At 35.9% G+C, this 141,328-nt stretch overlaps 14 protein-coding genes across 25 annotated transcripts; 6 read left to right on the forward strand and 8 right to left on the reverse strand.

Annotated features, from left to right (window-relative positions):
• Nucleotides 1-2,047: 2,047 nt before the first annotated feature.
• On the forward strand, nucleotides 2,048-2,893 carry LOC104888802 (putative ripening-related protein 1). Its single transcript, XM_010673889.4, has one exon. The coding sequence runs from the start codon at nucleotides 2,152-2,154 to the stop codon at nucleotides 2,692-2,694; it is 543 nt and encodes a 180-aa protein (XP_010672191.1). The 5' UTR covers nucleotides 2,048-2,151; the 3' UTR covers nucleotides 2,695-2,893.
• A 303-nt stretch (nucleotides 2,894-3,196) lies between these two features.
• On the reverse strand, nucleotides 3,197-8,816 carry LOC104888794 (multiple C2 domain and transmembrane region protein 5). The gene is made up of 3 exons (XM_010673877.4): nucleotides 8,124-8,816; nucleotides 6,471-6,524; nucleotides 3,197-6,381 (listed from the first exon to the last, which is right to left on the reverse strand). Exon 3 carries the CDS (start codon nucleotides 6,353-6,355, stop codon nucleotides 3,368-3,370), a length of 2,988 nt encoding a protein of 995 aa, XP_010672179.1. The 5' UTR covers nucleotides 6,356-6,381; nucleotides 6,471-6,524; nucleotides 8,124-8,816; the 3' UTR covers nucleotides 3,197-3,367.
• A 6,785-nt stretch (nucleotides 8,817-15,601) lies between these two features.
• On the forward strand, nucleotides 15,602-17,736 carry LOC104888787 (actin-depolymerizing factor 10). Its single transcript, XM_010673865.4, has 3 exons — nucleotides 15,602-15,758; nucleotides 16,462-16,727; nucleotides 17,408-17,736. Exons 1-3 carry the CDS (start codon nucleotides 15,756-15,758, stop codon nucleotides 17,556-17,558), a joined length of 420 nt encoding a protein of 139 aa, XP_010672167.1. The 5' UTR covers nucleotides 15,602-15,755; the 3' UTR covers nucleotides 17,559-17,736.
• Nucleotides 17,737-18,006: 270 nt separating this feature from the next.
• On the reverse strand, nucleotides 18,007-23,539 carry LOC104888778 (uncharacterized). The gene is made up of 6 exons (XM_010673853.4): nucleotides 23,207-23,539; nucleotides 20,556-21,154; nucleotides 20,097-20,280; nucleotides 19,918-19,982; nucleotides 19,281-19,491; nucleotides 18,007-18,673 (listed from the first exon to the last, which is right to left on the reverse strand). The coding sequence occupies exons 1-6, from the start codon at nucleotides 23,393-23,395 to the stop codon at nucleotides 18,320-18,322; spliced, it is 1,602 nt and encodes a 533-aa protein (XP_010672155.2). The 5' UTR covers nucleotides 23,396-23,539; the 3' UTR covers nucleotides 18,007-18,319.
• A 751-nt stretch (nucleotides 23,540-24,290) lies between these two features.
• LOC104888770 (uncharacterized) lies at nucleotides 24,291-35,157 on the reverse strand. Its single transcript, XM_010673841.4, has 6 exons — nucleotides 34,913-35,157; nucleotides 27,561-28,135; nucleotides 26,887-27,070; nucleotides 26,659-26,723; nucleotides 25,961-26,171; nucleotides 24,291-24,982 (listed from the first exon to the last, which is right to left on the reverse strand). The coding sequence occupies exons 1-6, from the start codon at nucleotides 35,081-35,083 to the stop codon at nucleotides 24,641-24,643; spliced, it is 1,548 nt and encodes a 515-aa protein (XP_010672143.2). The 5' UTR covers nucleotides 35,084-35,157; the 3' UTR covers nucleotides 24,291-24,640.
• Nucleotides 35,158-44,034: 8,877 nt separating this feature from the next.
• On the reverse strand, nucleotides 44,035-57,800 carry LOC104888756 (uncharacterized). 2 transcript variants are annotated; one of them, XM_010673819.4, is made up of 10 exons: nucleotides 57,409-57,800; nucleotides 56,103-56,731; nucleotides 54,438-54,621; nucleotides 54,103-54,167; nucleotides 53,095-53,305; nucleotides 47,782-48,335; nucleotides 46,754-46,937; nucleotides 46,594-46,658; nucleotides 45,085-45,301; nucleotides 44,035-44,834 (listed from the first exon to the last, which is right to left on the reverse strand). In XM_010673819.4, the coding sequence occupies exons 1-10, from the start codon at nucleotides 57,523-57,525 to the stop codon at nucleotides 44,478-44,480; spliced, it is 2,583 nt and encodes an 860-aa protein (XP_010672121.2). In that variant the 5' UTR covers nucleotides 57,526-57,800; the 3' UTR covers nucleotides 44,035-44,477. The 2 variants fall into 2 exon arrangements, with proteins under 2 accessions (XP_010672121.2, XP_010672127.2); XM_010673825.4 differs by lacking the exon at nucleotides 44,035-44,834 and having other exon boundaries at nucleotides 45,136-45,301; nucleotides 46,578-46,658; nucleotides 57,409-57,796.
• Nucleotides 57,801-64,564: 6,764 nt separating this feature from the next.
• On the reverse strand, nucleotides 64,565-68,208 carry LOC104888729 (uncharacterized). Of its 3 annotated transcripts, none has more exons than XM_010673771.4 (7): nucleotides 68,068-68,208; nucleotides 67,731-67,977; nucleotides 66,651-67,243; nucleotides 66,214-66,406; nucleotides 65,536-65,600; nucleotides 65,242-65,452; nucleotides 64,565-65,166 (listed from the first exon to the last, which is right to left on the reverse strand). In XM_010673771.4, the coding sequence occupies exons 2-7, from the start codon at nucleotides 67,938-67,940 to the stop codon at nucleotides 64,786-64,788; spliced, it is 1,653 nt and encodes a 550-aa protein (XP_010672073.2). In that variant the 5' UTR covers nucleotides 67,941-67,977; nucleotides 68,068-68,208; the 3' UTR covers nucleotides 64,565-64,785. The 3 variants fall into 3 exon arrangements, with proteins under 3 accessions (XP_010672073.2, XP_048495056.1, XP_010672083.2); XM_048639099.2 differs by having other exon boundaries at nucleotides 67,731-67,981; XM_010673781.4 differs by lacking the exon at nucleotides 67,731-67,977 and having other exon boundaries at nucleotides 68,068-68,193.
• On the reverse strand, nucleotides 68,076-74,365 carry LOC125491524 (tRNA-specific adenosine deaminase TAD1). Of its 2 annotated transcripts, none has more exons than XM_048639103.2 (11): nucleotides 74,131-74,365; nucleotides 73,925-74,045; nucleotides 72,931-73,094; nucleotides 72,684-72,815; nucleotides 72,263-72,376; nucleotides 72,007-72,176; nucleotides 71,849-71,925; nucleotides 71,649-71,768; nucleotides 71,266-71,353; nucleotides 70,272-70,386; nucleotides 68,076-68,217 (listed from the first exon to the last, which is right to left on the reverse strand). In XM_048639103.2, the coding sequence occupies exons 1-10, from the start codon at nucleotides 74,288-74,290 to the stop codon at nucleotides 70,276-70,278; spliced, it is 1,257 nt and encodes a 418-aa protein (XP_048495060.1). In that variant the 5' UTR covers nucleotides 74,291-74,365; the 3' UTR covers nucleotides 68,076-68,217; nucleotides 70,272-70,275. The 2 variants fall into 2 exon arrangements, with proteins under 2 accessions (XP_048495060.1, XP_048495063.1); XM_048639106.2 differs by having other exon boundaries at nucleotides 73,925-74,059; nucleotides 74,131-74,267.
• A 19,702-nt stretch (nucleotides 74,366-94,067) lies between these two features.
• Nucleotides 94,068-96,565, reverse strand: LOC130590295 (uncharacterized). Its single transcript, XM_057392370.1, has 4 exons — nucleotides 96,039-96,565; nucleotides 95,580-95,706; nucleotides 95,082-95,510; nucleotides 94,068-95,000 (listed from the first exon to the last, which is right to left on the reverse strand). Exons 1-4 carry the CDS (start codon nucleotides 96,563-96,565, stop codon nucleotides 94,068-94,070), a joined length of 2,016 nt encoding a protein of 671 aa, XP_057248353.1.
• A 5,965-nt stretch (nucleotides 96,566-102,530) lies between these two features.
• On the forward strand, nucleotides 102,531-116,942 carry LOC104888712 (hypothetical protein). Of its 3 annotated transcripts, none has more exons than XM_010673753.4 (15): nucleotides 102,531-102,659; nucleotides 102,780-102,915; nucleotides 104,824-105,381; nucleotides 105,764-106,948; nucleotides 107,035-107,362; nucleotides 107,756-108,020; nucleotides 108,119-108,335; nucleotides 108,445-108,797; nucleotides 109,172-109,690; nucleotides 109,936-111,130; nucleotides 111,228-111,581; nucleotides 111,740-111,977; nucleotides 112,963-115,490; nucleotides 115,714-115,868; nucleotides 116,370-116,942. In XM_010673753.4, the coding sequence occupies exons 2-15, from the start codon at nucleotides 102,793-102,795 to the stop codon at nucleotides 116,707-116,709; spliced, it is 8,358 nt and encodes a 2,785-aa protein (XP_010672055.2). In that variant the 5' UTR covers nucleotides 102,531-102,659; nucleotides 102,780-102,792; the 3' UTR covers nucleotides 116,710-116,942. The 3 variants fall into 3 exon arrangements, with proteins under 3 accessions (XP_010672055.2, XP_048495052.1, XP_019103923.2); XM_048639095.2 differs by adding an exon at nucleotides 103,692-103,773 and having other exon boundaries at nucleotides 102,608-102,915; XM_019248378.3 differs by having other exon boundaries at nucleotides 102,608-102,915.
• Nucleotides 116,943-120,102: 3,160 nt separating this feature from the next.
• On the forward strand, nucleotides 120,103-123,299 carry LOC104888699 (uncharacterized). 2 transcript variants are annotated; one of them, XM_048639063.1, is made up of 3 exons: nucleotides 120,103-120,330; nucleotides 121,331-121,431; nucleotides 122,011-123,299. In XM_048639063.1, exon 3 carries the CDS (start codon nucleotides 122,053-122,055, stop codon nucleotides 123,100-123,102), a length of 1,050 nt encoding a protein of 349 aa, XP_048495020.1. In that variant the 5' UTR covers nucleotides 120,103-120,330; nucleotides 121,331-121,431; nucleotides 122,011-122,052; the 3' UTR covers nucleotides 123,103-123,299. The 2 variants fall into 2 exon arrangements, with proteins under 2 accessions (XP_048495020.1, XP_010672036.2); XM_010673734.4 differs by lacking the exon at nucleotides 121,331-121,431 and having other exon boundaries at nucleotides 120,105-120,330.
• Nucleotides 123,300-123,453: 154 nt separating this feature from the next.
• Nucleotides 123,454-128,941, forward strand: LOC104888692 (hypothetical protein). 4 transcript variants are annotated; one of them, XM_048639087.2, is made up of 2 exons: nucleotides 123,454-125,193; nucleotides 128,924-128,941. In XM_048639087.2, exon 1 carries the CDS (start codon nucleotides 124,077-124,079, stop codon nucleotides 125,094-125,096), a length of 1,020 nt encoding a protein of 339 aa, XP_048495044.1. In that variant the 5' UTR covers nucleotides 123,454-124,076; the 3' UTR covers nucleotides 125,097-125,193; nucleotides 128,924-128,941. The 4 variants fall into 4 exon arrangements, with proteins under 4 accessions (XP_048495044.1, XP_048495037.1, XP_048495029.1 ...); XM_048639080.2 differs by lacking the exon at nucleotides 128,924-128,941 and adding an exon at nucleotides 126,154-127,642; XM_048639072.2 differs by lacking the exon at nucleotides 128,924-128,941 and adding an exon at nucleotides 126,224-127,642.
• Nucleotides 128,942-130,683: 1,742 nt separating this feature from the next.
• LOC104888676 (hypothetical protein) lies at nucleotides 130,684-134,566 on the forward strand. Of its 2 annotated transcripts, XM_010673710.4 has the most exons (5): nucleotides 130,742-131,183; nucleotides 132,351-132,398; nucleotides 132,821-132,908; nucleotides 133,898-133,979; nucleotides 134,126-134,566. In XM_010673710.4, exons 1-5 carry the CDS (start codon nucleotides 131,030-131,032, stop codon nucleotides 134,324-134,326), a joined length of 573 nt encoding a protein of 190 aa, XP_010672012.1. In that variant the 5' UTR covers nucleotides 130,742-131,029; the 3' UTR covers nucleotides 134,327-134,566. The 2 variants fall into 2 exon arrangements, with proteins under 2 accessions (XP_048495011.1, XP_010672012.1); XM_048639054.2 differs by lacking the exon at nucleotides 132,351-132,398 and having other exon boundaries at nucleotides 130,684-131,183.
• A 174-nt stretch (nucleotides 134,567-134,740) lies between these two features.
• LOC104888669 (transcription factor MYB17) lies at nucleotides 134,741-139,138 on the reverse strand. The gene is made up of 3 exons (XM_010673699.3): nucleotides 138,324-139,138; nucleotides 135,920-136,049; nucleotides 134,741-135,694 (listed from the first exon to the last, which is right to left on the reverse strand). Exons 1-3 carry the CDS (start codon nucleotides 138,454-138,456, stop codon nucleotides 135,046-135,048), a joined length of 912 nt encoding a protein of 303 aa, XP_010672001.1. The 5' UTR covers nucleotides 138,457-139,138; the 3' UTR covers nucleotides 134,741-135,045.
• Between the last annotated feature and the right edge of the window lie 2,190 nt (nucleotides 139,139-141,328).

Here is a 141,328-nt window from a genome sequence, read left to right on the forward strand (position 1 = left end):
TTAATCAAGACTAATGTTGGATCTATATTATGCTTCATGTTATAAAATGTTTAAGGTTATGATTTTATGTTGCCTTGTATTTTCCTTATGGAAAGTACGGCGGTAACGCACCGACTATCTAGGTTCCGCTGCTAATAATCGATTAATTAACCCTCACCTACCCCCCACCCCTTACCCCTACCTACCCCCCTCCTCATACCCCTACCTACCCCCCACCCTATACCCCTACCTACCCCCTCCCTACCCTTACCTACCCCCACCTACCCCTTCTTACCCCCCTCCTCATACCCCTACCTACCCCCACCCCATATCCTACGGCCCGGTTCGTTGTCCGCTACGTGGGCTGCGGGACTATTACGGTCAAGAAATTTTATTTTCGGCCACCAACCCCTACCTACCCTTTTTCTCATACCCCCACTAGGAATGACAGTGGGGCGGGTTAAGTAGGAGACCTGCCCATCCTCGCCAAATTGGGGCGGAGATGGGTCTAGGTTTGGGTAGGGATGGGGATGAGATTTTAATGCGGGTGCGGTTGTGGGGGTACCATCCTCCGCACCCGCCCTGCCCAATTGTCATCCCTAACCCCCCCCCCCTACCCCCATCGACCCCCCTTCTCATACCCCCACCTACCCCCTACCCCTACCTAATCGGGGAATTTTTATTCAGGTTGGATTACATTCGGGTACTGGTTATATTGCGTCCATGAGATTTCGGGTCATATCGGATCAGGTTTTTCAATCTCGCAAATAAATAAAACACATATAAAACTAATGAGTGGAAATTAAATAATTAATGGACAGTGACTAAATTATATATAATATCACAATGTAAAAATTATCGTCGCACGTATCGCGTACTTAGAAAGCTAGTATGAACTTATTCAATTGATGATGTTTATATTATTAGAGTTATTTGATCTTATCTGAACTTAACTTATCTTATATTATCTTATTTGAACTTTTTTTTTTTGAAATAAGTTACACATACGTTAAACAGAACAAAGCCTAAAATCATTGCATAATACGCCTTTCGTCTCTAATTATAAGGCATTTTAGCTTAAAAAAAATTATTTAATAATAACATATTCTACAATTTCAAGGTAATATTACATGTCATTTTGTACTATCAAAGTAAAATTATAGGTTTATTTGTATTATTGATATAATATTTAATGTAATTCTTTTGACTACTTCAAATATAACGAATGTTAAATAAATGATTAATAAGTGTAGGAGTGGTTTACATATCTTATATTTAATGGAAACATGATATTATTAGTAAAAATATTTGATTTAGCTAATACTCCCTCTGTTTTTTTTATCATTCTCACTTTCTTTATGCACATCTTCCAATGTACTTCTTTGAACTTAAATATCTTTCATTATATATTAGTAAAAATTATAACAATTGAATATTAATAATGTATTAATTGAGACGAATCAAACAAGACCCCACATGACTATACTTTTTCTTATAGATTGAAAACAATTGAGAAGATTCTCTCTAAGTATGAATAGCGCCAAGATTCTAAGTGAGAAAGATAAAAAAAAACAGAGGGAGTATTGGTGAAAGTAAATAGACCATAAATAGTAAAAAATCAAATTGTTGCAAGTTAAAAAAAAAGTACTTTACTAACTTAGGGTATGTTCTCCCTAGCTTATTTTTTGTTCAGTTCAATTCAGTTCGGTTACAATCAGTTCAGTTCAGCTTCAATTATCATTTTTATTAATTATAATTTTATTTATTTCAGATCAGTTCAATTCAGTTGCAAACTTACAATCACTTCAGTTTAGTTATTTTACATTACTTCTACATGGACCATGGTCCACTATATAACTTTTTTATAGAAAATCTTCGTCCACCAACTGCACATTTTCATCCATACACTGATCATTGATCAATGGTCAAACTTCATCTAAACGACCCTACGTCATCGTAGAAAATCATGGCTCATGTTGAATAATATTATCACCAGCCCTCCAGATTTGACTAACATTTAGCAATAATAGTAAGAAGATAAACACAAAGATAGATTACGCTATTATAATTTACACAATACCAAAAAAAAACCTCACCTCTTTTGGTAAAGTATAAATATACTCGTTATATCAAACCATCATAAACACACAGATTCAGTAATCCCATCAGAAAATGACTACAATGTTAGATAATTTTAGCATATGGTTTTCATGTGTTGTGTTAGTCATTATATATAGTGTACAAGTTGAAGGCCAAAACTGCAGAACAACAGGGTACTTCAGGGCTACAAGCCCACCACCAGGGCAATGCACTTCAAACTGTTGTGTCCAAAACACTGTTTATTTCACCTTCCAGTGTTCTCCTTCAGTAACTTCCCAAACTCAAGGAGTCCTCACCCTTAGGAGCTTCCAAAATAGCCAGTCGAAGTGCGACACCGCCTTTCAGTCTGACAACTCGCTGGTGGTTGCGCTCTCGACTGGTTGGTACAATGGTGGGACTCGTTGTAGGAAGGCGATTACGATAAGTGGCAATGGTAGGAGTGTGAAGGCTAAGGTGGTTGATGAGTGTGATTCTACAAAAGGGTGTGATGCAGGGGAAGGATATCACCCTCCTTGTGGGTATAACATAGTTGCTGCATCTCAGGCTGTTTGGAAGGCCTTGGAAGTCCCACAAAATCAGTGGGGTCAACTTAATATTACATGGGCTGATGCTTAAGATTGGTGTCATTGATTAGTTCTATCAGATAGTCTTTGACATATATATATGTATTGATCAAAATTCTGAGTTATAAACTTATAATAGCAGTAGTATGCTGTTGTAATATACATTTTCTGTTTCAAATAATTGCAACACTTAAAATAAATGTGTAAAAACAGTTATGGATACAGGATTTTGCTGGATTTGTTCTTTTGCATATACTCAATTACTCATTATATCAACTTCTATTGACGTAATTTCTACTAATGCACATATAAAGAAATATTATTGGCAAATATGTGCATTGGAAACCGTGAAAAAAAAAAGCGAGTGTTTGGCAAAAACAAAGGTCATTGTTATGTAAAAAACAACATTATCATCTACTAAGGCCAAAATATTTTTGGGAATAGGGTTAAGTTCCTCTTTTTTTGCTAGTGTGTTTCTTACTCGCCAAAAGAAAAAATCTCTGCATTTTGTTCATTTTCTGACAAATTAAAATTGACAGGAATAAAGCACAATATAATTTACAAATATAGATGTATGTTACTTCAGACTTTGGGGTGCAAATAGCTTACATTACTCAAAATTTCACAAGGACATTGGCAATAAATAAGCAACAAAAAAAGATGGACTCATCTCAACAAATAAAACAGATAACTATTCACTTGAGAAGAGTCCTAAAGAAAACTATTTACAACAAGTAATCTGTCTTTGCAGGCAATCTCCTAAAGAAATTCATAGGTGTAGCAGGATACTTACTACGAAACTTAGGATGCCTCATTACAGAAAATCCGCCAACAAGAGCCATAACTTGGAAAGGAGTAGCATACAGAATAACTGCAGCCACAAGACATATTGTCAGAAATATAGCCGAAGCTCGTGGGTCCCGCCAACTCAGCAGCGCTTGAGCCCTCTCCCCCTGCGCAGCTACATCCCCAAGTACTGATTGTACTTTGGCGCCGATGGTCCTGAGTCGATCATACCTTCTTCTTACCACTTCTGAACCTCTTGTTGTAGGAAAGGTGTCGAATTCTTCATCAAGTTCATCTGGGATTGTGGTATCAGCATAGGAGATCCTAGTGTCCATGTGAGGTGGGTTTTTAGGCCTATACCGATAATTCCACAATCCGATCAAAAACATGTACAGAAACACGGTAGGAAGGATGAGCTCGGGGAAACACACCAGCATTACATAGAGTAAGTGAACGAGAACAGTTGTAACTGGGTTTTTCCAAGCACAAACATCTGTAAACCATTTTCCAACAGCAATCAACCCTTGAATAAGAGCAATAATTCGATAGAAATTAGCCTTGCTTCTTCTCATGCTCCAAAAATGTGCATCCACATCACACATGAAATCGACTACTTCCTTCTCCAAAGGTGGTTCAGCTCTACTGAGCCTTGAAGCTAGAACATTGATAGCATGAAGCCTCAGAGTGTTAGTCTGCATCAAAGACAATGGTCTAGAGTAATGCATCTTAGGAAGAAGTGGTTTTGTGTATAAAAGCATCATGTTCGTCATGTTTGTACAAGTGAATCGAATAGCCAGATGTAACTCTCCCATCTTCTTGACACCAGAAGGCTGGAGGACGAGTAAGGGGTATGAGTGAGTATAAACACGCCCTGCTTCAAGTGTGGAAATTCGAACTCTTATCTTACCAATCTTAGTATCTTTTTTACCAACAAGATGACCATTATCAAAAACACCAATTGTAAGAACCGTTGCAGGATCATATACCTCCCATGTGTATTGTTCGTTATATTTGGGGCTAAGACTATCGATAATTGTTCTTGTACGAACCCATTTCTGACAATACTTAGCCACACAAAAGGTATCCGCAGTTCCCCTACTTTCTCGTGTTTTCGTTGGAAGGAGTCCTTCAGCATTGAGAATTCCAAGTTCAAGAACACCAATGGGAGATTTCCACAGTTGCTTCATACTTGGTCGTAGATCACTACTATAGTAAGTAGATTCATTAAGGACATGATAACCGCCATCAAGGCTTATACGAGCATGCAACTTACTAGAAAACTTGACTTTCTTCTCGGGCTCTTCAATATCAGAGGAGCTCGGTTTCTGAATGTTGATCCATTGGCTGGGGAAATTCTTGTCATCATAACGCTTACGAATAGCACCTAAAGGGATAATGACCTTGCCAACTGTGTCCTCTTTGTTGGGACCTAACCGGTCCTCAATAGTGAGGATCAAGTGCTCATCAAAAGGCTCAGCAGCAACAAACATCAAGTCTTCATTCCAAAATGGGTTACCCATCCTAGTTTGAACAGGCTTTGTCCTCTGCACTTGGACTCCAAGTTGTGCCTTGACATAACAATCAGGAAACCGACCCTTATCTGAGGTAATCAAGTCTTGAGCCTCAATTATGTTAACTCGGAGGTACCATAACCTTGGCGAATGGTAGACTTTTGAACGCATATGAGTAGAAGCTGAAGCTGATATATCAGGGGGGGTAATTGCATCAGAATGCCAAGCATCAGTAAATGCCTCGTCAGCTTGAGTACCATACCAAACAGCAAGCATTAGTTCCCCATTTGATATCTTCTCGCCTTTCTTATCTTCAAGACGATACCATTGTGGGGCCAACGGACTATCAGGTGGGACCCTTGTAGGAATCTCATGAAGATCAAACCTAATTATCCCAACAAAATCATCCTTCACCAAATCCTTATCTTTCACCTGAACTTCAAGCACAGATGACTGAACACGGTCCCTAGAGAAGGCAAACACCTCATTCCATTCAGGATCTTTCTTTTTCTCAAAATACTTTGTAACCCCTTTGTAATTTCCAACTTTAACCTCTACATACGGATCAAGGCTTCCTGTAACATCCATGTTGGGAAGCTCACGAGCTTTCACCACACGAACAAAAAGGAATAACATCTGTTCAACAAGGTCATACGTGCTAACAGGTTTGTTAGAACGTATAACTCGGCCTCCAACAACTCTTCCTCCACCAAGCATAGGGCTTGTTTCTCTAAGCTTGTAATCAAACGCCTGTCCTAACATACCTGGATTCATTTGCATGGATTTCGAAGGAGGTGCTTCAGATTTAGCAGCTGATGATGTCATTGATGACACTTGAGGCTGAGGGTTCGGGTTGCTATCCTGCTTAGGAAGGTGCAAGAAGGTATGCCTTGAATTTGACTTTCTTTCCCTAGAAGATTGTCTCTGACTCTCAAAACCATCAGCTACTTGTTGGGAATCAGGAAAGGGTGAATTTGATTCCATCATTGCAGGTTGGGGCATGGACAGTCTAACAGATGGATTATCCGTGATGAAGACTTTTAAGCCGAGTTCTCCTTTGACACGAGAGAACATATGGCGTTTCTCCAAGGGAAAGTAATATTCAGAAGCATCCGAGTAAGGAACGAATGATGATCCGTTAATGCATACTTTACCAAGGAAGGATTTAGACTGGGTCATTGAATTGTAGCTATAGACATAAGCTTCCAGAATAAGATTTGAAAGATTGTTTGGATCAGTTATATTGAAGTAAAATGTTTCATTCCAAACAGGGCTCAAGTCTCTTTCTTTGGTGCTAGTACGAAACCTCTGATCATCAAACTTGAGCTCGACATAGATACTTGATGAGTCTTCGGCATCTTTTGCTGCAAGATCATGTGCTCCTGTAACTTCTACCCCCAACTTAAAGTTGTTCATCTCGTAAGACCAAGATCGACCTTCTCCTGAAATGAGAAGATAGACCATATGTTTAAGAAGATGATTTAAAATGATGCAAGATAACCATACATATACATGAAAGTAGATATCATACCAGAAAAGATTAATACAGGATCCTTTCCTCAGATTCAATCAGTAATTCTGCTGCCTGCATTTACATTAAAGATTTCAAAAAGTGTTAGTCCATAACCCAACAATGGATAAAACTAAAATGAGATACTGATGATATTTAATCAAAAAAAAGGTTAGCATGAAAAGAATTGTTTGGGTGTTATAATGTAGATAATACACTAGGAAAAGCTCCAATATTCCATAGTATAGTTGCAAATTGTTGTTTCTTTCAAACTCGTAACAAAAGAAGTACAATTAATATTCAAGATAGAGTTATAACTTATAAGGTTGCATATAATTTTGCACTTATATGAATCATACAACAGCTATACTTCTACCCCATCAACTCAAATGCCGTCTTCTTAATCCGTATTGCATAAGAAGTTAGAGAAAAATTATAGGGAGGAAAGTGTGAATTTCTTCTTTTAGAACGAAAAATGTCTTCCATTCTCGGAAAACTATTTTCCACCATAAACAAACTAAGAAAAATCCGAAAACCACATAAATAAGAAAACATTTTCCGCCCAACCAAATACTCCGATTTCAAGCACTTGCCTAGTTACAAGACAACAAAAATGATACTACTACAAAAACACCATTGAACTACTAAATTGTAAGGTAATCGATGATCAACATGTAAAATATTCTTGTACAACTTACCTAACCAACTTTAAAGCATAGACAATTAGCCCACAATAGGCATTTCAACTTCAATAACAATATTAAGTGAAGTAACACAAACATATCTATTTTTTTTTTTTTTTTTTATTAGGAAATTAAGTCAGCCCAAGGGCTAACCCCTACCAAGGCTACTAGCCTTGTAGGAACTACCAGCACATTGGCTGGTAAAGCATGCAAAGCATGCTAAGGAAATACCCCAACATAATGCTGGGAGTAAGGATCGAACCCCTGACCTCAAGGATCAGAGGGGAGTGCTCTACCACATGAGCTAACTCCTCATCCTAACATATCTATGAAACACGAAAAAGGTTGTTTTCCTGTTTACAAAATGTATCCTAAAAGTTTGTACAAACTTTTAGTAAAAAGTATAAACAAGTCAACTCAAAATAATCCTATCCCAAACAATTATCTCAATTTCAAATTACTATTTACTACTACAAAATCAAACATAGAAACATCTTAAAAGTTCAGACCTAAAGAAAAAAAAAAAACAGATTCAGAATCAAAACAAGCACATAAATCATGGAAAACACAATAAATTAGAAGCTTACTGAAATTAAACTTACTCTTATGATCAACCCAACAAACAGAGAAAAAAGTTCAAAAAGTTGGAAACTTTTGGAATAATTTTCCAAGGATAACTAAATTTAGGATAACTAATTTAACAAATTTGAGAATCAGAATTTCTGGGCATATTCTAAAAGTGCAAAAAGATTCATATTCAACCCAACAAAACAAAAAAGAAGCAAAAATTAACCTCAAAACAAAATAAGAAAGAAGTTACTCTGTTTTTTTTTTTTCAAACAAAAAAAAAAGAGTGTTATATACCCAAAATCAAATCATGCAAAATCCATAAACATAAAAATCTATCACATCACCATAAATATTCAAACTTTTATATAATACAAATGAAGTATAAAATTAATGAAAGGAATAAAAAATGGTTTATATTTACCTGTATATGAAACTCTAATGGAAGTTGTAATTCATAAACTTCCTGAATTCTTAAATAAATTAAAATAAAATAAAATTGAAAGTTTGAATGAGTAATATGAGAAGAAGAATAGTTATAGAAGCAATTCACGTAATTTCGAGGAGAGAGAATGAGAAATGTGTGTATGTGTGTGTGTTTAAGAGTCGTCGAAGACTTGTATGAAAATGGTATATTGTCTGTATCTGTAGAAAGACAGAAAAAAGGAAGGAAGGAAGAAAGGATGAGTTATGATTTTTTTTTTGCTTCATGTAATTTAATTTATTTAGTCGTTAGAAACGTTACTCTTTGTTACTGAAAAAGGGATTTTTTTTTTTTTTTGAATTTTCATATTTATTATCTCTTTTAAGGAAAAATAATGTGTCAGAAAAATTAATAAGTTTTGTACTTTTGGGATGAAATTTGTTTTTGTATTTAATAACTTTGTTTTCGATAAGGTCTTGTTATTTTGGACTGAATTGAACTAAAGTGAAATTGTGAGAGGAAAAAAATTGAGCTGAATTGATATGAGCTAAAAAGTTTTTTGAATTGATATAGTTTATAGAGTAACTTTTGAATATGGAATGCGTTGAGTTTCTTTTATTCTTTTATAAATTCAACAAACTCGTTTTACCATGCAAATACGGATTGTTTGATATACTTTTTTTTTTGTCAACTAATGTTCAGCAGCTAAAATCTAACCGCCACCAGTGTTACACTAAGAACTACTTTTATTATTAGATATGACCTAAAATAATGTTTAAATTTTCTCTTTTTTTTCTTATAAGTAAAGTGTAAATAAATGATTTTTTGTATTATTTAAATGTAATGTCACTGTATTGTTATAAGAAGAATAGTTATACCCCTTCCTTATTGTTTTTTGTTTTCAGTTTTTTTGAATACTAAAAACTGAAAACTGAAAACCAGAAAAAGTGATTTTCACTTTTCAGTTGTCAGTTTTCAAAATCATCATGTTCCTAATAAATTTGATTCATTTTTTTTCATTATAAAACATATATTATATGACTTTGAAAATCAAAAAACCCAAAAACAGAAAACCACAGTAATATCGAACGGGCCCTTACTTAGTACAAGTAATTGGGAAAGAAAAATCATAAAAATGTTAAGAAGTTAAGTTTATTAAAATTTTGAAACCATCTTTAATTAGAGGCCTTATTTAAGAATTAGGGGTATCAATGATACGAAACGAACTCGAGTTTCAGCTAGCTCGACTCGTCAGCATTCCGAGTCGAGTTTTGACCGAACTTTGGCAGAGTCGAGCTTTGACGAGTTTTAACCAAACTTTGATCGAGTAAATTTCGAGTAGCTTGCAAGTGTCTCATGTTAAAAGCAACCCTAAGGTAGAAAAATGTTGAATTTAGGTATTTTGCTATTGATAATTGGGTATTCGAGCTTTTCACGAGTTTTCATGTCGAGTATCAAATTGCTCAACTTGGCTCATTAACATCTCGAGGCGAGCTCGAGTTTAATTCGAGCTCATTCGAGTCGAAATTGACCGAGCTTTGACTTAGTTGATCTCGAGTAGCTCTTGAATTGTTTTGTCTCATTTGCATCCTTACTAAGAATCACAACAAATAATAATAGTTCATATTCACCTTTCCCACATAATAATCTTAATCAACTATCAACCAACACCCATTTTCTTAAATAGGTTATCTTTAACAACCTTTCCTCCTCCTGTCCTACATCCATTTTAAATAGGGGAGAGGTGGTTAATTAAAATTCATAGAAGATTTACCTATTCATATTTTTCTTTTAAATGTTAAAATTATCTCTTAAAAAAGCTTTTTGATGCAAATTTCTTTAAATAGTAGAAGTACTAATGTAATACTAGTCGTATATGCACGTGATGCGTGTAACAACCTTATGTAGTTATATGTACGAATGGACATTTTTTTTATTATAAAATTATTGAGATTCTTTTTTATATGTTATTTTTGAATTGCAGGTGACTGATTTTTAACTATTCAATATCGTCGCTGAAAATTTTGGTCGATGATTTAATAATTCCTTATCAGCAACTTTAGTATAGTTTTTTAACAATCGTAAACGAAATAATATATTGTTAGGATATATCACTAAATTTTTTTTATTGAAGATTTTATATTAATTTCATGAATTGATCGTGTCGGTCTATTTTGTCAAGTTATTAATGTTGATTGCATATCCCATTTTTGACTTAGGCCCAATTCTTTTGTATTTATTTTTAGTTTAGTGCAGTTCAGTAGTTTCCTCTCACAGTTTCCATTAAGTTCAGCTCATTTAGTTCAGCCCAGTTCAGTCCAAAAGAACATGACCTTATTCCATATGACAAGTTGCATTGATTCTCATTTTTTAATTTTTTATAAAAAAGAAAACGTTGCTTTAAATTATCAGAGGATATTCTAGTCCTTTCAAACGAGGACGTCATACATCTTTCCTTGACTTATATAATAGATTCAAATGACATGAAAAACAATTTTAATTTTAGGTCATAGAACTATAATAAGTCCCAATGAAAAAAAAATCTCACTGATCTAATAGTTAATCATGATGATATATGAATATAACGCCCTCATTTTGATTGTTGAGTGTTGAATTGCACAAAACTAGCTAATTAAGCAACTTCATGTATTTAGAACATGAAATATGTGCTCAATCACCAATTCACCATAAAGCTAGTAATAATAATATAGTAAGGTGATGCTATGCACGTAAATTCATTATTGATAAAAAGAAGTTGGATGACTAATTATTCTTATATTATAATATATCTGACTATGTCGTTATCGTCACCCATCCATGATTTTTTTTTTCTAATTTCTAATTAAGGTTTATATTAATTATAAATATTTGTGGCTCAAGTAAACGTCTGACTTGTGTATTACGATGGAAAAATCATGCTCTTGCACCATGTCATCATGTAGGGCCTGTGAAAATAACCAAAATTCATTAACAAAACAATTGATCCACCTAAATCAAATATTTTATTTGATTATGATATTATTATCATATTTGACCATTGTTTTTAGGACTGCTTAACCACTTAATTTGGTTAACACCTTATCATCATTGTATGATTTTCAATATTAATTGATTAATTAAAGAAGAGTGTGAAAAAGACCGACAAACGTTGGAGAGATTGTTATCTTCATGAACAAGATTAAATAGGATTAAATTAGTCTTTCTATTGTGAGATTAATTCATTGAGATCGATTTACTCTACTCCCTCCGTTTCAAAATATAAAGCACGCATGATATTCGAAATCGAACTTTAACGTTAATTACTCTCAATTTACGTGGACAAAAATTTAAAAAATTAATGTTATTATAGTATTTTTCAGTACGAATTCAATGTTCAAAGTAAATTTTCGTCAATCGTAAATGTTTTATATTTTAAAACGGATAGTACTATTTAAGAGATTGTGAACTCGACTTTTGGGATAAGTTTTGTTTCTTTCATGTGTAACTACTATGATTAAATTTAGAAGATACTAAGTATATTTCGGTAAGTCATATACATATCATATAGTATTATAGTGTGTTGTCAAATTGTCAATAGATCATTAGACTTAGACAATGAAGGTGTTAGAACTTGTTATGATATTAATTAGGAGTATGATATTATGTGATAAGAAGCTATGACAAGTATCACCTTAATTTATGGTGAAAGTGTTACACCAAATCATGAATATCACTACTTATTTTGTAAAAATAACTTTAATGACATGACATAAATAACAAAATGGTATGGGGTTCACGTTATTATTTGTATAGTCCGTATCATTTTTGTGGGAGTTTAATAGTTTATCTCATTATACATGTGTCACAGTAAGTTATGGTGTAGCATGTTACACCTAGGAAGCCAAGACGCACTATTAAATATGTTGATACCGTTCTTTTTTCAAGTAAATATAAAAAATTGTTTAAAAACGAAGAAAGTAGATACTATTTATCTTTATTTTTTTTGAAATTTCAGTTACCTTTTCCGATTTGAGCTAATTTTTGGGTTAAAATTTGCCAAAAATCTACATAGAATTACATTTTTTTTTGCAACAAATACATTTTATTCACATAGGAAATGAAACTCTAGGAAGTAGGAACTTGCTAGTTGATTTACTCAGATTCATTAATTATATGGGCATATCACTTTCTTCAAAGATATTTTAGCTCTTGATGATTTGAACAGCCAATTATCATACAGTTTCCACCTACTTTGTTTTTCATTAGAGGGACGCTGCATGCATATTCAGGCATTCAGCACTTCAGCTACTCCTCAGCAGTCAGCATACAGCAGTTTCAGTTTCCACTTGCCAATTTCTCATAATTCAATCTCTATATCAAAGTTTTAAGTGTTTCAATGTCAATGAGTCAAGAAATTACCCATTTCATTTTCCTGTCCAAAAACTATGCTGGATACTTATATTATGAGGAAGTATTTCTCATATCTGGTAAGGGACAACTTGACTCATATTATGGCCTTTTTGTAATTTCATTAGCAACTTGATACAATGTAACATTTATTCGATATGATTTGATGCAGTCAGGATATGATATAATAGCTAACTAATATGATAAGATAGTGTTAAGATATGATATACTAGTCATCTAATACATCAACTAGATTTTAAGTAACAATCTCCAAATAAAAATATATTAAAAATATATTGATTTTTTTTAATTTATAATTTTTTAATACTATTTTTTGTCACAAAAATTACTTTAATACCATAGTATTGGACCATACTGGGTATGGAAATATATTGCTCCTTATATTATGTACTTTCTCAGCTCCTTAATGTTTGTTTGATTAGTTTTTTTCATAACTTGTCCTTTTCACTTTTTCCAAATATGGAATAAAGTATATTGGAAGGACCTTATTGAACCCTCTTTAACAGAAAATGGGAATAACTTTATGCGGCGTAGGGAGTATAAATTAAACATTGTGACATCTTTGCTATAAAATTAGATTAATTTTATTACACATATTATAATTTTTTATGCACACTTGGGTGTATTTATTATGAGTGTGGTATATCAAATTAAAGACTCTCATTGCTCATTTAGAATCTCCAAATGTAGAAATTTTATATAATAGTGTTGTGACTCTAAATCAATGTTATTTTGATGATGATAAACACTTTATACTATAACATGTACTGTATGTATGTAATTGTAATCTAAGAAAGCTAGCAAGATTGGATGTTCAAGAAAGATCAAGCTAAGAACTTGAAGATATGGAAGCTTAGGTCTAGTTATATTCTCAGTCATGTTTATGCAATGTAATTAACGTATTGGAACTTTGTGCTAAATTAGAAATATGAAATTAGGATGGTTAACTATTTTCTTAGTGTTAAGAAAATAGGAAATTATATTAATTTCATGTGTCTATATTAAAAGAATATAAAAGAGGAGTTTTTAATTTCAAAAATTAGTTTTGAAAGGAAAATATTTTTGTAAATATTTTCGGATAAAAAGTTTTATAAAAAAACTGATTTTAAAGAAATCGTTTCCTTAAAAGATTTTTAAAAAAGAATGTTTGTAAAAAAGAAAAACTGATTCTTAAAGAAGACGAGTTTGACAAAGAATTTTGGATAAAAATTGATTTAAAATCTGATTGATAGTTGGCATAGATATGGAGAAAAAAAATCGGTTTTTATAAAAGGTAAAATTTGATTTTGGAAAGGAAAAAATTATATCCCTTAATTTTAGGAATAAAAATTATTCCAAAAAATAATCATATCTTGGAGAATAATTATTATTCAGTTGACAAATTATATAATAGATAGAAATCAGAAGAACATCTAATGATCTAACGTTTTCGGATTTGGTTTTTGATCAATTTTAAGAGTTGAAAACGGATCCCCATAGCATAATGTATAGCACAGAGTTCCAATGAGTTAATAATTCTATATAACGATTGTAATGTTCCTCGATTTGCTTATCAAAGAAGCACACTTGTGAGTACTTAATCTTTCTGTAATATTCATCTTTATAGAGCGTAACAACACTTAGGGTTAAGTGTTGGGGAGCACTACTATAGTTAGTAGTGGCGGGGGAATCATATTGTATCAAGAGTTTGGTATTCAAAGATTCGGATAATTAAAGTGTAGGTAGTGTGGACGTAGATCTCAGATGTGAGATTGAACCACGTTAAATTCTTGTGTCTTGTTATTTGGTTTCATTTCGTCTGAGCAAAAATATTAAAAGCGAGTTTACGAATGAATCACAGTGTAAGGCACTGTATCATATGAGTGTTTTTGCGAAAATCGATTAGATTTTGACACTCAATTCAACCATCCTTTTCTTGAGTGTCACCTTGTACTCCAACAAATAGGAAGAGCTCCATATGAGCAAAAAATGGTATTAGGTGTACCCAGAGGTGGACATGAGCCGAGCTAGCACGCGGACTGGCCCGACATGAGCACGCTCAAGGCCCAACCTGTTGTCTGCCATATGGGCCGTGGGCCTACCATGGTCAAGAAATTTTATTTCCGACCTGTCCCAGCACGAGTCCGTCTATATGGCCCGTGGGCTGGCCCACGAGCCGAATGCCCCTTTTCTTTGTTTTTTAGTCTAAAATTGCCAAAAAAAAACTAAAAAACAACGTACACCACGATTCAGGTTCACGGGGAGGCAAGAGCCCGACCCGCAGGCCCGTGGACAAAATCTAAAAATTTCAGGCTCGACACGGTCCGCCGATGCCCAAAGTCTACGGACCAAGCTCATAAACAGACTCAACCCGACCTATGCCCAAATCTAGGAGTACCATATATATTATATAAGCAAATATCGTGAAAGCAAAAAACCCCTAAAACTATTGATATCTCGTTATGCCCGGTACACCAAAATGTACAATGAATGAATATCCTCTCATATAATTATACTAGTCTTATACGCACGATATGCGTACAAAATCGTTATCAAAACTAAATTAATTGCGAAGATTTATTAAAAAACATTTACAAAATTTTCCTAAAGATTATAAATTAATTCTCCTATATTTACCTTTCCCCCTTAATTGTGGATTTTATTGGTGGTTATATTTTTTAGATTACTTGGTAGTTTTTGGAGTTCTTTTTTTTTTTTTGTTATTTGTTGTATTGAGGAGTTAATTTATTGAAGGTAAATTAGGAATTTTAATATTTTGGTGTCCTACCCCTCTTCACATATAGAATAGAGATAAATAACAAGCAAAGGTCATCAAAGAAAAGAAGATCCCTAAAATTATCGATACCTCCTTTAAGGTAGACGGCCAAATCATTTAGAAAATATGCAAGTAGAAGGAATTATTAGGAAGGAAAAAATGGGTGTGTTATTTCCATCAAATAAAAGAACAACGTGGGAAGCATAATCCTAATACTGCATTCCCATTCCTTGAGAGTTAAAACATAGAATAATAATGAAGAACAAAATAAATTATTCCATCACCCTTTATTTATATAATCAATTTTCCACTCCCTTAAAATTCTCTCTTCCTCCTTTTCCTTCTAAATTTTGTATTTCCTGGGAAATATTCATCAAATTTTCATTTCATTGTTTCTAATAATTCTCTCATCATATCACTTTATCTATCTTTGCATTCAATCGTGCCCTTTGCTTACATAGGTTTTCAACATGGTAATGCTCTGATCTTCAATAACCTTGCTATTGTTTTTTTCTCTTAATTAAATTTTGTATACTTTTAACTTGTTGTTTGATAAAATTGAATATATTTCTCCATATATATGCTACATCACCTGTAACCTTATTATATACTACGTGTAACCTCTATTACAAAGATGTTTCTGATCTCACTTTCTACGAAGGGATTGTGAAAAAAAAAACCTAGAAATAAGTACGTATATGATATTACATTTCATTTTGTAATCCACCAAAACTATTTGCTAATAAGTTTGATCTCATGGGGCTTATAATAAGGTTGTAATAATGTAAATTGTAGGGGATACACTATGCATTTACATACCCGTCTTATCAGCCGGGGTGGAGGTATGTTGGGCCTAGTGGGGCCAGTTGACCCCAAAAATTTGGATTTTTTTCCTTATACAATTTGAGATTTTTGTAAATATTATGATTAATTTAATTGTTTGAACCATGTAAAAGGTAGTAATTTTATTTTGAGCCCACTTAATACATATTTTGAATCCGGCACTGCACTTATCAAAGTAACTAGTTTGCCTAATTATCTTTATTACCAATATTAATTACACTAACATAATTACAAGTACATGTTTAAAGTTAGTTGACTTTAGTAGTTAAAAATGCAATGTGATCTTAATCATGCTATATGAATGATAATTAATTTGAATTGGCATATAATTAGGCAAACGCAGCGTCAGGAATGGCAGTAAATGATGAATGCAAATTGAAGTTTATGGAGTTGAAAGCCAAAAGAAATCATCGGTTCATAGTGTTTAAGATAGAGGAGAAGCAGCAACAAGTGATGGTAGAGAAGATTGGAAATCCAGACGAAACTTATGAAGATTTCGCCAATGCTTTGCCTGCTAATGAATGTCGTTATGCTGTTTATGATTATGATTTTACTACCAAAGACAATTGTCAAAAGAGCAAGATCTTCTTCTTTGCATGGTAAATCTATACATATATATAGTATATAATATACCACGTCCGTTTGACACAATGCACTTCACTTTAACTGTCATTTATAATTTATACTTCAGATAAAACATAATCACGTGAGATTTTATTACGTCGTCTTAACATATCGTTTTCAAAATATATACGTTTTATAATTACTTATTCATAATGGTCAAAATATTGTATTGACAAGTGTGAAAGTCAAACTGTGTAGATTAAAAAGAAACAGAAATATTATTAGTATATGTTTTTCATTCACATTATTTCCTTTGTTATATTCAAACCTTTGTTTTTATACATATATATAATGGTCATTATGTACTTCATCCATTTCTTTTTACTTGCAACGGTTTGACTTTTACACTATTCACCAACTCTACTTAATTTATGTTTGGTGATTTATAGTTAAGGAAAAACATATTCATGTAGGATTTTGTTAGATTCGTCTGAATGTATATTTTCCGAATATATACTTTTTATAATTTTTATTTATCGGTAATTAAACTTATTGATGGTTGAAATTATGCATTGACAAGTGTGAAAGTCAAACTGTTGCAAGTAAAAAGAAACCGAAGAAGTATTAATTAACTAACTAAATATTTCTTCAATTTATAACTATTATACTTAGTTATTATGATTGATGAATTGCATGGGGTTGATGGATTATGTAGGTCACCAGACGCATCAAGAGTGAGAAGTAAGATGTTGTATGCAAGCTCAAAGGACAGATTCAAGAGAGAGTTGGATGGCATTCAAGTTGAGTTACAAGCTACAGATCCCAGTGAAATGAGTTTTGACATTGTTAAAGGCAGAGTTTATTAATTGGGAGGAAAATTGATGGTCACTGAAATTATTTCAATTTTTTTATTTTTTCAAAGAAAAATTCCATTTTTTTTTTTATTAGTGTAGTGATTGTTGAGAAATGCTTTTGGGAAATTATATGTGTGTCTTGTTTAGAGGATTTCTGACAAATTTGACAATTATTGTGTTTGTTAATTTGTATTAAAGCACTAAATTTGTTTCATTATTTGTACTAATAAGATTTTAATCATGTAGAACAATTTATTGTTAGATGCCTCTCTTGTTGAGTACTTGGAAAACTTATGATAAATTTATCCGAATCGTATGTCAGTTAGGTTGACTCATAATTTGTTTATGGCGAAAAGCCGAAAAGGTAAGATATATCATTAAAAATAAGTCAAACGACATCTACAATCCCATAACAAAGAAGACATCATATCTAAAGCAACAACGATTTAACTATGACCAATTTGTTGCTCATATTAAGATGGCTATTAGTTTTGATCAATTTGTTGCTATCAGTTAGTACTATGATACACAAAAATTAGCCCATATATCTGAATCATCTATTAATCTACAATGCTGTCATCAGCTTAATCTCTATTCCCACATCAAAATTGGGTCTATCGTTTAGTAAACTACCTGATATCCAACTACAATAGTTCAAACTCGAGTCGAGTTGAGTCGAACTGAGCCGAGCCGAGCCTCAATTAATAGGAAAATTATCTTTCTACCACTGTTTCTTTGTACCCGATATATCTGAATAAATTGGAAGAACTTCCTTACCAATTGAACCAAGTGTCAGGTGGTTCCCACTTCTTAACTTGTTCCTTGATCTTGGCATTTTGATCACGAATTGATTGAAGTGTTAGTGGATCATATGGTGGAGGAAGTTGACATGGGCCTTTTTCAGAAGGCCCATTTACCATGGTTTCAATCTTATATGTCGCCTCCAAGCCCATTGGGCTGCATGCAAATCTGTCTGAGCATAATTCAACTGCTCCTTCAGGTACCGTGGGCCTATACTTAAATAGCTTTGCATATTCATATAACACATGAAACATGTAATCATATACATGTTCCATCTTTATTTGCTCAAATATGAAATTGCTCCCTTCTTTTCCAATTTTTTGGGCCTGTTTTTATATTCATTAAATTAAATCAGGGTTATATATTAATGAAAGATAGATATTATTGAATTTGAAAAAGATTAAGACTATGTTTGTTTTGGAGAAAAGTGTTTCCGAGAAAAACAATTTTATCTTCTGTTGTTTGGTTAGATAAGGGATTTAAAAAGGAATCCTGAAATCGAAAAGAGATTTACATTACTTTGTAAACATTTTCGTCCAAAATTTAGAGAATGTTGGATTCCTCCAGTCTCGCATTCTCAACATTTTCTCCTTCTTAGCATATTAAATTTTCAGTCAAACAAAACAAAGGAAAACTATTATTCATTTGAAAATGTTTTCCATCCAACTAAAGGAATCATGAAATCGAAAAGAGATTTACATTACTTTGTAAACATTTTCGTCCAAAATTTAGAGAATGTTGGATTCCTCCAGTCTCGCATTCTCAACATTTTCTCCTTCTTAGCATATTAAATTTTCAGTCAAACAAAACAAAGGAAAACTATTATTCATTTGAAAATGTTTTCCATCCAACTAAACGAATACCAAGTCTAAGCTTTCAAAACCATATAAGTGATAGACCAATTATTATGAGGAAACATATATAGTCACTTACCTTGTTAATGTGGTTGTTACCCCAATCAACAGCATATTTGATAGACTTGCATAGGTGTTTTGTGTCAACGGGCCAATAATGTTTCATAGGAATCAAGCTTCTTGTAAAGAAATCATAATACTTCGGGTTTATAAGAAGGGACATGGAATCACAAGCTAGAATGTATTTCTCACTAACAGACCATGCATTTCCCTCCATATAAATCTTGTACCTAATGCAGTGTAATCAACACCAAAAGTTAACAAATTAATTAGCACCATTATGCTTAATACTACATCACAGAACAATTATTCTTGTATAGACCCGTCCACGTAGATATTTGTTTTAACCCGGACTGACTTTTAGATAAGTGTTACGTTTTGTTGTTATCGTTAGTGTATTTAGCGGTTTTGCAAAGTGGTCCCTTAAACTCATAAAAGGGTAATTTGTTTCTAAAACTTATGTAAATATAAAAAAATGTCACTTGTAAGCATAAAAATTAATATGGTGAATTAGACATTATTAATATGCAATAAGTTTATTGTGGACCAGGTTTATACGACGCGAATCTATACAATAATACTAACACAGTAACATATACTTCATGCAGAAGGGAGCAAGAAAAAGGAGAAAGAGGTTGAATTTTTTTAAAAAACACCTGTGAACACACTGCTTCAACAAATCTGAGTCCCTGAATCCTTCTCTTGATTCCTTGATCCAATCCTGATAATAGTTGTATTATTTATTACTAGCATCTTGAGGTAGTGAATGGGCCAGGTAGACAAGTATGAGGCCCACCTACGAAGGCCCAACCCAATTAAAGAAATATGAATTTACCTGGTCAATAATTTGTGCATTCCATTTATTTATAGAATTGCATTTCCCAAGCTTAGGTCTTGGACCATTGCGCAAATTCCCTTTCCAAAATGCATAAGGCTCCCTTGATGTCCAATTCTTCAATGCATTACCTTCTTTTAAATCCTTCTCCAAGGGCACCCATGGCTTTACATTCACTTCTGGCCTAAAAGAAATGATAATAAATAACGAGTAATGATATACGTGTCATGTACATAATAAGCTACACGAAAACAAGTTAGCTAGAGTCTCGGAGATAAAAACTTGTTCAAAATAAGAAAAACCTCATGTTTTGGCTATTTCTAAGTTTCAAAAGCATGGAAATGGTTGGAGTTTTAAAAACAAAAATATTCCTCGAAAAAAACCTCATCTATCCAGTCATTTCCGTGCTTCATAGATATCAACTATATAAGACGATAAAAGTGATGAAGTGATAATTACCAGCCCCAAAATGACCAATCAGGGAAGACAATATCGAAAGTCGAGTCACCCCCACAGTAATGAAACTGTGGGGGAGGCTGAAGATGAGCAAAGAAAGTCCTCCATCCACTATACTGATTCTTGTTAATGGATGGTTTATCATGACATTGAAACATTAAATCAAGGTCAGGTAATCTTCCAGGGTACAACTTTAAGAGCTGCAATATACCCCAAAATGTAAAGTCATCTCTTGTTTGATAAGCCTTTGAATATTGCTTAACATATGCTGTTCCATTCACAATAATCAACCTAAAATGTGCACCTTCTTTCAAACTCTCCACCATTTCTCTTGTAATTCCTTGCTTCTTCCATGTCTTTAAGTCCTCATGAATCCATCTGAAGTACTCAGGACATGTTTGATTTGATGTGAAATTGTTGCGATCGAATGCATAATTAGGAGGGTAATTTGCAGGACATGTTATTGTCATGTTGCTTGAAGTGCAGTTGAGGAGATACTCATCTCTTTTTGGGTAGTCATGGTTGTTGCTGTTCTTGGAGAATACTCCTATTATTGAGTTGTTCAATGACACTGAGTTGCTTGAAGTTGATTGAGGAAAGTACTTCATAAGAAAAAAGATAAAATTAAGCCTTAGTACTCTTATTTGATTAGTATAGTATAGGTGACAAGTATGTAAAAGAGTTAGTCATAATGATATACTTCCTCCATTTTTTTTTTACTAACACTTTCCTAAAAGATAAATAATTAATTACTTGCAACACTTTCTACTTTTGCTTTTCCTTTCTCTCTATCTCTCTCCAATTACATATCGCCTTTTTCTTTTCCTCTCTACCTCTCATACCCAAAAATTACATTGGAGTTGATGAAAAAAAAGTATTGCTGAGTAAAAAAAAAAGAAAATACAAAAGTTACATGTCAATGTATGTAAAAAGTTTTACATTAATGCATAATTGCATATCCTGTTTTTTATTACCCATCTTCCAAAGAAACCTCTATATTATTCATTGCCACTATAATGTATAGAAAGCAACATAAATCACTGAGGTAGAATGAGTTTTATTCAATTTATTTTTGTTCATATGAACTGAACTCAACAAACTTGAATTTATCTGAACTTATTAGTCCTTATTTAATCTTATTTAAATTTATTAGAATTTATTTTGAGAGTATTAGAAGTTGAACTAAACTTATAAAAACATATTAGACGATCTTATTTTGGGATAGTGTCAGACCCTTACTGAAGCTTAAACTGAAATTATCCGAACTTATTAGACCTTGAGGGTGTTTGGCAATTAGAATTTTGGAGCAAAAATAGAGTTTTTGACCACTTTTAGAATTTTGACTAGTCAAACTCTAAAAGGGGTTTTTGTTAAAAGACAGTTTTGGAATAAACACTCTCAAAATGAAAAATCTCCTAACACGAGCTTTTTCTTTAGAGGATTAGGTAAAAGAATGTTCAATGACTTTTTTGCCTCTAATAATAATATTACACACATAATGTATTAAAATTTTATTTCAAACAAACAAATGGCAATAAACTTTTAATAATCAGTTAATTATTAGCAAACACGTTTATAAAAAAAAAGTTGTCAAGTCAGCATTCAAATCTGCTAAAAAAAAGTTAAAAACTCTAACAAAAAGATCTAAACTCTAACAACTAAATTCTATTTACCAAATCGGACTGTTATCTGAACTTATTTTTTCGAATAAGAACCGATAATAAAGTGAACAAAACGTTACAATAGTAAAAAGAATTCAATCCTAAATTTAGATATTGGGGTTCCTCTACTATGTACTAACTACTAAGGGTCTGTTCTCCCCATCTTAATTTCAGTTCAGTTTATTTCAATTCAGTTCGATTCAGTTCGGTCCAGTTCAGTTCAGCTCAGTTCAGCTCTGGACAATACTTCTCCTTTCACATTTCACTATTCATTTCAATTCAGCTCAATTCAATTCAATTCAATTCAACTGTTTTATACCAAAGACAACATATCCTAATTAACTAAACCAAATTAAGCTCTCTCTTATCTACAAGGAGATTTTGAGCTTCTAATAAGATATTCTAGTTTGAACAAACCAATTGCAAATTTGCAATCATATATTGTATTAAATCTATTTATTGGACCAACAAAAAGCTGCTATTTTAATTTTATAATCAAATAATAGCATCACGTCACGTGGCCAACGACTCTCAAAATTTTCACCAATCAAGAACATCAAAGATCCCAACACTGTTGTTCGATCTTCATACCCTGAAAATCCTCAACGCCGTACTTCTTTTTTTTCCTTCATAATTCTATTTTTGGAAAGGGTAAAATTCTTTTAGTAAATAACAAAGTAAACTCATGTAGTCATTTTTCTAGATTTTAGCATTACATAAAAGTAACTTCAATCTAACCCTTTTCTTGTTATTTACATTCAATTATTGATACACAAATCAATCTACTTTATAAATATCCACTAAAAAAGAGCTTTAATTTGAACTTTCAATTATATTTAAATTCAGATATTTAAACTTAGGTTGATTTTCTTTCAATTAAATAGAACAAATCTACACATTTAACAAGAAATTCTACCCAGAAAAAAGGATTATGATTTATGAACAGATAAAATATGGAAAAAAAATTATAGAAGAAAGATAGAAATGACTTACAATATAATGAGACCATTGAGTAAAAAGGAGAGTACATAGGAAGCAGGAAATAAGCAAGAAAGAAGTTGTTGTTGCAGAAAACCAATTTGATCTTGTTGATGAAGATAGCCAGTTGAAGGAATCCCAGAATTTACTCATCATATAATTTGAAGTAGATGTAGTAGTAGGAGAAGAGCTAGATTGTTTCATCTCTCTCTCCTTTGATTTCAAGCAACTTGTAGTAATTACTTTTAAAACTAGTGAGAAATTTTATAATTATACAAGTATACTAATCCACTTGTTGTATTATAAGATTGTAGGTAGGGTCCAACTTTCTTTAGAGTAAAACAAGAAGTTAAAGATTTTAGTTTTGGTACTTTTTGGAGAGGTCCTAAGGTATGGGGAGGATATTGATTGTGTTTAATTTTATTTTTTTTTGAAATAGGTAAAATGAATTGTATTATCGGATCGGAATTTCGTTCAGGTTGACCTGATCCGATTAGTAGATTAGACACTTTGAGAATAAGGGGAAGGGTAAGGAAGTCTCTATCCTCAAGTTTCCGTATTGGAAATTGAACCGGAAAAATTGACAATAAATGTTTGAACTTTGGGCGATAATTTTTAAAAGGTTTGAATTATTGATGAATCTGTGTAAGTCCCAACTTTAGGAGGTCTTAACTTTTAGCGGGCCTCGGTGACTTAAAACTGACGATTTTTTTTAAATTCTCACCTAGTTCCTACTTCCCTCCCTCAATTAACCCTTCTGGTGTGACCCAAGTTTTACAAGTTATGACCTATTAAGTCAGTTTCAAGTCACTAAGACCCGCTAAAAGTTAATACCCCTAAAATTGGGACCTACACAGGTTAATCAATAGTTTAGAACTTTTAAAAATTATCACTCAAAGTTGAGACCTCTATCGTCAATTTTTCCAATTGAACCCCTAACATTCTTGTTTGTAGACACAATTCCAACCAATAGGCCAAACTTAGTTTGGTTCTTGATTGGTTTAATTATATCCCCCAACTATGCCCTACTAAACGGCTTCCGTGATGTGGGATTGTGATGGTATAGATTATTAGACGTTGATAAGTGAATGTCGAGTAGTTTAGTTGGTAAAATTATAATAAGTGGTATTCATAATCTAGAATTTGAATATGCACATAATAGTTTTTGGCGTAAGATGATTACATTAAAGAACAAAAATAACAGGAGGAGTTCTTTTCCTCTAGTAAATTACAATTTAACCTAGCAATTATCAATAAAAGGATATCCAACTTTTTTACTAAATTCTTTCCTAATCGATGTTACTACTTCAAGTATCATTTGAAAAGAGAGAAACTTTGACTATAAGATTTAATCGACATATAAGCAACAAGATCTACTCTCGTGGAATCTTGTAAAATTCGGCTCCACCAATCTACAATACCATCCTCAACAATCAAAATTCTTCTTCCTCACTTACTCCCTTTTTCCCATTTCTCAACTTGTTTCTTGATCTTGGCATTTTGATGACGAAGAGATTCAAGTGTGCGTGAATCATAAGGCGGGGGTAGTTTACATGGGCCTCGTTCTGAAGGCCCATGAACCATAGTCTCCTTCTTATACGTGGTCTCCAAGCCCGGTGGGCTGCAGGCAAATTTCTCTGAACAAAGCTCAACTGCTCCTTCAGGCACGGTGGGCCTATAATTTAGTAGTTTTGCATATTCATATAACACATGAAACATGTAATCATACACATATTCCATCTTTATCTGCTCGAATATGAACTTACTCCCTTCTTTTCCAATCTTTTGTGCCTGTGTAAAATTTTTAAATTATAGGTCAAAAAGACAAACAATTTTATTAGTTTATACTTCCTCCGTTTCTAAATAAGTGCAACATTTCTTGTTTTCACGTTTGCCAATGTATTATTTTAATCATTAATATCTTCAATTATCAATAAGTAAAAATTATAAAAAGTTGATATTAAAAAAATTCACATTCAGACGAATCTAACAAGATCCCACATGACTATGTTTTTCCTAAAATGTAAATCACCAAAGCTAATTAAAGTTTAAACTGTGAATAGTAAACACTATGCAAATGTTGCACTTATTTAGAAACGGAGGAAGTATTTCTTAATTTATACTCCATATCAATGATAATTGTTAGAAAAATGTAACATCATTTTTATTTCATAATTTAAGGATAAATGTTAAACTAATAGAGTTTGTATTGTAAGAGATCGCCTACTTTTAAATTAAAATTAGGTAATGGTAAGTCTAGTATTAAAAAAAATTTAGTCTAATAATTACTAGGTTAATTTCTTTCTATGACTAATTTAATTCATTTAGTGACTAGGTCTACTTTTATATTAAAATTAGACCGTCTTTTTTAATAATTTTTGAAATTAATATAGTTTTCCCTCCATTTTAAATTGACCTATTTAAATTATTAGTTCTAAAATTAACTAAGAGGTCGTTTGATTCAAGATATGGAGTAGAAAGGGAATGAAAACAAATAGAGAAGGGGAATGATAAAAAATAATTGCTATCTTTATTGAGTGTTTGGTTCAAGTCAAAGAATGGAAATAAATTTTAACTATTGCCAGCAAGTAATGGATTTTGTTACTTGAAGAGGAGAGAAAGATAACAAATTGGGAGAATCAATTACCATCAAATAATATTAACGAATTATAAGGAGTTGAATCTAACTAAAAGAAAGGGAATCGGTCATTGATTTATTTTTTTCGAGCAAATGACTCGAAATTTGATAAAGAAAACATTGTCACTTACTTTGTCCGTGTTGTGGTTGCCCCAATCAACAGCAAATTTGATGGATTTGCATAGGTTTTGGGGGTTTATAGGCCAATAATGCTTCATAGGAACTAAGCTTCTTGTAAAGAATTCATAGTAAATAGGGTTTATTAAAAGGGTCATGGAATCACAAGCTAGAATGTATTTCTCACTCACTGACCATGCATTTCCTTCCATATAAATCTTGTATCTGCATGCAACATTCATATATAAAAAATTAAATATCTCATTAAAAATAAAATAAAAATGAAAAAAAATCATCCAAATTAAATTCAAATCAATGGTCTGATTGAATTCAGAATATGACTTAAATACACTATTTGGAATACACCAGAATTTGGATTTGGATTTGGAGTTGACACAAAACCCATGATGATTTAAAAGCTCAAAAAAAATGAATTCCAAAATCCAAAAAAGCTTGTCATATTCATCCTTGCTTTTTTATTAGGAGAGATGGGACCCGATGATCGATATTACAGGGCACATTAGCTCCAAGACTGTGTACAAAGCTTAATAGTTCAGAAGACAACAAGCCGAAAGGCTCACTGTCACTATAAGAGAGAGATTCCCCAATTTATTGTTGTCGTTGGGATCATGATTCAGACCCAGTGCAAAGTCCTAGAATTGTAGGGGAAGGGGGGGCAACAATTAATATTAAATTGCTTCTAAAGACCTACCTATGAACACATTGCTTTGACAAATCAGAATTCCTAAACCCCTCTGCTACTTCCTTGTTCCAATCCTGGCAAAGTGCATTGCTTTAATTAGCAATATATAGCAAATTAATATACTTCATAATTACTATTTAGAATATAATCTCTAAACAATCTTTATACATATATGTAAACAGCAAATATACAACTAACTAAACTGCTAAGCAATGCATTGAAGCTAAGATAATTTACCTGGTTAACAATTTGAGCATTCCAATCATTTACAGAATTGCATTTTTCAAGCTTTAATCTTGCACCAGTATGCAAGTTCCCTTTCCAAAAAGCATATGGCTTTCTAGAAGTCCAGTTTTTCATGGCGTTACCATCTTTAAAGTCCTTCTTCAATGGCACCCATGGCTTTATATTAATTTCCGGCCTGAAATTTTATTCTAGAATCATATTAGCATATCACATATATACATGAATACTACTGATTAAAGAAAGCAGTTATGATACATGAACGTTGCATAGGATGTGACAATAACCATCGTACTAGCTGATAATCTATCATGTGTGATAGAGTATAAATCTATTCCTGGGACCTCAACCATCAGCTTAAGCTTATGGTTGATAGAGTATAAATCTATTCTTGGGGACTTAACCATCAACTTAAGCTGATGGTTAAGGCCACATGAATAGATTTATACTCTATCAATGTGCATGACAAAATCCATAGTTAAATGAATAACTGGTTCTCTACTGAACATAGAATTAAAAAAAAAAAAATGTTCGGCAGAGAACAGTTCTCCAAATAACCTTACTTGTCATGACAATGTAGTACGTACGACTTTTTCGTCCCATGCAACGTTTATTAGCATGCATCTTCCAAAAGTGAGATAATTTAAAGTAATTAATGAAATAATTACCAGCCCCAAAATGACCAATCAGGGAAAACAATATCAAAAGTGGAATCATCCCCACAATAGTGAAATTGTGGAGGTGCAAAAGCAGCCTTCTTTCCTTTATAATTAGCTTTCTTAATAGAAGCTTGATCATGGCATTGAAACACAAAATCAAGGTCAGGTAATTTCCCAGGGTATAACTTGAGAAGTTGCAAAATTCCCCATAATGTATACACATCCCTTGTTTGAAAAGCCTTTGAATATTGCTTAACATAGGCTGTTCCATTAACAATAACCAATCTAAAATGAGCCACATCTTTTAAACTCTCCACCATTTCTCTTGTGATTCCTTTCTTCTTCCATGTCTTTAAGTCTTCATGTATCCAACGAAAGTACTCAGGGCACGTTTCGTTCGACGACGACGACGACGACGTGAATGTGAGATTGGATTTAGGAGGAAAATAGTTTGCAGGACATGTAAGTGTCATGTTGCTTGAAGTACAGTTGAGGAGATACTCGTCTCTTTTTGGGTAGTCATGGTTGTTGTTCTTGTAGAACATTGAGAAGTTGAATCTGCTACTGCTTGTTACTAAACTTGTCTGAGGAAAATACACCAATAAATTCTATAGTTTAGTGCATGTTTATTTTTAACACATAGAAGTATGATTCGACATATGTGATGATCAAATTAAGAGAGTGTTCTAAGTATTAATTTTGGAAGTTATACACCCCTCATCATTCACACCAAAAAAGATAGAGGGAAATATAGGAATCTATACAAATTAATTGCATAGTAGGGGTTTTATCTCAAGAACTCAAGTACATATACTAAAGTTTTAACCATTAGGCTAAGTTGTGTTTAGTGTTATTATCCATAAGCGGCTAAGACCTTGTGCAGGGCAAGCAACTGCACAGGGCCCCCAAAATATAAGGGGTCCAGTTCTATTAGTTGTCATTTTAAAGGGGAAAAAAACCTAACTCTAATTACAAACTATTCATTTTCAAATTTAAAGAGTGTAATGTTCGATGCAAATTTTAAAATTTTTTTGTTAGTAGTTTCTTCTCCTCCTATTCTCCAAAAAAGACCATTAATGACCCTCCCATCTCTTCCTATTCACCAAAAAAATGTAATTTTTATAATTTAATTTAGCACAGGGCCCCTAATTTTATGAGACGGCCCTGTTATTATCATAAAGTATTATATTAATAAATGAAATTTTTTCTTACCCGGCGTATAGCCCGAGCCTAATAACTAGTTAGGAAAGTACAAAACGTTAACCTAATTTTTAAAAATACGACAAATAGATAGAATTATGACATGCACATTCTACATTTCTTTGGACCCTTGGAGTTTATAATGGCTATATTTGGCAATGCTATGTCAAAATAAACTCAAATTGATAAGTTTAACTGATAAAATAAACTGAAATTAATAAGGTAGCTGATTAACTTAAATGTTTGGCAAAATTAGTTGCTTAAGTTGATAAATTATTTTGGCAAAATTAGTTGTTATCAAAATTTAAAAAAGACATTCAAAAAATTTTAGTCACCTGATTTTAAAAAGGTAAATATTTTAACTTATTATTTAAGTAATTTAACCACCTGAAATCTTATTTTAAGTACTCCCCAAAATCCAAACACTACTAATCATTTTAGCACTTAAAATATGTTAGAACATTATCATTTAAAGTAACTAAAATAGTTCTCCAACCAAAGCCAATGTCTTAACTATTAAGGTTTTGAAGGTACTTCTATAAACTAGTACTGTAAATTACTCAAATATCCTATAATTAAACCCATGCAACAAAGGAGGATATTAAAGCAACAACCACGAGTATATCTCTGATTCTGATATAGTCCATATATGGAGTATTAATTAATCTAGATATTTTTAACCAATATATTTTACACAAATTATTATCATAAGCCGTCTACGAATTCAAGATTGAATTTTTCTAACAAGCTCATTACATTTCACTGTAACCCAACACTATTCTTGTCATTCCTTCTCTTCTCCTTTCTTTATTTCTTGATTATCGAACTACAACAGATAATTTCAAAAAAATAACTTCGTAATTTTACGAACGGAATAAACTAGTCGCTTAATGGATTAAAGAATGTCATTACTGAATAGATTAAACTGGCCACAAAATAGATTAACCTGATCCCTAAATAGATTAAACTAGTCACTATATTTAAAAAGGTGGCATGTTCTCCTCTTAATATTTGGCTTAAACCATGCCTAATTTTATGTTAAAATTAAACGGTCTCTTATAAGACCAACGATATATTTTATAGTTATATTTTTTTTAAAGATAAGAAAAAAGAAAGGTTAAGCGACCCTCCACACGAAGGGAGCTCCCACCATATCAGTTACAAGATGATTGTACTTCGTGTGCTCTTTTATAGTTATATGATCCTATCCACATATAACGAACTCACAAGTCACGACGATAGCATAAGCTAAATGACCCTATTGGGTGACGTTACCATCAGCTTAGCATGCATTATAAGCGCAACTTTGACTATTTTAGTGATCTAATGTGGCCTATGCACTAAGGCTCCGTTTGGTAGGGCGTAAAATATTTTCAGTGTAAAATGGTTTTCATGGAAAACAATTTACAATGGAAGACACAATTCCAAAATTAGTTTTCCATTGTTTGGTTCGATGTAAAAAAAATGATGAAATGAAGGGAAAATGAAAGGGAAAGTAAGGAGGTAGTGAGAGGAGTGTACAAGAGAGAGAAGGAAAATAGTTTGCCCTTCATTTTGAAAGGAAAATGGTTTTCCATCCTTGGGAGAGTAATTTTACCCCAAGGGAAAATTGTTTTACACTCTTTTGCCAACCAAACAATGTAAAACTGAAAATAGAGGAAAACAGTTTTCCGGGAAAACGTTTTACGCCCTACCAAACGGAGCCTAAATGCGTATGAAAGGTTAGTAAAAACAAGGAAAGATCAACAATATAGACTCCTTTAAGAATATTATTCTCTCAAGATAATTTAGTTATCTTTTAAATTTTTCCTTATATAATGCAAAAGTAGGTTTTAATTCCCAAAACATGCCCCAAAAAAAAAAAATTCCCTGCATACCGTCCACGTAGGACAACACGCGAGAATTTTTTTTTTTTCAACTTAAGCAAAACCGCTACTTGAAGTAGCGGTTAACAAAAAAAAAAAAAAAATTTGTGTGTGTGTGTGTGTTGTGTAAACCGCTTCTTCGAGTAGCGGTTCATTACTCAAGTAGCAGAGTTTGATTTGTGCTTGCAATATTTTGCCCAAGTAAACCGCTACTCAGAGTAGCGGTTTATGTGGGCAAAAAAAAAAAAAAATCAGTTTCTCGCGTGTCGTCCTACGTAGACCGTACGCAGGGAATTTTTTTTTTTTGGACATATTTTGGGAATTAAAACCCACTTTTGCATTATTCAAGGAAAAAATTCTTATCTTTTCCTCACACCCTTAATTAGACAAAATATTACTTCCTCTGTTTCATAATAAGTGAAACATAGGGTTGAACACAAGATTTAATAAACATCACTTTCAAAAGCCAAAAAGTCATAAAATACCCTTTTCATTATCAAAAAAAAGGAGAGAGAAAAACAAACCACACAAGTTTGTGATGGGTATTCTTGTCATTTTATAACTTTCTTTTTTCCATTTAAGGTATGTTTCACTTATTTTGAAACGTTCTAAAATAGTAAGTGTTTCACTTATTATGGAACGGAGGAAGTATATTTTATTGGGTGAGTAATACTTAATAGAAGAATATCATTACTCTAAGACCCTCACTCGGAGATTGATTGAGTGATCCTAAGGATTGTCAACCCTCTTATTATTGAATTTTTATTGGTTAGAAATACATTATAACATTATTTTTATATTAATTTCCCCTCATTTATTACATGCATATTAATATTATATTCTAATGTGTCTAAAAGGGTTGACAATCCTAAGGTTACTCAAACATTTTCTTCCTTACCCATTTGTTTTCTCATCTCTCCGGTCAATACCTGACCGACCACATCTTGAATTCAACAACTCTCTCTTGTTACGAACACCCACCCTATCCACCACTTTCATCCAATAAATTTTTGCACGATGGATCAATTAGTTATTCCATATTGAAGAAATAATAAGAGAATTAAATTGGTCGATTACTCTACTTATAACCAATTGATTTAATGATAAAACTCTATCAACTTGTATGTGGTCAACTCTCCTCCGAGTCTCCGACATGTAGTTGATCACTAATATTTTAGTTTATATATGATTAATATTAATGTAATAAGCATAAAAATGTTATAGGCCCTGTTTGGAAAAAGAGGTTTGGAGAAAAATTAGAGGTTCAAGGTTATATTAGAGGATTTGACTAGTCAATAATCCTCTAATTTGAGTGTTTAGTAAGAGAAGTTTTGAAACAGCTTTTTGGAAACAAAAAGCTCTTTTGAACAAGTTGGGGGATGAGCTTTTTGATATTAAAGGTTTGAGAATGAAAGAAAAAATTACTTTTAAGTCCTAAATTTCTCTAAAATTACTACCCTTACGTAGGTATTCCTAAACCTAACATATTAAGCCAATGCCCTTATTGGTTATTTTCCAAAAATTAATTAAAAATCAGCTATCAGCTATCTACCAACAAACATATTTATACAAATAGCTAATATAATCAAATAGTAAAATCAGCTAATACAATCAGCTAACAGATACCCGCTAATTGCCAAACATGGCCATATTCCATATGAAAGTCGTCTCCTCTCTCCAACGCGTACATATCAGCTAATCCATCATAAAGTGTTAATACATAAAACTATCCAACATGAGGGAGAGATGGTAGCTCAGTAAAGTACCACCATGGCATTGTCTAGGGTTTGAATCATCATCCCAACAATATGTTGGACATTTAATTCTGGACTGTTTAGCTTTGTACCCAGCCTTTGAGATGATGTGCTCTACATGCAGGGCCGGCTATTAGGCTGTGCAAACAGCCCAATAGCACAGGGCCCCCAATATCTTATGGCCCCAAATCTGGAAGATAAAGAATATAATACATTTATGGCGCATAATAAATCAACTAATACAGGTTGGCAGAGTGGTCTTTGGTTTTATTACTCAAATAATGGAGTCTTGAGCGCGCAGGTTCGACTCATGTCTCCAACATTTCTTACTTATTTCCTTTACTCTTTTTTTTTAATTCTTTTTGGAATATTATTGGAATCTGAGCATGAGTTCCACTCATCTTCTCAACATTTCTTACTTCTCCACTTTTTTCTTTACTTTTTTTTTCAATTCTTTAACAGGTTCATATACTTCATCAAATTATCACATAAATCTTTTTTTCTTTTTACTTCCTCCGTTCCGAATTAAATACAACAATTCCACTTTTCTCTATTCAGTTTGACTAAGATTTGTAAGGTAGAAAAATATTAATGTTATCTTTGTAATTAAGTAGAACATTATTAATAACTTGGTTCTATATTGAGTTGTTATATACGATTTTAAATGAGTTTGAGATTTTGATTTTTCAATTTGCAAGAACATAAATATATAATTGTAATATTATAAAAGTTTTTCATCATATAAGTTGCAAAAAAATTATACTAAGGGCCTAATCCTAAGATTTGAACAGGGCCTTCAAAATGTTTAAGACGGCACTGCCTACATGCTAGTAGCCTAACAGGGATTGATCTTCTGACCAATTATCTTTCCTAATAAAAAAATAAAATAAAACTATCCAACATGACCAAAATTGCTAATTACAACAACCAAAGGTTCTCCTTACGTCAGTAAAACATGGACCAACTGAAGTTTGATATCCTAACACCACTAAATTCATACCCTTTCTTTATTCACTTTCATATTCTTCTTCTTGACTCCTACATATGACATATCCTTAGCAACGTCCCGGCTAAAACATTAAACATGGACCACCAGTCCACAACGACTATTTTGTTTCTAAATTTCTAATTGGTTATTGGGTGCTCTAGAAAAAGTTAATGTAAATGTATCTCCAATTTACACGTTTTGTTACGACTACTTTTCCTTAATACCAAACCAATTGAAGTTGAACAAACCGAGACCAGAGCAACAAAGAGTAATTAAAAACCATTAACCATGAATTACAACTAATGTTACTAGTTTTTGAACCCATATAATACATGGGCTAAAACTAATTATAAACTTGCTATTATATTCTAAACCTAAAATAAATTAATACAATGAAAAAGTACAACTTTAGTTGTACACTAAAACAACAAGCTAAGTTTCCTAATTTCTACCCATGTTGAACTCTTTTTAATTATTAGCTGATAAAAAAAATCATAAAAATTTATTTGTTATAATATGTTTTAGAGATATTAAAGAATTAGTCGATTATATTTTATATATACTTTCAAATAAACTTTATACGGATTTTGTTCTAAAGTAAATTTTAAACTGTTTCAAGTGGTATCAGAACAATTACAATCAACGAACAAATTAGCAACCAATTATAAGGAGACTCGTATTTTTCACTTCCCGAGGCTTTGGCCCAAAAAACGACCACTTTTTGGCCAAAGTCCTACTCCGCCTGACCAATGATCACCTCTCACCGATAGCTACCATTAAACTATAAAAATAAAAGGGGAGGACACCTGAATTGTACTATTGTTACCATAGCCCATAGGATTAACCTACGTAGTCCGTAGTATTTTTCCCTCGATATAAAAAGAAAGCTAGTTATTAGGCCTGTGCTATGTCCCCGATAAAAAAAAATTCATTTATTAATATAATACTTTATGATAATAACACTAGATATAACTTAACCTAGTGGTTAAGACTTTAGTATATGTACTTGAGGTCTCGGGATCAATCCTTGTTCTACGCAATTTCTAAAAAAATTCATTGACATGAATGCCTTTTTATATATCTGTATAGATCCTCCTTTTGTCATAGTCATTAGTATAACATACCTTTGATAAACAGTAAGAAAAAATAAAACTTGTAATACTATAGTATCAAATAAGGAATCAGGGATATGAATTTTCTTAAAAGAATAATCGTGATCAAGAAATACAAGTACTTAATGAAACTTATAAATTTATTAGAGATATTAGAAATTAGATATATTGAGATATAAGAGAATATTATTATGATATTATGAGAACAAAATTACATGTCATATTATTGTGATACTAGGAATTTAGTATGAGGAGATAGAATTAATGATTGAAAATTTAAGACTCACCATGCACTCAAAATCAGTATTAATCATCATGGTTAAATATTTCAATCATATAACTAAAATCATCAAAATTAAATTCAAACACCCCAAAAAAATTAACAATAATAAAACAGAGGAAAAACAGAGAAAAGGGAAAAAAGAGAGAGGAATTAACTTACAATATCAGACCATCGAGTCAAAAGAAGCATATATATGAAAATAAAGAAGAGAAGCAAATAAGCTGAAAATCTATATAATTTTGATGATGAAATTACGGAATTGAGATAATCCCATAATTTTTTCTCATCATTTGAAGTGTTTTTTGGAGGAGAAGAAACAGAGTCTTCCATTTTTTTTTCTATCTGTTTTTCAGTATGTATAATTTGAGCAGCTAGTAAAAAATAAATTAGGCACTCTATAATCATAGACTTATATATGCAACTTATATCTGATGTGATATGGTCAATTTAATGAGCACATAAATATGGCTTATATAATTGGTTTTGTCAAAGAAAAAATAATAGCGAGTTGAATAGTCTTTGGAGTGAAAGAAGTAGAAAAAATAATAGCGAGTTGAATAATCATAGACTTATATATGCAACTTATTTTGTAGAAAGAGGTTTTATATAATACTACCTCCGTTTCTTTTTAATTGTTACACTTACACTTTTCACGCATGCTGATGTACTACTTTGAGCCTTTATATCTCTAATTTTGTATTTGTAAAAAAATATAAAAACTACATATTAATAAATACATACTAATACGAATCTAACAAGATCCCACATGACTATGTTTTTATTCACGTATAAATCACAAACGAAGGTCAAAGTGCAATTTGTGAATAGTGTAAAATGTCAAAGTGTAACAATTAAAAAGAAACGGAGGTAGTATGGCACATAAGTCGTCCTAATGTATGGGGATCCTGTTTGATTTTTTTTGAAAAGCGATTAATCACAGTGATGTAGATGAAATCGGTTATAAGTTTCGAGTACTTTTCTCACAAGACTCTACTAACTAAGTGCAGTGATCAAATCATGTTTAATTATAATAATTCAAGCTCTAACGTTGAGTTTTGACATGATTTGAGGAAACTTCGAGTTTTTCTTATGTCATGTTTCTCTTTTGTTAGTTTTTAATATTTTTGTTGTCTTGATTCTTGAAGTTTAGCAACGAGGGAGAATTTTATTTAGTTTAGGGTCTAGATCTGAATTTTCAGCTTTCAACTCTCCATGACCAAAAAAAGTGTAGTAAGCTACTTCAAAAGTGATTGGGTGTTGAATAATTGAGTTAAAAAATACATGGCGTTTAATGTTAATGATACTTATTTTATAATGAAATCAAGAATAATGATTAATGTTAACCTTTCAAAATACCCATTTTTACATTGTTGTTTGATAGTCTTCCACGAGGAAGTCTAACAATCTGATGTAAATTTGATGTAGAACTGAGTTAATTCAACCGACTGTAGGCGAAATTCTATTACATTAAACTGGATCTAGGGTCCAAAGCCCACTGACAAACAAAGAAACCAACTATTACACCCATTGTGAAGGGAGCGACTACAAAAGCCACAAAGAGGTAGTAAAGCCATCACTTAGATGAGACTTATTGAAAGCAGCGAAAAAGCAAAAAAAAAAAAGTAAGAAAATAGATTATAAGCTGCAAAAAGAAGAAAAAGAAGGGCTTATCATGAACGAAAACATTAATAGCAGCTAGAGGTGATCATGGGCCGGGTCGGGACGTGGCAAAAAAATTTACCCATTGGCCGGGTCGGGCTGGGCCGAGCCTAAATTCGGGCCAATTTTTTGTGCCCAAAGCCCGCTATTTCAGGCCTAAATTAGCGGGTTTTGCGGGCCAAAACGGGTCGGGCTAAAAAAATAGACTAAAAAGTCGTTTTTGACTAGCCCATAGCCCACCCAAAGTCAAAAAAATCCGGGTCGAGCTGGGCCGACCGCGGGTCGAAAAAATTTGCCCAAACCCCGGCCCAAAAACGGGTCGGATCGGGCCGAGCCAAAATGATCACTTCTAATAGCAGCCCCTTTAGAGGGTTTTCAGTGAAAAGTAGAGATATAAAGGAGAGGAGGGGATATCAAATAGGTTTTTTTTTTGCTATATGTTAGTGTAGTAGAATAAGTATTATGTTCCGTCAAAAAAAGAATAAGTATTATGTTAGTTACATGTTCTAATAAGATTTTTTTTTTTAAAACAAATATGTTTCTTTTCCACAAAATTTTATTACATTTATAGTGGTGATAGATAGTAATATCTATACAAATATATTAAAAGGCGTGTGAAAGCAAGAAACTGTGTCACGTGGCGTTCTCCCTAGCAAGTTTTAGTTCCACGTAATCGATGTACAATAAAAAAAATTAGAAATTGCATAATATAGGGTTTGATCCTGAGATCTCAAGTACATATACTAAAGTCTTGACCACTAGACTAAGTTGTATTTAGTGTTATTATCATCAAGTATTATATTAATAAATGAAAATTTTCTTACCCGAGGCATAGCCCGGACCTAATAACTAGTAAAATTATGAAAAAAGGGTATTTGTAAATGGATAAACAATTGCGTTTACTTTGACATGTGACTTCTTTCACAAATTAGCTATAAATCCATTACTATTACTATTATTAATATTAATTACCTCCCATCAAAGAGGCCATCAGATTATTTAGTGACTAATGAGAAAGATGGGGATCTTCTTTCATGTTTAAATTATATTATAGTAGTATTACTTTAATCGAGGCCACTTATATGATGGTATATACTTCCTCCGTTTTTTTACTTGTATTATTTGTGTTTGCACAAGGATAAGGAGAGAAGAAAGATATAGAGAGATCAAAAAAAAAAACTCATGTTAGGAGAGATATAGAGAAAATATATTGTCAATAATAAAAACGAGGTAAGTGAAAGGAAATTGCTAAGAAGTGGAAAATGATTCAATTAAAAAAAAAATACATGAGGAAGTAAATTTATTCTTGAGTTGTTCTTAGCTAGCCGTGTATTGAGTCCTAATCCTATATCGCTCATTTTTGTTGTTTGTCAATGGACTACTTTTTTTTTTCTAATATTGGTGTTTTAAAAGTGATTTCAATTTACAACTTTTTTTTTATAATCTTGTAATTGGGCCTAGCAACCGAAAAAAGAGATGGTAAACTTAAATATTTTTTTTTGGTAATGATTCTTGTGATTAAACATGGTAAACTTTTTATAGATCGAATAAGAATCATTCATTATATTCATCCATTATAGCCCATGGTAATTTGGAATTTCATGGGAAATATAGATAACGGTCGGAAAAAACTTTATCTACTCACTAGGTCAACAACCCACTACTAATAGAAATAAATAAATAGTGAGATCCAACTCATCAGTTTTAATAGTTTTTTAATGCTCTATTTCTAATGGATTAACTATCCACTGGATAGATATAGCATTGCCGATATCGTTCATGATTCCAGTTAGTTTCTTACTATTGGATAATATTATATGTAAAGGGATAATATTATATCGTAAAGGGTAGAATGGTACTTTACTAGTCATAGGTCTGTAATATCAACACTATATATATTGAATGCCAGGTTAACCTACATAAGGTTAACACACAATTATTCCCACACTTGTACATGGTATCAAGAGCGTAGGTTTTTCTCAATTAAAAAAAAAAAAAAAACTTTGCAGTTTTTGGTTTTCACGCTACACGACAAACACAAACCCAAAAGCAAAGCACGTTTTTTTTTTCTTCTCAACCACCGATGACTGAGCCTGCTTCCGCCGCGCCGGTCATGTTGCTTCTTCCTTGCCGCGTCGATTTCCGGCGTCGCCTCGCCTTCGCCGGCCCGCAGCAACGTCGCCGCACCCTTTTCCGGTGCCGCCTTCCCGCAGCCCTGGTCTGCTGCTGTACAGCCCGAACTGTACGCTTGGTCTTATTTCTCCCAGCCCCTTTACGCCGGCACGTCGCCTTCCTCCGGGTCGCGTGCCACCCCCCGATTTCCGCCGGGTTTTGCGACCTCTTTTCCGGCAACCTCAATTACCGGCCCCCACCCAGCCGTGTCTTCAAATATGATGCCTCCCACTCCTATTTGGTCAACTTCTATCCCCTCAACGCCTCCTGTCGGCTCATCTTATCAGGCCTCCCCTTTCAGTCTTCCGACTTTATCGGCCCCTAACTAGACGAATCTGGTAACCATTACTCTCTCATCCCCTGAAGATTATTTGTTATGGAAAACCCAAATTACTTGTTTTTACTTTCCCATAATCTGCTTGGTATGGTTGATGGTTCTGCTATAATTCCCCCTGCAACTATTATAGATGAACATTGTGTTTCGATTCCTAATAGTTCCTTCTATGAATATTTGCGTTTGGATCAGCAAATAAAATCCTGGATTTTTGCCACATTGTCTAGGGATGTTTTTGTGGATGTACATGATTTATCTACTTCGGTAGAAATTTGGACACGTTTACAGACTAGATTTATGCATGCTAGTATGGCTAGGTCTATGGAATTAAAGGGCTGTTTAACTCGTATTAAAAAGACTGCTTCCCAGACAATGGATGGGTATTTACGGGAAATTAAGGTGATAGCTGATTCCCTTGCTGCTATTCAGTGTCCTGTTTCGAACCAGGACTTAGTTCAGTATACCCTGTTTGGTCTGGATTGTGATTCTGATTATGCGCACATAGTTACCACTCTGCTGCATTATCCATTCCCCATTAGTTTTGATGATTTACGGCCTAAGTTGCTTCTTCATGAGCAACGTTTATTACACTCTAAGGATGCATCTAATCCATCATCCCATCATGCCTTACTTGCCGTCAAATCTACTGGTACTGTGTTCATTTCCTCCCAGAATAATTCTGGAGGGAGAAATCGGGGAAGGAATAACAGAAACAGAGGTGGTAATAATACTCGTGGGGGCAACAATGCTCGGGGTAATAATGGTGGGAATGGAGGAAACAATAATAATCGTGGCTCTGGAGGCAACAACAACAATGGTAATCGGGGACGATCAAATGGTATAAGTAAATTTTCTAACTTGTCATCCTATAGTATGCCTTGCCTAGATTATATTACTAATAATTTGTCGTCTGCAGGGAGTTATTCATCAAATAGTAACAATGTTACCTCTACTCCTACTTCTGATACATGTGGTTTGTGTTGGTTTCCAGGTCACCAAGCTGCTTATGTCCCCAGCATTTCAATTCCAGCTTTGTTCCCTCCTCATCTGAAAGTGTCACTCAAGCCTTAGCTGCACTGTCTGTTGGTGGTGAAGCTAATGACTCAATCTGGTACCCGGATTCGGGAGCTGATTCAATGACTCCTCAGGATGGTACGTTCTCTATAAAACTCCTTATACTGGGTCTAGTTCTGTTGTAGTTGGTAATGGTACCTTACTCCCAATTAAAAGTACTGAAATTTAACTTTAAAAACTGCAAGTCGTCCCCTCCGTTTATCATCAGACTGTCATGTCCCTAATTTAAAACATTTATTATCAGTTAACAAGTTGTGTCATGAAAATGATTGTGTTGTGAGTTTCGATAAAAATTCTGTTTATGTTAAGGACCAGATAACGGGGGAAGTTCTGCTTCAGGGAACCAGTAAACAAGGTGTCTACCCTCTTCAGCCCACATTGTCCCTCCTGAGCCTTCAGTTCCTGCTTTCCTAGCCATTAAGGAGTCGGGTGACGTGTGGCATGCTCGCCTGGGTCATACATCTTCTAGCATTATAGGAATTTATGTTCAATAAATATATCACATGTACCTCTAAGTTTCATGATGATTGTGTAGGATGTAAGCTAGGAAAAATACATCGTTTACCTTTTGATTTCAGTTGAACATATTTCTAATATCCATTATATAAAATTCATAGTGATCTTTGGCAATCTCCTGTTTTCAAATCAATTATTTCGATATTATGTTGTGTTTGTTGATGATTTTTCGCGCTATTCCTGGATTTATCCTTTACGTCGAAAATCGGAAGCTTATTCTAAATTCCTTATGTTTCAAAAGATGGTTGAAAATCTTTTTAATTGCAAAATTAAAATATTTCAAAGTGATGGAGGAAGGGAATTTGAAATTCTCCTCTTCTTCAACATTTTTCTGACAATGGTATTATTTTTCAAAAACCTTGTCCCCATACTCCAGCTCAAAACGGTGTTGCAGAACGCAAACATCGTCATATCATTGAAATGGCTCGTACTATGATTATTCATTCTGACTTTCCTGCGGAATTTTGGGTTGATGCATCATATACTGCCACTTACACTATCAATCGATTACCCAGCTCGGTTTTAGGGGGTGTTTCTCCTTTTGAAAAATTATTTCATCGTCCTCCTTCCTATCAATTTTTGAAAACATTTGGATGTGAATGCTTTCCTTGTTTCTGGACTTAAAAATCACAAACTGCAACCTAAATCTAAAACTTGTGTTTTTATTGGATATGCATTGGAATATAAAGGGTATCGATGTTTTGATCCTACTACCAAGAAGGTCTACACTAGTCGTCATGTTCTTTTTCATGAACATAAATTTCCATATCGTACTTTGGTTGGTCCTCAGTCTCATGAGCCTTACACCTCACCCTTGCTTCTGTCTGTTGACTGGCCCCTCACCAATGTGGCCCGTGAGCATCCCTCGGTTGCCGTGTCTCGACCTATAGTCGTCCCCCAACTCGTGGTCCCTGCTGCCTCGTCGACTCCTGAGTCCCATCCGTCCTCTCTCTCGCGTGTCGAGGCCCCAGCCTCACCCTCTTCGGCTCTTCCCCAGCGTCTGCCCGTGTCGAGGCCACAACAGCTTCTGTCCCGACCTCGCCTGCTGGGCGCCCAGCAAGCGCTTGGTCCAGCGCTGATCTGCCACCCGTGTCCCCCGGGTCGTCACCCTCCTCGCCTACTCTGTCTCCCACACCCTCCTGGCCTAGTCCGTCTCCCGTTGTTGCCAATAACCATCCCATGGTTACTCGTCTTAAAGTTGGAGTGTCTAAACCACGTGTCTTAATGAACTTAAACACTGAAATTGTTGCGTCTGAACCTACTAATTTCAAACAAGCTTCTAAAGATTCACGTTGGCGTCAAGCTATGTTAGATGAATATAATGCTTTGATTAAAAATGACACATGGGAGTTGGTACCTCGCAACTATGATAAGAATCTACTTGGTTGTAAGTGGGTTTACAAGATTAAATATCATTCTGACGGTTCTGTGGAGCGGTTCAAAGCCAGACTTGTTGTTTTTGGCAATCACCAGCAGGCAGGTATTGATTACTTTGAAACCTTTAGTCCTGTTGTTAAACCTACTACTGTTCGCTTGGTTCTTACTATTGTTGTTTCTCTTAAAATGGTCTATTCGTCAGTTAGATGTCAAAAATGCGTTTCTTCATGGTTTTCTTAATGAAGAGGTTTATATGCGTCAACCTCCGGGTTTTATTCATCCATCTAAACCTACTCATATTTGTCATCTCCGTAAGTCCATTTATGGTTTGAAACAGGCTCCTAGAGCTTGGTTCTCCAGGTTTAGCAACTTTCTTTTATCTATTGGTTTCAAGTGCAGCAGTTGTGACACTTCTATGTTTACTCTGAAATATAGTGGTCATCTCATTATTCTTCTCTTATATGTTGATGACATTGTCCTTACTGGTAGTAGTCCTCCTCTTGTTGCCAAATTCATTTCTGTTCTTTCTTCTCAGTTTGCTATGAAGGATTTAGGGGATCTTCATTATTTCTTAGGTGTGCAGGTTGTGCGTACTCCCTCTGGTTTATTTTTGTCTTAACATAAGTATGTCTCTGATTTACTACGTAAATTCCATCTTCATACTGTTAAACCAGTTACAACTCCTGTTGTCTCTAGAGTAACATTGTCTCTGCTTGATGGAGAACTTCTTGCTGATCCCACAGATTATCGTAGTATGGTTGGTGCATTGCAATACTTAACTATGACTCGTCCTGATATTGCTTATGCTGTTAATATGGTGTCTCAGTTTATGCATGCTCCTCGTACTACTCACCTTCATGTTGTGAAAAGAATTTTCAGATATCTGCAGGGCACTTTGGATTATGGATTATATTTATATAGCAGCAGTTCTCCTACTGTGGTTATTGCCTATTACGCTGCAGATTGGGCAGGATGTCCTGACACACGGTGTTCTACTACTGGCTATGCTGTTTTTCTTGGGAAGAATTTAATTTCCTGGCGTTCTAAAAAGCAACCTACTGTCTCCAAATCCTCCACTGAAGCTGAATACAGGGCAGTTGCCTACACAGCTGCAGAAACTATTTGGCTCAAGCAACTTCTTGCTGACATTGGCCATTTTCTCCGTCGTCCTCTGATTGTCTATTGCAACAATGTCTCTGCTACTTATCTCACTGCTAATCCAATTTATCATGATCGTAGCAAACATATTGATGTTGACTATCACTTTGTTCGAGAAATGGTTGCCAAGGGAGGTCTTATTGTTCGACATGTTCCTACTCAGTCTCAAGTTGCCGACATTTTTACTAAAGGCCTATCTACTGACTTATTTACTAAACATCGTACCAATCTATCCGTTGTTTCACCCGTAAAGATTGAGGGGGTGTATTGGATAATATTATATGTAAAGGGATAATATTATATCGTAAAGGGTAGAATGGTACTTTATTAGTCATAGGTCTGTAATATCAACACTATATATATTGAATGCCAGATTAACCTACAGAAGGTTAACACGCAATTATTCCCACACTTGTACACTTACATCGCAATAAGTTCTAGAGCCTAGTGGTACCTAATTCATCAAAAGTTAATCAATTTTATACGTCAGAGGGGAGATCATCATAACACATTTTTCTACGAAATATACCTCTTTCTTGCTTGCGAGCCTTGCCAAAGCATTAGATGGTTTGTTGCTTCGCTTCCTTCATATGCACGAGCTTACTTTTGGTAACTGCCCTAGGAATTCCTCCATCAGACTGCAATAATTGTTACATGTGACTTGATCATCTCCTTTATTTTCTATTTATGACATCAATTACATGTTAACATATATCCCCTAGCTGTGATGTTCTTTCTCTAATATGCCAAATATGAAAGCTCATCCAATAATCAGCCTGGTCGAGTCAAGGCCTGTTTAGTTGTTTTTTGTTTGATTTTCTTTGTTTCTTTTAACATCGGTTGCTTTATTTAGGATAAAATGTCGTTGGAAGTCTCATAATAGACGAGTTGGTTATTTTCATTTGAAAAGGTTAAGAAATGATATAATTCATTAATTTCAAGATTGATTGAGGTATGATTGGCGAGATATTACTAATTAGCACGTCTCATTGATTGGTTGCTTCCCTAGCAAAAATGATATATAAACAATATAGTACATTATACAAATGTGTATCAAAGTTAGAACACATTAATTATTTCGAGTCTTTAATTTCCTGACAGCTAACTGTACAAAAAAAAAAGTCGTAACAAAGCCAAAGGGCTATAGAATTTTTCATTTTCTATTTTCCTAGATGATTCTTTTTCCCATTTGAGAGAAAATTAGGCCCTCTATACTTTACATTTCTAATGTAACCGTTGTTTGTTGCCTCAATTTCTTTATTTCTAGTGCAAAATTGGAGCCTGGAGGTGTCTTTTGAGTTAGCAAATCCTTCTAAATCTCAACATTTATCCTCATTTTGCACCACCACGTACAAGTACACAACCATCATGGCATCACCTCCTTCTCCACGTCCATTTTCTTGGTTCTTTCTTCTTTCAATTTCTATCCTAACTTCACAAATCTCCACTAGCACTTCCCTTCGCCGCCCACACGTCGACGCGCCGTCTTATACTATCTTGTTTATCAAGGAAAGCCTTGATGACTTGAGGTTCTTGAGGAGGTTGTAGGATACATGGATTTTTCTTAGAAGGTCCCTTAACCATACTGTCTAGTCTAAATTGCCTTTGTAGTCCTTCTTCAAAACAAGCCATTTTTTCTGAGCATGTTTCATTGGCTCCTGGAGGAATAGTTGGTTTGTATCTTAAGAGTTTTGCGTACTCGTTTAGCAAATGAAACATGTAGTCGTACACATTATCCATCATCAACTGTTCTTGGACGAATTTGCTACCCGCTTTTCCTATCTTTTGTGCCTGTGATTCACATAAACATATATAGAATAAATTGTAATACACATTCGTCACTGATAGATCTACCTTTTAGTTTTTCGCATCAAGACTAAGAACTTAAATTATCGTTGAGTTAGTCTTGCCTGGTCCACACTAATAATATTAGTGCGAATCAAAAACCATCGACGTGATATAGTGATCCTTTTTTAATAAAGTCGGCCTACTAATAGTAATCACTAGCATTAAGATTTTATAAAAATATCTTAACTTTTACCTTTTCTCTATGCTTGTTACCCCAGTTAACAGCAAACTTGATGGACTTGCACAAGTTCTCAGGATCAGGATTAATAGGCCAGTAATGCTTCATGGGCATCAAGCTTCTTGTAAAGAACTCGTACCACTTAGGTGTTACAAGTAAGGCCACTGAATTACATGCTAGGATATATTTTTCACTCACTGACCATGCTATTCCTTCTATATAGATCTTGTACCTTTTTCATACAAAAATAAAAAGATAGAAATCACCAAAATCAATATCTTCATATTATGAACAAGGAGTAATCATTAATTATAATTTTAAGGTTATCTTATAGTACTTCCTTTATATTCTTTAAGTGCAATACTTTGACTTTTACATCATTCCATACCTTAATAAACTTTAAAGGTGATCATGGGTCGAGCCGGCCCGGCTTTGGCCAAAAAAAGTGGCCGATTTTGGGCCAAAGTCTTGGGCTGAAATTTTCGTGCCAAAACCTGCTAATTTGGGCCGGCCATTTGGGCTTTTTAGGATATTTTCTGGCCGTACCAAAAAATAAGCCTATTTTTTATATTTAAGTCGTCTGTGACCTTTTTTTTTGCCCAAAAAACGGGTCAGGCCTGATAACAAGCCGAAAAATCGTTCCCAAAACCCACTTGTTTTTGGGTTGGGTCGGGTCGGTCACAGGGGTCGGCCCCATGATGATCACCTCTTGACCATATTCTTATTCTAACATATAAAACAAAAATCTATACTAATATATTAAAAGCGTGCGTAAACGAGGAACGGTGCCACGTGGCGCTCTCCCTATGGAGTTTTAGTTCATGTATTTTATGTACAATAAAAAAATTAGATATTACATAGTATAGGTTTTGATCTCATGACCTCAAGTTCATGTACTAAAGTTTTAACCACTAGACCAAGTTTTATTTGGTGTTATCATATCAAAGTACAATATTAATAAATGAAAATTTTTCTTACCCGGGGCAAAGCCCGGGCCTAATAACTAGTGATTATATTAAATGTTGTTGGATTTGATTTTTTTCAATGAATAATTTCATATCAACTTTTATACTTTTTACAAATAATAATTACATGTGTTAATGGTCAAAGTTTTGCATTAACAATAGTTAATTTCTAATTGTTGTACTTATTTAGAAACAGAGGAAGTATAGAACAACGCATTACGTGTTCAAGATGTTATCACTACAAGAAATAGTATATATTATAGATACTTACTCTATTTTTTTATTGCACCATTTCAATTTTTCAAGTTTGTCGAGATGTTTCTTTAAACGTGTCAATATCTCTAATTGCATACTATAACTATAAGTAAAAATTACAAAATTTGATATTTGAAATCCTTAATAATTTGAGACGAATCTTACGAGACTTCACTTGACTATGTTTTGTTTATATAATGATGCAAGATATCTTAACCAAGTTGGTTGATAAATAGTGCCAAATACGAAATGGTACAATTAGAAGAAAAAAAATGAGGAAGTATATACCAATATATACACCAACCTATGAACACATTGATCAGCTAAATTTGATGATTTGAAGCCAAGTTTAGTTTCCTGCTCCCAGTCCTGCAAGAATCATAAAGTCCAAATGACCATATATATCAACTTATAATAAATTATCAATTATGATAATTAATCTTAGGATTAATGTTAATTACTACCTGAGTAGCAATCTGAGCTTTCCATTGATCAGTGGAATTGCATTGAAGAAGCTTGACTCTGTCACCCATAATAGTATTCCCTTTCCAGAAGGCAAAGGGTAACCTATCCATCCAAGAAACTCTATTGTTTCCTCCTGCTAAATCCTTCTTCAATCCTTCCCACCCTTTTATATTGATCTCTGGCCTATAACAACACATAAATAAATCGATATAGGCACTATTCATTTTACCTTAACGCCAGTTTGGTTAATGGTCATAAATGATGATAATGGTTATGTAAATTTGTAAAGAAATTCTAATATCAATATCTATGGTAATGAAATTTCATCACAAAATATATTAATGAAATTTTAGGAAGAAAGTGGATATTTGGGGATGAATAACAATGACATGAGATTTTTTTTACAAATTTCTACAACAACGCATTAACATTACCACAATTTACGACCACTAACCAAACGATCTTTTTCTACGAATCAAAGCTGATTTTTACATATTCCTTATGCTTTTTATCTTTTGTTGTTTACTAATTTTGCTAACTGACTTTTACTCATTGAAACCAATATTTGAGGATTAAAACAGATTTTTGTTGATTTTTACTACTACAAAATACTAATTTATTCAAATATTTTTCTTTTACAACCTTGTTCACTTCAACTATAAAAGATAATTTTAAACAGTTACATATAAGGGTCTGTTCTCCCCAACTTATTTTCAGTTCAGCTCTGGACAATACTTTTACTCTCACATATCACTATTCTTTTCAGTTCTCAATTCAATTCACTTCGGTTCAGTTGTTTTACGCCGAAGAGAACATGCCTTAAGTCCTAATCAGCAAAAGTCAATCCTTATTAGCAAAAAAACATTTTGAATATGTAAAAGTGAGATATATGTAGCCAATAAAAAGTAAAAACAGTGTCAAGCAGTAAAATAAGAACTTAACGACAATTAAGTTGAAGAGAACAGAGCCTAATGATATCGAAAATATGCATATAAGTGAATAGCAAAAGGAAATGAAAGTAAATTACCATCCCCAGAAAGACCAATCAGGAAATGCAATATCAAGAGTTTGATCATCTCCACAATAATGAAAGAAAGGAGGAGCATCACTTGCATTAGTGTAATTACTCTTATGAATGATAGGAACATCTCCTGCTCCAAACATAATATCAAAATCTGGTAGTTTCCCTGGATAAAGTCTTAAGAGTTGCAATATTCCCCATATAGTAAAAATATCTCTTGTTTGATAAGAATCTCTATATTTTTCCCAGTATACTTTACCATCAACAACAACTAGTCTAAAAAATGCAACTTCTTTAGCAGCTTCAACCATTTCTTTAGTAATGCCTGATGATCTCCAAGGTTGTAGGTCTTCATGGATCCATTTCAAGTAGTCGGGGCACGTACGGGTTGTCGGGTCAATTGGGTTAAATGTGGTTGGATAGTTTGAAGGACATGTTTGGATGGTACTATCATTTGTCCCAGTAATGCATTGTAGGGGAAATACTGTTTGTTTGATGATTTCTTTTGAGGCACTTGAAGGGAGTGTTTTTCTCATTAATCTTGTTGCTGCAAGGGATGGCTGTGTAACATCAAATTAAAAATTAGTCTCGTAAAAGACCGCCTACTTTTAAATTAAAACTAGTTATTAGGCCCGGGCTATGCCCCGGGTAAGAAAATTTTCATTTATTAATATTGTATTTTGATATGATAGCACTAAATACAACTTGGTCTAGTGGTTAAAACTTAAGTACATGAACTTGAGGTCACGGGATCAAAACCTATACTATGCAATTTCTAATTTTTTTTATTATACATGGATTTCATGAACTAAAACTCCCTAGGGAAAGCGCCACGTGGCACCATTCCTGGTTTACGCACGTCTTTTAATATATTAGTATAGATTAGGCAATGCCAAAGATTAGTTACATTCTGAGTATCATAATTAGGAATCTTTAGTTGGTTAATTAAATTGCCAAGGATTAGTTACATTCTAAGTATTAGTTTATCCGTATTCATTTGTGGATGTCTCTTATTAGTTTATCCCTTTTTTTTTCGCAGAGTTTTAGAAGAAATAATGCTGTGGGTTATAGAAAGAAAGAAAATCTATTATTTTATATTAAAGTTAAATATATGTGTGATGCAAAATTAGTAGTCCCATTCCAAAAATAGAAACAAAAGAAAGGGGTAAACTAATAACGGACATCCAAAAAGGAATACGGATAAACTAATAGAAACCGGAGGGAGTAAGTAGTAGTCTTTACTCTTTAGTTGGTTAATTAGTGCATGATATGAATCATGATTAAAGGTCATCAATTGCATAATTTTCTATAATTAAAGATTAATACTTGTAACTGTAATCATTGTACTTGTATCCATGACAGTTGACTATAGCTACTTTTCGATTAATTAGAGAGGAGGAAAATATATTTGTTGGTTCAATAGATATTAATTGAAACTTAGGCTATGTTCAGTTCAACTTATTTTTGCTTATTTCAGATCTAATCAGATCAGATCAGATCAGAAAAAATAAGTTCAGATCAGTTCAGATCATGCTTATATTTAAAAATCATTATATCTTTCATTACATATTAGTAAAAATTATAATAATTGAATATTAATAAAGTACTCATTCACACGAATCAAACAAGACCCCACATAACTATATTTTTTCTTATATATTGAGAAAAATCTAAAAGATAAGATCTTGTAATCAGATCAGTTCAGATCAGATCAGAAAAAATAAGTTCAGATCAGATCAGATAAGTTCAGATCAGAAAATTTCAGGTGAACTAAACATAGCCTTAGAGATTGTAACCCTTGTGGCTAACTCATATTCTCCATTCTTTGTTATACATATTAGTTCAATTTTGTTTCATTCTCATGGGTATTGGTGAGATTTTAATATTAATATGCAACTTTTTTTTAATCAAAGCAACTCATTACGTTGATTTTTTTGTTCGATATACAGTTACAGATTAATTAAAATTTAAAATCACAATCACTCACTAACTTTTTTAATTTGTTAAACGAGCCCAACTTCAGATCTTCAACTTTTTATAGTAGTGAATTTATATATACCTGTATTCATCTAATTATTAATGTTTCGCGTTTTAAGTAGTATAATCAGTACTATATATAACTTGTAATAAAATAACAAGTTTTGAAATTAACGCACGCATGACGTGTACATAAGACTGGTTATTCTGAAGGTGAAGAAAATTCTTGGGGACATACCCCTGCGATTACAGCATGAATGTTGCTAGTAACTATGCGGCCATGCGGGTGGCGGTCACCTACTGGTTTGGCCGAAACTTTCTCCTTTCGTGTCAAACATACTAAATCATACTATGCCGAGAATCAAGATGCCATCATGCAAGTACGAAGGCAGGTCTGACACAGATGATCATATTGTTGCTTACGAGGGACATATATATATATATATATATCCCTATACTCAAACGAACGTCCACTCTAGTTTTGGCAGACTTGCTTGAAGAACGTCACTTGTTTCACTACCGATGCGAACAACTTGGCCTAGATGTTTCCTTAAGACTTGGAAACGACATTTTGAATTCCTTGTTACTCGCGAAATTAATTCTAAAGATACATTTGGCTTTCGTACAGCATATGTCACTGTAGCCTATAGGACCAATGTAATGCATTATCTGTTGGAAAACCTCGTGTTAGAGCTCTAGCCATTTTCCAAGACATCAATTTCAAATTATAAACATAGATATCATGTCTAACAATGCTTACAAACTTGCAGTCCTTGTTCTTATTATCACATCCAAATCCTTCATTACTATTTTCTTCAACATTGTGATCAAGTGTTGAAACATACATAGAAAGTCTTCCTAATCCGAATTCTAGTGGTAGAGAAGAAGCCTATATTGCAATCCATCGCAATAGTCATGTATATACTCTATCACAGGCTACCCACCCTCCACCATACCCCGAATCTCAATTCTCACCCTAGGAGGTAGCTTGAGGGATGATAAGGGAACTCCGGACTTGGATGGTTGGGTTTTGCAAGCCAACCTTTCCAAATCCCCTCTTATGGCGGAACTTATGAATATTCGTGAGGCAATGCATTACCATGGTGCTCGCAAAAATAAATTTTGCAAGCGAACCTCTCGAATTGTAATAACTTTAATTGCATAACTATTTAGTTGTTTTCCTATGTTCACCCAAAAATAAGATCCGGTGATACTCTTAACTCGATCTAATATGCATATAAACATAATTTAATATTAATAAAAATGATTGATAGTTTCTTTCAAAAACCATAGAAGATTTTTTATTTGTATTCTTTGAAGATTGAAAAAATTTATATATGGGATGAAACAAGACTACAAGAGGTACTTACAACATTCATGTACCGAGTGCCAAGAAAAGCACAAATGAGGAGAATGGCGTAAAACAGGACAATAGTTGAAGACCTTCGCCTGAAAGTCCATGTTATGGCTTCCACCAATTGAGAATTCATATGAAGTTGAATACATTGAGCATATTATTATTGAAGAAGTATAGGGTTTGAAAAGGAGAGAAAAAGGAAAGAAAAAACTTACAATCTTGTTTGGAAAAAATAAACAAAGTAGAAAAGAAGCGCAATTTTCTCAAGCAAATGAGAAATGTATCACATATTTTATAGCCTCACATTTTGACTTGTGTTACTACTTTTAGAAAAACATATTCTTTCATTTTTCTATTTAGGCAAAACTTATAATCTTTTCATATATTGCATTTTATTTTTGTGTAACTTATCAGATGTAACTTAACGTGTGCTGTGTGGTTTATCAATTTTGTAAAACACAATTTTTTTTTACGGGTAAAACACGATAGCTATGATGATTATTACAACGACGATTGCACAATAGAATGAATTAATCACAGGGGGAAAAAAAGTGACATTTTGAAACAAATAGAAAAAAAAAAGAGTAATTACTTTCATTACAACCAAACGCATTAATATGAATTATTTTCGTACAAATTTTATTTGCAACAAAATAATATCCTCAAAAAAGATGCCTATATACAATTGATGTCTCTTTTCAGCATCAATATAGGGAGGCAAAATATAATGGTGTATCAATGAGCAAGAGTATCTAATGCTAAATTCTATACACAAATTATGGGCTATTTTGACATGTCCTGTTACAAATTCATATGACAAAATGCATATAATAAAGTATTAATGCTTCCTCTTTCAATGATTATAATAATTATTATAATTAAAAAAATGAATTTCATCGAGTACTAACAGATTTTATGCTGCGCTCGGGAAGGATGAATTGCTCCCGAAAAGGAATCTATTGATTCTCTCCAAATTGGTTGGACTGTAAGTGCGATGATTTACTTCACGGGCGAGGTCTCTAGTTCAAGTCCAGGATTAAGTATAGTATTGATCAGCCTATTCTTGCCAACCCCTCTATGTCCATTAAAATCTCTTGTTTAGTACTAAGAAATGTTTGAAGACGATGAGGATTATAAGCAGGAGGTATTTTGCAAGGGCTTGTTTGGGAAGGAGCTTTTACTAGGGAATTAATTTTCCACTGCTTTTCTTTCCCAAGAGCCTTGCAAGCCATTGTTTCTGAACACACTTCTACAGCTCCTGGAGGTACATTTGGCTTGTAATTTAGGAGTTTTCCATATTCATTTAACAAATGGAACATGTAATCATATACATTCTTCATTTTTAGCTCCTCCATTATGAATTTGTTGCCACTCTTTGCAATCTCTTGAGCCTGTATGATAGTTCAAATAGAAAAAATATTATAGTTGCACTTTCGTTTCTTTAATATGGTTACTCGGTACTTTTGTGGTCGAAGTTTGAAAACTAATTAATTGATAGAGTATTAAACTATTCCTGTGACTCCAACCATTAGCTGAAGCTTTTGGTTGAGTTAGTCCTTTGGCATAGTATCGGAGCCAGCGTGACATAAAGGTCACGGATTCAAATCTCATCCACCCTAGGGAGACTTGTGTTGAATCCACACTTCAAGTCCAATGGGCTCTCGCGTGAGGGAGCGTGATAGAGTATTAAACTATTCCTGGAACTCCCATCATTAGCTTAAGTATCCAGTGTCGTGTCGGACACAACACGACACCCCGTTTTTGACGTAAATGAAAGTGTCGGAGTAACACTGATATCTACAACAAAATAAAAGATGCTATGGTACTAAATAATCTTGTAGATGGTATTTGTTGGTTTAATTTCTTTTCTACTCCGAAAAGTGAAAGCAATAAAAACTGTATAATGTTGCCTAAGTGAATTGAAACCACATGAATTAAAGGTAACTATGCTGTTGAAAAATTGACAGAAGATAAAAGAGGTGTACCTTGTTTGGGTTTTTATTACCCCATTTAACTGCAAATTTGATGGATTCACATAGTTTTGAGGGATTAATAGGCCAGTAATGTGTCAAAGGCAGTAAACCCCTGGTGAAAAATTCATAGTATCGCGGTTGTACTAGCAGTAACATTGAATCACAAGCTTGGATGTATTTCTCACTTGTTGACCATGCTTTTCCTTCCATATATATCTTGTACCTTCATCATTAATTAGTATATTCAATTAATTAGAGCAACAAAAGATATTAAGATAACTCGAGCTCTGATACCATGTTAATTTTTAGATTATATGAAATAGGTTTGGGTAAAACAATAAGGAGGAGGAGAGTTTAGCCGACTTACAAGCCCAATGAGATTTCCTTTTAAAATCAATGGCTGATAGGAGGAGTAACTCCCAATCTTATGAAGTGGTTTAGTCTCTCCTCTTTCTCTAATATGGGACACTCACATGTGGTGATCAATGGGATTCAACAAATTGTGAGGACACATTCATAGTGATACGTACACGATCATTAACGAAAGATTTTTTCAGTATCGATTTCCTAATTTACCTCGCCTAATAAGTGAGCTGGTTAAGCTTGAAGAAGTTTACTGAAGGGGTCGTGTTTCTCAGTTGGGGTCGTGTTTCTCAGTTCTATGCCTAGTCATAAGCATTGCATTACTATTTACTACAATGTGTTATGACTTATCGTATTCTCAAATTCTCTTCTTTGATTAGATTACGTCACCTAATTCAGCAAAGCTCAACCTCTTTGTATTTACCCCCTAAGCACAATTGATTAAAGAGCATAGTCTTTTACATATTACTGCGTATATAAGAATATTTACCTAGTATGTTCTGTATTAACTTAAGAAAAAACAAATAGCAACGTTTTGAGACAGTCTTACAATAACTCATTTATATGAATCCGAGGTGGATTTATAATCTTTGATGTTTTATAAGAAGTTGCTGTAAATCCCTCTAATCAAAAACTGATGAAGAAATTGAAACTTACCTGTAGTTACATTGATCTGCTATATTCGACTCTCGAAAACCATGTTTAACTTCAAGTGCCCAATGCTAAACAAACCCAAAAACAAAATTAATCAGATCCAATAATAGCTTTCAGCTATGTTGTTCAGACACGGATTGAGTGTCTACTCGGACGGGTGTCCAAGTGTCCGACTCAGTTAATTTGTAGAAAAAAAGACAAGTTTTTAGTTTAAAATAAAGTATACGAGTGAAGTGTCGTGTCGGACATGACACAACACGACACCCGATTATTGAGGTAAATGGAGGTGTCTGGAGTAACATTTCAGTATTGAAAAAAGATAATGTATTCATGTTTACCTGTTCATAGATCTCAGTATTCCATTTTCTACTTGAATTGCATTTATTAAGGTATATTCTGTTGCCTGTTTGTAGATTTCCTTTCCAATAAGCATTAGGCAGTCTGTCTACCCATTTCACATTTTCATTGCCTTTCTTTATTTCTTCCAATTGGAGCTCCCATGGCTTTATATTTACCTCATGCCTACATTCCCACAAGAGCTAAGTTAATACTTCAATTTCTAAGATACTTCTCTAAATTAAGATGAAGGGTCATCTTTCAAAGTAAGCTTCATTGGATTCGAACCCGGACTATACGCAAAAAAGCCGAAAAAAAATCAAGTGTTCTAACTTCTCCTATTAACACCCATTATATTAAGCATGAAAAAACAGATCTTATGGGAAAATTATAACTTGAGAAGAATGGTACCTATAAACTATAAGTGGTAGTAGATTGGACCAATCAACACAACTACAAGTAAGGATGCAAATGGATCATCCATCATCCGCTTAATCCGGTTTTATTAGCGGGTGAAAACCCGAAATAAATGGATGAGAAGCAGGTGGCGGGTGAAGCGGGTGATTTTTTTCATCTGTCACTAACCCATCACCCGCTTAACACCCACCCCTCATCCATATTATCAATTACACATACTTTTTAAATTTTTTAGTTGAAAATTTTAATGAATATGTAAATGGCAAAAAAAATTTGTAAAAATTGTTATATATCTCCTCATCCGTTAACCACCGATTAACCACCCGTTCACCCGGTGGATGACGGATGGATAGATGGATGCAGGTGATGGATGGATGCGGGTGGAGTGGATGAATGCGGGTGAAGCTCCACCTTCCCCGAACTTGATCCATTTCCATCCCTAACTACAAGTAAAAATCTACATTGGACCACATAAACCAAAAGAATACAAATGGACCCTGTCCCAACTCCCAACCACAAAGAAACATGAAGAAACGAAACTTCTCTTAAAGACGACGCCTAAGTACCTAACTAGTGTGTCATTTTCTTGTGCCTATTTTACTCCTCAAATTCCAAAACTTACCAATCAAAACATATTACTTACTCTACTAATCTAATTCGTCAAGCCTTTTCTTAGAAAATAGATACGATATTTTAAATCTGCAATCATATTTAGGCCTTGTTTGGTTGTATATAGGAAGTCATACTTTTTAGGAAGTTATTTTTTCCATGTATTTGAAATTCCTAGGAAGTGTAAAATTGTGTTTGGTTGATAATGGGAAGTAGAACTTCCTCTGGGAAGCTCTACTTACCTAGGGGACCTAGGTAAGTAACTTCCTCCATTTTGGAGGAAGTAGAACTTCCTAGGAAGTGCAAATTTCCATGATTTTACCAACCAAACAACTTCATATACTTCTACTTCCTAAGAATTTGCACTTCCCATGATTTGTTTTGTCAACCAAACAAGGCCTTAGTCTAGAATCTAAACCATTTTCTTATATGACTCCGTAAAAACACACAAAAGAAAACAGTTTTAATCAGAAATTGTTTGATTGACTTGTGATAAAGTAAAGGAGGTTATGAACATAATATTCTAATGTGACAAAGATCAATAACAATATAAGGATGATTAGCACTTTCTTTATGAACATAAATTAATCAAAAGTAACAAATCAACAAGTAATTAATTAAAGATGAAAGAGAATCATTACCAACCCCAAAATGACCAATCTGGAAAAGGAATATCCAAATGCTCATCATCTCCACAATAATGAAACATAGGAATAGGATTAGGATTAACAGCAGCTTCATAATCATTCTTCTTAATCACTGGTTTATCATCACAATTAAACATCAAATCCATATCTGGTAACTTTCCTGGATACAATCTCAGAAGTTGCAAAAAACCCCATATTGTAGTAACATCTCTTGTTTGGTATGCTCTTTTATATTTTTCAACATAAATTCTTCCATCCAAAATTAGTAGCCTGAAATGTGCTGTACTTTTCCCTGCTTCTACCATTTCTTTTGTTATCCCTTTTGTGTTCCAAGGCTTTAAATCTTCATGGATCCATCTGAAGTAATCCGGACACGATTCGAGTGTCGAATTGACCTCTTGCTCATCATCATCATCATCATCCATTGTGGTTGGATAATTGTTTGTTGGGCATGTTTGGTTTGTGTTAGTTAGGGGGCAAATGAGGGGGAATTCTGTTGTTTTTGATAAATGGGTGGACTTTTTTTTGGTGATTTTTAGTGGGAGTTTTGTTGTATGTAAGATATTGGTATCACTTTTGCTTAAATTTGCAGATTTCCTGGATGATGGGATTGCAAGTTTAGGCTGAAAATTTAAGGAATGAACAAACAAAGAACAATGAATTCAAATCAGGATTTTGTTTATTGAATTATGTACTGTAATTCTGGAAATTTTCTATTGTAAATCAAGCATATATATTATTAACAACTAGAGGCTAGAGCTATGAATCTCTGAGACACAATAACATGAGTAAAACCCACCTAAAAACAAATGTGAAGTCAACGAGAGAAACTAGAACACACGAACATGAATTCAACCCGAACCTAACCCAGTTTAGTCAAATTGTCATATTATGCAATAATCCTACATTTTACATAGTCTTTGTAATGTTTTGTGAACTCCAAAACAACATGAGATTCAACACGAGCACGACTTTTTGAGCTTCTGATAGGATTTGGTGCATAAAAATTACTAATGTTCAAACTCAAAAACTTCAAAAAGACCATCTAGTAATTAGACACTCTAGTAACTAGACAAGATCTTGGTGTAGAGGAGATGTGTTATCACGGGGATGCTTTGTCTAGGTGGGAGCATGATGATAATGCTCGGGATTGCATCTAGATAGGAGCATGAGCGTAAATTTAAATAATGGACCCCTCTAAATCTCCATCAAATTAAACCATATAGTAAAACTAGATAAAAACATATATAGAAAGCTTAGACTTAGAACAATATAAAGATTTGATAGAAGAAGAACTTACAACATTATGATGAAAACGTTGAACTAGAATGAAGCAGACAAAGAAAAGAAGGATGTAAAAGTAGAAAAGAAATCTCTTTTTAGTCATAGTAACACATCCCATCTTCTCCAACACCATTTGTTGCTTTAATGGTGGATTTTGAGCTAACTTCTTCTTCTTCTGAGCTTAAAAACTTGCATATAATATAAGATCTTATTTGTTATTTCTTCATATAATTTGTCAAAAACTGAGCACCCCAAGAATAAAATTTTGGAGGAAATTTGAAGGATTTTTTTATTTCTCAAACCAACTACCCAGACAAAATGAAATTATTTACATCTGTTTTTTCTTGAATAATTGAAATATATAGTACTAGTACAGTAAAAAGAGATTTTTTTTTTAGATGGTGAATTATTAATTATTATTGGCATGTGTGTTTGATTATCTTCTCAAGCTAAAGTTGACTTGCATGCTTTTTGTTCTTTTTTGCTTTTTTTTTTTGTGGGGGAGTGGAGAGTGAGTGAGATAACATGACTGGCCCATTTTCATTTTTGATAATTATACACGACTGGCCCATTATGATTAAGCTAGGATATTTGAGACTCGAGAAACTACGTTATACTATTCATATATATACGGCTCTAGTGGTGTCAAAACAGGTTCTGGGTATACCCACGGTGAACCAGGTCATACCCGGACAGGTCAGGATTCTGATTGTCAGTGCCCCGGGTCATGACTGGTCAGGTTTTGTTCAACTGGGTCGAACACATTTGAATCATTGGATTCCCGGGTGTCGGACAGGTTTGAACGTTCTATTTACAAGTCGATCCATTCCCGGGTATAATCGCCCTTTGACATTTTTTTAGCCGGGTTTGTGAAGGTCGTATTTAGGTTCCATGTACGGTTTAGTTAAGTGAAATGTACTCGGGTTGAATTAGTAATGACCTTAGTTCGATCCTTGTGAAACATCGGGTCCATTCGCTATTGAACGCCCATTCAACTTTGGGTAAATCCTGGTCGGGTCATCTTGATTTTGTTATGTATTTTATAAACGAATCATATTAATAAAAGTATTAAGATCGATATATATGTGTGTGTGTGTGTGTGTGTGCGTGTGCGCGATAAATATAAGGATGACAACGAAAAATCAATAAAAACACTATATTGATTACCGTGATGTTTAATATATTCTTTTAGTCAACCCTTATTTCGAAAACTGCGTAAAACCACTCTAATGAGTAAAGGAGTAGAACGAATCTTCATATGTTTTAATATTATATATTATAACCAGCGACAATAATAACGAGTAGACGATCAATTCCAAACTTTATATAAATGATTTATTATTGTAAGCATTATGATTGATATATAAGTTTGTAAATAGCTATGATGGTAATAAGAATAATAATACTAATAAACACAAAGCACAATGATAATAGTAAAAATACAAATAATAACAGTAATAGTAACAAGGCTAAAAATAGCAATAGTAATACAAATAAGAATAGGAATACTAATAATAACAATATAAATACTAATATCTTGAATCATTTTAATATAAGATTGATATCAAAATAATTGTAGAACCAATCTAATACTCTATTGATTATAGATTAGTATAACGACTCTTAATATGTTATAATAATGCTATAACAAATGACAATCATACATTCATATGTTTACAACGACGGTTCATATGAGGCCTAGGTGATTATAACGAGGGTTCATATGTTGCACAATAATAATGATAATGAATTATACCCCCAAATCATTATCCCTTACGTATGCGTGCGATATATATATGGATGATAACGAAAAAACTAATAAAAACACTATATTGTTTACCATGATGTTTAGTGTATTCTCATAGTGAACTCGTATTTGGACTAATCAATTGAGTAAAACCACTCTAATGAGTAAAGGAGTAGAACGACTCTTCATATATATATATAACCAATGACAATAATAACGAGTAGATGATCAATTCCAAGCTTCATATAACAACAACAATAATAATTAATATAAACTTAATAGATTAAAGTATAATATCTTTATCTATCTCATTGATTATATCTTGATATATATGTAAAACCCAACAAATAAGATATCATTTCATCCCAACCGTCGATTAAAACAAACCTATGGCTTAAACCTCATAGATACAATCACGCATCAATATATATATTGTTATAATATAGTTCACGTAAATGACTATAATTAAAACTTCAATTGAGTACGTAATAGTTGTATATAAGTAATATTTCAATAAATTTAGTTTTGTAACAATGACCACAAGCAACATATATAACTAGTATAACTATTTACGGATTCTTAACAATAACAATATAAATACTAATAGTAATATAGTAGCAACAATGTTAAGAATAGCAATAGCAATAACAAACATAACACGGTATATATGCTTTATGTTGTGACTATATATGATAAAGTATAAACAAATAATTTTATCAATGTGTTTAATCATTTTAGTATAATTTTGGTATTAAAATCATTATAAAACCCGTCTAATACTCTATTGATTATAAATTAGTATAACGACTCTTGATATGTTTACTATAACAAATGACAATACTAATTAAATTTAGAAAACTAATTTCTTAAAAATCAATAATACTAATTAAATTTTGAAAGTTTCTAATTTCTATTAATTTATAATACTACTAATTTCTAAAGTTAGTAAACTAATAATATTAGAACTAGAAATTAGAATACTCAAATCATAATAATATCAAAATACAATACTAGTTTATTAGTAGTTTAGGCTATTAAAATTTTTTTGAGGGAAAAACCATTGATTTTATAAAGATGAAAATCCAACCATTGATTAAGTTAGCAATCCATGTGATTGACCACTCTCAATTCTCATTGGTCATAATATAAAGTCAAAGATTATGAATTAAGACCATTGATTTGAAAAGATCAAAATCCAACCATTGAACTACATCCCTTTCTAACCCTAAACCCTCTCCCTTCCCTCCTATCATCATTCCTCAGTAATAGCCTCCCTCACTCTCACTTCTCCCTCTCTGAGATTTCCTTCCTCAGCCTGACTCGTACTCCTCCCTCCCTCTCATGGTAGATCTCCTTCAACTTTCTCTCTCACGCACCTCTCTTCGCTACCGACGTTCAAGCTTCGCGGTCGTTCAAGCACACAACGTCTCTTCTTCTCTCTTTCACGCGAACGTTCAAGCTTATCGTTCGTTTGTTCGATATCAATGGCTTCAGATTTAGTTTCCAGATCTCGCCGGTCGGTCTTCATTCTCTCATCATCTCGCCGGTCTGATAAAACTAGAGTATAGAATTGCTTTAAGATCTTCACTTAGAGAAGATTTCACTGAAGGTGTCCGTGCTGTCTTGGTTGACAAGGATCAGGAGGACGTGAAAATGGAATGTGGTAGGAGGACGAATCGACGGAAGGAATCGGAAACGAAGAGTTGATTTCAGAGGAAGGAGATGTGGAGTTGATGAGAGAGAGAATGTCGAAAGATTTTTAGCGTTTATTTTTAATTTAGTTTATTTAAATTTTGAATTATTCAGCGTTTAATTTTAATTTTAATAAACTCTAACTAAATTTTGTCTATTTTTTTTTTTGAGGGGAAATTTTGTCTATTTTTAATTTAGTTTGTTCATCGTTGTAAATCATTTCTTAATTTAGCTTGTTTATATATTATTTTTTAGATTTTTAATTGTCGAAATCTTCAACAAGGCTGAATGTTGTTTTAGATTTTTGATTTAGCTTGTCAATAACATTATTTTCGCAATTCGTTTATTAATTTAGCTTATTTAAATATTAGTTTTTAGATTTTTAATTCGTATAATATTATTTTTTGCGCTGAATAATTTAGAATTTTGTAATTCATTTTTCTTGTTTTTATTAATTTATTTTTTCGTTTACTGTCTTTTTCTTCTTGTTTTTGTTAATTTATTTGTTTATTTACTATCTTTTTCTTATTTTTGTATTCTTATTAATTTAACTGTATTATGATATTGCATGTAGAATCTCTTGCTTTTTCAGAAATGATAAAGATTGTTGGTGGTGTTTGTTAATTGAACAAGATTTGCATAAAACCAGTAGTTAACAAGTACTTGATTAAGCGATTTAAAATCGCTGGTTTGGGATCTAGAAATAGTTTTGTAAGTTGATGTTATCTTAGGTTTAATAAGTTTAATAAAAAAATCAAAGTAAAAATAATTGACTTGTGAATTCAAGTACAATTTGATGTAGATAACAATAAATTAATTTGGTTACTAAACAACTTTGGTTAGTCAAGTTCAATTTTTGATTAAAATTTGTCAAGTTTCAACTCAATTTTTGTTCAATTTAATTTTAGTAAAAATAATTTACATGTTGACGTTGTGACTTTAATAATATACATCAATAGATGTAAAATTAAAACAAGAGAATAATGTACACAAATAATTCAAAAATAAATGAAATAAAAATATAACAAATACATGATATTGAAAGTGTAACCCTCAAATAGTCAAATTAAATGTAATTTAATTTTTAATTTTTTATTTAATTAATTATTAAATGTAAGCAATTTTATAAATTAACATATTTAAATTATTTTGTAGATATATAAAAAAAATTGAATTTTAATAATATCTTGTTGATTGCGGTCGGGTTCGGGTTTGAGAGCAGGTCTGTCTGAACAGGTCAGGATATAATCTTGCCGGGTGCCGGTCAGGTCTGGGTAATCCCAGGTCAGGTTTCGGTCAGGTCTAAGGACTGACCCTCACAGGTCGAACCAGGTTCAAGTCAGGTCAGAATCAGGTTGACCCAGCGGTCAGATCTGATTCTGACACCACATTATACGCCAGATACTTCCCCGTTTTATAATAAGTGAAACATAGAGATTGGGAACAAGATTTAATAAACATCACTTTTAAAAGCGATGAGAGAGAAAACCAAGGATGTCTTGGCCTAGTAGTTAAGATTGAGGTGCTATGTACAATAGGTCACAGGTTCGAATCCCCCTCCCCTTCTTTGTACTTTGTACCGCCTAGGTATGTTTCACTCATTTTGAAACGTTCTAAAATAATAAGTGTTTCACTTATTATGAAACGGAGAAAGTATATGATTATATCTATTTAGAAATCTCCTCGTGCGAAAGATCTCCTAACCTTATTAAAAAATAAGTACTCCCTCCGTCCCATAATAAAGTGCTTGCATTCCTCTTTGGGTGTCCCAAAATGTTGTGCCTATATCTTTTTTATCAATTTTTTTGGATTAAATTATCCTTCATTTCTACATAAAATTTTCCAAAATACCCCTACTTTCTTTTAAAATATGTGCCCCTATTTATTGTTTTACACCATTCCAAGGTATATTTATTGCTCTTTCATTCTATTTTAAAGGAAAAAGAAGAAAAAAACTAGTTCCAAGACAAAAATAACCAATAAACATTTACTTAAATATATATTTTTGGGAAATTTTAAAACTCTTTTCATTTTCCTTAATACTTGTAAAAAATAAGAAGTGATCACTATATTATAGCACGGAGGGAATATTAAGCTATAATATACTAGTATAATGTGTTGGGTCCATTATTAAGATTCCAAAGAGGATTTTTTTACTGAGTATCGGGTTCTTATCTCTGACAACGTAGATGATGCACATAATTAAGTGAATATTTATGTTGGATAGTTTATTTTGGTGTAGCTCTAGAATAGTGGTTGAAATTAGTCTAACTCTGTCATGAACTTTAAAGGATTTGGATGCCTAATTTTGTTCGGCATAAAAATTTGAGAAAATAATTGTTTATGAAAATTTATAAATGAATAGTTTAACATCACTTTGGCTAAATTTGGGTTTTTCAAGGTACGCCTATATATTTTTTTATCCATATGAGCCACGAAGGTAGTACAAAGTTTAAAGAAGAGGAGGGGGGGATTCGAACCTGTGACCAACAACACCTCAATATTAACCACCTCAATATTAACCATTAAACCAAGACATCCTTAATTACAAAGTACGCCTATATTGATAAGTCTAGTGTCCCATTATAGACCCTAGGGTGGAGCCTCTAACACTCCTTTCGATATCCAGATGGTGTATAGTAGTATCAGAGAGAAAGAGAATACAGCAATGTAAAGCTTAGCTTTTCATGTTATGATCTACTCCCTATTGTCTTTATTAATTTACCCGTACTTTAAAACTTATTTTTCAGCATAAAATTATGTTTTATTTTCTGCGAAATTTGTTTTATTTTTGATAACAAATGTTCTATTTTAAAAATGTTCGTTTACAGCTTATTTGTCAGCAAAAAATATGTTTTATTTTACGTGAAAATATGTTCTACGTTTGATGAACAAATGTTCTAATTAATTAATAACTTTTCTTTAATATTAACACAATTATTCGAATAGAATATTCTAATATTATAAAGAGAGATACAATATATACAATATCGATTTTGACATTCAAGTAGACAAAGTGAAATACTGAAATACATAAGAAAAGATTTGCGTTGGATTGGCACTATACCTTTATTGAAACAGAATATTTGCTTATTGAAAATAAAACATCTATTTGTTTGCTAAAAAATATGTTTAAAATGAACATTTGTTGAAATAGAACATTTGCTCATTGAAAATAGAGCAACTTTTACGAAAAATAGAACATATCTTTTCGCTAAAAATATGCTTAAAACGAACATTTATTAAAATAGAACATTTACTCGTCGAAAATAGAACAAAATTTACTAGGTGCAGCATGTACACCGCGCACATGGGAGCACAATATCAACTAAATCACTTCATTGTTTCTCACTTAATAAAAGTTTTCCATTTGCAATAAGTCTTATATTACCAAATAAGCAGTAAGGGCTTGTTCTCCCGGACTTATTTTCAGTTCAACTCAATTCAGTTCAGTTCAGCTCAGTTCAATTCAATTCAGTTCAGGACAATACCTTTACTCTCACATATAACTATTCATTTCAGTTCAATTCAGTTCAGTTCAATTCAATTCAGTTCAGCTGTTTTACGCCGAAGAGGACAGACCCTAAGAATGGTTTATCTTGTTGATCAATCACTAACCACATCTAATTTCGACACCGAACAGTTGAACACCAACCTTTTCGTGTCAGTGTCACATCTAACTATCTAAGCATCACATCTTCATTAACATATTGAGTTTGTTGGAGGAGAGGAATCAGACCAACTGCACAAATCACACTTGTTTTGATAGTAACATTCTCGTTTTCAGAAGAAACAAAATACAAATGGCTTCTATCATCAAGTTTAGCACCTACTCCTAGTTTCATAAGAAACATAAAAGTCCAATAAAACATCAGGAATTCATGACACATTAATCAAGAAAAAATCAGCTCAATGAAGCATCATGAATTTATGACACAATACAATATACAAGAGCTAATACAATCCAGCCTTACTCTTATTAGGTTCCAACTTTCCCCAATATTCATTCTCCCACATCTCCACTTGCCTAGTCAAATTAGCTTTTTTCTCCACAAAAGTTCCAAGACTTGAGGGATCATAAGGAGGGGGCAAAGTACAAGGAACTCCATTACTAGGAGATTTTTCCAAGGACTCCTCCATAAATTTCCTCCAACTACCTTCAGTTTCACACGCCATTGCTTCGGCACATAGCTCAACTGCATTGGGAGGAATCGCGGGTTTAAACCGTAATAGTTTTGAATACTCGGTTAACAGATGTAACATGTAATCATACACATATTCCATCTTCATCTCTTCGTGAATGTACCTAGTTGCAGCCTGCCCTATCTCCTGTGCCTGCTTAATCATAGATTTTGAGTTAAATGATAACTAATTCGGGTTTAATTTACTAGACTTTAACATTAAATTTACCTTATCAGTGTGATTATTGCCCCATTCCACAGCGAACTTAATAGATTTGCATTTGTCATTGTCTCTGATGGGCCAGTAATGCACCAAAGGTAACATCCCTCTATTGAAAAAATCATAGTACTTGGGCTTCACTACCAATGTCATAGAGTCACATCCTAGAATATATTTCTCACTCACAGACCAAGCCCATCCTTCAATGTAGACTTTGTACCTTTATAATGTTAAGCAAATATTAGTATGAGATTCTAGCTTATTTTAGAAGTAAAAAAGAACTACTAATTTATAAAATATTACCTATGTGTGCACTGATCCTTCAGGTTGGATTCTTTATACCCTACTTTAGCTTGTTTGTCCCAGTTCTGCAGCAATATGTAAATGCTGAGAATTCAACTCAAAAAAAAATTCCTTAAGATGAAGGGAGAGTAAGTAGGGGAAATCTCAAGGGTGAACTAGTGAATCACTAACTACTCCAAGCACCTTACCCTCAACTGTGTTATCTTAAAGCTAATACATTACACTACATAGAATAATCTCCTTCTTTGTATTTACTTTATAGTTTTACACAATAATAATTGCTAAAATAAATTGTTTTAAAATTTTGCTAAAACTTGTAGAGCTGAGATTATTAGGCGGCTCATATTATACTATGCCAAGAAATGCAAAATGGGTTGATTGGTAATTTTCTAGATATAGAATCCAGCATCTAATATTCAATCAAGTAAAAATTATAAAAAATAATTTGACATTTTGAACATATACAATAAAATTAACCCCGTAAAAATTAAATAATGACATCATTCTAGTGATTAAATATGATCAAAGTTAGTATATAGATAGTTCAAAAAGTCAAAATGATCCATCTATTAAAAAACGGATGAAGTATTAGTCAAGGCCATAAACGACGTGATCATTGCACAGCAGGACTTGAGCTTTCCCAAAAGATACAAATTTTCAGGTTAGAAGGAAGCAGACCTGGGTATAAATGCGAACGTTCCAGTCAGTAGTGTCAGTAGCATTACACTTGACAAAGTTCGCCCTCCAAGGTGAAACGTGAGGGTTGCCTCTCCAATAAGCATAAGGCACCTTGTCCTTCCATTTTACCATTTTGCTGCCTTCTTGTATGTCCCTGGATGCGTTTCTCCACGGTTTTATGTTGCACTCCGGCCTACGATCAAATACATATATAATTATACATAAATTCGTATATTTTCTAGATTTTTTTTTATTACTATTTGTAAAGATCCGTGTTATGGTGTTATCTAGTCCTAGGAACTAGCAAGATATGTCAATTTATTAACCTTCATTTTAGAGTGGCTTTTCAAATGTCAAAAAATGAATATAATAGATGTCAGCTAATATACTATGAGGAAATTGAGTAAAAAGGATAATAAAAGAGAAGCTTAACATACCAACCCCAAAAGGACCAATCAGGGAAAACAATGTCCAAACCCCATGGATCAGAGCAATACTTAAACAAGGGTGGTGGGCCAGAATTGGGTCTCCTAAATTTCTTTGCTGGAACCATAGGCCTATCATCACAATCAAACATTAGCTCCAAATCAGGCAATCTCCCAGGGTACCACCTTAGTAACTGTAGGAACCCCCACAAAGTGAACTCATCTCTTGTTTGAAGTGACTCCCTGAACTTCTCTACATACATCCTCCCATCTAGGATCACCAGCCTAAAGTGGGCCGTCTTTTGAGCCGCATCCACCATTTTCCGTGTGACACCTGTTCCCTTCCACGGTCGTAGATCTTCGTGGATCCAACGGAAGTAATCCGGGCATGTTGACGAATGGCTAGGATTCATAGAGCTATAGTTGGTAGGATAGTTGTGAGGGCATGTTTGGGTTGTACTCTTGGAGGTGCATTGTAGTGGATATTCTTGTGGTTTTGGCTTTGATGTTAATGTTGAGATTGATATTAGCTGTGGCGGTGGCGGCGGTGGTAAAGGTTTAGAAGTTGTTGAATATTGTGATATTTGTAATGGAGATTTCGCTGGCTAAAATGAGAGAAATGAAGTAAAATAACTTAATTAGCAGCAAGTTTAAGAATAACCAGTGGCATTTATAATATAAAATACTCATGATATAGCTTGACAAATAAATCAAAAATATACTCATGAAGTCCAAAGTATAAGCATAACATGCACATTCGTACATGCAAGAAATCTATATCTTTTAATAGGTAGAAAAAAATTAGTATAGGAAAAGCTACTACAACAACAAAAATAAAGAGCAGAAGGTTGAGTTGATGAAAATTCAAATAAAAAAAAAAAAAAAGGTCAAAGTTATCAAGCTGTTTTTCTCTTTTTTTGAAGGTGAGAACACCATCACACCAAGCTATCTAGTATAACATGTACATTTTTAAGAAAGAAAAGCTAACATACATACAAGAAAGTTTTGTCCAATATTAACAATAGCAACAAAACATCAAATAATTTGTGTTTCAAGCAAAGAAACCAAATCAAAGTCATAAATGTGACTTACAGAAGTGCTCCAACCAACAAAAAGTTCGTAGCAAAAGAAGAAGATGAAGAACAGGAAGAAAGAGAGCAAAAAATTGCTAGCTAAAGACCCTCCTTTCTTCGATTCCCGACATTGCCGCCCTGCAGCTAAAAGCTTCTTGGTTGTATGATCACTTCCATACCCCAAAAAAATCCAACCAAAGAACTTAAAATTCTTGATGGTATTGGTCATGGTCTATAATGGCTCTGACTGAAGGTGTATAATAAACCTAACTGCACGAATAATAATAACAATTAGGAAGTAAACTATGGTATTATGAACATTGATTTATAATTGAAAAGGTGGGGCCTCAATTCACCTTCTTCTTGTATGTTGGCAGACGTATTGCATGTGCCAGTGAACTTTTTTTGTTTAAATGACGTTGAATTTTACTTTGGGTCACAACATTTAACACTTTTGTTAAAAGAAGGTCCTTGCATTTTCTTGAATCTGCTTCACGTTTTCCATTCTGAAGTAAAATAGGAATAAAAGGTTATACAATCTGAACTGATAATATTCTATAACAGTTAATTTTATACTATTCTTGTAATACAACTGTAAAAAGCTAAAAGATGTTTCATATCCCTCTAAACAAACACGGGACTAACTCTTTTTGAGACCACAAATCCGTATTAAGATCCTTTCCATTTCTTTGCATCCATTTCTTATCCTATGTTGATGACATAAACTAGCAAAAAGTAATCTTCTAAACGAAACCCTTATTTGCCCTCTTCATACATTCTCAACCATTGATCTAGGAAATATACCATCCATGGGGAGGATCCAACTCCACAAATTTGTGTCCCTCTAGCAAAATAACTCGTAAAGGATGCACATAAATCTCAAAGATATACACCAATAGTTGATAGAGTATGAAAACAATCTTGATATTATTCCATATATAGGATATTATATTTTGTATATACTATCTTGTACTTCCTCTTTTTCTTTTTACTTGCGACAGTTTGACTTTCACGTTTGTCAATGCATAATTTTAACCATCAATGAGTTTAATTACCAATAAATAAAAATAATAAAAAGTATATATTTGGAAAATATACATTCACACGAATCTAACAAGATCCCACATGAATATGTTTTTCCTTAACTATAAATCACCAAACATAAACGAAGTAGAGTTGGGGAATAGTGTAAAAGTCAAATCGTTGCAAGTAAAAAGAAACGGAGGAAGTATGTTGTATCTCACAGATGTTACTCGGTATCTTGTTTATTTATGTTTTCTTAATCTCAAAGACATACACCAATAGTTGATAGAATATGGAAACAATCTTGATATTATTCTATATATAGGATATTATACTCTGTAACTACTATCTTGTATCTCGTAGATATTACTCGGTATCTTGTTTATTTATGTTTCTTATTAGAATGTAACTCCCTTGTATTTAAAATATTAAAAAAAGTGGATGACATGGGTGGACAAAAAAAAGGAGAAAGTAGATGGGAAATGTTACCGAGAATAGAATAAGCCGTGCATAAATTAAAAAGATACAGACCAAAAAGGAAAAAAAAAAAAAGAAACAGAGGGAGTATCCCGTAGATATTACTCGGCATCTTGTTTATTTATGTTTTTTATTAGAATGTAACTCCCTTGTATTTATTCATCAGTAATGGGATGATATTGACATTGTGAATAGAACATTCCTTTAATAATAACTTTCACAAGTGAAAACCTCAATCACCAGTAAAGATAGTAGTGCCCAAGTTGTCTCCACAGATAACAGGTGTACAAGGAGGTGACAAACCAAGCTCTTTGAGATACAGCGTCAATCATACCCAACGATTAAAAGTAAAACTAGGTGCACACTCTTCACTTTGAAAAAAATAAGATTCAAGGCTCATCATATTTAATCGAGTTTGATCAGGTGAAATAAAGTCTAATAAATTTTAGCTCCGGTGAAGAGAATGCATCGTACAACATCTCATGAAGGATAGGGTCTTGTCCAAGCCTTTCAAAAAGAAGGCAAAAAGTTACTATAATAGGTGAAGTCATGTAGATAGCTCCAGTCAATTAGTAAGACAGAATGTCAATTCTAACATCTGGTGGCTAGCTCATGAGCTCCGAGTACACCACATTATCGTCATCAGGAAGTTTATGGGAAGTCTTCTCTCAAGAATGTACCCTACTTGAATCTTTAACATCTTTAGATCCTCGATTTAATCACACAAATCTTCTTGGATCCATTTTCAATTTAACTAGAGTTTATCTTATACATCCCATGTATATACGATTTTCCCTCAATTCTTTTGCTGCACTCGACGGGCAGATTGCGAAAAACATATAAGCTTTCAAGTGAAGCTCAACAGAAAACATGTGTCATACCCTGACTAATGTACATTTTTCCACAAAAAACATTGGATATACACCAAAATGAAAAAACACCCATTCAACCGGTTCAATTAACAATTAGCAATTAGCACTTCATCATGATGATTATTATGTTTTCCTTTTGTTCCCCATCAAACTTTTCAATCAAGCTAATCAGGTAGAGAGTCAATTACCTTGCTACTGGCTGATCAAAAACATATCAGAATCAACAGGTTTCATGAGCCAATTGCAAAAACATGGGCTTCCCTTCAAGATCTTAGACATTTGATAGTACTCTTGAGCATTTTCCTGCAAAAGGTATTATACAACACAATCAGAAGCATCAAGCATTGTGGTAAAAAGAAGAGATTGATAAGAGTAAAATTTAAGAAAGTATCAGCTCTTATTCTTCAATAAATTGCAACAAATGAACATGATTTCATCCCCAAAAATTATCGGCCAGTCTATAGCCTTTGCCCCTCATCACTTCAATTTTATGGCTAGTGAGTAGAGGCTGACTAGAAATAGTGGTTCTATTATACTTGTTTTTCTCTTTTACCACCAAAAGTACTCTTATTCCACCAAAAGGTACTCTTTTTTTCACCTTTTCCCATTATTTTACATTGAATGAATCAAAAAGTACCCTTTAAAGAGCTTGAAAGTGACATTGCCTAAATTCTTGTGTAATACATAATGTAGCAATTAAAAAAACGAAGGGAGTATCTCACTTCTGACATGAATTCAAGTAAACAACATCAAGCCCTCGTATTATTTGAAGTTCAATATTAAAGGTTGGATCATGTCTAGTTATGTCTGAGTGGTGGCCGAGGTGGACTTCTAAAGGAACGCCATAAGCAACTGCTTCACAATAGCAGGTAGAGGGTTGGCGTAAGAAAAGAAAAGAATTTAACTTCTAAACTGGGTGCAAGGCTGCAAACTCAAAGGTTATAGCATTAACACGACAAAAAGACAGTAATATTATCCAATGTTGCTTATTTCCGTATGCAGATATTACAAAGACTGAAAGAAGTACCAACACATGTATGACCCACAGACCACACACATGTAGCAAAATCGCGCAAGACCAAGTGCACAAAAGGATAACTTCAGCTACATTATGAAACGGGCATAGCAATTAAGATGCTCACTTTAATAAAAGGATCAAGGCAAATAAGGTATACACATTACCTTAAGTTCTCTATAAGAAATCCCATTGTCTTTCCATTCAGCCAACTTATTGTGTCTTGAGGACAAAAAACACTCCAACAGCCTCTTCCTGCAATATGCATAGTAACTTTAACAAAACATGCTAAAGCGAGAGACATAGCCAACAACTACATAGACATGCATAAAGTTATCAAAACTACACCACAACCCAGTCTAGCCAAGTCTAAGCCTCTTAAGACTTAACAGGGTCCATCTCTCCAGATACAAGTAAGCACACCCTAATAATTTGTAGCATACAGTATATTTTATCCGAAATTCAGTAAGGGGGAAAATAATTTCAAAAAAATGAAATCATTCGTCTTAAGCAATATATCGAGATGAACAAAATCACATATGTATATTACTTGCACAAGGATGACTGTGTGGACGGAAATAATGCTCCTTTTGAAGACGTTCCTTGTTTCCTTCCAGTCGTCCCGAGGATGACCTCATGCAATTCATGCTTATTCCAGCATATAGAGTACCTGAATACCAGTGCAATTTGAACTTTGCAACTCAAAGCCACACAATCACCTCTGAGATGAACTGCCAAACAAAGACTCACCCGCATGTTAATGTAGTCTGAGCAGAACCATTATGCTGAAATTCCTTTGGTGGGACAGGAGCTTCGAAAAATAAAGGCTGTCAAATCAAGAGGTCGCTTATATTAAGAGACTAAGAGTCAAGTGCTTACAGCATTAACATATGACAAAAGAGGCATACCTCATTCACCAAAAAAGGACCAACTGACGTATTCGACAATGGTAGTAGCCTATCGTACAAAGCCCTCCTCAAGTTATCCTTCAAGGAGAGATTTTGAGAGATATTGCATGATTGCCCAATGGTGATTGAAGAGATGTAAACAGGTTCGAGCAGGTAAGAAAGCAGAGCACCTAATAACCAAGTATAGAGTAAAGACCCCATGAAGTCATAATCAATGGAAACCTCCACTAAGTCATTGACTTTAATACAAACTGACCTTGAATTCCAACAACGTTCCAGCGTGCTATTTTGTCTGAACAGCTAACAGAAGAAGTAGTCGCACCACGGCCAGGTTTCCTTTGGACTAAGCCAGTTACTATTAGGCAGTCACCTGCAAATAGTGTCACCAAGTACAATTTCAGACTTAGAGACGATAGTTACATATTGGAGATTCAGAAACGAGGGTTATGTGTTACATATTTTTTAACACAACCCGTCAAATATTAATCTACATTTTTTTTCTTTTGCTCAAACATAATTGATTGATTTAATGTGTAACCAAGAGCAAAATAAGCTTAATGGCCTTGATCTGCTTACTGTCAGCTGCAGACAAAATGCATCGAGTAATATGTATCAAATTATAATGCAGCCAAGTAAAATTACTGCAGAGGTAAAAAAGAAAAAAGAATACATTCAACCATTGCTCTTCATTGAAGCCTCAGAAGATGTTTGTCCAGCAGGCTGAAATGCATCTGTTGATGATGCTACGACCTCCTCTCCAAAGGGAACATTTCTTAAGGATTGTGGCAAACTAAGTGAAGCATCCCCACCTATAAGGAAAAAAATAAATAAGCCCCCAAGTAACAGTAAGGACTGTCAAAAGACTATTTTTGACACACCAGTATACTACAAGTGATGAAAGAAATAAGGTATACTTATACTTACATGGCAACTGCGAAATATACATATGTAAACGCCAACCCTCCTTAATTCTGTACCGTACTTCACCAGACCCATTAGTCTCCAAATAAATAGGTAACTTTGTGGCATTGACACCTTCATCCTTCTCAAATAAATTGCAATAAGAATGAATCTGTGAATAGAAGAATCTGGCATCATCCAAAAATAAATCAATCTTATAGCGGCCTCCATACGGTAATTGAAGGAGCATAAAAAGTTAAAAACAGATACCAGGCAAACAGGATTAGATGCCCGTGGGCCGTGATAACAATAATAAAAGTATTATTATTCAGGCGCATAGACCACGCAAAATCGCAGATTCAAAGTCTAACGCATCAACATTGAGCAATGCCTTACCTTAAGAGGTTCCTAGTACGTACTTGCCCCTATGATAACAAAGAGGACATTTTCAAGTAACCTTGACTTGGAAAGCAACATTTTGATCACAGCTACATGTCTAGCAGCAACATAGACCAAGTTCATACAAATACTATGTTAAACTAATATCCCATCATCTCCTATTTTCCTACGACGGCCCTGTTGTGTCAAACTTACTTTCAGTCCTTATAAGAAAAAATAAGTTCAGATAAGTTCATAAGATACAAGTCTTTGGATAAGAATGTAAAAAATCTACAATGCACTAGAACTCCCTTGTTGACGATCCTGTCCTCCGACAGCATCTAGGGTTCCTCGAACAATGTGATATCTCACACAGGGTAAATCAAGGTCTAATAAGGAGTAATAAGTTAAAATAAAGTTTGACACACTCACAAGAACACCTTGATTCGGAATATCGAACCGCCTAACCAGCCAAAATTACCAATTGTATAAGTACTACATTATCCAATCTCGCTTAACGATTGCTAATTTACCATTACACATTTCATCAAACATAATACATCAATCAACATCATTACACCAGCACAAAAAAAATTAAACAAAAGATCTTAAAAATCAAAAAAAGAACAAGTTAAATTACCTTAACAAAGCTCGTCGAGCAATAATTTCAGCATGAGAATCATTGACAACATCACCATATAAACTCCGATTCGATCTAGGTAAACATTTAGTACCCGTTCCCAAAGAAACGACCTCTAAATCTGCAAACATAATACTAAACTATTTATCAAAGTTGCGAATTGCAGAAAACATGGAAGTTTTTCATGAAATTAAAGCAGAAGATACCTTGAGAAGGAGATGATAGAAGAAAAGCAGCTAAAACGGAAACTTCGCGGCCTTGAGGTTTTCCCTTTTTAGGAAGAGAATTGAAGATAGCGAAAACCTTGTCTGAAATTGTGTCACCCCATGTCTTTCCTTCTCCATCTAACATCAAATTTTCCCCCATAGTCGACTACAATTCTAAGCTTCTGCAACTGTTTCTGTTAAGGCTTTCCAATTTTCCATTTTATGTTATTTTATGGGGTTTTTTTTTTTGGGAAAATTTGATTTAATTAGTTCAAACATGGTCATTCACATCAAAGGTGATCATTTTGGCCCGGCCTGTTTTTGGGCCGGGTTTTGGGCAAAATTTTTCGACTCGCGAGACGGACCTGGTCCGTCCATATTTTTTTTTTGCTTTGGGCGGGTTTTGGGCAAGTCAAATACGACTTTTTAGTCTATTTTTTGGCCCGGCCCATTTTGGCCCGCAAAAGTCTGCTAATTAGGCCCGAAATAGCGGGCTTTAGGTACAAAAATTCGACCCGATTTGAGGCCCGGCCTGGCCCGACCAATGGGCAAAAAATTTTTCCCGCGGCCCGACCCATGACCACCTCTAATTCACATAAACAGTAGTCTCAATTATTGTTAGAGCTTTCCTCCCAATTTAAGATGATCCTAGATTGATTCTCATATCTGTTCTTGTGGCTCATTTGCACCAAAAAGAATTATTTTGTATCAACTTTAACTTCCTTTTATCCGCACGTGATGGTCCGATTGGATCGGTGACTTGATAAACCGGTTAAAAAAAACAATTTACCCTTATTTTCCTTTTTTTACTTTTCCTTTCACCTGTTTTTTCTACCTCCTCTTTCAGTCTTTCTCTCCCTCCTCATTCCTCCCCTTCCCCTGCCACGGGAGAGGGATAGTTGGCGCAGGGGAGTGGTTTCGGGGATCGAGACAGTGGTGGATGGGGAGGGGAAAGGGTTAGGGGAAGGGTTGGATCGCATGGGAAAGAAGGAAATGGTTACTAAATGCAACCTCACTTTACTAACGCAGCCCAGTAATATACCAAAAATGCTTGTTATAACTCCATTCACCATCTACCTATTTCTGCCTACTTTCTCCCTCTACGATTTCTCTGGCTTTTTTCTAGGGTGTACCAATTTAATTTCTAAGAATTCCTCCATTTTCGAGTGATTTCTCCATAACAACACAACAAATTATGTGATTTCTCTTCCTCCTTTATCCATTTTCGTGGTTTCAAAACAACAAACAGCAAATTGCGAGTTACAATTCGGAAGAAAACTGCGAAAATTATTGAAGGTTCAAATTTACTATCTCGTGCAATCTGCACGAAACATAATCGACTGTTATAAGGGCCTGTTCTCCCTAGCTTATTTTCAGTTCAATTTAATTCAGTTCAGTTAAGTTCAGCTATAGACAATACTTTTACTCTCACGTATCACTATTCATTTCAGTTCAATTCAGTTCAGTTCAATTCAATTCAGTTCAGTTCCGTCGTTTTGCCGAAGAGAACATGTCCTAACTTTTTTTTTACAAGTTTATTAACCTGTTGGGACTACTATTATAAAATATCCTTCAAAGTTGGGAGTGGACAATAAAACATCACAGTTAGAACTGTTTTTGTCATGCTGACGATAATTCAGACTGATTAAATTAATTTTTCTTTTTTGTTTAGAAAGATCATTGTCGCGAATTGAAGACCAACCCTTGCTATAGGTTTATCAAAAGATAACACCTCTCCCTCTATGGGTTTTTTCTTATGTTGTAACCTATAAGATGTTTTATGTATTTTAAACTCGTTTTTAAAGCTAACAAATTTATACAAAATTTATGGTAAGATGAGGGCGACTTGTTATTTTAAAGAGAGGATTATGATACTGATGTGAATCCCTTCAATAAATAACTTTTGTTGTTAAAATTTGTCTTATTTGAACTTATTTAATAATAAAATTTTCGTTGTTAGAGATCATGGCGTGTATCTCTAGTGTACGTCTTTTTCCTTCAAGATAAATGGGGTGATTGCAGGTGATTTACATCCATCGAGGGGTCTTAGGCAAGGGGATCCTATCTCCCCTTACCTTTTTTTGCTTAGTGCTGATGCTTTTTTCTACTCTGTTAACGAAAGCAGCTCAGGACAAATTGATTCATGGGGTTACAATTTGTAGGGGTGCGCCTATTGTTTCTCATTTATTCTTCGCAGATGATAGCATTTACGTTATTATTTCACAATAAATTTTGAGGGATAGTATTTACGTTGGGATAATATTTATCTCTATTACATAAGGGAAGGGGGGAGCAACGGTGTCCTCTTTTGAACTGACTATTTTGCCCCCTCCCCCTTCCCTTTCTAAATTACAAAAAGAATCTCAATACCAAAATGGGGGTCAAACAAAGCCACCGTAAATTAATTTCAACAATCACTCAGAAATCACTTATATGAGGAAACTTTACAAATCACTCATAAAATTGATAAAATCACGTTGTAAAAATCACGCAAATCACTCAAATGATCAGGATACTTTACAAAAACTAAAAATTAACTTATAAACTAAAACTAATATACTATGACGTCAATACATACAAAAACATTCACAAAATTCACTTACAAATCATTGTTCTCAATAACCATTCACAGTTACATACTCACAAAAATTACCTACAAATACAAATCTGAGAAAAAGATAAGATTTTGATTGTTATATCACACAATCGTCCATCGGCGATTTGCGAACTTTCAAACATGTACATAATTCTTTTAATCTTCAAAGTTATTTCACATTAGTCGACTGTTATGTAGTTGAAAATATGGTGATAATAGAAATTAGTTGAAAAGGGTTTTATATAGTTAGACTTAAATTTGATTCATTTTCATATGAAATTTGAAAACAAGATGTGTATGAAATTTGATTGATTTACGACACTGATGAAAAAATTACAAATTTAGTACTTTTTTTAAAATTCCAATATAAATTTTTGCCCAAAACTTTTGCAAAATATCCATGTTCAGAAATAAATTTTGAAAAACAAAACAATATCAAACCTTTTTGCGAACAACTTTTGCAAAAATCCATTTTCAGAAAAAAAAAATTACATACATCAATTTGCAAAATCAGATTGTGTATGAAAAATTTAAAATATCATTTCATCTATAATTGAAACTCAAATTGTTAAAATCTAGAAAAGGAGAAAAATAAAAAATGACCATTATTTTATGCGAAATCAGATTGTGTATGAAAAACTTTAAATTTCATTTCAAATATAATTGAAACTCAAAGTGTTAAAATTTAGAAAAGGAGAAAAATTAAAATGACCATTTCATGCAAAATCAGATTGTGTATGGAAAATTTTAAATTTATTTTCAAATATAATTGAAACTCAAAGTGTGAACATTTAAAATGATGAAATTTTTTAAATATCAATTTGTGAAATCGAAATTTAGAAGTTAGACAAGGAAAAAAAACTGAAATTGTCTTATACTTTTCGGTTACAATTTTGAAATCATACATAAATTACTGAAATCCATATCAAAAATTATTATAAATTACAAAAATGAATAAAACCAAAAAAAGAATATGACGATATTTAGTAAAGAACATCATACTGATTATAAAAGAACATGCGCATATAAAACTTGAGAAACAAAAAACTATTCAAAATCACAAAAATGAATAACAACATAAAAAGAACATGAAAGAATCTTATTCACAAAATGGAGGTGAACTTAAATACTAACTTGATTGCATTTTCAGTTTGTTTACTACTTAGTATTAGGCCTAAAATTATCATCGCACGCATCGCGTGCACAAAAGACTAGTGTTATTAAGTTAGAGAGTATAATCTAATAAGTTCAAATAAGGCATATCATGAGCTAATAAGTTCAATTAAGTTAAGATATTTAGATTGACAAATACAAGTTGAAAAGTATTATATTATTGTGGTTCAAAATTGGAGAGACAATCTTGAGTTTCACGATAATCAATTGAACTAGAAACGAAGACTACAACGAAATATCAAGCTAAGGAGCCTTCATATCATTTCTTAACATCTTAGTTTATCAAACAATAAGACTCATAAGACTCATGGACGAAAATTGTAACACCATACTTTAAATAGTGGTGCTTCTGTATACTTATTAGTTAATCGTATTAAAAATATTAGTTAATCGTTCACATATGGTATTTAATTTATTTAGCGGTTATTCAATTTATTCAATTGTTACTGCATTTTATGACATCGTTCAATCTCTACAACTATAAGTTAGCGTCCATGTTATATTATAAACAATCATTATTAAAAATCAGCGCATAATTGAAATATGCCTAGTTGAACATAAAGCTGTAAACTTGTCCTTACCCAATAACAATCAGGCAAAAAAATTTGGAGTAATTATTCAAAATTCTTTTTCAGCAACAACATTATTATTAATATAAAGGAGTATAAAACCTAATGTTGACAATGGGTCTGGTTGACTTGCGTACTTAAAAGGGTCATCGACCTAGGTTGAGTTCTGGTTGACTTGCCTACTTAAAAGAGTTGAGATTATCGACCCAACCCATGTTTTAATTAAATTGTTTGGTGTTATCAACCCAACTCAACCTGATTATAAATATCTCGATTTGAAATCGACCCACTGATCCACTCAATAACAATTTTCAATTTCCATTCACAACTATTTGATTAATAATTACTTATGTACTTCACATTTTAATTAAGAACTTCGAAGTACAAAGAGTATACATAACAAGAACACAAATCCAAATACAATACAACCCTTTTTATCATTCATTTAACTTGAAAAAATGGTTTTTGGATTGAAAAATAAACGGGTCAATGGATCAATTTAACCCATATCGAGAACATATAAGTAAACAAGTTATATGACTTGAATATAATCTAGGTTGAAAAATTACAGCTTAAGTCCACTGTTTATGCCGATTTTGTACCAAGTACTAAAAAGGTTTAGGTGCCAACAACAAAATCATCATATTGATAACAAACGACATGAAAAATAAAACGAATTGCGTAAAGAGTAAAATAATGAAAGAAGCAAGAAATTGTTGACGCGGAAAACCCAAAAGGGAAAAACCGCGGGTGATGCTCTTGATCACCAATCCACTAATATGACGCTTGAAGTAAATGTTACAATAGTAGCTGATTACAATGATGGAACTCAGAGTATTTAGAGAGAAGAATAACAGGTAGGTGTTCTTTAGAGAGAGACGATGAGAGTGATAATAAAGAACATAAGTCAGAACTAGGTTACAAATTATGCATATATACTACTAAGAAAATATCTCCCAGCTGCTTTAGAGTTGTTCCACAATTTGGGGGTTCCGTCAACACAATCCCGCATATATCTCAACCGCCCAAAATGACGCCAAGTAACGTCGCTTGACTTAGTCTCCCCATTTCCTTCGCCAAACTGCAACATTAATTAGAAATTCGAAATGCTTAGGGAAGCCCGCCTATTCCAGAAAATCGAGGGCCCAACAATTGCCCCTGATTGACGCGTGTCCGAAACTCAGTTGTAAGAAAACCGTCAATCATCACGTTGGGAAAAACCGCCCACTTTCTCCACTTCCACACACTTCCCTATTTAAGAGAGTCCCATCATCCACTTTGTCCTTTCACATCCCCCTTTTTCCACCAACCCACTTCTCTCTCTTCATTAAACTTGTTTTCTCTTCAAACGGCTACTTCCTCAGGTGATTTCTTCAACTCTTGAAGACCCAAGAACCAGGTAACTCCTTCTTCCTAAATTCCTCCGAATTTTGTTTCTTTAAATGGCCCCCAAAGAAAATCTTCCCAAGATTAGAAAATCAAAAAGAACTTCAAAAATGGCAGAAAGCTCAGACGAAGTAGTTATTTTAGAAACTGGGGTAATTGGGGAAAGAGTATCGCCAGCGAATTCACTGAAGATGAGGTAATTTCTTTAATAGAAAAATGTATAGTGCCCGAAAAATGTATGACAAGGATTCCCGATGAAGAACAGCGACCCGACGACTGCCCCAGTGGGTGGGTAGTTTTGTATGAATACCCCTTCAAGATTGGGTACTCCCTCCCCTTTAACTCTCTCATGACTCAACTCTTAACTATCATGCAAGTCAGTCCAGGCCAAATCATGCCACTTGTTTGGCGTGTAGTTCATGTAATTGACAAATTGGCCCAAGACTCGAATGTGGACTTCACCCTAGAAGACCTTCTATACATGTATGACATTAAAAGAGTAGAGGTGTCTAGGTATACTTTTTTCTTAAAACCAGGAAAACCATCTTTTGGGACGCCGGAAGATCTGATCCCTGAGGGCGAGAGTAACGCCGACGTCATGGCGACGGCGGATTCAGGCGTCAATGCTGAAACTGACGGCGCCGCTTGATTCTCACTAGTTCCTGCAAGGTGCTGTGTCACCGATAATTGTTAATTAACTTTTGCAGTAGTTGGTTCAAGGTGATATGTCACCGAAACTTTATATTTTGTGATGTTTCTTTTGCTACACTTTAGTAATTTTGCTTTTGTGTGTTTTCGAAACGATGTTATGTTGTGTTCAAGAATTGTGTTAATGTTACGTCGTGGTGTGTTTGTTTGCAATGAATGTCGTCTTTGTTTAATTCATGAACACAAGTATACATGTATGTATGTATGTACAACGTTGTAAGGTACCTTGGTAGTGTGAACCACGTGATGTTTTGGTTGCAATGAAGGGATAATCACCACTTCCAACCAAACACACTGGCTTTACAGATGTCATGGATGTAAATGTCGTAGAAATCGGACGGGGGAGAACGTCTATCTGACCATGTGGGGATTGCCCCTGTCCGTTCGTAATCGTAACTGTAAGACGTTAGACCCCGACGACGTCGATGTCTGATGTCATACTCTTTACTTGTGCAATGAATGAGCCTGTAATACTGCCAACATACCTCACATGCAAATGTTAGCCAAGAAAATGATACAAGACATACTAGAAACTGAATGAAACAATGTCATGACATGTTAAATGTAACATTACCTACTTTAATTATCTAGTACGTGTCGACACTATCAGTTAAAAATGGTAGCGCTTAAGGTGAACGGCGTTCCAACTTCTTGGTATGAGTTTGCCATCCTTGCGCAGAGACGATAGGCGCCGTTGCCTACTACTTTCTGGATCTTGTATGGGCCTTCCCATGCAGGTGCTAACTTTCCTGCATTGATTCCTTGTATTTTGAAAGACTTCCCTCAAGACCCAATCTCCGACGTTGAATGTTTTAGCCTTGACATTTTTATTAAAGCTTCTAGCCACTATCTGTTGTTGTGACGCCATTCGAACAAGGGCCGCTTCCCTCAATTCTTCACTTGTCACGATGTCATGACTTAACTCTTCATCGTTCCTGTCTGGCGTCAGTAATCCATAACGTGATGTCGGGATACGTACCTCAGGGGGAAGGACAGCTTCACACCCATAGAACTAGGGAAAAAGGGGTCTGCCCCGTCGCCGTCCTGGGGGTGGTTCTGTTCGCCCACAGAATTGACGGAAGTTCCTCTGCCCACTTACCTTTGGCTGCTTTGAGACGCCTCTTGACGACTTTAAGGACTGACTTGTTGCTAGACTCAGCTTGACCATTGGTCTGAGGATACCTAGGCGTCGCGGTGCTAAGTTGTATGTTCCACTTAGCCAAGAAATTCCTTGTGGGCGTGCTTATGAATTGAGAACCGTTGTCACAGATGATTTCGGAAGGAACGCCGAACCTGCATATGATGTTACGCCATATAAAAGTAATAACCTCTTTTCGCGTACCTGGGTAAGGAGATCAGCTTCGATCCATTTGGAAAAGTAATCCGTCAGAGCTAACATGAACACCTTTTGCCCCGGTGCTTGAGGGAGTTTTCCGACGATGTCCATTCCCCATCTCATGAAGGGCCAAGGGGTGATAGTAGGGTGTAGCCGTTCGCAGGTTTGTGTGAGAGCATGTCGCTGCGGGGCGTCGCACTTCTTAGCGTACTCGACAGCGTCTGCGCAACGTCGGCCAATAATATCCCATGCGTAGGTCCTGTTTGACAGGCTGCGTCCCCCGAATGATTGCCGCAACATCCGTCGTGCATCTCTTGTAACACTTGCCGGCATTCGTCGCCGTCGAGACATCTTAGGTATGGTCCTGCAATGGACTTCCGAAAAAGTATACCGTCAAGTAAAACATACATAGAAGCCCTGAATCGTACCTTTCTGGCTTGTAGCTTGTCTTCGGGGAGAGTGCCATCCTTAAGATATTGGATAAGCGGGGTCTGCCAGCTTGTTGACGCAGTAGCAGTATTACTGACGTCAATGTCGTTAACGTCCGTCTCGACGTCGTTGGCTTTATCGGTTGTGGTTGCTTTATGGACCGCTGGTGCCGACAGGTGTACTATAGGTATGCTTTTGAACCCTGACTTTCTCATGGCTGACCCAATGTTTGCCAATGCATCTGCTTGTGTGTTTTGGTCCCTGGGAATCTGAAAGATGTCAAATTTGTCAAACAATTTTACCTTTGCTGGACGGCGTCCAAGTATGCCGTCATTTTGGAATCTTTGGCGGCAAATTCCCCTTTTATTTGGCTGACGATGAGCAATGAATCACTATATGCTTCAACTCGGTAGCTTTTAATCTTTAGCCAGTGTTAATCCTGCTAACAATGCCTCGTACTCTGCCTCGTTGTTGGTAGCCTTGAAGTCGCAACTGACAGCTCGGGCTATGATGTCCCCTTGTGGCGACTTTAGCAATACGCCTAAACCGGCGCCTCGAAAGTTGGAAGATCCATCTACATGCAAGATCCATTTACTGTTAGTCGTATTAACCTCAAGCATACTTACCTCTGTTTGGGCTATTGCTTCTAGTGTAGGGCTAAAGTCGCCACAAAATCCGCTAATGCTTGCGACTTTATTGCTGTCCGAGGTTGATAAGTGATGTCGTAGCTGCTCAGCGTTATTGCCCACTTGCTCATTCTGCCCGTTAGTTCTGGTGTCTTAGAATGACTTGACGGGATAGTTAGTTTTGACATAGATAGAATGTGCTTCAAAATAATGTTTTAATTTTTTAGACGCCGTTACGATTGCCAAGACAAGTTTTTCAAGAGAAGAATACCTGTTTCGGCGTCGACCAAGGACTTACTTACATAGTACACTGGCAATTGCCCGTCTTGCCCTTCTCTGGCTAGGACAGCACTTACCGATGATTCGCTGACGGCGACATACAGCTGTAATGGCTCGTCGGCGACTGGCTTCGACAGCAATGGTGGCGTCATGAGGTATTGCTTGAGGTCTTGGAGGGCCTGCTCGTGTTCTGGCGTCCAATTAAATCCTTTGTTTTTCTTTAGGACTCGTAGAACAGTCGACATTTGTCGGAGGACTTAGAGATGAAACGATTCAACGCAGCGACGCGTCCTGTTAATTCTGCACTTCTTTACGTTCGCGGCGATTGAATGTTGAGGATAGCCTTGATTTGATCTGGGCTAGCCTCTATGCCTCGTTTCGTGACATGTACCCTAAAAATTTACCTGCGACACTCCAAAAGAACACTTGTGGGTTAAGTTTCATGCCATACCTTCGAATGACGTCGAATGATTGTTGTAATGTGACACATGGGTTGGGAATTTTTAGATTTGACCAACATGTCATCTATGTACACCTCCATGGTGTCCCCTAGCTGGTCTTTGAACATGGCGTTGACCAGCCGTTGGTAGGTTGCGCCAGCATTCTTCAGCCCGAATGGCATGACCTTGTAGCAATAGATGCCGCGATCGGTGAGAATGACGTCTTTCTTGATCTTCAGGATGCATGAGTATTTGATTGTACCCTGAGAAGGCGTCCATGAATGACAGCAACTCATGTCCGGCTGTGGCGTCTACCAGAGCGTCAATGTGTGGCAGGGGAACAGTCTTTGGGACATGCCTTGTTGAGGTCAGTGAAGTCTATGCAGACCCTCCACTTCCCGTTTTTCTTTCCTACAACAACGACGTTAGCTAACCAATCAGGATATTTTACTTCCCTTACCTTACCGGTGTCAATCAGCTTTTGTACTTCGTCGTTGATAATTTGTTTCGTTCTGGGGCGAACTTGCGTCTTTTCTGTTTGATCGGTTTGTGGTTTGGATCAACGTTGAGCTTATGTGTGATCACGTCGGGATCTATCCCTGTAACGTCCTCATGGGACCATGCAAAACAGTCAGCGTTAGCTTTTAGAAAATCGATTACCTGTTGACGGACGTCGGGAGATAAGGCGGCCCCTATTTTAGACCGTTTGATCCGGCCTGTTGGGGTCCAAGATGACCTCATCTACTTGCTGCTCGTCGAAGTCTTGTTCCCCCAACGTCCCTATCTGTAATTGCTATGCTTCTGATTTTCTCGGCTTCAAGGACGTCTTGTAGCATTCCTTCGCGATCCGTCTGTCCCCTTTGATTTCCTGCACTCCCCACTTGGTAGGGAACTTCAAGATTGATGAAACGACGAGGGGACAGCCTTCATGCTATGGATCCATGGCCTGCCTAAAATCACATTGTAAGAAGAAGGGCAGTCAATGACATAAAATTTAGTTGGCATGTTAACTCCCTTGGCGAAGGTGGGCAGGGTCACTTCTCCCATGGTGTGCTTGGATTCTCCGCTGAATCCGACAAGGACGGTAGATTTGCGGATAACGTCACGTTCATCGATCCCCATGTCCTCTAAAGCGCCTCTCATCAGGATGTTTGCTGAACTGCCAGTCCACTAACACACGTTTTAGCAAGCAATTACTGACAGTTAGAGATATTACCAGGCCGTCATGGTGTATGTCCCTGTCGTCACCGAGATCGGCGTCATCGAAGGTGATTGGCATGGCTTCCAGCTCGATGTCACGAGGGTGACGAAGTTCTTTAGGGACGGCGTCTTGATTCAGACCGTCTCGTGCATGCCGCTTAGCTGCAGAATATGTTAGTCCACAGATATCTGAACCACCACTAATGACATTGATTACCTTGACGTGCGGTGGGGACGACGGCGGTTGACGTCGGTCGTCATCTTTCGACACCGTCTGCTTACCTTTCTCCGTCAGCAAGTCTTTTAGGTATCCTTGCTTCAGCAGGTGGGATACTTCTCGCCTTAGAGCGACGCATCTCGTCAGTGTGATGCCCATGGTCTCCATGGAATTCGCACCATTTGGATTTGTCGCGATGAGCCGTCGACTTTCATTCCTGAAAGGCCATTTAAAGCAGAACCTAAAGAATGTAAAGTATTGATAATACCTCCCATAGTGACGTTGAAACCATATTCGCTTAGCTTGGGGGGAAGACCGGGATCATTCTTCCAATCATTGACTGGCCCATCATGACGGACGCTATGGACCTGCTGCGGGCGCTCATAAGGCTTTTGACGCCAAGAGGCTTGCTTGTTGGACGTTGCCTTCCGGCTGTCGGCATGGGCATAAGCCTTTCTGGACTGCATGTCTTCTTCCAGCCTGATCTGGGCCAATGCTTTGGCTTGAGCATCCTCGAACGTCGGACATGGATATTTGGTCAGCTCCTTGTAGAGGTCTGATTCCTCATCCAGACCACGTCTGAACGCCTCGATGGCCGTCCTAGCATCGCAATTCGGGATGGACACTTTTTCCCTGTTAAACCTGTTCACAAATTCTTTAAGAGACTCTCAGATTTTTGCACAATCCTATGTAAGTCGCTAGCTTGTTTTTCCATTTTGCGACTACTAGCAAATTGCATATTAAAAGCATTAACCAATTGAGCAAAAGAAGAGATGGTCCCGTTATTAAGATTAATGAACCACTGCAAGCTGGCCCAGTCAGCGTAGAGCCAAATCCCTTGCACATGCATGCTTCCCGCATATTCTTCGGGATTGAGATGGTAATCATTCTTTGCTTGTACTGAGCGACATGGTCGTTGGGATCTGTGGTGCCGTCGTACAGTTTCATGGACGGGACGGAGAACCTCTTGGGCACCTCGATCAATGCTATGGGATCTGCAAAAGGAGAATCAGCATAACTGTTAGGAGTAGCTTTTTCCATAGGCCTGGGGACACCAGGGATACGGGCGATCATGTCTTCTAATTGCTGGAGACGCTGCTGGATAGGATCATCAAGACGGCCTTGGGCGAATTCTTTAAGGGTCAGCACCGTCATTCCCGCCGTCATCGGCGTCTTCCTTTTCTGAATCATCAGCATCTCCGAGATCAGCACGATTTCCTGGGGTCTCGAACCCTTCGCCGTCCAGATTTTGCATCCTGGAGACGCCACGGACATTGCGAGGCTTGGGCCCCTTGGACGTCTTCTTGGCGGATTTCAAGCTCTGGATCTCCATGCATACGGACGTAGCTTTCCTTTAACGTCGCCATCTCCGCTTTGACGCGATTGAGTTCGTCAATGACTTCCTGGGTGGTAACCCATTGTCCTGCCATAGCAAATACGAAAAGATGGAAGAGTATGGAAAATAAAACAAAAAGATGCGATTGTCGAAAAATGTATGAAGATCTTGCTGTGGCCCCACGGTGGGCGCCAAATTATTTATGCCGATTTTGTACCAAGTACTAAAAAGGTTTAGGTGCCAACAACAAAATCATCATATTGATAACAAACGACATGAAAAATAAAACGAATTGCGTAAAGAGTAAAATAATGAAAGAAGCAAGAAATTGTTGACGCGGAAAACCCAAAAGGGAAAAACCGCGGGTGATGCTCTTGATCACCAATCCACTAATATGACGCTTGAAGTAAATGTTACAATAGTAGCTGATTACAATGATGGAACTCAGAGTATTTAGAGAGAAGAATAACAGGTAGGTTTCTTTAGAGAGAGACGATGAGAGTGATAAATAAAGAACATAAGTCAGAACTAGGTTACAAATTATGCATATATACTACTAAGAAAATATCTCCCAGCTGCTTTAGAGTTGTTCCACAATTTGGGGGTTCCGTCAACACAATCCCGCATATATCTCAACCGCCCAAAATGACGCCAAGTAACGTCGCTTGACTTAGTCTCCCCATTTCCTTCGCCAAACTGCAACATTAATTAGAAATTCGAAATGCTTAGGGAAGCCCGCCTATTCCAGAAAATCGAGGGCCCAACATCCACCCATTTTATTAAATAAATTGAGTTGGATAGACCCATTTAATCAAAAAGGTTGTTGAAAATTTGAACCCAACGAACTCGTTATTATAGGGTTAGGTTCAAGTTAAGTTGATAGGTTGGTGAATGGTGAGTTGGGTCAATTTTTACCCGCTCTAATTATGAAATGCTTATTTCTTGTTGACTTATGCCTAATTGAACCATTTTCTCACACATGAACCCCAAAAGAAATATTTGGATGAAAATAAAATTTTATGGTAGCTGTAATGAAAAGTTTAGATGTCACTTGGATATTGCTAATTACCCAAACGATTATAGATAATTGAGAAATAAGATCATTCCAATCTCTTTCTAACTTTCTCTCTTTAAAAAATTACATCCCACAATTTTTTCCCACTTTCTTCTTAACAATGAACCAAAAAAATAATCATCTCCACTACTTTTGTTTACCCAATTACTTTTTACCTTACCCAACTATTTTCTCCCTCTCATTACCCCACATGCCCACAACTATTATACAATATTTTCATTATTTACTTTTTAAAAAAATATGAAATATTCATTACTAACTGATAAAAAAATAAATTAAATAAATACGTAATTAGCGTTTCAACATTAACTAAATTAAAAGCACAAAAATATTGTTTACTTTGTTAGATTGTAAAAGTTGAAGATATTTCATGGATTACAAAATAAGCAAAATTATAGAAAATTAGTAAATAACTAAAAGAAAAATTGTCCAAAATATTACAAAATGAGTCTCTATTTGTAGATCTTGGAACAATAAAGCCATTGGTAATTTTTTTTTGGCTTTGTATTTTTTAAGACATTGCATTGTTAATATTTGTAATTGTAAATATTACAAATTGAGTCTCTCTCCTGTCCAAATTTGACAATTTTTTTGTTTTAGTTATTTACTAATTTTCTTTAATTTTGCTTATTATATACTCCATGAAATATATTCCACTTTTACACTCTAACAAAGTAAATAATATTTTTGTGCATTTAATTTAGTTAATGTTAATAACGCTAATTTCGTATTTTTTTTTTATCAGTTAGTAAATAATATTTCATATTATTAAAAAAAGTAAATAACAAAAATATTGTATAATGGTAGTGGGGGTGATAAGAAAGAAAAAATAGTTAGGTAGGATAAAAAAGGGTATTTGGGTAGGCAAAAGTAGTGGGGATGATCTTATTTTTGGTTCATTATTATTAAGAAGAAAGTGGAAAAAGATTATGGGATGTAATTTTCAAAGAGAGGAAGTTAGAAAGAGAGTGGAATTATAGTATTTGTCAATCATCAATAATGGTGCTCTTAAAACTTCCATAGTATCTATACAAATATATTAAAAGGCGTGCTTGACAATGTATACGCCACATGATACCTCTGTTACCCTCATTAGAATTATTTGATAATGTCAATTAACAAAAGTAAAATTAACTTGTAACAAGAATTGAACCTGTTTGGGCTTATTTCCTGGGTTAGGCCTACCAGGGATAATTAAGCCCACTAAGGCCTTAAACCTCCAGAGGGCCCCACCTGTGATAATGCCTCCCAGCTGTCAATGCCCTCCAGCTGGCCTACAGTTGGGATATCCCCAGCACTATAAATACTCAACCCCTCATTAATGAGAAGGTATTGAATTCTTACCTAACAAACCAGAGCATTTCTCTCTAGACTTTATCTCTCTAAGCTTGATTACTGACTTGAGCGTCGGAGAGGCGATCCCGGAACAACCCCCGGGGCAGTCTAACCATTACTTTTGCAGGATTCCGGCGTACGGACTTTGGACTCAAGACATTCGAATCTGACCCGGTATTCCCTAAGCAAAGGAATCAGAACCCTTAATTTCGAGATAGAAACAGTTTGGCGCCGTCTGTGGGGACAGTACAAAAAATTACTTCGCCACCACTCACTCAGATTTACTCACTCAGCTACTCAGCTCAGAACGCCAATTGACAATGGCCCCAACAAAGAACACTCGCGCTAAGCAAGCCTCTGACCAGATTGGTCGGCCAGAAAGAGGCCACTCCCCCGCGCACAATAGGGATCCCCCGAACCCTCGACCGGAGCGAGGTCACTCGCCTGCACATAACCGAGAGGCCGAGCGGACCCCCTCACCGGCTCGAGGTCACCTACCGTCCAAACCTGGACCCTCGGTCGGTTCCCAGCATATTCACATGTGGAGCCTCAGCCGCTTTTGCGTCTGACCTGGCCCTTATCACGGCTCAGCTCCAGGAACCTTCCAAAAGGGTATGATGGACATGATGGCCATGCTCCAGCAGAGGCAGCCGCAACAAGTCGTCCCGCTCAATCAGCATGAGCCCAGGGAGCGCACGGTCGTCCGCTCCAGAGGGACAACTCTCGTTCTAATCGAGATCCGCAGCCTAGCCGGCCACGGTCCGATGCGAGAGACCCGAGCCACGGGAAAGAGAAAAGTCAGCCGACAGGGGTCGGCCCGTCAGCATGCAGAACCCATATATCTAAATCCCCAAGGGGGGTGCGGGTCGGAAACCCCAAGATGCCCGAGAATTCCTTAACAACAAGAAGCGCCTCAGCCAAGGCTATGACGCTCGGGAGTTCCTCAGGAAGAAAGCAAATGACCGAGAGGGCCAAGGGGACTCGGCTCATTCTCAGCCTCCTAGGCTAACTGGAGGAGGGCTCAAGTTCCTGATCCCCTTCAGCAAGAAATCCTAGGGACCCAACCCCCAGGGAAAATCAAAACCCCCCTGATCGAGCCATTTGCGGGCCTAACCGACCCAGATGATCATATGGCTAGTTACAAGGCTCAAATGAGCGTGCAGACAAGTTGCGAGGCCACTTGGTGTCCGCTTCTTCCCTCACCCTCAAGGGTTGGCTCTCAATTGGTTCCAAGAATACCGCGGGGGTCATCACTGACTTCGCCATACTGGAACACCTCTTCATCCATCAGTTCGTAGCTGGAAAGAGGCAAAGAAAAACCAGCCTTCACTCATGGGGGTGAAGCAAGACAAGAATGAATCCTTGTCGGACTACATAAAGAGGTTCAAGAGGAATCTCTCAAAATAACCGACCTACAGGACGCTGTAGCCTTCGCTGCCCTCATGTCCGGCTCCAACCGGGTCGGCTCAGATGGTCATTGGCCGAGAATGAAGTAAAACTTACTCGGAAGCCATGGCTCGGGCCCAAAGATTCATCCAGCAACGGAATCTGCCGTATTCTCGGAGAGGTGGCAAGAAGAGAAAAGATGAAGGGGTCACTGGGTCAGCCTAAACATCAAAGAACAGGGGGCCGAGGGATGCCTCACCGATAATGGCAACGACCCCCGATTCAATAAAAACCGGAAGGAAATCTACTTTGACATCCGGAACAAAAATTGGCCCCAGGCCAACGCCCATCCGGACATCTCTCTCGGAGGGATAAAAGTTTATGGTGTGACTACCACAAAGAATGTGGACACACCACCAACGACTGTCGGGAGCTCAAGAAATCCTTGAACGGTTTGGCCGACCAGGGCAAACTCAACCACTACCTAAACGCTCGAGCGAGAGAAAAGGGAAGCAAAAGGTGGGTCAGTCGAACAGGGGGACACGGAAGGATTCATTGGTGTCATCGCTGGGGATTCGCGTCGGGAGGCCTAACCGGCCGAGCGCGCAAGGCTCACCTCCAGAACCTTAAACATCAGGTACTTGATGTCCAGCTCCCCGAGCAGTGGCCCCGTCATGACTTCGGGGAACCCAGTCGGACGTTGCACGTTCCGCACGACGACCCCCTGTCATCGAGCTCAAGGTAGCAATACAAAGGTGAAGAGGGTATTGGTGGATAGTGGGTCATCCGCTGATATAATCACCTTGACTGCCTCAAAAAGTTGAAGTACACCAAAGGGATGTTACCCCCATGGCTCAGCCGCTCATAGGCTTCGGGGGCAACTCTGTCCACCCGGTCGGATCAATAAAATTACCCACTCGGATGGGTGAAAAGGGTAAGGGGAGAAGCCTACCGATCGACTTCTTGGTGGTAGACATCCCTTTGCCTTACAACATAATAATGGGGAGGCCCATGCTAAACAAAGCCAAGGCCGCCATCTCCACCTACCAGCTCCTCTTGCAGTTTGAGACTGATGACGGGAAGGTAGGAAAAATTCAAGGCGACCAACAGGCCGCAAGAGAGTGCTATGTGAATAGCCTCAAAAATAACGACGTCCAAAAGGACTCGGACAACGACGTCCAAAAGGACTCGAAAAAAAGAAAATACGAAGGGGGTCAGCCCTCAACCAGCCTCGGGGTGTACATAACTGAAAACCCCAAGCAATACGAGCGTCCTCAGCCAGCCGAGGATGACGAAGAAGTCGCGATCGGCCAGGACCCTGTCGGACTGTCAGGGTAGGCAAGGCCATGGACCCCAAACAAGGCAAGATATCACCAAGTGCTCACGGAGTACCAAGATGTCTTTGCCTATGAGGCCACAGAAATGCCGGGGCTCGACCCGAAAATCATGTGTCATGAGCTTAACATAAAGAGGGGTTCAGACCAATCAAGCAAAAGCTCAGCAACCAAGGTCCCGAAAGAAATGCCGCGGCAGCAGCAGAGGTCAAGAAGCTGCTCGAAGCGGGCTTCATAGAAGAATGTCAATACTCGGAGTGGCTGGCCAACGTGGTCTTGGTCAAAAAGCCGAGTGGGGCATGGCGAATGTGTGTCGACTTCACCGACTTAAACAAAGCCTGCCCAAAAGACAATCACCCTCTGCCAAAGATCGATAGGCTGGTCGATTCAACGGCAGGGCACGCCCTTCTCAGCTTCATGGATGCAAATGCCGGCTATCATCAAATTCCCATGGCCGAGAAGGATAGGGTTCATACAGCATTATCACTCCTCAGGGTGTCTACTGCTACAAAATGATGCCTTCGGCCTCAAAAATGCCGGGGCGACATATCAGCGAACCGTCAACAAAATCTTCAGCGACCAATTGGGTCGGAACATTGAGGTATACGTTGACGATATGATAGTCAAAAGCAAGGCCCAGTCGGATCACCCTGCAGATCTGAAAGAAACGCTGAGCACCCTAAGGAAATACCGAATGATACTCAACCCTAAAAATGTGTCTTCGGGGTTAAAGGGGGAAAGTGCCTCGGATTTCTAGTAGATGAGAGAGGTATAGAGGCCAACCCGGACAAAATCAAAGCGGTCTTAGAAATGAAATCGCCTCGGAATGTTCGGGAAGTACAGCGCCTAACCGGCTGCTTAGCGGCACTCGGTCGGTTCCTCTCCCGGTCGGCCGATAAAGCTTGTGTTCTTCAAGGCCCTGAAGCGAAAAGAGTTCGCATGGGATGACGAAGCCGAGCAAGCCTTCGCTGACCTCAAGAATCACTTGGCATCTTTGCCCAAACTGATCTCCCCCTTGCCGGGGGAACCCCTGTTTATCTACTTGGCTGTCTCGGACTACGCTCTTAGCGCCGTCCTAATAGCCGAGCGAGAAGGAAAGCAACCCTGTTTACTTCATCAGCCACGCCTATAGGGGGCCGAGGCGAAGTAGCGAGTACGATGTATACGATTTGAGAAATGGTCTTTGCCTTGGTGATGGCGAGCCGGAAGCTCAAGCCCTATTTCAAGCACACCCATCAAAGTCCTAACCGGACAACCGCTCCGGAAGCTTATTGAGAATAGAAATCACTCGAGTCGGATGAGGATTGGGCAGACCAGTTAGCAGATTTTGGGCTCGAGTTCGAGCCCCGAAGAGCCATCAAGGCCCAAGCACTCGCTGACTTCATCACTGAATGCGCAACTCGACCCCGGTCGGTTCGCAAGAGGAGTGGGAGTTGCTTGTTGATGGATCATCCACAAAGAGTGGTTGTGGAGCCGGGTGGTCATCAAACCCCGGTCGGAGAAAAAATTATATGCTGTTAAGTTCGAATTTCTCGGATCTAACAATGAAGCCGAGTATGAGGCCTCATCCTCGGAATACAGCTATGCATCCTAGCTGGGCAACTCAATCATAGCCAAGTCCGACTCACAACTCATAGTGGGTCAGATTTCCGGAGACTATGAGGCCAAGGAGGACAACATGAGGATGTACTTGGCCAAAGCCCGAGCTGTCATTGCAAGGTTGTCCGGATTCCGGATTACCCACATTCCTCGCTCGGAAAATCAGCAAGCTGATGCACTGGCTCGGATGGCTAGTTCTGCTGAAGGGTCGGCCCCCAGAACCATAACTTGGGAAGTATTGAAGGAGCCTAGCATAAATGCCAAAGAGCAGCTCGTACTCAATCGATCCTCAAACTGGATGGGTGAAATTGTGGAATACTTGCGAGACGGGACCTTACCCAGTGATCCTAAAGAAGCCGACCGAATTAAGCATAAGTCAGGTTGGTTCCTTTGGCATGAAAGGCAGCTCTATAAAAAGTCCTTCACTCATCCCCTCCTCAAATGTATAACTCCCGAGGAAGGAAATTATGTCCTCCGGGAAATACACCAAGGAGCTTTAACAGGCGAGTAAAGCCTCGGCCAATCGGTCTGGGTGACTGGGTCGTTCGAAAGGTCGAAGCCACCGGACTTTCCCATCTCAAGGGAAAGTTGGGGGCAAATTGGGACGGCCCTTACAAGGTTACAGAGGTCATCAAGCCAGGGACATTCCGACTCGAATCTCCCGAAGGGGTCCCCCTGGTTCGACCTTGGAACTTAGACAATCTCAAAAGATTCTATGTTTAAATTCTTTTTTTTTCGTTACTTGCACTAGGGGCATGTTGTAAGGCCAGCACTACCTGGTCGGTTTAGCGAGCAAATCCAATTGTAACTCGGACTTAACCAGTCCATGTACTAAGTCGGGTTTCTCCCCAGAATAAAAAGACTTAGCCAGTCTCATTATTTTGATCAAAAAGGCAAGCAAGACTTAACCAGTTTATTGTCTATTAAATGTTGTAATATTGCAAGTAACGAAAAAGTGCGACACAAGGCAAGTTGCAAAATAATAGTTGTATTCCAATTGATGAAAAGTTGCAAAATACAACCAAGAGTTTACAAAAAATACAGGGTCGAAAGCGATGCAAAAACTAAAGCAAAAAGCCAACATGGCAAAAACATAGAAAAAACCGTAAGGCAGCTGGGGAGTGCGGTCGGCAGCAGGATCAGCAGCAGGGTCCTCAGCATCAGGTTGCTCGGCAGCATTCCCTGGAGGCGGCTCGATGCTAGCAGCGCCTTCGTCATCATCATCCTCGTCCTCGTCATCCGAGCTCATTTCCTCGGCCATTTTTGCCTTGATGACGGCTGCTTCAGCATCGACTATCTCCTGGTAGCGCGACCAGACAGAATTCCAGTCGGCTTCTGGACAAGAGTCGGCCAGGGCCTCCCGGAGCTTGCCAAGGGCCTCATCCTCGCCCATCTTGTGGGAAGACTGGCCAACCTCGGCGCAAAATTCAGTACAATCATCCGAAGCCTGCCAGGCCATGAACCACTCCTCCTGGGAGCGGGCAACGGCCGCATGAGCCTCTTTCAGTTGGGCCTCGGCTGTTGAGAGTTTGAACTTGACCCTCTCCAAGTCGCCCTCGACCTTTGCCAGATTGGTCTCGGCCGTAGCCTTGGCCGACTCGGCATTCTCCTTAGCCAAGGAGAGGTTGGCCCTCTCCACTTTCCACTCCTCCTGCTCCTTCTGCCAGGCCTCCTCGCCCTTCCGGATCTTATCCTCCACCTCTTCCTTGCGCAGCTCGGCCAGTCTTTTGTCCTCTCTGGCTTGGTACAGCTCGTCAAAGTGTGACCGAGCCGCGTCCTTCAGCTCCTGGACTTCTTGGACCAAAGCGAGCCGGTCCTCGGCCACTTTAGTCATCCGGATAGAGAACTGCCAAAGCAAAGCTAGTTGAGAAGAGGAAGTTGAGAAATAAAAGCAAAATGAAATGCGAAATAAACGAAGTTCACTTACGTCCATCCAAGAGCGGAAGAGCTCGCTCGACTCATTCCTCCCGTTGACCTCATTAATATGGTCTCGGTCGGTCTGAGTGCATAGGATCTCCAGTGCGTCGGAGATCCTCTTCTTCTTGTCCGTTTTGGACATTTGGGTGAAGGGGACGGGCGCCTCGGACAAAGAGCGCTCGGCCAAAGAAGGGTTGGAGGTCCCCTGAGCATGTCCCGGACTTCTGACAGGTTCAAAGTCCGAGGGATGAACCGAAATATGGGTGTCCCCCCCTCCAGAGTCGGGTCGGGGACTGTTCACCTCCACCGAAGGCTCCTTCCGAGCCTTTTTTGCTGAGGCCTCCTTCTCAGCTCGAGCCTTGGCCAGGGCCTTTTCTGTCAGCTCGACTCTCTCCTCGGCCCTCTCCTTGCGCTTCCTCGGTTTGGGGTTGGAGGGATCCTGTAAAAGCCAAGGAGTTAGCAAGATATGCGAATGAATTTAAACCGGTCGGATGGAAAAATTGTTTACCTTCGGCTTGGAAGGCTTGTTGATCTTATTGCCTTCATCTCGGCCCTGATCCGAGCGGCCTTGAGAGCAGCGGAAGTCAGTCGCTCGGCCATTCTTGGTCTTTCCTTCAAAAAGGACAAAGAAGCTTCTGCAAAAGGAAAAGCACAGTTAGCAAAAAAAACAAGTAAAGCACAAACAAGTCAACCGGACCCCCTCTTGCCGAATTACCCTTGGGAAGGCCGGACTCAGGCCGAACGCGGCGAGGAAGTGCTCATTCTTGAATAGCTTACAGCTCGGGAGCCAATTCCCCGCTACAAAAACCTCACCGCGTCCACTATCTTTGCCTCTAATTGCATGTAGATGGCGGCCACTGCTTCTCTTCCGATAGCTCGGGTACTTTAAAGTTGAGGCAGTGGTTGGGGTCGGCAGATGGAGGTACATGGGATGCCCCATTCTCCCCCATAGTAAACAAAGGCAAACCTCGACGAAACACCTTTTGCGAGTGGGTAGGTCGAGGACGGTTCGGTAGCCTCGCCGAGCCTGGAAGCACCACCAACCAGGTCCATGATCCCCGGCGGGCATCTCGAACAGCTTGTAAATGGTGCGCATAGGGTGAGGGTCGGTTTAACACGGATGATATCGCATATCACCTGAACCGCCAATATGCCGCCCCAAGAGTTGGGAGACAGCTGACCCAAGCACAAGTTATAAGCATTCAATATGTCCTTCTCAAACTGGGTCAGCGGAAACCTCAAGCCCATCTCCATGGCTTTGTAGTAGAAGGCAGTGCACCCCGGGGGCGGGCTCAGAATGGTGTGGCTGGCATCGGGTCGGACCAACAAATAGGGGTCCTTTATTTGGAACTTTGCTGCTTGGCCTCGGGCATCCTCCAGTAAGGCCTTTATTAGAGAAGGAAGAGGAAATTTTGCTCCCGGACCGCCTTTGGGGTCGATCTCAGGGTACGCGAGCCGACCGGATGTAGAAGCTTCGCCTTCTTCTCCCGGCATAGCTATCCAAACTACACCATCAGACACATATTTGTCTAAGTAACTCCTCGAAGAAGGATAGGCCAGGGACACCTCCCAGGGTAGGGGATGGTACCCTCGGCCTCCTCCTCCTCGGCTTGCGAAGGAGTACTCGGGAGGGAAAGCGCCTCAGGCACAGCCGAGGGATCCGGGCAACTTATTAAAGTTGACACCAATACCATTCCCATACCTCTCACCTCCTCGGCTAAATTATAAGGAGGTGAGGGAGGGGGTGTCACTGACTCGGACGAGCTCTCCATTATTTATCAACAGAAGGGGGTCGGCCGATTTTATTAAAAGAAAGAGAAGAAAAACTTAGTGAAAAAGCAAAACAAGTGCGTACCTGGTCGGACGAAGAAGATGGAACCCGGACTTAGAGAGAGAAGGAGCTCTAAACTTAGAGAGAGAAAGAGCAGAAATCTCAGATTTAGAGAGAGAGAATTGTAAAAGTGACAAAATCTCTCCCCTCTCTCCCTACTTATAGGCAAAGTCCTCGGTCTTCGTGTCCCGCGTCGCTTCTTGGACCGGGCCCTGTGTTTCCGCCACCTTAATGGGCCTCCCAAATGCCCAAAACTGTTCAAAAGGCACAGCTCCCAGGAATATCAATCGTCACAAAGGTCATAAATGACCAGAAGTTGAATCGCCACCATGTTTTCAAGCACCCTAATAATCCACCGTTGCCACGTGGCGTTTGGGTTTTCAAGAAGCTATTAAGTTCACCAGCTCAAGATTGCTAGTTCATCAGCTCAAGGTTACCAGCTCGGTCACCTCAGCCAGTGGTCCAAAACCTCAGGCACCGGCTCGGACAAGCATGGGACTCATTGGCCCCTCATCCTAGCCGCGTCCAACCAGCTCGGCCCTAGGAGGCACTCCTCCTTGGTTGAGTAAGTCTCCTAAGTCCCAGATAGACTTAGCGAGAGCAGGCACCGGCTCGGACAAGCATGGGGTGTAACACCCCGATAATTCTCTCTTTCTAGAAAATACCTTTATAACAAATCTAGAGAATTACCCAGGCATTATCTCCCGTGTGATAACGTTTCGGCTTACTCAGAATGTTGCAGCGGAAAACTTATTAAAACAAAAATCAACTTTATTAAACTTATAAAACCAAATGACAATGTCAAACTTAACACACCAACTAAATAAACCTCAAACTTAAAATGTAGATGTTCCTACGAAAACAACTTAAACTATACTAAGTATAAGCCTCTCCATTCCAGGTTCCCAATGTGATGCACCTGCAAACCTGTAATGTCAATGCTTTATTGACTCTGCTCCCCCGAAGGATCACCACAGGATCAATAGGCAAAGCCATGATCACAAACACAGACAAGCACGTAATCAGCCAAAGCTAGAGTACTACATATCAGACACAAATAATCCTAAGCATGATACTACAAACATAACTCGTAGGAATAAATAATAACATAAGTAAATAATACTCTACAGACAACTTTTACTGAACTACACTTGACCCAACTTTTATTACTTTAATGGAATAGTTATTGGACGAGTTGACCAAACCAAAAATAGGAAATACGGTCATGACTCCGTAAACCAGAATGACCTACGATATCGAGGAACCTTTGAACTAAAGAGGAATGGTGATCAATCCAACCCTCGAAGATACATATCACGGCGGACTATGTACCCCAACCCTTAGTGTCCAACTCTAGACGTGCACCAGTCTAAAGTCTATAACTTATTCTCGTTTCACTTTACGTTAAATATAATTATTACTTGTGTTGACACCACAACAACCAAATAACACATAATTCAATAATCACATAATCATAACAACATTCTTTTTATCTTGTGAATTAACAAGTGATCCATAACTTATCAATCAAGACTCCTTTTTATTTATTTTGATCCTTTGTTGAACCTAGCCAACATAAATCCGTACCTTTATATAGGTATAATCCATACTTACCAAATAAGATCCACGGTTCTTATAAGATAAATTAATAACCTCCAAGAAATCTATGTAACACATGATTTCAACTCACTTAAATTAATCCACTTACGAATTAATACCAAAACTGAAATTATTTGTTTGCATCAAACTTCCATACAAACAAGTCATACCCATACATATTCTCAATTTACATGCAGCACACAAGGCAAGTAACATGTAAAGCAATTATAGTAAATCATATACATACAAACAAGGTCCTATACATGATACTAATAAATAAAATCATCCCTAAGGCATGTTCCTAAACCATATAGCACGTAGACTATGTACGTACCTTGTATAAACGCAACGGTAGGCCACTTTTAAGCTCTAAAAGTCCCCTACAATGAAATCTCCGCCTAGAACAATAAATAATCAAGTAAATACTTGAACTAAAAAAAATACAGCAACTTTAAAACGTCCCAAACCCTTTTAAATGTCTTTAAAATCGTTTTTATAATTTAAACTCTCGTTATTTTTAATCCCTAGTATAGATCAACTATTCTAGTGATTAAAAACCATTAAAAACCTTAAAATATTAACTTTCTGAATTTCCAGCAACTATAAAATTTTCTAAACTTTCTGAAAATATTTTAAATGCATATAAAAATCGTATTCCAATCAAAATTCATATTCATACTTTAAATATACGATTTCTAGTGATTTAAAACCCTAAAAATCACATCTTTCATGATTAAAACTAAAAATAATAAATCTGAAATTTTTTTCTTTTATACATATGATCCGAAAATATATTCTTCATAATAAAAATAATAACTCAAATCGTAATCATGCAAATAATAATAAAATAACAATAAAAATTAGACTTTAATGGAATCTTAAAGGAGAAGTAAAGAAAAACAACCAAAATAAGAGGAGAAGAAGGGCGCCGGACTGAAACAGCAGCAAGGCCGCGGCAGCAGGTTTTCGGCTTCAAAAATAGTTTGTGACGTTTCTTGTTCAACAAGAAACGTTACTTAGCGAAGAAGAAACGATTTTTGAGAGAAAATGAAACTCACGCTCAAGAGGAAGAGAGAGAGAAAATGTCGAGTGAGAGAGAAAACTCGGAAGTCACGTGCAAGGGAGGAGAGAGAAAATAAAGTGTAGGGCAAAATATTTGGGTTTTTAGGATATTTAAATAGGCTAATCCTATTGGGCTTAGGAAAAGGAATTTCAATAATTAAAACTTTGATGACTAACAAGATGGGCTTATTAGGACTTTAGTCATCAAATCATCCTTTCCCTTTTTATTACTTTTGGGCTTTCGATTCCATTAAGTTTTCTTTTCAAATGTGCTTTTAATAATTAAATTCTTATTTAAAACACGCTTAATTAAAATATTACAAACTTTATTAAGCTAAGAAAAATATTTTTAGTTGACTTTTAAAATAGTCAACCCTTTTTAAAAGTCAAATCATTTTCCAAACTCATTTGGATTTAAATATAATTACATAAATAACTTAATATATTTATGAAAATCCTTTAAAAATGTGGGGGATTACATGGGGCTCATTGGCCCCTCATCCGAGCCGCGTCCAACCAGCTCGGCCCTAGGAGGCACTCTTCCTTGGTTGAGTAAGTCTCCTAAGTCCCAGATAGACTTAGCGAGAGCAGGCACCGGCTCGGACAAGCATGGGGCTCATTGGCCCCTCATCCGAGCCGCGTCCAACCAGCTCGGCCCTAGGAGGCACTCCTCCTTGGTTGAGTAAGTCTCCTAAGTCCCAGATAGACTTAGCGAGAGCAGGCACCGGCTCGGACAAGCATGGGGCTCATTGGCCCCTCATCCGAGCCGCGTCCAACCAGCTCGGCCCTAGGAGGCACTCCTCCTTGGTTGAGTAAGTCTCCTAAGTCCCAGATAGACTTAGCGAGAGCAGGCACCGGCTCGGACAAGCATGGGGCTCATTGGCCCCTCATCCGAGCCGCGTCCAACCAGCTCGGCGAGATTGGGTACCGGCTCGGGCAAGCATGGGGCTCATTGGCCCCTGGTCCGAGCCGTAGACGAGTCATACCCTTCCGTTTCTTTACGAGATCGGGTCGGCACTCAAGCCCCCCCTCTCTCCTACGGGACCGGGTCGGCACTCAAGCTCCCCCTCTCTACTATGATACCGGGTCGGCACTCAAGCTCCCCCTCTCTCCTATGAGACCGGGTCGGCACTCAAGCTCCCCTTCTCTCCGATGAGACCGGGTCGGCACTTAAGCTCCCCCTCTCTCCCATGAGACCGGGTCGGCATATGCCGCCCTTCTCTCCAAGAAGACCGGGTCGGCACTAGCCACCCCTCTCCTTGAGGAGACTGGGTCGGCACAGGCCGCCCTTCTCTCCAAGGAGACCGGGTCGGCACTAGCCACCCTCCTCCTTGGGGAGACCGGGTCGGCACTAGCCACCCTCCTCCTTGGGGAGACCGGGTCGGCATTAGCCATCCCTCTCCTTGAGGAGACCGGGTCGGCACATGCCGCCCTTCTCTCCAAGGAGACCGGGTCGGCACTAGCCCCCTCCTCCTTGAGGAGACTGGGTCGGCACGTGCCCCCCCTTTTTTCCCTAAAAGATCAGGTCAGCCTGGGTTCAGGACTGTCTAGGTTCCGCCAGGAACGGGAGACACTTCGGCAAGGCCTCGATGTTTCCCATTCCTGGCGTGGGGCTAATTGTTTGGGCTTATTTCCTGGGTTAGGCCTACCAAGGATAATTAAGCCCACTAAGGCCTTAAACCTCCAGAGGGCCCCACCTGTGATAATGCCTCCCAGCTGTCAATGCCCTCCAGCTGGCCTACAGTTGGGATATCCCCAGCACTATAAATACTCAACCTCTCATCAATGAGAAGGTATTAAATTCTTACCTAACAAACCAGAGCATCTCTCTCTAGACTTTATCTCTCTAAGCTTGATTACTGACTTGAGCGTCGGAGAGGCGATCCCGGAACAACCCCCGGGGCAGTCTAACCATTACTTTTGCAGGATTCCGGCGTACGGACTTTGGACTCAAGACATTCGAATCTGACCCGGTATTCCCTAAGCAAAGGAATCAGAACCCTTAATTTCGAGACAGAAACAGAACCCGTAACCTCTTGCTCTTATACATGACACAATTATCAATTCAACCAACTTTTAATCATGCTTTAAGTATTCACATTATTATATTTGTACCTTTTAAATGTTGAGTTTTCCTAAATATATTTTAATGAGAATGGATAAAAATGCATATCAAAATTGAAAAACAATATCAATCCGGAGCCACGTTCGGACCAAAATATTAGTTAATTAATCGACAAAGCGTGCACAAGAAGTCTATAAAATAGCGGGAAAATTAACAGACACCCCTACTCCTAGGGGACGTAATTCAGCTACTACTCCCTCCGTCCCATAATATAGTGCTTGCATTCCTCTTTGGGTGTCCCAAAATGTTGTGCCTATTTCTTTTTTTATCAATTTATTTGGACTAAATTATCCTTCATTTTTACAAAAAACTTTCCAAAATACCCCTAATTTCTTTTAAAATATGTGCCCATATTTATTGTTTTACACCATTCCAAGGAAAATTTATTGCTCTTTCATTTTATTTTAAAGGAAAAAGAATAAAAAACCTAGTTCCAAGACAAAAATACCCAATAAACATTTACTTAAATATATATTTTTGTGAAATCCTAGAACTCCTTCCATTTTCCTTAATTCTTGTGAAAAATGAGAAGTAAGCACTATATTATGGGACGGAGGGAGTAACGTCTAACAACATCACTCAACGTTCAAAGTGCAACGTGCTACTATTGGTGAATTTTGACGGTTCGTACTAATTTCTCATTTATTTTCTTTAATTACCCAAAAGTTTCCAACATTTTTACGAGTTTATCCACTAATTATTCATTGATCATCATTTCCTAAATCATTTATTAATATTCTCTAGAACTCTACTTTTCATTACAGTAATTATTTTCCTTTTTATCCAAAATCAACGTCAATGCAAAATCAACGCTAAGTCAATTTTATAAAGAAAAAGTAATTTAATGTCTTTTTAACTTCAATTTTCTCACTACATTACTTACTCTTCTGGGTTTTCTAGTACTGTTTTGCAGACTTTTGTGATTCACTTTTTTTTTTAAGTGGGTGCTTGTACTATTTTCTTCCTTTCTAGTTAAGAAAACTATAAACCCTCTAAATTTTTAATTTTTTTTTGGATTATAAATTATGGGTTTTGTTTTTATATATGTTTAGTATTCTGGGTTATTAATGGTTTGATGATTTTTGGTGCAGTTGGTTGATTATAATGGAGGGTTTATTTGTATCATCTGAGATGAATGAGAGAATTGCTAGAGATTCTAGTTTCCTTGATAAGGTGTTTTCATGGTCTATTAATGACATCTTCAATGATGAATTCTACGGTGATAAGGTTAATTCACTCTTTCTCTCTCTTAATTTTGTTTGTGAAATGGTTGAAGATTAGTTTGAAGATTTTGTGAGTTAACATGAATTTTTGTATTGGATGTTTGTTGCTTTTCTGTTTTTCTCTCTCTTATTATATTGTAATGTTTTTAAATTTGTCGTGGTTAGACTGCATGGCGTAGTGTGATTGTGTGATCATGGTGTGAATTTTTTGGTGGGTAGTAATTATGTAGGGGATTTGATAATCTATGATTTTGAGAGCGCCAATTTATCTCAGATTTACATAATAAGATATACTCCCTCCGTATTAAAATATAGTTCCTATTTCCTTTTTTTACGGTGAAGAATAATTGGTGAAAGAATATTCATCGTAACATTTTGGTTGAAAAAACAAAGGAAAAAACAAAATTCAAGAAGCAAATAAATGATGGGACACGGTTTTTCTAGACAAATTACGGAAAAATGTGGAACTGATTAACTGAATATGGAAATGAAAACTATATTTTGGGACACCCAAAATGGGAATGGTAACTATATTTTGGGACGGAGGTAGTAAATCATACATTCGAGTTTGTTAAAAAATTATTATTATTTAAATACAACCATGTATATTTAAGAATTTTGGAGTTGATTGAATATTCTTTTTTAATGTTGAAGGAAATCGCGACTGTATATTAGTTTCATTTTAATTACGGAAATATCATTTGTTTTACAAACTTTGTTCATCTTTTAAAGTTGATTGAATATTTTTTTTTTAATAATTTGTTTTGAGGTAAAATGAAGATCCGAAGTAGGTGAATTTGGAGATCCCACGTTGCAAAGGGCAAGAATTGAACCCCTAACGACACACACATGGATCACGATTGTATATTGATTTACAAACTTTGTTCATCTTTATATGGAAGTCAAAATTACCAATCACTTTCTGGCTATGCAGAAATGCAATTTTCAGAATCTAGATTGTCTGTTTAGTTTTCAATAATTTTTCATGTGTAGTTAGTTCTTTAAGGTATCATTCCCAGATTTTAAAATACTAGAACAAACTCTCTGCAAACTGGTGTTACATAGCAACTGAGACTTGAATTTATCACTGTCTTTAAGCCGCCTGATCTTTACCTCATTCCAGCTAGTCTAATTCATAGATATGAGATAACAAAACTATAGATTCAACAAGGTTTCTGTTGGCCAAAGCTTTTGTAAGTTTGTTACTCTCACCATATATCCTTCATATCCTATCAAGAAAGTTTTTGAAGTGCAAATATTATTGAAAATCTTCGAGGGCCATTTTTCTTGCTCTGGCCCATTTTAAGAAAGCATGCAGTAGAAGCCACAGATTAAGCAATCATATATATAGGAGAACTCGGATCTGTCCTCTATCACATGGTAACCTCTTGGTTTCATCTTAGCAAATAATCTCTTAACCAGATTTTTTAAAAATAACGTAATGCATCATATTCATGTTAAATTCAAGGTGGTTGGCTTCAGAATTTCAAGACCAAGCTAGCATTTTTTGTAGTATAAGTCCAAATGTAGGCTCACCTTACAGACTTTGATAAGGTCTGATCATTGTGCTTCCTCTATTAGGAGTTAGGACTCAAACTACTTAGCTTTTGTTAGAAAACGGTCCATGATTTACCTCAAAAAAAAAAAATCGATGAGGGTTTTTCTTCCTTTCTCTAGCATATTCTTTTGACCTCTTCAGAAATATATTTATTATTTCTGTGGAAGAAATTACGATTTGCACTTTGGTGGACTCTCTGCTCGATTTATTAATCAGTTAGTGGAGAGTACCATGACTGTGGGATATTACTTATGAATTGCTTTTGCACCTTCTCAACATTTGGTTACCGTCAGAAAAATGCAATATTTGCTTTGACTTAATTCGTTCAAGTCCATGATATTCAATGCTTTTCAGGTTAGGAAGATTCCCGATTCATTTGAGACAATATCAGAGTATTTCTGCTCTTATGTTTATCCTCTATTAGAAGAGACACGGGTTGACCTTCGTTCAAATTTAGAGATAATATCAAGGGCACCATATGCTGAAATAGTATCTTATGATAAATCTAGACGTGACAGATCACTTATGTATGATGTTCAAATAGATGAATGGAGAAACAGGTTCAATGACCGAGGCAAGGAGCCATACAAGACATTGCCCGGTGATATTTTTGTTCTTGTGAAGTCTCGGCCTGAAACAATATATGATTTGCAAGCGCTGGCCCAAACATGGGTTTTGGCATCAGTCACGAAAATTTCGAAGGATAAGTCAGAGGACGAGGTAGATGACAACACTTCATCAACCTCTTTTACAGTGCAAGCTTCACGAGACATTGGGGAGATAGATGACAGCTACAGCTCCCTTTTTCTGGTATTTTTGAGGAATTGCACCACAAATAAAAGAATATGGAATGCCCTGCACATGGTAAAAAATACGAGAATAATACAAGGAGTTCTGCAAAATAAATTGCAGGTAAGTCTTGGATAGGTATCATCGTGTGTTTATGTTATCTGGTCCATTGGAGTGGATTATGTAAATATTTTTTGTCATTTTGACTAGCTTCAGAGAGTAATGCATTGTGGGAACTTTGGGGCTAAGTTTCATGGTAACTGCCTTTTGTAGTTTAACAGTAATAGCATAGCATACTAGTATACCCCCCCAACCATCGGAAAGGGGTGAGCTGAGGTAATGTCTAAACTTGCACCAGCAATTATGTCAAGTGTCACTTGTGTACATCATATCTAAGATATTAGCTGTAGTTAAACAATCAAGTCGACATCACCTTTATAGCAAATCATCCTAAATTGTTTTTTTAGAATGAATCTCTGAACTGAAAATAATGTGTGGATTGCAGGATGAAGGATGTCATAATCCGTGTGGCTCCAATCATCATGGGTGCTTGTCTGAAGACCTTTGTATGGAAATATCTTCAAGTCTGAATCCCTCCCAGTATGAGGCAGTTTTAGCTTCACTGCAAGCAATGCAGCGCGAGCAGATGTCTCAAGTTCAACTTGTCTGGGGGCCACCAGGGACAGGCAAAACAAAAACCCTCGGTACATTACTATTTTTCCTCAGGAAGATGAACATCAGAACTCTGATATGTGCCCCAACAAATGTTGCCATCACTGAAGTAGCTGACCGTCTTTTGGAGCTGATTACGAACATTTCTTCAAGGGATTCAGGAGAAACATCCGACTGTTTGGGAGACATACTCTTGTTTGGAAACAAAGAACGGCTACGAGTAGGACTAGATATAGAAGATATATATCTGGACTACCGTGTCAAGAGGCTAGCAGAGTGTTTTGCCCCCCTAACTGGATGGAGAAGTTGTTTCCCGTCCTTGTCAAATTTTCTCGAGGATTGTGTTTCTCAGTACGACGTATTCTTGGAAAACGAGTTGATTAAGATGAGGGAACAAGGCGTTGATGATGTTGATGCTACACGACAGATTGAATCATTTCTTGCTTTCTTTACGAGCCGGTTCAAGGCTGCTGCGGAACCAGTCAGGCGCTGTATTTTTAACTTCCGCACTCATGTCTCGAAAAGTTACATTGGTGAACATAATCTGGCAGACATGATGATTCTCAATAATTTGCTTGACTCCTTTGTAAAGCTGTTGCCTCAAATTGATTTGGGTTCTGATGATCTGTTGGAACTTTTCTCCTCTGGCGAAGTTGAGGACTCTCTTGTGCTTAGTGTGGGCCCCAACGATATTTCTCTGCTTTTGGCAATGAGGAGAAAATGCATTTCCGTCTTAAAAAATCTGCATCGATCTCTTGGTGTTCTTAACCTTCCTAATATTATGAATAGAGAATCTATAACAGAACTCTGTTTCCAGATGGCATCATTAATCTTCTGTACTGCATCCAGCTCTTATAAGCTTTATACTACACCAATGGAACCACTAAGTCTTTTGGTCATAGATGAAGCTGCACAATTGAAGGAATGTGAGTCAGCGATACCCTTGCAACTGCCTGGTTTACGGCATGCTATTCTTTTCGGGGATGAGTGCCAATTGCCAGCAATGGTTAATAGTAATGTAGGTTTTTTCCCAAGCACTTGTTGTTCTCCTTTCTTTGCAACTTTCAACATAATTCGATCTCCATAAAAACTTTCCTTTTGCAGCTATCTAAGGATGCTGGTTTTGGACGGAGTTTATTTCAAAGGCTGAGTTTGTTGGGTTGGCCAAAGCACCTCTTGGATATGCAGTACAGAATGCATCCTGCAATTAGTTCATTTCCTAATGAAGAATTCTATTTTAAGCAAATTCTGGATTCCCCAAGCGTTCGGCGTAAGAGCTATGAGAGACAGTATCTTCCTGGACTGATGTATGGGCCTTATTCTTTCATAAATATCTCTGAGGGACGGGAGGAACTTGATGATGATGGACGTAGTCGAAGGAATATGGTTGAGGCTGCAGTTGTGGCCAAAATCTTGCATAATCTCCACAAGGGTATGTTTTGATAGTTTTTGCTGATCATATTGCCTTAATGGTATATGATATTATTTTAATGGTGCAGTACTAGATAAGAGTTTGGAGTGTAGTTTGGAACAATTTTTAAAGTAAAAAGAGAGTAGGAGATATAATGATGGTCGGTGAAGAATTTTTCTGTCAGAGACTGATTGAGAAAGAACTCATGAGTGTGACTCACGAGCCCTTAGAGCTATTTCAGGAGGCGGTTAACAAGTTTAGATTTTCCTCGTGCTGTGTATACCGTCCTGAGTTTTTTTTTCTAGTACTTATTTTTCTAAGAGATCAACGCCTTCTAGGTTGGGCTTCTTATAAATGCTGATAAACATGTATTTTAGTTCAGTTAAGTGATCTGAAATTTGTGTTGTTTTACAGCATGGCACCACCTGTCTAAAGCCTCGAAAAGGCTTTCTGTTGGTGTAATATCACCCTACGCTGCTCAAGTTGTGGCCATTGAGGAGATGCTAGGGAGAAGGTATGAAAACCTTGACAATTTTGGAGTGCAGGTGAAATCTGTTGATGGATTTCAAGGCGGGGAGGAGGATGTCATAATAATATCAACAGTAAGATCTAATACTTCTGGAAATGTGGGTTTCATATCAAGTTGTGAACGTACGAATGTGGCTCTCACCAGGGGAAGGTGTGACTCTGAATTTAGTGTTGCTCAATCTTTTCCTCATTTTTTGTGGCTAACTGTTTCTTTTTAGACATTTGACTAAAAATTTAATTTATGCACAGGCACTGTCTTTGGGTACTTGGTAATGAAAAAACTCTAATTAGAAGCGATTCAGTTTGGAAAAGATTAGTCTCCAATGCTAGGGAGCGTCTCTGTCTTTTCAATGCTGATGAAGATAAGAGCTTGACTGAAGCCATGATAGATATGAAGAAGGAGCTAAATCAAATTGATGAATTACTCAACAAGGATAGTATACTTTTTAAAACTGCCAGGTGGAAGGTAATGCTCACTTTAATTTTCTGCTGACATTTCCCTCACCCATCATCTAAACTTATTGAGGTTCTATTACCACAGTTTATAATTGCTTTCCTCCATTTTGCTGTCAAAGGTTATGTTTAGTGACAATTTTGTGAAAAGCTTTGCAAAGCTTCCATCTACCCGGGCTAAGAAATCAGTGATGAATCTGCTTGTGAAATTGTCAAATGGCTGGCGGCCTAAGAAAGTCAAAACTGATCCGATATGCGAGAGCAGTGTACGAATTGTGAAACAATACAAAGTTGAAGGTCGGTACATTATATGTACAAATGACATTGTAAAAGAATCTGGATACGTCCAAGTGCTAAAGATCTGGGATGTTGTGCCACTGGAAGATGTAACAAAGCTGGTTAAGAGACTTGATAACATATATGGAGCTTTCACAGATGATTTCTTGCATCACTGCAAAGAGCGTAGTCTTGAGGGGTATGCTTTTTCTCTCTATTTTCTCTTGAATTGGATACCTTTGCCTTGTTTCTTGAGAGAGACTTCCTACATATCATGATTATTGTTTCCAAAGGACTTGGCACAATTGTCAATGCACAACTTTGAGCGTTAATATATTTAAATATGCACGAGTAAAAATTGTAATCAAGTTGATTTTTTGAAAATACATATTGACATAAATCTAAAAGATCCCATATGACTATTTTTTTTGTAAGTATACATAATACAAGAGGGTGGAAGTAGAGAATGTGAATAGTGTCAAAAGTGTATACGGTACAACTATTATAAAGCGAATGAAGGATTAAATATTACAGTTAATTCCTCATTTTTTTAATCATATTGCCTGCCTTTAGGGAGCTAGAGGTCCCAAGGACTTGGAGCAATTCAATTGACATTGTCCGATTGAAGAGCAACTATGCTGAGTCAACAAGTGCTTCTGATGGTGATTTGGATGGCACAATTTATGCTGAGAATGCTAATGTTAGCGAAAGCTTGTTGTTAATGAAGTTCTACTCCCTATCTGCGGGTATAGTAGGTCACCTGTTGTCTGATTCTGATGGTAAAGCTTTGGACTTACCCTTTGAAGTAACAGATGAGGAGCGGCAAATAATTATTCACCCAAAGAGCTCCTTTATCTTAGGACGATCTGGTACTGGAAAGACAACTGTGTTAACCATGAAACTGTTTCAGAAAGAACGACTGCACCACATGGCTCTTGTAGGCCTTGATGAAGTGAGTAGAGATGCAAACATTGCAAATGCTACCCCCACTGAAGAGAATGTAGAGAGTGAAAATGTTCTACGCCAGCTTTTTGTGACAGTTAGTCCAAAACTGTGTTATGCCATTAAGCATCATGTTTCTGGTCTGGAAAGGTACATTATGGAGCTATTCTCTTCTTTGTTTTGGATTTTTTTTTTGAAGCCTATAAGAAGTATAGTTTGATTCTAGAGATACGGTAGAGAGTCCTTAATATATCTGTCTCTCCATCCCACCACCAATGCTTACCAATGTCACTTTCAAGGCTCGCTAGCTGTTTCCCTAGACTACTTTACAGAGTCATACATAACGTTGTTTTCTGTTTCAAAGCTGTGCATGCTAAGTTTTGGTCACTCTGCAGATTTGTACGCAATGAGAGCTCTCCTATGGCAAGTGTCCCCATTGATGCTGATGATATTGATGACAGTGATCAGTTTAGTGGTATCTCGGACTCTTTTGCTGGTGTTCCTCCGAAGTCATACCCTCTTGTGCTAACTTTTAACAAATTCTTACTCATGCTTGATGGCACATTAGGTATTTCATACTTCGAAAGATTTTATGATGAACGACATCATTCGTACGGAGGAAATACTAGTACATCTGCTACTTCCATTATGAAAAGGAAAGAGGTTAACTATGAGAAGTTTAATTTGTTCTACTGGCCCCACTTCAATTCACAGCTTACCAAGAAGCTTGATTCCTCTAGAGTTTTTACAGAGATAATTTCCATCATTAAAGGTGGTCTCCAAGTAGGGGAAACAAATGATGGTAAGCTTAGCCTGGAGGATTATCTTTGTTTGTCTGCAGGCCGAACGTCAACTTTGAGCCGGCAGAAAAGAGAGTTGATATATGACATATTCCTGACTTATGAGAAGATGAAAGCAGAAAGAGGAGAATTCGATTTATCTGATTTTGTGAATGATCTTCATCGACGGCTCAAACGTGAGAGATATGTTGGTGATGTTATTGATTTCGTGTACATAGATGAAGTTCAGGACTTGACTATGCGACAAATCGCCCTGTTTAAATATATCTGCACAAATGTGGATGAAGGCTTTGTTTTTTCTGGTGATACAGCTCAGACAATTGCACGGGGGATCGATTTCCGGTTTCAGGATGTCAGATGTCTGTTCTACAAGGAGTTTTTGATGAGTGAAAGAAATGACGTGGCCAATGGGAGCCAAACACGAGGACAGATTTCTCCAATTTCTCATTTGAGCCAGAATTTTCGTACCCATGCTGGTATACTTAAGTTAGGACAAAGTGTTATTCAACTCATTTATCATTTCTTTCCTCATTCTATTGACATTTTACCCCCCGAGAATAGTCTCATTTTTGGAGAAGCTCCAATCTTGTTGGAGTCTGGATCAGATGAGAATGCTATTGTCGCAATCTTTGGCAATGCTGGAAATATGGGTGGTAGTAATCTTGTTGGTTTTGGAGCTGAGCAGGTGATACTTGTACGAGATGATTGTGTTCGTAAAGAAATACTAAGCTATGTTGGTAAACATGCTCTCGTGCTAACAATTGTTGAGTGCAAAGGGTTGGAGTTCCAGGTAAATTAATATAAAATAAGTATGTAAACTTATGCATCTCATCAAAAATTGATGAAAAACCAATATGGGTTATAATGTTATTTTGTTGCGTTTATAGGATGTCCTTCTGTACAATTTCTTTGGGTCATCACCATTGAAAAATCACTGGAGAGTGCTATACGAGTATATGAAGATGCAGGATATGCTTGATTCGAATTTGCAGCCGTCTTTTCCCCATTTTAATCCCGGAAAGCACAATGTTTTGTGCTCTGAGCTGAAGCAGCTATATGTTGCTATCACTCGTACTCGACAAAGATTATGGATTTGTGAGAACAAAGAGGATGTTTCAAAACCTATGTTTGACTACTGGAAAAAACTGTGTGCAGTTCAGGTCAGACAATTAGATGATTCACTTGCACGTGCTATGCAAGTTGCGAGCAGCCCAGAGGAATGGAAAGCGCGGGGAAGGAAGGTCTTTCTCACTCTTTGTTTCAAACTTCTGTTAGCAATTATTTCTTCCTTTCCAGTAGTAAAAACAATATCCATTTTCTTCTACTGACATAATGATGACATAATGATGATTTGTATTTCTTCTCTTGACATAGTGATGGTTATTGGTTTCATCTGCAGTTGCTGGCAGTGGAAAACTATGAGGTGGCAACCATGTGCTTCGAAAGAGCTGGGGATAGGCACTGGGAGATTTATGCTAAGGCTGCAGGGTTAAAGGCAGCAGCTGGTCGAACTTATGAATTAAATCCTGAAGAGGCTTCCAGTATTCTCAGACAAGCTGCTGAGCTTTTCGAAAGCATAAACGTGTATAGGAAAGCTGCAGATTGCTTCTATGAGTTGAAAGAATATGACAGAGCAGGTTTGCCCTTGTGCTGTGAATATTACATGCTGCCATTTATACTAGACATTTGTTTCTACTTATGCTGCATAAACTTGAAGGGTTTTGATGTAGTATGAAGTAGATTTATTATTAGTTTAAAAACTTAAAACCACTTTTTGGATATTCCTGCCAATTTTGGGGATTGAGAGGCACACATTATACAGCCTTAAACTACTGATTGCAAGGAGTATGCCTTTGTTGAATCCTTGATTGGAGTACTGTCAAATTTTCAAAGTGGAGAACAAGGAGTTGTGGAATCGTTTTATAATTATTGGCAGTAATTATCTGAAACAGGAGCAATATTAATTCTGCAAAAATTGATTCTATTGTTCTAATGATTGGTTACAACTTACAACTTTTAAACTCTGTAGATACTATATAGTAACAACATAGTTAAGGTTTCACTTTGTCTTCATAAACTTATCATTCAAGTACATAATCAAGTAACCATGATTTATAATGGCTTAGAATTTTTATTTCTTTGTTGCTTTTAGTTAATAGGTATATTGTTTTGGTTTAAGAAAGGAAGGGAAATTAGATCGCTAGCAATCAGGAATTGTATGAAGTTACATGAATATATAGAACTGTACAATATATTACCGGTTGTTGCTTATAATTGTAAATCGTAAAAGGTATCTGGCTGCTGCTTTTGATGGAAGACTAAGAAGCAAGAACTCAGAGCACCACTACTTTGAAAACCCTCTTATCTTGTTTACTTGGTTCATTAGCTTATGATTTGTATATATATATTGTCGGTATATCTTGAACATCACCTTGTATATTTTATTGGGTGCTAAAAATTGCATCCAAGTTGCTAGTGATCTATGTTTAACACAAGAGTATACCTGTTTCTGGATGTGAATATGTGATTGCTTTAGAATCAAATTGTGATTTTTTTTCCTGAGATTGTTTTTCTGGTTGATGGTCCTTGTGATGCTTTGGGATTTACAGAACTTTTTCACAGGTATAATATATCTTGAGCAAGGTAAGGAGTCGGATCTCATAAAGGCCTGTGAATGTTTCACCTTTGCTGGGCATTATGAGCGTGCTGCTGAGGTATATGCTAAGTGTAATCTCTTCTCTGAGTGCCTTTTGTCTTGCACAAAAGGGAAGTTGTATGACTTAGGCCTGCAGTATATTCAATATTGGAAACACCAGGAAATGGGTGGAGAATTGGACATGATTGAACAAGTCTTCCTAGAAAATTGCGCTCTTTCGTTGCATGAGCAGGATGATAAGATAAGAATGATGAAATTCGTTAAGGCATTTAGTTCAGAGGAGTCTATGCAAACCTTCCTCAAGAAAGTGGGTCGCCTTGATGAGCTTTTGGACTTGGAGGTAGAATTAGGAAACTTCTTGAAGGCTGCTGATATTGCAAGGGATAGAGGGAAACTTCAACTTGAGGCAGATTTAATGGAAAAAGGCGGGCTTTTTAAGGAAGCTTGTGAACTTTTTCTATGGTACGCTCTTGCTGGTTGTCTTTGGGATGATGGTAAAGGTTGGCCATTGAAGAAATTCCTAAATATGGAGGAGCTGCTACTGAAAGCTAAAGCCTCTGCTTATAATGTTGAGCCACGTGATCTTTACAGGACTGTATGTACAGATAGCCTGATTTTGTTGAACAGAAACTATTCAATGTCTGAGCTGAAAGAATTTTTGATCATTTCTCAAACTTGTAAAAATCTGAGAGGGGAAATACTATCGACCAGAAGAATCCTGGACTTGATGCTTCAAGTTGATATTTCGAAGTATGAGCAGGAAAGCGACACCATAGAAAGTTTGCCTGCGTCACATCTTGAAAGGATTTCTCGAAACAAGGTCTCTGTTGAAACACTAATCTATGCTTGGAACTTGTGGAAGGACACTGTTTTAAGAATATTCAAGTTTCTCGAGGCAGTGGATGTTAATGAAACTAGTGATTTAACCGAACTTGGAGAATTTTGCTTAAACTACCTTGGGGTTCGAAAGCTGTTTGTTAGTACAGGAACAATTTATGTTTGTCTGTACCCTGATGCTGAATGGATGAAGGAGGCTGACAAAAGTTCTTTTGAAAAGTTTGGGAAGTTTGTCAGTGTTGATATAGTGCACTTGAAAGCTGCTGCCCGCAACCATTGGTCCATAGAGTTACTATCCACTGGCATGAAAGTGTTGAATGCTCTTGAAGCACTTCGGAAGAATGCATGGAGGGGTTCTTTGTCTGAATTTAGAAAGGCTAGGTTATTTCTCCATCTTTATGAAGTTGCACAGATGCTATCCTCCCAGAAACCTTTGAAGCAGAAGTATCAGGATTTAAAGTCGCTGCGGGGTTACGTTGATGTTTCAGTAGGAGAATATTTTAAATCCATGTTTCCTCTCGACTGGAGAAGATCAGTGAGCAAAAACATTATGTTTTTGAGAGAGAGCGAGATTTCTCAGAAAATACTAGAAGAAGTCTTAGTACATAATGTTCAAGGGACAGATATTTTAACATATGGGCAACTTGGATGTGTAGCCATGGTGTTGCTTGGATCTCCTAAGGGTAAAATTGAATTTTCACATGTGTTTCTTAGAAGAGTTGATGATGATTCTCCCTGGAAACCACTTCTTCAGGCTGTCTCTCAGTGTACTGAAGCTCAAGGTCAACAGGCCGAGCCCCTTGCTTGCAAGCTTCATAGAGCTCTAAGGAATGTTTATGATGCCAATTGGAGGACAAGAGATTACATATTGCCTAGCTGTTTCTTATATCTTGTTGACCGTCTAATGTTATCCCTTCTGGAGTTTCGTGGCTGTGTACTGATGACTAGATCATCCCTTGTTGAATGGTTTAATCATCTCGAGTGGAAAGCCAACCTCGGTACATATTTAGTGTCTGCTGGTGATGGATCTATATTTTTGCGAGACACTTATTGCCTTTTGGCTCGCATACTTCATCAGCTTCTCATGAAGAAACATGAAACTGTGCAATGGGTTAAAAAAGTTGGCATTAATGCAAGGGAACACTTCCCAGTGCTGCTTCTCAGACTAGTTGTTCTAATGTGCTTGCTTCATCTAAATTCCAACGAGTATATGGAAGAACTTCTAGATGTGTTAGGTTGGAACGAAATTTCTAATCAATTACCACATGCATTTTCAAGTGCCCTACGAAAAATGCGCAAGGTTGGCTTTAACAATGCTGTTGCTGAAGCGCTAAATGCAATTGGGGATCCCCTGGTGGTTGTTAGAACGGGAAAAAATCTTAAAAGAGTGTCTTGTAGGGGTGCCATTTATCTGGATATTGTTGACCAGAGTAAAGAGGAGTTGCAGAGTATCCTATTTCCGAATACGGTGAATGCTTCTGCAGATAGAGTTAGTGCTGCTGATTCCAGTTCCACTAGTTTCTCTCAAAAGAAGAATGAAGGATGTATTGAGCTCCAAGATGGGAACGTTTGGGAAGTTTTTGATATGTTGATGTTGTTGGAGAAGAAAAATGAGAAAAGTAGGCAAATCTTTGTGTCTAATGCACCAAAGATTAAGGTAATTCAATTACTTCAGGACTATGTTACTTGTCTTAGTTTCAGGTTTGGCTATTTATAATAGATATATGTGAATATGGTAAAAAATGAAGTGTTCTGTCGAAGGTCCAACACAGGTACCCGAGATAAAATGAAGAGTCCAAGTAACATTTAATTTGCAACAGTTTTTTATGCTTAATTATGTGGTCTTTTATTTATTTGCTACTTTCTTGTTCCCCTAACAGGTGCAGATTGACAACGCGCATAAACTGATGACAACCGCGATAACCATGCCATTGAAAAATGATACATGTACTGATGATGAGCACAAGCTCTTTCTAGCAGAAGGTGGTTGCCTGCTTCTTGAGTTACGGCTCTTGTCGGCAGCCTTAGATGCAAGGTTTGTTCAAATTTCTAGCAAGTCAGATAACTTTCCTTCTCTTATTCTAGTTGGGAATGTGATTTCTTCTCTAGCTTCGTCTTCTGGGTGTGCCATGTGGAACATAGTCTAACACTTGTTTAGGCTCTGTTTGGTTGGACGAAAAATTTTTTAATGAAAAAATGATGGTCTTAAAACTTGTAAATCAGGATTTGTTTGGTTCCTTAAGAAAAATGTTAGAGATGCGAGAAAATTAACGGAGGGAAATGGATTAATGGGAGAAGACAGAGGACGGTAAGAGATGAGGAGAAAAATAATAAAATGCAAGTCCATACACATTTTCTTGGAAAACTGGTTTTTTCAAATTTGTATGTGTGAGCACACATCTTCACCCCTAGTAAAAGCACCTTCCAACAAAATGTTTCCTTAGTACTTGCTTAGTTTTCTCCTGATAAGCTTTTTAACCACATTTCTCTGCATGGTTATTTACTTATTTTTGCGAGTGAATATTGTTTTTTGCAGTGGACAACAGCTGAAAGATAGCATGTTGTTGGTCGAAGACAGTGCTAAACGACTGCTATCAGGAAAATCGGTATTTGAGTATTTCCTGAGTCCGCTGATTCCTCAAACCGATTGGAAAACTTCTACTCCGGATAATCATGAGGGACGTGTTCCAGAATTAAGAGATCAAGGAAATGCTGAGACTGGTGATGATAACAAATCCGTCGAGGAGGGTCAGATAGTTGATTCTTCAGTTGTTGCTACTGTAAAGCAGCCAGAGGACAGTCAAGATAGAAACCAAGGGAAAGGAAGCAAAAAGCCGAAAAGTGGCAAGAAGAAGAAGGGCAAGAAAAATCAATAATCCAGGAATAGTCATGTACATTAACTTTTGTTGTTAACGTTTTGGTAAACTGCTCTGTATATTTGTAAGTAGATGATGTTCTTGACTTATTGTTGCTCATCTAAAATGCCTTGAGGTTTTCCTATGCAGCTATGCTCCCTTTTTGAGGATCTTGTACAGGAGCATGGCTTTAGTGATGAGCTTATAGAGTTGTATAAAGTTGCAGACGTTTTATTAAATTGGGTTTGTCATGAGATCTGAGTGATTATATGGCACTAACTCACTAATACATTGCTGATAAGAAATCCTTTTGTATACGTCTACTGAGATTAGTACTGTCTTACCATAAAGTTCAGTCACAAAATTGGCAATGAGTAGATTAGATTATATTTATACACATTATAGCTGAGTATCGAGCTAAGTTTGACTTAGCAGAAAAGAATTGCACTGCTGATGGACTCATATTTTGTCTCTTAGAGAAACGGAACTTTAATTCTCCACTTCTTTAAAGAAACACTTCAATAATGAAATAATATTTTTTAAAAATTTCGGCAAAATTTTCTTTGTAAATTGGACAATTCAAAATGGAAAAATGTTTATAAAACCTGTTACAATTAAAATATTTTCAAATTCAGACTCAACGTTTTCGTAGAGCAGCAACTAAAGAGAATCAAGTAAGTTGAATAGCCAAAAAAAGAAATATTACAACAAAAAAATAACAAAAGAAAAAAAATTGACAAAAAGAAAACATAACTAGATAGAACTCAGAGAAGATTTAGAAGAACTTACAAGTACAAGTTGAATAGTTGATGAAGACTCGAGAAATTTTGCGCACCTTCAAGAATTCCGCACAAATTTTGCACAACTTTGCAACTCTATGGTGGTCTTTGAGGTGTGAGAAAAGTGAGAAGTGAGTTGAGAAGTGGAAAACGGTGAAATGAGTAAGCTTTTATATTTTATACTAGGTTTTGACCCGTGCAAAATGCACGGAATTTTTTGTATTTATAAAATTTATGATTTTATGATGTTTCTCCCAAAATCATGGGGTGAATATTAGATCGTGATTTAAATTTTTATAATCATATCGTTTATGAGGAATATTTTAAAACTGATTTATAACTCGTGCGTTCAATGACTGATGTAATTAATATTATCGTGCGACGTTGACTAAAAAAGTCTTTGCTCTACTCATTGTTATACATTGAGGACCAAATAAAATTACAATTCGCTCCATTATCGGGATTCAATCATGCAACCACTTCTTTTCCCACTTTATGTTGTCCCTACTTTCCACAATCCCTCTCACCCCCACTCGTTTGTTGTCTTGAGATCCCGTGATCTTTGTCACAAATAAAATTTCAAACCCTAATGCTGGTAACTCTTGATATGGCTAACTGAACCCGTGCAAATTACAAACCAAAAATGGAGATTTAAAACATAGCTAGAATTGTTACTTTTGTGCAAGTATTAGTACATAATATGTTTATTCTTTTGTGCAAGCTAAGTGTTAGTACATAAGATGTTTATTCTTTTATGCAAGCTAAGTGTTAATACATAAGATGTTCATTTTTTGTGTTATACATGAGGTGTTAATATCAATTATTATTGATTTTATCGTGGATCGTGTTTTGTATTGCTAATCACATTATATTGTAACTCACTAATAATTATCATCGTTTTATGGGATACACCGTAGTCTTTGTAATATGACGGCCCATGATTTTATAGTTTGCAATGAACTTATAATTTTGATGGTATGGATATGTGGTCAATGATCTTATAATTTGAACTTTTTAAAAAACCTATAATACAACTTATTGTATGATTAATACGTCCCTTGGTAAACTTTAAGTTTAATATTATAATCTGTTAAGACTTTTGTTTTAATTTGGGTTTAAGAAGAGAGTACAACATGTTCATTTAAATAGTTGTAATACCTTAAGTAGTACTTAAAATAATATCAGCTTCTTGCTATAAATTTATTTCTTAATTAGGGTCTGTTCTCCCCAGCTTATTTTCAGTTCAGTTCAGTTCAGCTCAGTTCAGTTCAGCTCCATTCTTTTATAACCATTTTGTTAAATATTATTATTATGTTGGTATAATTTATTTTACTAATTACTCTTATTATTATTATTATTTAAATATATATCATTACTATTAAGTATTATTATTATTGTTGTTGTTTCTATATATTATTTTGTTTATTATAGCTTTACTCATTATTATTACTATTATTATTAGGAGGAACATGGTTTAGGTCAAAGCACAAATAAACCCACTTTTTTTAGCCCATAAACCAATCAAATCGCGTCAAAACGGTTTATGATGTAATTTTTGCGGTCCAACCCAATCATTATTTTTATTACTAAATATTTTTATATTATTAAATTTAATTATTAAAATAGTAATATTAATTTACTTATTAGATATTATTGTTATTATATATCATCATCAAATATTAATATATTAATAAAAATAATATAAAATAATTATTATTAATTATCATTATTATCATTAATTATTATTATTATTATTAATTTATGATTATTAATATTATTTATTTATAACTATCATTTAAAAATATCCAAAATACTATTATTATTATTATTCATTATTACTTATCATTATAATTATTATTTAATATTCATATTATTATTGTTTAAAATATTATTTATATGTTTATTACATTCTGTTTATTTCAATTTAATTTAATTCAATTCAATTCAATTCAGTTCAGTTCAGTTCAGTTCAGCTCTGATAAGTTCAGTTCAGATCAGATCAGTTCAGTTCAGTTCAGCTGTTTTATGCTGAAGAGAACAGACCCTTAGTGCCAAAATATATGATTAGTAACTAAAATACCGAAGTTAGGAGATATGAATTTTTAATTAGTTTCTAAAATACCGTATTTAAGGGATATGATTTTTTTAATTAGTGCCTAAAATATCGGATTTAGGAGATTTTTTTTTTTTTGGCAGTTTAATGATGCATAAGTAATTACTAATTGATAGCAATCGATTCCTAAAATTTAGTTGATTTACATTCTATAACAGAGAACTTTCTTAAATAGCTTTCCAATTATACGCTTAAAAAAGGTACTGCATAACAGAAATATTTAGAGACAAATACATGTGGCAAACCCTTATTGCTTTATAGTATTATATAGATGTTCAGAAATCTTTAAAATCAAAAAATCGAACTTGTCCAACATAAGTTAGAATAATATTATAACCTAACCCAACATAATATATGTTATATTTAAATCATGTCATCTTCGATTATTTTCAGGTTGCAAAAATCAACCTGAACATAACCCATTATATTTTCAAGTCGAGTTGAATCAACCCATTTTCTTTTTCATGTCGAAAATCTCAACCCGAACTCGAAATTTTCAAGTCAGTTCCCGGTAGAGTTATCAGGTTGGGCCAAATTCGCCTGTACTCCTCTAGTTTTGGAAACCCTAAACCCTCAGCCCTCTTTACCAACGAGCTATCTCCTTTCCAACCCCCAAACCACGACCACGACCCGCCGACTTGCCCGATTCCACCACCGTCGACACCGAGCACCGGCGACTCCGACCACCGGTGACCCTGACCTCTCCACTTGTTTTTTCTGAATTTCGTTCTATATTCTTCTTCAACCTTGGTAAATTTAATGTCTGCATCTACTATAATTTTGCATTTTTTCACTACTTTTAATTTGGTTTTTATTCCTATTTCGTTAAGGCATTCTGTATTTCTTTAGAATTGCGTTTTGTGTAATGAATTTCATTTTGTGTAACTACACCTGCAGTTCAACATTTTCCCCTCATTTAATTTTATTGAATTTCGTTATTTATGTTGACCAATTATTTCTCTGCTATAGTTATGTGATTTGCTGTATACCATGTGCAATAGATTAGAAATGCAACTCTATTTACGATTGGAAAGATTGGTATTTTGAACTTTTTACGAAATGAAGTGATATTGAAAACAAATTTGATCATAAAATTAGGTTGATTATATAAAAAAGGTTCAATCATAGGTAAAAACAAGTTTAATTTACAAAATAGGTTGATTCCCTTTCTTTATCAAACCAAACCGTCACAAAGGTAATCAGGGACTATACCATTCCCTTTCAGGGTCAGAACTAAACAAGGAGGGGAATTTAGGGTCGTCCCTTTCCTTTCTCCTTATATCCCTTTCTCAATTCCTTTCCCTTACCCTTGCACGAACCAAACGCCTCCTTAGAAGTTAGAACCTCTCTATGCAAATTCGTCGCTCATACGCAGATTCCAAAGCTCGAATTGCAGAAGCTCGTCCAGGTTCTTGTTTTGTTGCTTAGATGAATCTACTTGTTTAGACGATTTTTGTTGCGGATTTTGGTGTGGAATTGCGATTTTTAAGATCTACTTCATGTGATTATTCATGCGATTGGTTTTATGCGGTTGTTATTGTTTGTTTCATGAATTCAACTTATTTTTTCTTTATCTCATATATGTTATTTCATGTTTTTAGGGATAATTTACATGTTATAAACTTATGATTCGAATTTCTGGTATAACTTCTTAATTCATGTTTGTTTCATGGAAAATTATAAGAAAATTTATGTTACAATTTGTAGATGCGCATATTTGTGTTCATTTGTTCTTGTTTAATTTCATCAGATCACTTTTTCAAGTGTTGTGGCTGGAAATCAGGAATGAATGACCTGTCATCCCCGGGCCCAGGGAGGCCGCCTCTCCTGCCCTGGCTCAGGGACGGGCCTGTATGTTGGATTCTTATATACTACATTTTTATATAAATATGCTAGCTTAGCTGAATATACCACCAAATAATGTTCTGAATTGAAAATGTTTAGAAAGATTTGATTTAGGCATTTCTGACCACTAGGGAGATGGTGTAAGAATTTGCTAGTTGTAGAATATTAGGTTATGTTCCATGAGTCTGGGTCATCGAAGAATCACAATTGAGTTTAGGGAACTTTATATAGTGTGATAGATTGCATGTGCATTAGGTAGCTTTGCCTAGACCTTTGCATCAAAGAGACTCTGGAGCAGGGATCCCCCAAATCTTTTTTATAGAAGAAATCATCATAAGCTTGGCGCTATGCAATGTAATTCGGTAAGTGAGGTGAGAGCAGTAGCTACACATTTACAATGCAAGTGGTTGAAGTTGTCTTTTCTTGCGGGCAAATGCCCTATTAGATGTATATGCGGTGGAGGCTGCTACAGCCAGTATTGGAGCTGTAGTATTATATAATTGAGATTTTCTAACTTTCATTTATCCAAGCGATGTTTGTTAATAAAATATGCTCACAGGTGCCTTATTTGGTTAATGATGGCAGGGTATATTCAGTGTATCTCACAAGCAGTAATCAGATAGCAAAATGTTTGCTGCAAAAACACCCTCAATTCCTCCTCTTTCTTTCTCTGAGAAGTCCTTAAGATGCGAGAACCACTGCCTTAAGCTTCGTTTACCATTCACTAGTGCCTATCCAGCAAACAAAAATATCACACAGCGTTTCTTACCATGTATTAGAGCTTCTCTTGCGCTGGACCTTGATAAATCAGTAACCGAGTTTACTCCTGCTCAGACCCGAGTTGATATCCTTGCAGAGTCTCTCCCATATTTACAAAGATTCAGAGGGAAAACCATAGTTGTCAAGTATGGCGGGGCAGCCATGAAGTCTGAGTCTCTTCAAGCATCAGTAATCAACGACCTTGTACTGCTCTCATGTGTGGGCATACGCCCTATTTTTGTCCATGGAGGTGGTCCTGAAATCAACCAATGGCTTGACCGCATTGGCCTTAAACCAAACTTCCTAAATGGCCTTCGTGTCACTGATGCATCGACTATGGAGATAGTCACAATGGTTCTTGTGGGGAAGGTTAATAAACATCTAGTCTCTCTCATAAATAAGGCAGGGGCCACAGCTGTGGGCCTCTCCGGTATGGATGGCCGCCTCCTTACGGCAAGACCATCTCCCAACGCTGCTGAACTCGGTTTTGTGGGGGAGGTTGCTGTTGTGGATCCCACTGTCCTTCGGCCCTTGGTGGAGAATAATCACATTCCTGTTATTGCGTCAGTGGCAGCAGACGAGAAAGGGCAATCCTATAACATCAATGCAGACACTGTAGCAGGGGAACTGGCAGCTGCATTGGGTGCTGAAAAGCTTATACTGTTAACTGATGTTGCGGGGATATTGGAAAATAAAGATGATCCAGGTAGTTTAGTAAAGGAGATTGACATTTCCGGGGTAAGGAAGATGATTTCAGAGGGGAAGATAGCTGGCGGTATGATCCCGAAAGTCAATTGTTGTATTAGGTCAGTGGCCCAGGGAGTTAGAACCGCGAGTATAATTGATGGTAGAGTTCAGCATTCTCTGCTGCTGGAAATTTTGACTGACGAAGGGGCTGGAACCATGATCAGTGGTTGATGTTTATGTTATGTTCTAATTTCGTTTATTTTCATTGTACCCTCCCTTTTGTTTCTTCCCTACATTTTGAGGAGCAAGAATGGCAGCAATCATGTATATGAGAGATGTAGTCCTGTTAACTGTTGTTGGTTCGGAGTACCGTATTTTGTAGAACACAAATCTGATGCTAAATGAGTTCCCAGTCTCAAGTTTCTCCATTCGCCATTTATTTGTTTGTAGGATCAATTGGTAAGTATACAATGCAGGTGGAGGATTCAAACTCGGAAGATAATGCAGGACCCATTTCTCAAGTCAATCCACAAAATGTTGTTTAATAGGTGTAATCCACATGAGGGTTTCTTGAGCAATGCAGCCACAAGTATGATTTCTGCATTGCAGTGCGCCAGTCCCAATCATATATACAAAATGTGCGACTTCAGCAGTTATGCACTTATGCTGTGCACACGCTGTTCGATGACGAAAAGGAGCATGTCATAATTCATGGGTTGGCTAGGCTGTGCACACCTAGATCTTCAGGATGGGATTAGATCTGACACTAAAATGGACTGATTGTATAGTGTATTTGGGCTTCGCCACCACTCAAACAATCAGTCGAAAACTGTGTCGGATCATGCCGGATGAACTCTGATAGCTCCATTGTTCTGTTTAGTGCCTACAGTGTTAAGAGGTCCAAAATGCACCAGATGTTTCCCAAATATCAATATTGAAGTGCAAATTATCCTAGCCGTTGGACATTGGCTACTTGAGTCCTTAACTCCAATTTGGCAAAATTCCAACCTCTCAATACATTGAAAAAGTTGTTAGCACTTTTTAGTTTTTAGGTCACTTTTTCACCTACCAAAAAACACGGCAATATCCACGCCCCATCTCACCTCCCTCATTTACCCCCTAAAATCTGCTTCACTTACCACTTTTTTCTGTCTCTCTCTCTCTCCATTTCTCCGCAAAGTCCAAACACACCTTCAACTCCTCAAATGGATTCTTCCTTAGCCATATCCTCCACTTTCCTCCCTTTCCACAAATCCAACAACAGCCTTCTACTTCCCTCAACTTCATTTTCTCTCTCCTCAAAAACCCTCCTTAAACCCTCATCCAAAATCTCCATTACTGCTAATTATACACCTAATTACAAAAGTAATCCCTCAAATGGATCAAAAAATGAAAACCCATTTGCTGCAACTCTCCAAACCGCTGCAAAAACGGTGGTTTTGACGGTTGCAGCCACCTTAATGACCTCCAAACTCAAGGAAATGCCGGCAAAGGCGGAACCTTTAACACCAAGTGTGGAAAAAATTACTGTGGAAGAAGAGAAAGTTGATAATTTGAGTGAAATTGAAAGTGGGTCTGAAAGAAACTCACCATTGTCTCACTTATTGGAATCAAATTCTGAGTTTGTGGACAGTTTGTGGAAGTTGTTGCAGCAAAAACTTGAATTGGGAGAAGATGAAGAAGCATTGAAGGTTCTGGAAAAGTTGGTTGAAGCCCAACCTTTTGAAATGGAGTGGAAATTTCTGAGGGCGAGATTGTTGAGTGAAATGGGTAAAATTCAGGAATCTAGAGAGGCTTTTGAAGATATTTTAGCATTGAATCCTCTCTCTTTTGAGGCATTGTTTGAGAATGCTTTGCTTATGGATCGTTGCGGCGAAAAAGATGGTGTGATTGTGAGGTTAGAGGGGGCTTTGAGCATTGCAATGGAGGAGAGTAAGGCTAAGGAAGCTAGGGATGTGCGGTTGATCATTGCTCAAATTCAGTTCTTGCAGAAGAATGTGGAAGAAGCAATGAATAGTTATGAGGAGTTGATTAAAGAGGATCCTAAAGATTTTAGGCCTTATTTCTGTAAAGGGATGATTTATAGTTTGCTTGATCGAAATGCCGAGGCTCGAGAACAGTTTGCTAAGTATAGAGAGCTTTCTCCCAAGAAATTTGAGGTAGATGGGTACTTAAGAACTCCGCTTTCGAGGATGAAGCTCTTTGGAACGGATTCGCAGAGTTGAATATGTGATGCATTGTGAATTGAGTTGAGGTTTTCTGTCTAAGAATAAGCAAGGAATGAGTTTGATGGGATGGAAGAAGCAATGCTATTGCTTCTAGGTAAATCCTTTGTCCCCTGTCATATTCTGTTAGTTAAAGAGTATTTTGCTTTATTGTTTGTTTAATATTAGGAACATCTTTACTGCGGCATATGATAAATTTTTTGGAGTTGTATACTAGATACTACATTTTAAAGATGAGAGAAGGCAGTGTGATGCAGGATTGCTCACATGATATTGCAAGGAATGAGAAAATTAGAAATTTTATAAAATTGGGTGTTTGATTATATGCTTTGGCTATTTCCAATTTTCCATGTTTATGTCAAGATTGATGATAACTGTTGCTATTATGTAAGTATATCATGACAACTCTTTTAGTCCACCTTAGAGTGCCTCCAACTTGACTGACCTGACCCTCGATTACCTGGATAAACAGCATATTTTGACACCTAAACTTGGGCAAGTATTGGAGAAACTTATTTCCTTGGAACTGCGGAGTCAGGTCTTTTTTATCCCTGAATTCATACCCAAACATGATCTTTGCTCGAGTTTATGTAATATAGTTGCAATATAGCTTTTGCTTTTGAGTCATTTGTATGGGCAGCCTTGTGCTTATAATTGACATGATAAGTAGTCTTAGCTACTATCAAAAAGCATGGATAACATTGGAGTTATCCATGTGAAACACTTTTCTATAGAACTTCTTTTTGGAGATATAGAAGCTAGATGACAGTTTTTGATGATGTACTGTCTTGGAAGATCAAAGAGACCTGCTACTGTCTCTGGCTCCGGGTTGCTGTCTTATGCTCAGTAAATTTGTCACTTTTACTTGTTGTCAAAAATACAACCCTGCGATAGTATATTGTTGTGTTTTCTTTTTCCTTGTATAGTGATTCTATTGCAAAGATGCGCGTTCTCCATTTTATTTAAGTTAACCACTTAGAGCCTAAGCTCAAAGATCATTTTCTCTGGGAGGAGAAACCAACATGAGATCTAACTTGTTTTCTGGGATGTACTTTAGTTTTGTCTGCTCTGGTGGTCTAGTATGCTAAAGGTGAAGACATCCTCTAATTAGCTTTGATGTTTGCAAGTTCCTAGGATGATACCCGTTTCCTAATATATGGAATGAAGGTGTAAGTCTCGCTCTTGTGATGCTCATCAAGTAAGGTGCATCCACTACAAAGGACTTTACTAGTGAGTAAGGATCTCTAGATGGCCGCTGCAATGCGTTTGTGTGCTCAGGATTTGTGAACTTTTCTTTCTGGAATCAATTAATAGGAAGGAAGTAGGTAATTCGTTAGATGATAGCTGGTTGTAAACCCTTGGCCAAAAGGTGCGTTGCTAGCCATGAGGTGGGCTTGAGCTTTGTCCATGCTGTTGACTTAAGGTATAACATAAACTAAAAAGTATTGATTGTTCATGTAATATTTGGGGAACAGTACTCGCCCACCTTAATTTATGTTGGTAAGTTTATAGGTGCAGATATCAGCTAATCTTAATTGGTAAAATGTCCAGTGAGTATACCAAAAACCTCGTGTATACGATGTGGTCATTGTTCCTTATGAAACAAAAAGAAAGAAAAACCTTATAGGGTTTCGTGTGTGAAGCCATGGGCCCTCTGGCATGGAACAACCGATACTAGGCCAGGATAGCCATAGGCCCTCTGGCATGGAAACTTGGCACGAGCTTAGACCGTGTGCTTGCACAACCCAGCTTGTGCCGAGCTGTGTTTCAAAATTAGACACAATTCAAGGTCGATTACACTTGATCACAAGCTATAAGTTGAGATGGCAAATCGGTCGTTTAGATCATGCAAATACATCATATATCCTTCTTTGGGCCTCTGTTCGTTTTCAGTTATGCAGATTGTTTCCTTGGAGGTCCATCATGTGAGGAATATTGGAAGTGCAAAGGTCATGGGATGTTGATTCAACTTGTATACTCATCCTCTTTTCCATAATAGTCCAATGTCTTCATCCAGTTTCATCATTACTTTCTGAAATTGGAGACTGTCATCATCTACCTTTCTAAAACCTAAGTCTCCAAATTTCTTCGGAAGACAAATATGATCCCACCATATGAGATTAAGAGAACGAGAGGCAGAGTCTTTATTCCAAAAATAAATCCGATATGTTTTATCCAAGTTTTCATGGATATGTTGACTTGCTCTAAGATGGTGTAAGGTTTTTATTTTTTTTACAATGAAAATATGGTGTAATGTACGAAGCGTGTCAAATTTATATTGCTTCATAATTCCATTCCTTGATAAATGTGTATATAATCATATTGGTCTATTCAATATATATATATCAAAGGAAGGAAGGATGAGGAGCTAGCTCATATGGTAGAGCACTCCCCTTTGATCCTTGAGGTTAGGGGTTCGATCCTTACTCCCAGCATTATGTTGGGGTATTTCCTTAGCATGCTTTGCATGCTTTACCAGCCAATGTGTTGGTAGTTCCTACAAGGCTAGTAGTCTTGGTAGGGGTTAGCCCTTGGGCTAACTTAATTTCCCAATCAAAAAAAAAAAAAAAATATATATCTCTATTATATAAGGAAAGGGGAGAGCAATGGTGTCCTCTTTTGAAATGCCAATTTTACCCCCCTTCTCTTTCTAAATTACAAAATAGTGTTTGTATTTTTGACTTTGCTAAATTTAAGAGCTGTCTATATTTGGCAAACTCTATTCCTCCTTTTTTTCCCTCAAAAAAATGTTACCATATCCAATTCCCACAGCCACAGTCAAGAAATAAAAATTTTTCGTGCCATATATCATACAGGTTGCGCGGATTCGATTATGGGCTTATAATTACACAATACTACGATCTAATAAATTTTTTATAACTTAGAAGAGAAGCTCCTGGAAAAAACTAAAATAAATTTAAAACGCTAATAACTTAATAGGTCATGATTAGATTAACAATATTCGCGCATTTCCAGAATATTATTTTGTTCGCAATGACATTTTCTGAAATTTTCAATGATATATATATTTTTTTTTCTAAAATGTTCAAATTTGACTCTTATGCCGAAAAAAATCGAGTTTCTGTTTCAAAAAAAATTCATGCACGCATCGCGTGCAAAAAATTCTAGTATATATATATCAAAGGGTTTAAGATTAGGATTATTGAAAAGGCAAAAGCTAACAAGCGTTCATGAGGCGTTAGATAAGATAACTAAAATAGAAACATTCAATAAATATGAACATTTATTATACTGATTGATGGCTGATGCGTAATTTTGGAATGCATTTCAAGATTTATACCATTTCATGAAATATATTGTGTATATTCAACACCCCTGGACGTCTGTTAGCAAGATCTTTGATGTAATACCATTTCCAAATCTTATTTCTATTATAATTGTCCGATTGCTAACAATAAAAATTATTATTGTTGGTTCCTAATTATTCTGTGATTGACATTATGTCGATTATTAGTGAAGTAGAGAATATTTAGACAAGGAAGCAGAGTTTATTTATTTTTAATAAAAAAAGAGCAAATTGGAAGATTTAATTGTTAAAAATTGAGCTTCAAGTATATATATTTAACTATAAATAAAAAATATAAAAAGAGTTTAGAGGTTGAAAGAGTTGTGAGCATGAAGTTTGCAGACTTGCAGTGAGGTGGCTCTCATGTCTTAAGACCACGTCTACGTCTTTAAGTTGAAAGCTGTCGCACTTTCATTTTAGCTGGAATTTGATTTTGTGTATCTACTCCTTTTTAGTCTTCCTTTTGGATTAGCATTTTCTTGTACACTTAAATAATTTCTAATATTACCTTGGTGTGAAGGATTAAGGGTCTCTCGCTTTTTAACCAAGGTTTTGGGTTCGAGCTTTGGGTATGGAAAAAATCTCAGCTGGAAGGGATGTTGTCTTTTGAAGTACCCATGCAAACTCTTGCAGGAAATTATTCCACTCGCCGAAGGCGATAGGAAACTCTTCAAAAAAAAAAATTCTAATATTAATGGTTTAATGTTAGTACTTAGAGTAGTAATTGTTTGTGGTGAGATAAAAAAAAATTTGAAGGAGTTGAACTTGAGCAACATGGTACAACGTGGTGTTTTCGTATATCATTTTCAGTTTTTAGAAGTATGTTATAGTAAATTTATACTTCATACTACCTCCGTTTCTTAATAAGTGCAACATTTCCCTTATTTGGAATAGTCACAATAAGTGCAACCAAGCTCAAAATGGTAAAAAAAGTTCAATATTATTACAAATATGCCACCAAAAAGCAAGAGGGGACCACAACTTTTTTGTTTCATCACTTGAATTACTCTACTTTATTGTGGTCCCAACTTTCTCTCTCTACATTCCTTGGTATTCCCCCACTTTCTCTATGTTGCACTTATTAAGAAACGGAGGAAGTATATGTTTTCTAATCTTCATCTGAGTTTAATTTGTACATTTGCCGATTTGTACATTTAACAATTAACATCTTTGATTATGTATATTTATTGAAATGAAATTAATATTGCTTATTTGCATTTTACACGAGTAGTTTTTATTGTCATAAATAGTAAAAAAAATATAATAAGAGTGAGGTAAATGAATTTTGCAAATGTCAAATGGGAACAACGTATTACGATATGAAGAGAGTATAATGTTCTCGATTATGAGGATAACGCAACAAATAAATCCGAAAAAAGAAAGGGTATGTAAGATAAGTGAATCCAATCAATTTATCAATGATTAATTCATCCCTCTTTTGCATCAAACAAAATCAATGATTAATTCATACTTAACACTTTGGTATTGTAAAAAGCTCTTACAATGACCTAATATTATTAGTTTGATACTTTACATTGTCTTGGTATCATATAACGACATACATTTTGTATGTAAAGAAATTAGTTAAACAGACTTATATTTCTAAATGGAGATGAGAATACGATATAGTATTATGCTACGTGCTTATTAACTATTATCAATATTGACGAATAATTATAAATTTATTATGGACAAATATATTATACTAACTTATTTTAAATTTTTTTCTCTGAAATAAATCAAATAAGTTAAATAGAAAATGCTACAAAATTTAGCACTTAGAAATCTTAATTCCACTTCCCTTTTCAAATGTGTGTCATATATTATGTTGAACAATTCTTTTATGTTTGGTCACTACTCTGTACACCAAATTTTCATGTAAGCCCAAAAATTAATAAGAATAAATAGTAAATTGTAGGTTGATAATATGTTACTCTCTCCGTTCAAAATATAAGTCGTTTAAGGTTTTTGCAAAAAGATTAAGAATTTAGTTAATTTTAGTCGGATTTGCACAGTTAAAGAATTGACATTAAATATTGTATTGATAATACAAAATAACTTATAAACTTATCTTATTTTTGGTCCTACTACGAGAAGTTTCCCACCGCCTTCGGCGAGTGGACTAATCTCCTGCGGGAGTTTGCATGGGTACCCCAGCTGAGATTTTTTCCCTACCCAAGGTTCAAACGCGAAACCTTAGTTAAGGAGCGAGAGACCCTTAACCACTCACGACTGCCCCAATTGGTACCTATAAGTTTATCTTGATAGTATAAAGTTGCATTTAATCTTACATTGATATTATAAAATGCCTTAAATTTTGAAGCAAATTTTTTTAACTAAAATACTTTATAATTTGAAACAGATGAAGTATATTAGAATGCCATTAAAGTACTATAACGAGGAGAAGGTCCACCAAATTTCTTTGTTATTAGAACTCTTCATTAACACTTAAGAATAAATTAAATAATTGTACTACAATTTGAAAACCAATAACAACCTGGCACTTTAGGCAGCATAGTTTATAAAAAGAGCCTATACTAAAACAAAAGATTAGTCACAAAAATACATCATCAATTTATAACTTGTTAGAAACAGAGGAAAACAGAGCAAGAATATAAACTCATAAATGGCAGAAAAACAGATAAAGAAAAGTGTGGAGGGAAAATCAACGGTCATAGTTGCACCGCCATCATCATCCACCATCACAGAGGAGAAATCAACGGCTATTAGTCCTCCTCCGGCACCGGCAACTCCTGAGGTTACCGTCGCCGTCGTTGAAAGTATTCCATTCTATATTTCTATCCAACTTCTTGTCTTGTTTTTGCTGTGGTTTGTTATCGTTTTTTGTTTTCAGTTTTCGACATTTTTGAAAACTAAAAAACAAAAACAAGAAATCAGAAAAAGTAGTTTTCACTTTTCAGTTGTCAGTTTTCAAAATTATCATGTTCTCAATAAATTTAACTAATTTTTTATTCATTACAGGACATACATCATACTCCCTCCGTCCCAAAATATATTTCCCATTTTCCTTTTTTAACGATAATTTATGCAAGTAGAATATAAGAGGGATAGTAAATATTTTTTGTTTATTTAAATAAATGTTGTATGGGAAAAGATGATTTTAGGAGAGAGAATGGAGAATAATTGGTGAAAGAGCATTAATTCTAACATTTTGGTTGGATAAACAAAGGAAAAACAAAATTCAAGAAGCAAATAAATGATGGAACACGGTTTTTCTAGACAAATTACGAAAAAATGTAAAACTAAATATGAAAATGGGAACTATATTTTGGGACACCCAAAATGAAAATGGGAATTATATTTTGGGACGGTGGGAGTAGTATTTTGAAAATAAAAAATAGAAAACCACTATAATACCAAACGGGTCCTAAGCATTAATAATATCAATTAAAGCGTGATTTTGTCGTATATTCATGAACTAATAGCATATTAGGAAATATTTCTTCCATTTCCTTTTATTTACAACGGTTTGATTTTAAATAATTCACCAACTTTACTTAGTTTATTTTTTGTAATTTATGGATAAGAAATTAGAAAATATATATTTAATTATAATCTTATTAGACTCGTTTGAATGTATATTTTTCAAATCCTTCATTTGTTTTCATTTAGTTGCAATAAATGAAACTTTTAATGTCTCAATACGCCTTTGTTGCAACTAAATGACAACGGAAGAAGTATTTACTTTTTATAGTTTTCAATTATCGATAACAAAATATTCTAAATATTCTAATGGTTGAAGTTATGTTTATGCATTAGTGAGCTAGAAAGTAAAACTGTGGCAAGTAAAAAGAAACTGTGGAAGTATATTTGATGTTTATGTGTAGTCGGTAAATATATGAAACCCGTTATTATTACTGTTGTGAAAAAAAAATTATAGTGTTTGGGTGAAAGCTGATGTTTATCTTGATGTTGTTTATCAACAGAAGTTGAAGATGCTGAAGCTAAAAGGAATAGGCCATCAGTTGACAGGGGTGAGTCAACGGTGGCACATAAGATTCAGTTCTATTTCATTTCATGTTCATCCACGTTATAAGGAATATTAATGATATTAAATTATTAACAAAGATAAATCTTCAATTACGATGAAGAGATTGTAAATCGCAAAATGACCTATTGAAAAATGTCGTAAATATTTTTTTATCCATACGAGTCACGAAGACAGTACAAAATACAAAGAAATGGGATTCGAACTTATAACCTATTGTTCACGATACCTCAATCTTAGCCACTCGGCCAAAACATCATTGAAAAAAAAAACTAAATAAAATAAAATAAAATGTCATGAATATTGTTATAAGTGACTTATATTTCGCTATAATGTCTTGTAAAGAGAAAATGATGGGAATATCAATGTTATACTACTATTTACAAAATGTAACTATTATTGTTACAGATATTGCACTAGCACATGTTGAGCAGGAAAAGAGGTTGTCTTTTATAAAGGCATGGGAAGAAAGTGAGCAAACTAAAGCTATTAACAAGTAAGTCTTTTTCTAATCACCACATTACATGACGTATCTTCAGTGGCGAGGCTATGTTGAGGTCTAAGACGGCCATGGTCCTCGCAGGCCTCAACATAGCTTTGAAGAAAATCAATAGTAATCAATGCTTGTATCTTGTTTTATTGGTAAACTGGTCTCTTTCACAACTATATTTAGAATTCTTTGTTAAACTGCCCCCTTCCACAACCAAGTCTAGCTTCGCCTTTGCGTACCTTTTTTTTTCTTTGGCGTTAAAATTGTTAATATGACGTATCTTGGGATTTGGGAAGGTGGTCATAAGATCCCTCCATAAATATCATGGTAGTTAAATAACTTCCATAACCGTCATATCGTTACATAACTACCATGACTAACCATTTGATCATGCTCTAATGAAGGTCTAACAATTATGCATTATGATGCATAAGATTTTATGCATCTAAAACAACCCCAATATGCAATAGAAATCCTTTATCTCATGTGTCACAATTGCGAAATGATGGAACATGAGAGCAAATATGAAAGCTAAGCAACCATGAGTTTTTCTATGGAGTCCTCACCTTTAATATTTCAAACTCTGCGCAATACCTCCTGGAAGTGTATCATTGATGCCTTAAATGTAATTTCTTCCGTCATTAGTTCTACTATAGAGATGTTTTATGCGTTCTAATATAGATTTGTAGTTTGATATTGATTTAATTAGTTTAAACCTCTTGTTATTAAGTGGAGAATAAGGGTTTAAGTTGATTTTTCTCCACTTTATAACATGAAACTTAGCTAATTAAATCAGTTTCCAGCCTAAATTAGTTTCTTCACTACCGTAATTTCTTATACAATATAGATTTCCAACAAACATTTAGCTATTTAAGCACACCATTTAGAGTTAGACTACAAAAACTCGCTTGCTAAGTATATATTAATATAATGTTAGCTTTATTATATTTGATTTAAAAGTTTCTGAAAACTGAATGGTGAAGTTGATTGAACAGAGCTGAGAAGAAGTTTTCTGCTCTCGACGCGTGGGAGAACAGCAAGAAAGCATCTTTAGAAGCTAAATTGAAGGAAATTGAGGTAACTTTACTTGGTCATTTATGGTTTTCTGGTACATACTATATGCAGCATTTGTTTTGTGTGAATGTATATGTGTGTGTGCTCATATAGTATAATATTGTTATGTAGATAGGTTGAGTTTAATGAGTTGGGTGTTGCATGAGCAGGAAGAATTGGAAAAAAAGAAGGCTGAATATGCAGAAAAGATAAAGAACATGGTAGCTCAAATCCACAAACAAACAGAAGAAAAGAGAGCAATGGTTCAAGCCAAAAAGGGAGAAGAGGTTCTTATGATCCAAGAGAAAGCTGCAAAATATCGAGCTACCGGATACGCCCCGAAAAAGATCTTAGGATGCATCTCATTTTAGATCATTCAGATTTCAGGTTCAAATATTTACTCCAAGATAATGCAGTTTCAATGTGAAATACAGTACTAGATTCACTAATTTAGTTTGTTTCTTCATGTGAGTAAGTTGTCTGACAATCCAGTGTAAACTGTGTATTACTAGGTAATTTGCTTTTGTTTCTTTGTATCAATAGAACAATTAATCTTTGTAAAAGAATCAATTATTATTATTAGGGAGTTTGGTGACGGTTTTTCCTCTTTACCATTGATATATTTTCTGTTGAACCCCAATGTATGTTGTGCACATGTGAGTTGTTTCACATTGGAGAAAGAGGAGTTTAAATTGCGAGATGTAAGCAAAGCTTAAATTTCTAAAGTTCCTATAAAGAAATTTACATCATTTTGTATCATAAATTCATAACTTTGCAGTTAAAAATAAAGTGAAGATTCAACCATATACTGATATACATATGTTCCAGTTCCAATCAAGGTGGTCAATGATTCTACAGATAACATTACAATCCCAAAACTCTGTGGGTACATCACAAAACAGATATAGTAGCATGGACCTGATCTGCATCTGACTGACTATCAAGAGAGGCCTTCTATTAGCTTAATCTGACCTAATATACATCACTAGATTGGAAAAATAACTTCAAGGTACAACTATAATACTTACTACTGAAAGTGACCAAAAAAAACCCATATACCTGCAGTGAAAGTTGAAGAACACACAAACTATCAGAAGATATTCAATAGTGGATTCATCATCCAAGGGAAGATGGAGTAGCCATCAACAGGATCTTCCAAGAAGCTCATGTCATTGCTTCCTGGGAAATCCAATAGCAGCTGTAATGCAGACTCGGATGAATCCTCTACCTCATTGGAGCTCGAAGAATCTGATCTTGTATTTACATCAACAATTTCGGTTTTAATTAAATCCTTAAACACAATCTCTTCTTCTTGGTTATCCATTGTGAGACCTGAAGTAGAGGCACATTTTGTAGTAGACGTGGATGCTTGAGATATCGGGCTTTGGCATGCAATCGTTTCCTTCATTTCAAACTTTCGAAATGATTCTCCAACTTCAGAGTTCCAAAGGCGGAGGAAATGGTCAGAATCAAGGATCTCTGAAGAATGTGAGTTACACAGTAAAGACTCACTTGAAAGCCGGGCCTCAGCTTCAAGCCTTGCACTTTCCCATTGGGCCTTGTGGCGAGTAGAGGGGGATGCTGGGTATTTTGTAGTTGGCCCAGAAGATGTAGGAGACGGTTCATGGGTTTGAGGATCGAGGCCCATGCAAACAAGCCGTTTTCTCAAGTGGGTGTTCCACAAGTTCTTGATCTCATTATCCGTTCTTCCTGGTAGTTGTGCAGCAATTGCAGCCCACCTGAAGCACAAAGTCTCAATGTAAGAACAATGTGTCTATTTGGATAAAGAGAAGACCAGTTTTCTTTGTCTAAAATGTTAGAGAGTCTAGTCAAAGTTACTAGAGACTTTAGAAGACTTCTACCTATAAGGCTATAACTAATGCAAAAGTGTATTATTGATTAAGAACTGATATGAGAGTACATTATGTGTTGTTACCAAGAGTTATCTACTCGGCAGACAGTACCTATTGCCTAGAATGGCATGCAGCTGAATAACAAGTTTTTCTTCTTCAGGAGTAAATGGACCGCGTTTAATGTCTGGCCTAAGATAATTTGTCCAACGAAGCCGACAACTCTTTCCACACCGAAGAAGACCTGCAAAAAAGAAAAATCTAGTCTTTTTACTAATTTCAATAGTAGCCTGAGTATTAGAACAGTATAAACACTATGAAATGAACAAGAATAAACATGAAGTCGCGGGACTTAAAATGGAAGGTAATTGCACTTGTCATGGGCCCCGCTCTCTTTCCTCTCTCTTTTTTTCATCACTGAACGTGTATAGCAGATATTAGAAGGGCATGGTAACTAGGAGTTAATTTAACAGTGTTGATGTACATAGTGTGAATATCTAATGTGATTTATTTGTGAGCAAAGCACATGACAAAAGGATCTTCAAACATGGATGATAATAGCAAAGGCTTGTCTTTAACATTATCCACAGTTTCGTGTATTCATATCACAAAGATGAAAGACCGATGACAATATAACGACCAAAATATTAACTGATATACATCCATACATGACCAAAATGAATGGATTTAAACTGACCGAGTGCTAGTTTAAGCCTTTAAGGCATTCATTCAAGGTATTGTCATCATCTTGAGTTCATAATCATGTTCAGCGTCAATATTGTCATATCATATGCGTTTCTATACAATTATCTAAAAAAAGTTGTTGACTCCTAACAGACTTCAAAGATGCATTCCCCATGCATGAAGAGCGTACTGAACTTAGTTGCCTAGAACTCATCGCAAAGTGAGTGCCTCAACACTAAGTTCCGATACTAGTCTCATAAGTCAGATTGCCAAACATGAAGACTATGTGACATCCATCCTCGTGTTGCCTGGGTATATCTATGTAATTCCTAATGTTCAGCATATCCTAATTGGATATAAGTAGATAATCACACAAGATATAAGGCCAACACCACCACCACGTATCCAAATTTTATATCCCACTTTATGTGCACCATATGTGTGTAGACTGTAGTTCATTTATTTTACATCAGCATTATGGCCAACCACTTCTATATTAATGCATCATTAAACCAAGACATATATGTGGTACTCAAAAGTGGGACTTGATGTGTTCACTACTGAAAGACATCAACACTGAAGGTCTCAATATTCCACCACAAGGTGTTGTTCATACCATGTTTTGCAACTACTCAGTGACGTATTGACAAGCTTAAAGTGTTTCTCATTCTTGCATTGCTTCCAAAAATCTTACGTTTAAGTGATAAGCGTATAGATGCATATGAAAATGAATCTAGGACTATATCATGCATGGACAAGAGCTACTCAATTGCGTGAAGAACTATTAAAGACAATATATAGGTACACAATGATTAGGAATATGCATCGCGACGGATTCAGAAAGCGTAGGCTCATCATCTCCATGCATGACTACAAAATCATGGATTCGTCTCATACTACAAGGAACAATCTAATGGAAGTTTTCCATTAATGATTTTATTTGCAAGTACATCAATCATTCTCAAGCACATGGTTTGAACATTTCACCATTAACTCAAGCAACATAATTCAGTAGAATTTATTTCATACATAAATCTTTTGAATCACAATACTGTATCCTAAACTTTTTGGTGGTCACAAATTGAGCAGGAAATCCTAACATAAAGCCACATGATCTTTATTTGTATGGATAGTACTACTCAACAAACACATTGTCTATTTCACCTAAAATAACAAATAGCCACTTTCTTTTCTTTGCCTTTTAAGTTTTTAACTAACTAAACTGTTGAATGTGAGAATCAGGATTATAATTTGAGGAACTTCACACAAAATTGTAAACTGATGGACCAAAAAGGCATAACTGTTGAGGGGTATTTTTTTTTTTACCATTTTGTCCTTGAGAAGAGTTTATCCATTCTCAAGCAAAGCAAAGCAATTCTAGTAAATTTTGATATAAAAAATATAATAATACTCCTAAATCAAAATTGAGGCCAACTATATCCTCTTTGGAAATTTTTTACGAGAACAAAATTGATCGAAGTAGGAAAAACTTTTTAAAACACAATGAGTATCTAAGAATGAAAAAAGAAACAATAACAAGCTTGATTGGTAAAAAAACCGAGATGGTATTCAAGACCTAAGATCTAATTCCGTCATGACGAAAAATACTAAGAATAAATAACTATGACGCCCTTTGACAACATAATTCATAAATAAGCCACATGAGTTAAGACAATCAATTCATGTTAACCAATATGTAAAAACTCGTTTCAAACTTATGTGTCGTGCGCTATACATCATAGTTTCAACAAACGACTAGAGTTAACTTATACACTAAAACCTGATAAAACCCTTAACACATAGAGGAAAAACAGAGTAAAAGAGAGAGAAAGACCTGCATTTTTTGGGAGAGAACGCCAATTTCCATGACCATGTTGGTTAATATATTTGACAAGAAGTTCATCTTCTTCAGTTGTCCATGGTCCTTTCTTCAACCCTAGCTTATCACAACAAGGAGATCTTCCCATTTTCTCTCTCCTAAATTTTTCCTCAATTTCAATTTCTGAGACAAACCCAGAATTTAAACAAAGAAAATAACAATAACCCAGATACCAATTTTCAAGAATTTCACTCAAAAGCTTCGAATTTTGACAGAAGAAAGATAACCCATTTTTTCAATCAACCCATAAAAGAAAAAAAGAGAGAGAAATAAATTGACAAAGATGAAGATTAAATGTATTTATAAAGCGAAATTGGGAAAAGTGGAAGTAAGCAATATCTATCTTGGGAAATCGAAGAAATAATTGTTGATATAAGAGAGAGAAATTTTGTACGATCAGCGAGTTTTAAGCTGAACTCTGTTTCTGCAAAAAAAAAACTATTGCAATAAATGAGACATATTGCTCTTTTGATATTACATTACATCATTCAAATTAGTTTTTATAGCAGTAGAATTCTTGAAATCATTAAAAAAAAAAAAGATCAGGGTCATCAGAAATCAATGCAGTTTGATGTGAAATTGGAGGAGAGAGAGTGAGGGAGAAAACAGAGGAAGAAACTTTGAAGTTTTTTTGTAAAAAAAAAAAGGGAGGGGAAATTTACATTGAATAAGAGAGAGAAAAGAAGGAGCAAATGCAATAAATGAGAAAAGGAGAGATGGAAGGGAAGATAGGTAAAAGAGGAGAAGAGAGGAAGAGTTGCCAAAAACACATTAAATGGAGGTGACAGTCTGACATAGTACATCTTCTCATCCCAGTTTTTCATTTCTGGTCAAATAGTATTATACTAGTAGGGGCTCTCAAGGGTCTGTTCTCGTCGCCTTAAAAATCTTTTGATCCGTTTCTTTTATGATTGTAATGTTTTGATTTTGGCGTTGGTTATGTAATTAGAGGTGGTAATCAGATGAGAAAATTCATGAGCTATTTGAGATCAATTTGATGAAAATTAGACTCGAGTTAGTTGGAATAGAACTCAAGCTCGATTTAATATGTTGGGCAGGTTCAGTAAAAGTATAAATCCTGACTCGAGAACTTGTGAGAAGTTTGAAAATGACACAATTTTCAATTACTATCAAAAGTAAAGATGCTCAAATCCAATACTTTTTCTATCTCAAGGATAATTCTTATCAGACCAGACAATGCAAGCTACAAAGAATCGACTCGATTTAAATTCGCGCGGTCAATATTTGACTCTAGTGAGCTCGACTTGACAAGGTAGCGGATCAAGTCGAGCTAACTTAAATTTGAATTCAACTCGCACCATTAGTACCCATCTATGTACATACGGTAACCAAAATTTTGTGACTAGTACTTCTACATTATACAAACTTTTTGTTGTTTGCATGTAAGATATTGTTGAATTTATCTTAATATATAGTACTCCCTCCGTCCCAAAATATAGTTCCCATTTCTATTTTGGATGTCCCAAAATATAGTTTCCATTCCATATTTAGTTCCACATTTTTCCGTAATTTGTCTAGAAAAACCGTGTCCCATCATTTATTTGCTTCTTGAATTTTGTTTTTTCCTTTATTTATTCAACCAAAATGTTACAATTAATGTTATTTCACCAACTATTCTCCACTCTCTCCCCTAAAATCATCTTTTCCCATACAATATTTATTTAAATAAACAAAAAATCTTTATTATCCCTCTTATATTCTACTTGCATAAATTACCGTGAAAAAAGGAAATGGGAACTATATTTTGAGACGAAGGGAGTATAAGATTACAACTTTTTTTTTTACAACTAGATAACTAGAGATATTAATGGTCGATTTTGCCTTTTTGTTGTTTGACCAGGCCAACAAAAGGTTAGAAACCACCACCAAAAACACAACCACCAAGGATGTCTCTGTCTTTATCTCTCGATTGTGTATCAACAAGCATAGAACTAAGTCAAAATGTTGCAACTAGTAAATGATGGATGAAGTACCAAGTTTCAGGATTAATCATGTATGAATACAAAGTAAAATCATGATTGTAATGGTGTCATGATACGTCCTTTTCATATAAACTGAACTTATTAATCCTGTTTGAATCTAAATAGTCTTGATTTGGCTTTATGTTTACACTTGATTATCTCTTGTTAATGCGAACAAAATGTAACCTAAAACTTATCTCTTTTATATTTTGTTCAACCTATTTTATTTAAATATTTACAAAATAAAAAAAAGAAAAGTTTTTAGAATTTATGTAATATTTATAACTAGTTTCATTAAGAATGTAACCCATCAACTATAACTCCTTTAGCGGGTTGACCTCATGGGAAAGGGGCCAATCAATCGAATCTGACTGGCAAAATTGACTAGTTAAACTTGTTAGTGTTATCAATTCATTATGGTCCTTCTCCTTATCTACCTACAAGAAAAATTAAGAACTTTTTCGGTTATTATCTAGTAAAAGTCTCAAACATTATCAAAGAAAAACTATTGATATAAGATAACCATACGGATTTAATGGCATATATTCGATATCATATAATTTCGCTCAAATCATGCATCCATTGACAAATTTGAAGATAACAATTAGTATAAATTTACAAATGAAGGTATAAACATAGGACTATCCCCTACCTTAAAAAAATTTGCAAGCTCATAAAGCCATTTTGCCCTAGTTATGTTAGAAAATCTTCAATCTTAGAGCAAAAATTTCAAAAGTAGAAAATGTGTATTGAGTCAAAGCCAAAATTCATACTTCCATGACCTAAACAAGTGTGTTAGTAGTCGGTGGCTTTTGGTGGATGGCTTATTGTGGAAAAGCTTTTGTATAGTACTATATATAGTAGCTAGAAACCTAAAACTGACTACACATAATAAATGAGTAAATGACATAACACCAAAGGAACATGAACTGTCTGCTTGAGTTTACGATGGATGTGGAAATTAGGAGTACAAAGGTT

The sequence above is a fragment of the Beta vulgaris genome, chromosome 1 (assembly GCF_026745355.1).
Source record: "Beta vulgaris subsp. vulgaris cultivar EL10 chromosome 1, EL10.2, whole genome shotgun sequence".
NCBI classification, from domain to species: domain Eukaryota; kingdom Viridiplantae; phylum Streptophyta; class Magnoliopsida; order Caryophyllales; family Amaranthaceae; genus Beta; species Beta vulgaris.

What these genes read in the sequence shown, in the direction of transcription:
- LOC104888802 (XM_010673889.4), top strand. Translation starts at nt 2,152, where the DNA reads ATGACTACAATGTTAGATAATTTTAGCATATGGTTTTCATGTGTTGTG.
- LOC104888794 (XM_010673877.4), bottom strand. Translation starts at nt 6,355, where the DNA reads ATGAACAACTTTAAGTTGGGGGTAGAAGTTACAGGAGCACATGATCTT.
- LOC104888787 (XM_010673865.4), top strand. An exon ending in AAGATCTTCTTCTTTGCATG is followed by an intron (nt 16,728 to 17,407) that starts GTAAATCTATAC and finishes TGGATTATGTAG; the next exon opens with GTCACCAGACGCATCAAGAG.
- LOC104888778 (XM_010673853.4), bottom strand. Translation starts at nt 23,395, where the DNA reads ATGAAACAATCTAGCTCTTCTCCTACTACTACATCTACTTCAAATTAT. An exon ending in ATGCACAAATTATTGACCAG is followed by an intron (nt 19,983 to 20,096) that starts GTAAATTCATAT and finishes AACTATTATCAG; the next exon opens with GATTGGATCAAGGAATCAAG. An exon ending in TTGAAGCAGTGTGTTCACAG is followed by an intron (nt 19,492 to 19,917) that starts GTGTTTTTTAAA and finishes ACACTGCATTAG; the next exon opens with GTACAAGATTTATATGGAGG.
- LOC104888770 (XM_010673841.4), bottom strand. Translation starts at nt 35,083, where the DNA reads ATGGAAGACTCTGTTTCTTCTCCTCCAAAAAACACTTCAAATGATGAG. An exon ending in TGACTCGATGGTCTGATATT is followed by an intron (nt 28,136 to 34,912) that starts GTAAGTTAATTC and finishes TATTTTCCTCAG; the next exon opens with ACAAGTTTAGTAACAAGCAG. An exon ending in GATTGGTCATTTTGGGGCTG is followed by an intron (nt 27,071 to 27,560) that starts GTAATTATTTCA and finishes ATAAAATTTCAG; the next exon opens with GCCGGAAATTAATATAAAGC.
- LOC104888756 (XM_010673819.4), bottom strand. Translation starts at nt 57,525, where the DNA reads ATGGTGTTGGAGAAGATGGGATGTGTTACTATGACTAAAAAGAGATTT. An exon ending in GCAGATCAATGTAACTACAG is followed by an intron (nt 53,306 to 54,102) that starts GTAAGTTTCAAT and finishes TTAATGATGAAG; the next exon opens with GTACAAGATATATATGGAAG. An exon ending in GCTGATCAATGTGTTCATAG is followed by an intron (nt 45,302 to 46,593) that starts GTTGGTGTATAT and finishes TGTATGAAAAAG; the next exon opens with GTACAAGATCTATATAGAAG.
- LOC104888729 (XM_010673771.4), bottom strand. Translation starts at nt 67,940, where the DNA reads ATGACCAATACCATCAAGAATTTTAAGTTCTTTGGTTGGATTTTTTTG. An exon ending in TTGTTGGTTGGAGCACTTCT is followed by an intron (nt 67,244 to 67,730) that starts GTAAGTCACATT and finishes CTCTCATTTTAG; the next exon opens with CCAGCGAAATCTCCATTACA. An exon ending in GATTGGTCCTTTTGGGGTTG is followed by an intron (nt 66,407 to 66,650) that starts GTATGTTAAGCT and finishes ATTTGATCGTAG; the next exon opens with GCCGGAGTGCAACATAAAAC.
- LOC125491524 (XM_048639103.2), bottom strand. Translation starts at nt 74,290, where the DNA reads ATGGGGGAAAATTTGATGTTAGATGGAGAAGGAAAGACATGGGGTGAC. An exon ending in GTCCTTTTTTGGTGAATGAG is followed by an intron (nt 71,926 to 72,006) that starts GTATGCCTCTTT and finishes TTGATTTGACAG; the next exon opens with CCTTTATTTTTCGAAGCTCC. An exon ending in CAGACTACATTAACATGCGG is followed by an intron (nt 71,769 to 71,848) that starts GTGAGTCTTTGT and finishes ACTGGTATTCAG; the next exon opens with GTACTCTATATGCTGGAATA.
- LOC130590295 (XM_057392370.1), bottom strand. Translation starts at nt 96,565, where the DNA reads ATGCCGGGAGAAGAAGGCGAAGCTTCTACATCCGGTCGGCTCGCGTAC. An exon ending in GCAAAAGGTGTTTCGTCGAG is followed by an intron (nt 95,707 to 96,038) that starts GTTTGCCTTTGT and finishes TTCCTTTTGCAG; the next exon opens with AAGCTTCTTTGTCCTTTTTG. An exon ending in ACAAGCCTTCCAAGCCGAAG is followed by an intron (nt 95,511 to 95,579) that starts GTAAACAATTTT and finishes TGGCTTTTACAG; the next exon opens with GATCCCTCCAACCCCAAACC.
- LOC104888712 (XM_048639095.2), top strand. Translation starts at nt 102,824, where the DNA reads ATGAGAGAATTGCTAGAGATTCTAGTTTCCTTGATAAGGTGTTTTCAT. An exon ending in CACACACATGGATCACGATT is followed by an intron (nt 103,774 to 104,823) that starts GTATATTGATTT and finishes AATGCTTTTCAG; the next exon opens with GTTAGGAAGATTCCCGATTC. An exon ending in GAAAGAATATGACAGAGCAG is followed by an intron (nt 111,978 to 112,962) that starts GTTTGCCCTTGT and finishes ACTTTTTCACAG; the next exon opens with GTATAATATATCTTGAGCAA.
- LOC104888699 (XM_048639063.1), top strand. Translation starts at nt 122,053, where the DNA reads ATGTTTGCTGCAAAAACACCCTCAATTCCTCCTCTTTCTTTCTCTGAG.
- LOC104888692 (XM_048639087.2), top strand. Translation starts at nt 124,077, where the DNA reads ATGGATTCTTCCTTAGCCATATCCTCCACTTTCCTCCCTTTCCACAAA.
- LOC104888676 (XM_010673710.4), top strand. Translation starts at nt 131,030, where the DNA reads ATGGCAGAAAAACAGATAAAGAAAAGTGTGGAGGGAAAATCAACGGTC. An exon ending in TAGGCCATCAGTTGACAGGG is followed by an intron (nt 132,399 to 132,820) that starts GTGAGTCAACGG and finishes TTATTGTTACAG; the next exon opens with ATATTGCACTAGCACATGTT. An exon ending in CAAACTAAAGCTATTAACAA is followed by an intron (nt 132,909 to 133,897) that starts GTAAGTCTTTTT and finishes TTGATTGAACAG; the next exon opens with AGCTGAGAAGAAGTTTTCTG.
- LOC104888669 (XM_010673699.3), bottom strand. Translation starts at nt 138,456, where the DNA reads ATGGGAAGATCTCCTTGTTGTGATAAGCTAGGGTTGAAGAAAGGACCA. An exon ending in TTCTCTCCCAAAAAATGCAG is followed by an intron (nt 136,050 to 138,323) that starts GTCTTTCTCTCT and finishes TCTTTTTTGCAG; the next exon opens with GTCTTCTTCGGTGTGGAAAG. An exon ending in CATGCCATTCTAGGCAATAG is followed by an intron (nt 135,695 to 135,919) that starts GTACTGTCTGCC and finishes TTTGTGCTTCAG; the next exon opens with GTGGGCTGCAATTGCTGCAC.